Below are 137,860 nucleotides of genomic sequence, written 5' to 3' on the forward strand. Positions count from 1 at the left end.
GACGTCACTGCAGAGATGCGCAGTGCTACAGACTGACCCCACATCCAGATCTTACCTACCCTGCTGCTTAACCGAGGAGGAGCGCAGCTGCCGCACAACCCCAGGCAGAATGTGCCGCGAGCAAACAACTCCCGCTTTCATTGCGAAGCTCGATACTTTGAGACAAAAGAATCGGCAGTGGCCTGGGCTCTCACCCCAGGGACCTCAGCAGTCCTCTGTGTAGCTGGCTTATACCTTTGCCGTTCTGTTCCACAGGAAAATCAGCCCACTCCCAGTGGCTCTGGAGCTGTCATTACCCAGTGTTTTCCCAGAAAGAATTAAAAACCCTTGCGCTTGGATCGGCTGCCAAATGTCCAATATGAAGCTGGTTATTACTCATCTCTGCACCTCACCTCGCCTCTAATTTCTTTGTGCTGCTGAAACATTGCTTCTGCTAATGTCCTTAAGGGGTGTCCCCTACACAGCTGCTATAAATCTGCTTTTCTAGCCCCTTGGGCATTCCCCACAATGGCCCAGCACAGTTACCTGTTCCTGATTCGCTTGCACTGTACCAAAGGTCTTGCCAATATGCATCCTCATCTTCATCCGTGAAGTCAGATGGTGCACTTCCTTGGGTTTGTATCCCTTCTAGCCCACAGACCTGAGGATGTTCTTTCAGGTCTCTCACCAATATGTAGCGGTGGCAGTTCTCACACTTCTCTGTCCGTGTTCCACAGTAAAGCTCATGGTTAACCATGGCTTTCAAAGGTAGTTGTATTTCACAATAAGGGCATAGGACGAGTCGGAGAAGGCACACGAACGCCTGGAAAAAGAACAAGGGATTATTCTTCACATATGGAAGAGCGAGGCAAAGGTGGAGGGAGGTTCTCCATTTGCTGAAGAGCTGAGCGGTCCATTCTTTCTTTAGCCAGTTCCAAAGCTACGCTAAAGGATAGCCTGGAATAAGATAGTATGTGAGAAATGTGAAGACCAGCAGGCTGTGTAACCTGTGTAGTCATAAACACGCCAGCTGAAGCACTCCGAAGACTCAGGACATTACTTTAATATCTGTCATACTTGGACAGCAGATTCCTTCCCACTGCGCTTCTTGAAGATAGCTTTCAGGGACAGTCTCAAAACCCAGTCCTGATCCCATTGCACTGAGCACTGCTAAAAAACATCTCCGTGTGTGTTCTGCGAGGGAACAGATTTACAGCTCACTTACTACTCGGCAAGAATTGCTTGCCTATGTCCTTCACCCGCGACTGCGCGACTGAATGACGGTAAGTTGCCCTTCCAGAGGGGTTACAGAGAGATGAAAGCCCTGTTAGAATAGCAGATGCTGCAAGAATATGTCATCATTTGCTTTACAGGCAAAACTAGAACCACTACACACAAACGTGCAGGATGAAGTGCTTCCAGGGTTTTGAACTGGTCATTTCTTCACCGTTTGAAAATCCTTTGTTTGTCAGCAATAAGCAGGCTTAGGTGGCACTTGCAGAGCTGTCTGCAAGGGGGGGCCATAGGAAGGGAAGGGGCTGACATTGATTACAAGATTGCCTGTGACGGCAGCCAACTGGAGTCAGAAATTAAAAAAATCCCCGTTGATTTTACAAACTATTTTCAAAGTCTGTTGGACATTATGACTTATTAAAACTCACATAACGACTGCAGCAGTCAGAAATGCATCATGTGAAAGGAATTGAAGAAGTGGAGTTCATCATATTCTGTGTTTCTGAAACAGTGCACCATTTTTCATCTTAATCACTAACAAGGACAAAATCATCAATTACTGCAGATAACCCTTGGATATGAAGACTTGAGCAGGCTCCACTGCTTGAAGGCAGTTTCCAACCCCCTTCTCTCAGAGGGTATGAATTTAGAGAGCACGGTTCAATAAAAAAGGTGCATCAATCACAGTTTGGAGTCCAGCTCCTGGCTGACAGAAAGGCTCTGGAATCAGTGCTTAGAAGTACCATAGTGTAGCTTCAAAACATCTAACATCAATTGATGTTCACCAACCTTGTGGTCCTCCAAGTGTCGGTTTTCCATCTTCATCTGACACTTGCAGGTAACCTACAATAAACAGACCTCATTAGATTAATTGCCACAGAGGACAGCAGTTTTAGAGGAGAAGTGTGTTTCTCACCTCCTTGTGCTCAGATGCAAAATGGTTCTTCATTTCCGACTTCGGGATGTATTCCTTGCAGTACTGGCACGCTGCAAGAAACCTGCTGCAGTGGACTTCATGAATTGTGAAGTTAGAGGCAGGGATATCCTTGTTGCTATAAGAAACATCACAGAGGTTACTTTGCAGAAAATACACTGACCACAGTTGCAAGCAGTTTTTCACAACACAAAAATCCTAAGAAAGCTTTTGATGAATTCATGGTTTAGAGAACCGAGGAACTAAAGAGCAAGGCAAGCCCAGCCAGGCCTCCACATTCCTTCATAGGTGGGATATTAACGCCTATAGCATGCAAAGGTCACAATGTTCACACTACTTGGAGATAAAATCAAGGTGGATGGATTTCATTATGAGAAAAGCAAATTTTGCAGCATAAGTTATCACCAGGTTCAAGGTGATGAACTAATTAATAAACTCATCTGAGAAGATCACAGTTTCTTCCTGAAACTAACCGGGCTATGAGAGGTCGAACAGTGCTCTGCTCGGAAAAACTACAGAACAGACCCTCTTGGGCCAGATTTGCTCAGTGAATGATAGCAGTAGCCATCTTACTCTGGAGCCAAAACTTCTCCGCCCACCCCCTTCCCAAAAGACTCATTTTCCTATCTGGAGGACAAGGCAAGGCTTACAAACAGAGAAGATCCAAAAAGAACTGAGGCACTCTGAGCTTCGCCCTTGTTCCTGCCTCAGGCAGGTAGCATCCTTTCTAGACGATGCTCCCCAGACTAAAGCACAACTCAGAACACCAACATTAGTTCTATAACCTATTGTGCCTTCCCATGTCACCAAGGAGAAAATCAGCACAGCCATTTAGTTTTCTCCTTGGCCAGATCCCGAGCAGGCAACAGCCTGGCAAAGCAGCAAAGTCCAACAGCAGCATCTCAACTGCACGTACTCAGCTGCTTGCAAACCAGCCGGGCTGATGCTGCCAGAAACTGCTTGGAGTCCCACGTCCCTTTGGGGAAAAAAAGGGAATGTCTTTAGTTGCTTGTACTCAGGAGGTAACTTCTGAGCTGGCATCGCTGTCAGTGGATGTATTACCGACACCGGTGTGGCTGGGAAAAGGGAACTGTCATCAGAGAGAAACAGGAGGTGCCTCCTGGTTCTGTTTTCACATCCCGCCTTCTGCCACATGGCTGCTGAATGGGAACTTGGGACCACGGAGTTCACGTGTGCCTCGCTGAAAACCAAGTCTTTATTTCTACCAAATACTTTGGTTCCTGCCTACGTGCTCAAGTCAGAAACTTGAGTCAAGGCTGAGCAGGTTGTCAGGCCCTGACACTGCAGAACCACGTGCCAACCGTTTGTAATGAAGGGGGCATGTTCGTTAGTGAGCTGTCCCTCCCAGCCCGTGGCACATGTCAAGGGGATACGTATGGATGTGTGTGCAGTGGTGGCTCCCGGAGACCCCTGGCAGCCTCCGCTGCGTCTCTTACCAGTGGCCGCACCGCAGCGTTGCCGCCTGGCTACCGGCGGCCGAGGGCATGGCTGTGTCCGGGGTCGGAGAGCCGGGTTCCTCCTGCTGCCTCGGCCCCGGGCCTCCCTGGCCGAGGGAGGGGGGGATAGGGAGGAAGGTAGATGGGGAGGAAGGTAGATGGGGAGGGAGGGAGGGAGGGAGGTGGGGAGGGAGGAAGGAAGATGGGGAGGGAGGGAGGGAGGGAGGGAGGGAGGTGGGGAGGGAGGAAGGAAGATGGGGAGGGAGGGAGGTGGGGAAGGGTAAAGGAAGATGGGGAGAGAGGTGGGTGAGTGTGGGCAGGTGGCTAGGGACGTGGGTAGGTGAGCAGAGAGCTCAGGAGAGACGGCTCCGCTCTCAGCACTGCAGGGAAAGCGGCTGCGGCAGTGCGAGGGGCCCGGCGCGGCGCAGCGCGGGCAGAGCTGCTCCCCGCTCCCGGCTGCGGGCGCTCCCGGCTCTGCGGGGCTGGCGCCAGCCCAGCAACGCACCCGACAACGCACCCGCGCTCCCCGGCGCCGTGGCAACGGGACGCGGCGCGCGGCCAGGCCCCGCCCCTTTTCCCGACCGGGCTCCGCCCCCTTCCCTTCCCCGGCCAGGCCCCGCCCCGCCGCCGCGCTCGGCCCCGCCCCGCTGCTCCTGGCGGCCCTTCACCCCCGCCCCCGGGCCGGCCCGGCCGGCGGCTGCGCACTGCGGTTCTGCGCTCTCATCATGGCGGCGCGGGGCCATGTGCAGGACCCCAACGACCGCCGCCTGCGGCCCATTTACGGTACGGACCCCGCGGACCCCCGGCCGCGCTCCCCGGGCCCGGCGGGGTTGTTCCGGCCCGCCCGGCGGCGTCTGGGGCCGGCGCGGAGGGCCCCGCCGGGCGGCCCGGCCCGGCATAGCGCTGGGTAGCTCCTCCGGCGGGCCCCTCCGCCCGCCCGCCTCATCCCCGGCGGCGGGGGAGGCTCGGCTCGGCGGGCGGGCGCCGGGGTAGCCCGCGCTCTGCCGCCCCGGGACGGGCCCTCGGCCTCTCGCGATCCTGGCGGGCCCGTGGGGCACGCGTGCGTGTGTGCGCGGGGCTCTGCCGCGGGGGCTGGCGGAGCCCGGTCCCGGCTCCCGCCCGCGGCAGGAAGCGGGAGTGTTGCCGGGCCCGGGGGGGGCACCGCGCCCCAGCCCCCGCCGCGCGTCTCGCTGCCAGCAGCGCGGAGCCCCCCCCGTCCGGGCGCAGGCATGGGGCGGCGAGCGCAGCCGGCGGGGCTGCTGCGGCGGGGCCGGGAGCGAGGCCTGATCCGTGCCGGGGCGGGAGCGGTGGCGGGCACCGGGAAGGCGCTGTGCGGGAGCGGTGCGGCACGGGCTAAAGACGGCGTGAGGGAAATTAATTGGGAGGCGAGTGAAGTAGTGGGGGGCCGGACTTGTTAAGAAACTCCTTGGATTAGGGTGCCCCCAGGTATTTCCCGGGGTGTTCGGTGCAGCTGGGGTTGCCCGAGAGAGCGCAGGCTTGGCTCTGCTTATGCAAATGCAGAGAAGGAGAAAAGAAAAACGCTTCCCCAGGCTACGGTGTCGCAGCTTCTCAAAAATGGAAGATGGGCCAGAGACTCTCAACTTCCAATGCCAGGAGAAAAATCTCTCTCCCCACAGCCGTGGGGAGCTGCTCTGGTTTGGGGCTGAGCGCACTCCGGGAGCATCCTTTGCTGCCCAGGCAGTGAGGGCGGTGGGATGCAGGCCTGCATCTACGATGGGCTCCACTGACATGGAGGAAGAGAGTTTCACTTGATTAAAAGTGTAAAGACACAGCTGGCTTGAAGTTGGTTGCATCATTATGAGCACTGCTGTGCAATTTGTCTTTATCTCACAATTTTGTAAATTTCTTCCTTAGTTTTCTGTCTGTGCTGTGATTGCCACTTGTATTAATGTGCAGTTATTTGTGTTATCACCTGGGCAGCACCTTAAATGTTCTTGAAAGAAAAAGCTCAGTAAATCCAACTGGCACGAAAGCAGCTGATGTTGAGATGGATTCATTTTGGTGAATAGCTGTTGGGGAGGGAGTGAATAGCGATATATTGGCTCTCTGGCTATTAGGGAGAGAGCTTTAAAATAGCTTTCTGCTAGTTCTAGAAAGGATTATCTGCAGCGTGATATTTGAATTCTGGCTTTGGTGCTGCAGAACCAGAAATAAAGCGTACGTCCTGAAAGGGGTAAATACACGGCTTCACAAAAATCATAAACTGGAGACGTGCAGCATGAGGTCAAAGGGCTGATCTTGACTTAAACCAGTGCTTTCCACTTTGCACCACGTGCCTTGATTACTCAGGGTTCCTTGACAGCTATGTTTATCTTCCATCTGGGTTTGTTCTCCCTTCACCTGAAGGTTCATGTGTTGCATTTCCAGCCACTGAACATCTCCACCTACAGCCCTTGCAAGCAGTGTAGGCTTCAGTTTATTTTCCTTGAGCTTGAATTCCTTTGGAAGTTGCCAGCTACTTTGGCTTCCAACACACTTATTTGTTGTTAGCAAAATACAGTCTTTTTATTCTGCTGCAGTTTAGAGAGGTTTGTGGTTTATTTGATTTACTTTAGGAGACCTAAAGCAGAGATCTTGTCAGCACAGCTGTTAAGCAATCCAAGACAGTGCAGCATGGCAGATAATTTGTGTGTAAGCAAACTATGCAACACAGATCCTTAAATCAAGAAGTCTCTGCTGATATATGAAGAGGTCCCTGGGATGTGCTGTTCCACAGTTTTGAAACCTCTTCACTGAGAAATCCCTGCTGAAGCTTTAATGTTAAAGGTGATGCACAGGTTATCACAAGTTAAAGCAGCCGTCTACCCCAAGTAAAGGCAATGTGTTACAGTTTCAAACTCTATTTCATGCAGTAACGTTTTGTTTTGGTTAGTGTGGGCAGGCTGCTTCGGTTGAGGTTTTATCTGTACGGTCTCAGGAGCCCAATTAGCTCGACTTCAAATCTGCAGCACTTGGCCGTGGAAGCAAAAGTTAAAGCTGCCAAATAGAAATCTCATTAGTATAGGTGCATACTTCCTACCATATACCAAGGAATTACTAAAGGTCACCTCTCTACTGGGTAAAAGAGTTCTCTCTCGTAATGAGAATGACAGTCTTGACAAGAAAAAGATGTGTAATGTCCTGTCACTAACCTGGCATTAGTTCTGTTCACAGTTTGGTAGGGGAGAGGCCAGAACACAGTGAGCAGACTCTTCCCTCCTGGCACATCGGGTGCAGCTAAGTTTTTTTTCTGTTAGGTTTTGGTTCATATTAATTTTGGAGGGAGGGGAAGCATATAGGGGTCATGCTCTACAATTGGTTATATATAATTGTCTAGTAACATGGTGATGTGCTGTAAGTGAAGCTGCAAATCTTAATACTGAGCTGAAAAAAAAAAAATGGTCTGGAGACAGGGGTTTTCTACAGCTAAGTGTTACTAGATGGTGGGTTATCCCCCTAGGAGATAGTGAGGCGACCCCTGGGAGCTTCATTTTTTTTGTCTTTGAAACCCGTGTGGTGAAGGCATAGTGGTGCTCTATTATGGGACAGATTTGCTCTGTGTGAAGTATTGGTCATGCGGACAAGTAGGTCTTCTCGCTTAATGCTTTGGGAGAGTGTGGGTGCTTAGTTTCTACCCTGCTGCCTGTTCAAAGTCATTGAAAGTCTCCCAAAGGCACAGCAAATTAATTGCTCCTTTTACTGAAGCAAAGAGTCTTAAGCTCTGCTGCTAGCAGAGAGCTGTTGCTGCAGAACCCACTCTGTTCTGTGTCGCTTTTGTTGCTGTAATGATCTGTGTGGACTAATTACAAAAGCTTGTTTGTTTGAACGACTAAAACTAGTACAGTGAGGTGAATACTTTGTCTACGGAATGACTTGCTCCCTGAATGTTTGGGTTAATGTGAATTGTACAAGGAAAATGCTCTTTGCGCTACTGGCCTAACAGCTCATACTTGACAGAAAATGTAGAGGTGGCTTTCCAGAGTGGATCTTGTGTTCTGGTGTAATGCTGTCCTTGTTGTTCTTATGCAGATTATCTTGATAATGGCAATAATAAAATGGCAATCCAACAAGCGGATAAACTGCTCAAAAAACACAAGGATCTTCACTGTGCAAAGGTAAGTGTGCGGTGCACTGAGTGTGTTTGGTGAGCGTCGCTCTGAGCCTGGGAGTGTGCCACTGTGCCTTTTGAGCCGTGTGCGTGATCTTTCAGAGACCACAGTGTCGGCTGAACCCCCTGGAACATCTTGGGCTGTTCTGATTTGCACAGTGCCTCGTTTGCCTGAAAAACTTGTGCAGATCCTCTTGGTGAGGTGCCTCTAATGACTAAAGTGTAACTGGTTGCACCCCAGCTAATTGTCTAGCTCCTTGTCAGAACCACTGCCAGCAGCCTTGGCACATGGCCAGTGCCTTCAAAATGCTTCTTTTAGACCTTAGCTTGGGATACCTATGTGTAGTAGTTTGGACCAAGACATTTCCTTGGGAGGTGTAGTCCTTAGTAAAACACCACAAGGTGATTTTGGAGGCATTTGCTCTTCTGCCTCTTGCTCATTGCCCTCCCTGCTGAGCCTCTTGAAGGAAAGGGAGTTCCGTGCCTCAGTTTTCTGAACATGTTTCTGCTTTTCTCTTTTCCTTGTGGGTTTTCTTTTTTCACTTCCACGTTTTTGAAAGCTTCCTAAGCTGGAGCGAGTGTCAATGACCTGAATCACATTTCTGTCACTTCTCTCTGGCCAGTTATTGAAAGAAAAAACTGACAATTGGCAGGACTGGTAGGGGTTCAGCCTGCAGCAGGGAAACTGAGTGGCAGCTGATGCCTTGGAGTGGCCTACATCTTTGTTAAGAATTGCAAAGCCATGCTATTTGGTGCAGCTTGCCTTTGGAGTGTTTCCTCTACAGCCATATGGATTAGAAGCTTAATCAAACCTGAAGATCTGTAGAAGTAATGAGGTGGCTGGGCAAAGCCTTTCCTCACCAGCAATGAGAGAGTTTTCACTGCCAACTGTATTTCTAACAGCTGCCTCTGTTGTGTCAATAGGTTCTAAAGGCAATTGGCTTGCAGAGAACTGGCAAACAAGATGAAGCGTATGCTCTGGCACAAGAAGTAGCAGCACTTGAACCCACAGATGATAATTCCTTGCAAGCACTAACTATTCTTTACCGGGAAATGCATAGACGTAAGCTTTTTCCTTTGCCTCTCTTAAAAATCCTAATTATTTACGTTCTTCAGAAGTATGTGAGACCCACAGTTCCAGGGGGAATAGTGCAAAGTCCAGGGTTTGTGTATAGGCGTGTTAAGAGACTCAGAGAATTTAAATGATGCCTGCTAAGATTGCCTCCAAGGCTCTAGTGATGCCCGTAAAGCCAAGAGCCTTGTTTAGGCTTCCCTTGTGAACGTTATTGTGTACACAGTTCCTAAACGAATGGCATGCTAATGATCATCCATCACAATCAAGCTTTGACTTCACTTTTTTTAATGAAAGCTACTGGAATTTGTTGTCAGTATATGTTGTAGAGATGACAAATCACCCGGTCTGTGGTTTGGAGAGTGTTTTCATGCTGTGAGACCCTAGATGAGGGGTTCAGGCCTCGGGAAGCTGTGTGACAAGCAGGAGGGAAATACTCACTTCTCAGTTTGACCACAGTAGCTTTTTCAGTATGGTTCCTTGCAGTGATACGGCATTACAAAAATACTAAATTTTGCATGTTTGATGGCGTCAGATTGCACATGCTGTTCTGAAAAAAGCCAGACCTTATATACTGCTTTTGTACAGCTCTAAGCAGTTGTTTCTGGCAGCTTCTTGTGGTTCTTGGTGGTGGTAGCAGTGTTTATTGTTGAATTGCTGGAGCAACGACAATGTGGTGAAACAACTTGTGTAGAAATGGGGTTTTGGTATCAGTCTGCAATGCAGTGATTGCTTGTGCTCTCCTAGTTTATTTCTTTCTACGTGAGTGTGTATGTGGAGTTAAAGCATCATTTCTTGACTAACAAGCAATTTTTGTGTGTATGTGTGACTTCCGCATAAATGTCTGAAAATGTCAAAAGCCTTTCTGTGATTCCAAACAACTTGCATAAGCATTAAGCTCAGGATTCTAACTTTTAGGTCTCTTAAGTCAGAAACGAAATGGTGGGTGTTAGGCACTTCCACGTTTGGTCCTGCAAGAAAATGGTAATTGGTGGTTTTATGTATGTGTGTGTCGAGGATATGTAAACTATGTGAAAGGCAAATCAGTTTTCTAATACTACACTGAGGTATGATTTTATGTGTAAGGCAAAAAAATAATCTAGAAGGATGAAGATGTACAAAGTTCTGCGTATTGTAATATCCTAAGTATTTAGTCATAATAGGCCTATTAGTAAAAGGTATAGTGTGAAGGATTTTACTTGTTAAGAGTATTAAAATAGGTAATTGGGAAATAACAGGATATGACTAACCTAAGTAAACCTGTGATAAGAATAACTAATTTCACATGAGGCTCTAAAAATGTTCTGTGTTTTGATCTATAATTCACATGGAGCAACCATTCTGCCAGGAATAGAAACCTTCATTCAGCTTAATGCTCCAAAATAAATAAACTTTCTTCAGAAAAACTGCTTCTGAGCAGTTCAGTTGTTGCTGTTCACTCTTATTTGGAAGTTGGTTTGTGTTTTTTAAGCCCTTTTTTGTCTTTTGCCTAATGTTTGCAGTGCTTGGGGTCTTTGGGGAGCAAGTACCATTTTTGTGGTTGATGAGTGTAATTAGATTACTGTTCAGAGTATCACTGATGCTGGCTTTAGGTAGCTGTGCTTTCAAATGATTCCCCAATTTGTCTTAACTGAAGCATCTGGTTTTGGTTTAGCGGAACTGGTAACTAAACTGTATGAGGCAGCTGTAAAGAAGGTTCCCAACAGTGAAGAGTATCACTCTCATCTCTTCATGGCCTATGCCAGGGTTGGAGAATACAAGAAGATGCAGCAGGTACGATCAACAAGTTTGTGTTCTGATAGCTGTAAAGGCTTTTTTTTTCTGTCTATCTTGCTGTGAATGCCTTTTCATGTTATAAGTAATCTTCCAGAAAGCTAAGCCGGGTTAATGCAGAAGTTACGCTCTGTTAACAGAAAGGCTTGAAAGACCGTGATTTAGGGGGTGGGCTCTCTGAAGATAAATTCTTTTCCTTACATGGGATAGGACAACTGTGCCTTTTGTGTGCATATCTGGTCTGATAGAATATGTTGGTTATTTTGGGAGGGTTTTATCAATGTGTCTTGAACAGGATGGTGGTTACATGTGAGGCAGCGTATTATCGAAGAGTTCTGGAATAGACAGAAAAAGATGTAGCAAAATCTTGTGATCCATGTTTTCAGACTTAATTCGCTCCTTAGTTGGCTGCTATCTTTGGGAAGAGTAATCTTGCCCATGCTTTTACCTCTGGACTCTGACATATAGCTAGGCTTCTGTTGGTTGTAATTTGGTGAAGAAAAGCTAAAAAGCACTACCTTTAAGTACATCATCTCAGCTGGCAGAACAGTGTCATGCTGGTTAGTTTTGTTTTCATCCCTTCCAAATTAGGTGCCTGGAGAATGTCTATAAATGGAAGACTGTTTTCAAAGCATGCGTGCTCACTCTTCTGCGTAAAAAAGCACAGAGAGCCAAGTAAATAAGTCCTGAACTCCCTCTTGTTCCCACTGTCTTAAGGTGACTTGAATTTTTGTATAAGTTTAAATAACTAGAAGAATATATTGAGCAGAAGTGTTGTTCTCCATTGTAGCCCAAGTTGTATGCTGTTTGGGTTCAAGCTGTAGACAGGCTAAGTTATTAATGTACATGACATTACAATCTCATATGACATTCTGAACGTCAGAGATGTGGCTATGTGAATTGTACTCCTGTCTACAACTGTGAGTGGAAAAAATGAGATCTTAGATAATAATATTTAACATTTGTGTGACCTTTTATATGTTTAAAGTGTCATACGAGCGTGTATCTGGTTAAGTTATCCAAACATTGTCAGATTCTTATATCAAGCATTGGCCTATGCGTTTGACCTAAGGACTTAGAGATGCAAAGAGTGCATGGATGCTGACTGGAGAGTGAAAATAAACCGCAGTGTCCTGTGTTCTGGAGTATTTCAGCTGAAAGTACTGGAAAATGCAAGCTGAGACTGAAGTTGGGAAATTGGCACAGAAGTCCATCTGTGGTAGTAGACTGTATTATGTGTAGCTTCTTAAAATTACAGATTTTGTATGGGTAAAAAGTGTTGTCCTTCGTTATATACAGGCACTGAAAATCTGTGAGAGAAATGTGTGAATAACTGTTTATGTGTTAGGCTAGAAAATCTTGAATACTTCAGCTCTGCTTTGATACAGCCAAGCTTTCAGCTCGACCGTTGCTTAACCACTGCTTTGCACGTATAGGTGACCTCATGTTTTGGGTATCTGAGTGTGTGTCCGTATGAAATAAGTGTTGAAGGGCAAATGCTTACATGAGGGAGGCGTGTGGTTTGATGTGCCTTTTACCGCTGAAAATCAGCACTGGAAATATCCCCTTCACTCCTAAAGAATAAGTCTTCTTCCTCATGGAGTTACCACTTCTAATTAAAGCTGTCATCTGTTTAGGCAATCATACATCCACATGCTCGTTGCTGTTCCTTGTCAGGCCTACACAAAGTACTTTGAAACATTTTCACCCTCTATTTTCTTCTTCTTTAGCGGTGTGTGTTGGGGTGGAAGGGCTCACAGGTTGATGGAAGTCCCATCTAGTTGCTAATTCTCCGTTTGCTGCCATTGTTGCTGCTTAGCTTGTGCTGTTTGTCATGAGACCTTATAAACAGATATGTTTCAGGAATGATGCAACTTTGTCTTATTTTTTTCAGGCTGGAATGGCACTTTATAAGATTGTACCCAAAAATCCTTACTATTTTTGGTCTGTGATGAGCCTGATTATGCAGGTGTGTACAGTGTTGCAAATGAGTTTGACTTTTGCTGCAGGAATAGTGCAAATATAGAAATGTTCTGAGTGAAAATGTTAGAGATTATTTTAAGTAAAATGTTTGAGCTGTTTACGTATGATTCTGGGAGAAGGACTGAGCCTCCCCTTAAGAAGCTCTGTTGCTGTGCTTCAAAATGAATGCTGTAGTGTTTTTATAATGCAGTGTAACTGGTCTGCCCTACCATGTTTATACAACTGAAATTATTCTCTCATCTGAACTAGTACCCTACTGTCTTTTTAGTTAGAGAGCTAATTAATAAAGCCTTGGATATCTGCAGCTCCTTGGTCAGAACTGTTCCTTTCTGTAACTAGGTTATAAAGGCTCAAGGAGGAAATAAAGGAGAGCTGTGGACTTGGCATGTCTTTAAGACTGCAGAAAGTCTGCAGGACTGGACGGCAGGTCAGCTGTGCTGCTGTTAGTTGAGATGGTAGATTCAGACACTAATCAGACAACCTGACAGAGTGTTGGCCAGACAAAAACTAAGCACAGGGGCGTTAATCACGTTTTGTTAAATACTGTGCCATGGAAAACACAAATGTGTTCTTGCTATGTGTTATTTGCCATTGGGTATTGCGTGCGTAGATGTGTGAGTCTGAACAGCGTAATCAAGAGTGAGCTTTTCTGTATATCGCTGGGTTTATTGCTGCCTTTTAACAGAGAGGTTGCTTTCTGTGTGTGACAGATGGAAGCTCTGAATGTGTGGTCTGGGGGGAGGAACTGAAGCACCTGGGGTTCTTCCCCCCCCCCTTCTAATGTGAAAAACGCAGTGGGTGGGACGACGCAAAAAGTTGATGAGCTGTTACGATAATTCTTCTCTTCCTTAGTCTATTTCAGCACAGGATGAAAACCTGTCAAAGACGATGTTTTTGCCACTAGCTGAGAGAATGGTGGAAAAAATGGTGAAAGAGGATAAGATTGAAGCTGAGGCTGAAGTAAGGCTTGCAGATACGTTCAGCTTGATTCGAACATTATTGAAACAAGGAATGCACTGTTAAAGGAAGTTGATTATTTTAACAGTTTTCCAAGATAATAATCAGTAGTGTTCTGGAAGTAAATGTGGATGTAGCAAGATAGAAGGAAAACTCAAGAGCAGTGTTGAGACTGATTTGGAATCGTGTGGGCAAGGAAATTTTTTTGCATTTGATTTGACTGATGAAGTACTTGGTTTTGCTCCCTGGGAGGCCCCAAGAGAAACTTCAGGACTGAGAATGGAAAAAAAGACCTAAATTCCTGAATGCTCCACCCTCTGGGATGCTAAAGATAGCTTTGCAGGCCTGGCTAGCTCCTATTTCTAATGACAGTGAAACAAGCCGCTTTATTTCTTGGCACACCTGTGAATTGTTTTACTAGCAAATTTCATTGCAGTTTAATCTTTCTTTTAAGGTCGAACTGTACTACATGATTCTGGAACGTTTGGAGAAGTATAAGGAAGCCTTAGATGTTGTGAGAGGAAAACTAGGAGGTAACTTATTCAGTCAATTAATAATTACAGTTGTGTGGAGGACACAGCAGTTCTCCTTTGCTTCAGACTTGTCCACTAGTTAAAAAAAAAAGGCTGTAAGAAGCCTGACTTAGCACCAGTTTCAAACGTTGGTGCAAACTCTGGAGGTGCTCTCTTGTGCAGGCTGTTTTTACCCACCTGTTTATGGTATTTAAAAGTTACTCAATGATGAACTTCACAGCAGTATGCTTAGCAGTAGTAAATTGATAGCATGTTGGTTTGTTGTAGCTGCCATCTTAAAAGAAAAAAGCTCCTGATATCCTGCATTTTTGAGCAGTCTTTCTGGCGATTAAAATGCACTTGCAGTTTTAAGGCCTCCACAGGAAATCTGTCCCTTGAGGGCCACTCTTCTGTTCTCTTACATTTAGTGTTTTGCATCCTGGGATATAACAAGAAGCTTTATGCAGGAAGTAGAGAAGGAAATGCATTGATTAAATAAACTTGCCCTTCTGTTTTTTAATTTAGAGAAGCTGACAAGTGAGCTCCAAAGCCGCGAGAACAAGTGTATGGCAATGTACAAGAAGCTGTGTAGGTGGCCAGAGTGCAATGCGCTGTCGAGAAGGCTGCTGCTGAAAAAGTGAGATTATATTTGTACAGTCCTACTAAAAAACTGAAGAAAAATTCCTGGCTGTTTGTGAATTGCCTTGTTTAGAGGCTTTTGTAAATGGTGGTTAAAATAGAAGAACATCAGAGGATCTCAAAGCATTTCCAAATGTTTGCGCTCCAAAGCCTGAGGAAAAGGGCAGCAGAATGGAATGTTAAAGGGACATGGTGAAGGTCACAGGGAAAGTCAGTGTCAGGACTGTAGTCACAGCTTTTTTGAAGGCTGATTTTAGCAACATGTTAATGCATTAAAATTGTGTTTACCTCCTTGTTCCTAAAGGCTGTGCTGATTGTCCAGCTCTAACCTTCATGTGGGAGAGGAGAACTGCATTTGCATATACTTTTCTGGAACTTCATTTCTCTCACTTGGCCAGACTTCACACTGGGAAATGCATGTAATGCTTTGAACAGATGCATCAGGAAAGAGCATACTAGTATGATCAAATCTGTCTCTTGGAACTGTCAGGAGAGATTTGTTGTTTGCTTTTTGTATTTAGCTCTGTGCCCTTATCTTAAATATAGGTTAAATCAGAGGAGAAACTTCTGCCTTAGCATTTTCTGGGAATATTAATGAGCTCTGAGTGGAATGTAAATGTTAAGGGGAGAATCTGTAGCTTGCCTTGATTCTTTATTGAAATTGTTTCCTTTAACACGTTTCAAGAAATTCAGGATGATGGCATTCTTAAGATGTGAGACCTCAAGGAGAAATGATTCTTATTACAGTTGTTTTTTTTCTGTAATGTGCTATTCCTTAAATTCATCTTTTGCAAGGAATGCAGTTTTTGAAGTGAGTTACTGTTTTGGCAATTCCCTAAACTTTGTTCTGTGCCTGATTTTTGTTTCAGCTCAGATGATTGGCAGTTCTATATAACTTACTTTGATTCAGTCTTTAAACTCATTGATGAATCCTGGACACCTCCACCAGAAGAAGAGCAGTAAGTTAACAGTTTTGCTGTGGATTTATTTTTTCCTTTGTGCTGCAGTGAATTTTTTGTATTCAGTAGCTTAGCAGTAGTAAGCTCTTTGGGTGACCACTCTGTCTTTGGGTGACTTCTTGACATCAGACTGCAAATGATGTGTTCTCCCTGCTTTGTTTTGGAGGCTGACAATAGTTAATCGAAACAGCTGTTTAAATAGTGGTTTGTACACTATAGAACTCTTCCAGTTCATATTTTTCATGGTGACCGAGTTAAGAGAACCCATCATGCCAGATTCCTTTAAAAGTGTACTGGGAAGTAGGCTGAGCATGTGTTATCAGTGCCCTAGCAATGGGAAAAATCAAAGAACCTTTTGTCTCTTTAATTGCACAGCTCTTTGGAAGGAGAGGTACACTATTCTATAGAGCAAGCTGTGAAATTTATAGAAGAGAGGATAACAGAAGAATCTAAGAGCTCTCGGCCGCTTCGGGGACCATATTTAGCTAAACTGGAGCTGATTAGACGTTTGCGATACAGAGGTTGTAATGATGAATATAAACTGGGTAAGAGCCACTAACTGGATGATGAATTAATCTTTTGGAGAGAGAACACGAACTTGGAGCAAGCTCTTTGCTAAATCACTGTTTTGAAAATATACATGCTGTTATCTGTACATAAAGAATTTTGGAAGCATTAGAAGATGAGCCTTGAAGAAAGGCAGGTAGTTCCAGACTACTCCAGGGCTTGTAAAAGCAAGCAGAGAAACTTTCAAAAGCGCTTACAGGATCTAGGGGCATACAGTCGCTGACATAATGGAAAGTGCATTCCTGATGCACTGCTTTTGTAGAAAGTCCTGCTGTTATGCTGTAATCCCTGGGTGGTTTTTAATTTTAAGTTTTTTGGCAATAGTACCAGGTTTTGCCTTTTTAAAACTTGCATTTAAAAATCACATTTAGGGAATTGGTGAAGGAGAGAATGTGATTAGAGCAACATCTCTGCTACTTACTAGTTCCTTTTATGTTTCCATCCCAAAATAAGTTACTGTTAGATAAGCAGAGGTTGCATATGCATGCCTGTTATGCTGAGCTGTTATCTGCCAAAGTAGCTCAAATGAAGCTCTTGGGGTTTTTTTGTGTGTCCTTGGTTACCAAAGACATTGAGCCACTGCTAAAATCTGCAATAGTGCAGCTATCTGTTTTCTAAAACACTGTGTAATCTCGAAGGCAGCAGCAGTGGGGGGATGGAGGGGAGAGGAGCATCAACAAAGATTTCTCGTAGTGACTTTACAGGTTCAATTTTTAATGGAGCATATTAAAAAGATGAACTGGCCTTCTTCCTAGGTGATCCAGAAGAACTAATGTTCCAATACTTCAAAAAATTTGGGGACAAACCCTGCTGTTTTACTGATCTCAAAGTATTTGTAGATCTCCTCCCATCCAGCCAATACACAAAGGTAAGTAAGGGTAAAGAAACAGTGGCAGGAACTGCAGTGCTGGTTTGCACTCTGGTCCCTTTACCTGTAGATCATATTAAAAGACTGCAAATGTCATCAGAAAACCGTTTGCACTGTAGAAAATACAATGAACATCTGAATACACTGAGCAATTCCTTTCAGAGGATCTTTACAGGAGACTAAAAACTTGTTTGGTCCTGCAGAGTCTCGTACCCAGATGTAGTATTCATTTGACTTTCACTGCTTCAAGGTCCTGGTTGAGTCTTTTATCAAAAATCTCATAATGTTGATAAGTTACAAGATACAAGCTTATATCTTGTAATGAAAAGCTCCCTAGAAATTGTAGTTTGATAAGCTGCCTGATTTGCTCATTTTTAAATGAGTAATCTCTCATTGCTTTTGGTTATAGATCGCAGTTTACAAAATGGAGTAATGTAATATTACAGACAGACCATGCTGTTCGTTCATTTACAGTTCTTATTGCTCTGTACTGTAACTTTTGTTTTGCAAAGACATCCTTCTCTTTCCTTTCCCACCCATCACTTGGTTTTCCCATTAAAGATGTATGCTTAATGAGAAATACCTGGTCCCTCATCTGATGCAGGTAGGGTGTCACACAGGCGTTGTGCTTGGCTCTGCTGCGGTATTAAAGAATTGACACACTGATACTGATCAAGGGGTGACCAAGAGACCTGTGGCAGCTTTTCCAGAATCCCTTTCTGAACCGAGCTCTCTTTAACTGAAAAGACTATTTGTGCAGAGTCATGAGCAGCTCGTTTAGTGACTTCAGCAGCTGGGAATCCTGTCACTCACCCCATTGTTTTTCTAAGCCATTGTGTAAAATTACCAGAGCTGGGGAGGGCTAGACAGAGAATCCTGGATCAGCCAGGGGCTGTTGATAAAATGTTTATAAACAGAGCATAGATAGTGGTAGTGTTTTCTTTAGTTTATTAAAATATTTTTCGACTGCTAATGCAAGCTCTTCCCACAGCTTATCTACTAATGAGATTGATGGCCCTGGCACGTGTGGGTTGTTGCTGCTGTTGTTTTGTGTTAAAAGGTGTATTTTCACCCTGCTGGCAAGAGATGTGCTGAGAGTGGTATTTAATTTGTAGTTCTGGAAATGGCAATACCATTGCAAGGTAGCCCTGAAGTGCTGAACCGGTTTAATCCTAACTTTCCAGATTCTAAACCCAGAGTGGGAGGGAATGATCTTCAATAATAATCGTTCAGGCTGCATTTTTGTTGCAGTGCTTTTAAAACCGTGACTTGGAATAAATTCTCTAAAAAATTCTGATTTAGTTTCTTAAAACTGCTGCTGATTTAGTGAATGTATTGTATTGTGTCATACTGACAGACTAGGTTTTACCCAGTGTATGACTGTCTTCTGGCTGCTGTGTCTCTGAAGCACGCATCTGCAGCAGTTTTAACTCTGTCAAGGACATATGTAGCTGAGGACGTTTAGTGGTGCTGAAGTGCTGACGAGTTTTTGAAATCTGAAAATTTTAAGTTACTTGAGATTTGTAGATTGTCTTAGATTTCTTCTTGTTTCACAGCAAAAGATGCTGAAGGTTGTTGCATCCTAGGTAAAGTAGCAGGGTCACAGTGAGGTTGGGGCAGGGGGAGCATCTTTTTTTTTTTAAATGTACAGTTCGGTAGCTGAGAATGTGGCAATCTTGCTGGGCCACTAGACACATGAAATATTCCAGAAATAATTATGGTGACATCAACCTTGACTTCTAGAGGCATAAATTGGAATATGCAGCCTGGTGATTTGGTTGACCTTGCTAAGCTTGGCAGAATCTCAAACTGAGAAGATCTGTCAACACAGTCTTCATCAAAGTCTGTGGGAAAAGTGTAATTTGTGTGCATGGTGCTGTGGTCCTCCTATCTAGCTGTCATGCCTTTTTCCTCAGGCATGCGTTTGTTGCTGTCTGTGTTTCAAACCAAATGTAGTAAAGCTGAATTCATTGGCTTTAACTCAGTTTTAAGTTTGTAAATACTGTTGGATTTTAGGGCAACAAGAAACCACTGTTCAGGCCTGACTGTGTGTTGTGAGAAGTCTGCTGTCTCCCATTAAAACTGTAAACAATGAGAGGCTGCTTTTCTTACAACTTAATTCAAAAAATAAGTCATTAATCAAAGATGATGACCTTACTGAGTACAGCACATTACTTCAGAGTTGAGAGAAAATGTAATAGCTAGTACAAAACCACTATTTCCTGGAAGTGTGCTGTGAAGCCTTTCAGTAATTTTAATTGCATGTGTTATTACTGTGAGTGTTAACAGGTGCTTGAACTCCCTTGTGTGTCTGTGTATTGAACTTGCTTGTGATTTATTTTTTTTAATTTACTAAAAGCTATTGAGTGCAACCAGAATGGTGTGCTCGCCACCTTTTCAAAAAAAAATAATTTTAAAAATGTATTGAAGCCAGCTCTTTAACCACTGATTTCGGTGTAACATCATGTTGATACTGACTTTTCCACCTTGTGCTTTTTTCTTGATTTGAGGGAGGAAATGATGCTTTTCCATTTGTGCAGTCCCAGATGCCCTGCAGAATTTAACAGCAGTGTTTCTCTTTCAGTTCATCAGCCAATTGCTGGAAGTAATTCCTCTGTCAGCAACAGCAGAGAATGAAATTGCACTGCCAGCTGATATCAAAGCCCTGCAACAACACTTGTGTGTGGTGCAGCTCTCAAGATTGCTCGGTATCTATCACGCCATGGATAAGAAGCAAAAGCTGAGTGTGGTCAGGGAGTTGATGCTAAGATACCGCCATGGATTGGAGTTTGGTGAGAAAAATCTTGAAACTAACGTTGCGGTTCACTTGCATCTTTTTATGAGCAAAAGTTCAGAGCTTTTTCAGGGGATTGGAACAGCACAAATGCTGATGGCACCCATCACGCTGCTAGATAATACTTTGTTTTCTTCTTTATGATTATATCCTTGGGCACACTTGATTTACCAGTTTCCTTTTAATTTTTTTGCCTTTCAGTTGTGTGTCTTTAAAGATAAATGAGACATTTGTGGGTACTTCAGGTGGTATATTTGTACCTTTGTGAAATTGCCTACGCCTTTCAGCAAAGCCAGGCTTTCACTGGTGTGCATAGGACAAATCCATAGGCAAGAATATTAATTTGTAGAGCTTGCAGTTGTAGGAGAGTGTTTTGTTCTTCCAGCAGATGTCAACGTATGAAGCAGCCTGAAGTCCACTCATGATGAGCAAATGCAGCATGTACACAGTTGTTTCAGTTTTTAAGGCAACTCTGGATTTTATAAATTAAGCTGTGGTTATTGTCTGCTGGATAGCTGTGTGGTCTGACAATGCTGACAATGTCAGAAGCAGCTGACAGCACTGTTGGTACAAGAGTAACTTTTTTTTCTTTTTTAGGGAAATCTTGTTTGAAAACTGAATTGCAGTTTTCAGATTATTACTGTCTGCTTGCGGTTCACCTGCTGCTTGATCTGTGGCTGGAAGGTATGTTCCTAAAATTGTCTTGCTTAATACTGCCCTGGATAATTGCAACAGGGAGACTGTGTCCCTGTGGCCAGTGTGTACCTGGCATGGCTTGTTAGGCCTGTAGCTTTCTGGTTGGGTTTTTTTTCCTATATGAGGTGTTTCAGGAGTCCCTCTGTTCAGTTGGTGTTTGATCTGAATCTCACTGACCTCTAAAGAGGTGTAATTTTTCTGATTAATTCTTGTAAGTCCTGCCAGAACTTTGCTAATGACTCTTGCAGCTCAATGCTGGCTGTCTTTAGAAGCTTGTTCTGAGTTTCCCATGTAGGTAATGTTTTCTCTCCCATCGCCTGAGTTCTGCTGACAACTCCTTTCTGATATCAGAGGTGGTTTTAAGCATTTCTTTCAGTCCCCGGCATACTCTTTTGTCTTTTGGATCCCTTGCTTCTAGAACATTCTTCTGAGGCCTGTTGCTCTTCTCAAGTAATTCTGTACTCCCCATCTGCTCTGCCTGTTAGTCTCCTAATTCCAGAGAGTCAGTCCCCAGTGGTGGCTGTCTGTGGGCACTGTTTGTATTCCTGCCTTTCAGTGTAGTTAGTTATGCCTTTGTTTTTCCCGAGGAAGGTGTAGTTTTTAGCCTGAGTAAAATCAGTTGTCTGGTTCCTGGCAGGTCACTGGTGGAGCGTGGGCTCTTGAATTCCTGGCTCTGTGTTGCTGTCTTGCAGAATGCTTGGGAGTGCCTGTACGTATAAGCTAGAAACCCTGAACAGTCCAGGACTCAGCAGGGAAGGTTGCTTCTTCTGCAGTGGGTTAATGTGTGAGGGCTGTGCTCTGTACAGATGTGAGCTAGATATTCCCTGTGAAGAATTACTGCTTCACCTTGCACTCGGAGAGCAACTACAGTGCTGGCCTGGATGCTATAAGGGCAGCAGCATGGCTCACGATTGCCACCTGCGTGTTTAAATGCATGGAACCATTTTGAGAGGTGTGCAATGTGAGGAAGCTTAATGCCAAAGTAATTGTGCCTCTCTGTGATCACACCTGTCTGTCTTTTTGTCACCAGGTGAAGAGACAGCTGTGTGGCAGTGCCTAACTCTCTTAGAAGAAGGGTTATCTCATAGTCCTTCCAATGCTCAGTTTAAATTGCTGCTCATTCGAATCTACTGCAGGCTTGGTGCATTCGAACCTGTTGCAGAGCTCTATTCCAGCCTTGATGCGAAACACATACAGCACGACACCATCGGGTGGGTAGTATATACTGAGAATAATTGGTGATGGTGACCTTCCGGTAACCAGTCCTCAGATCTTCAGTTTCCTTTGCTAATGGAAGTTAGCAGATTGCCAGATTTTCGCATGGTGGTGTATTTCTCAAAATTCCAGATCACTTTTACACATCTACTGTAATATGCTCCCTTTGTGGAGTGTCTTTCCTGTGTGATTTTGATCTGGTTTGGGTTTTCAGAGTATTAACTAGGGGGAATCTGAAATAAATCTGTGAAACGTATCTTGATGCTAGTCATAGCTTGGTGTTCCAGCTCGGGTTATTGCTCAGTGAAGTTTGGGAGTACTAGTTGAAACAAACAACAAGTGGCCTTGCCTTGGTTAGTGTGTTTGTGGGTATCTAAGTAAAGCTTAACAAAGTGGATAGAGGAACTCCAAGCTGCCACATACTGTTTTAAAAAAATTAAGAATTCCTTCTACTACTCTTAAAGCTTAAACTTTAATATGAATGCCCCCTGTTAAATCTCTAGGCTTCTCATTAAAGCTGGACTGTGCTGCAGCTCTCTGTTCAGCAGCTGCATTTGAAATTCAGGTTTCCCCGGAGTTCTGTGTTGATATTTGACTTGTGCCTTGTTATGTTGCAGCTATCTTCTGACACGCTATGCAGAGTCACTGGGCCATTATGCTGCTGCATCCCAATCCTGCAATTTTGCACTCAGGTTTTTCCACTCCAACCAGAAAGATGTAAGTTGAAAGAAACCTCTGCGTCCTTGTAACAGAGCAGTATGTCAAGGTGCCTTACAGAAGTCTGTACCCTACGTAAGGGCTTACGGAAGTGTAGTGGTTGATAAGATGGTAACAAAGAGGAATAGTACGTGCAACTGTGTGTATGTGGTAAAGGTTGCCTCAACCTGTGTTTCTCATTACAAGAATTTGTAACTTAACTGTTACATGGGATTTTGCTTTAGCTTTCTCTTCATAAAAGTCAGTTTTAATGCTCCTCAAGAAACAGGTATGATTACTTTTAAATTAATGGATTGTGATTTTATGAATAATTTAAGTGAAATGTCACGTGGCAGCTAAGTCCTGGTGTCATATAACTTCTGGCATTTTGGAAAGTCATAGAGCAACCATGGATGGTGGGTCAAGGTGATGATGGCATACTTGGGAATCCTTTATATTAAAATCACTGAAGCAGCATGTTTTAGTGGTGGCAGTCCTGGGCATACAGGGCTGGTGGGGAATGCACATCATTTTAAAAGGTAGGGAAAGCAGAAGGAACAAGGTGGGAAGATTTCAGAGGGGAGAAACTGAGTCTTGAAGTCTCAGCTTCACCAAAGGCAGAGCAGAGCCTGTGACTAACTACATTGTTTTGAAACGATAGGATCAAATTGTAAAACCTGGTGTTGTGCTAATAGGAACTACCTGTTTTATTCAGTTCACCCCTAAAAGCATTGTGAATGAACAGAAAGTTGTCTTGAATGAGATTCTTGGGACTGGAATGGAGGAGAAAGTGAGTGGAGAGTAACTAAGTCCTCCAAAGAGATGAGATGCTTCCTAAAATGCACGCCGTGCCCTAAGCATCTAGCCTGCTTGTAGCTTGCTGATTAGTAACTATACTTGTTAGTAATCTTACTTGGAAAGTGCTCTCTGGTGTAAATTCTGATACATTCATAGGGAAAAATACCAGTTCTTGTTTCAGAATTCCTACAGAATCCGTGAAAAACGAGCTAGGTAGAACAGTGGAACAACACATTTTTGAAGTCTTGGTGGAAATATATTGTGTAAATAGGAACAGAAATAGTCCAGAATTGTGACAGGGAAGTATATGCATGTCAGTCTGTCTCCCTAAAACCTGCAAGGCAGTCCTGTTCTGAGAAGTGAGGATATATCCTGTATATTTATATTTCACAGTTTGATCACTGTTGAGAGGTAGGGGAAGAAAATTACTTTTACTTTGCAAGAAACAAAGGTGCCATCCAGTTGTAACTCTTCCAGTCAGCCACTGGTTGGCTCTGAAGGCTCCACGGTCATGCAGCTTGCTTTCCCACTATCCCAGCAATAGATAAAAACACAGGATTTGTCTGTACTGAATAGTGAAGATGCTCACACAGTAATCCCTTGGAAAAAAGTGTCCTTGCTCTGTTTGGCAGCCCAGGTTATTCCTATGTACAAGATACCAGTTACACTGCAACCTGTCTCTGACAGATTTTACAGTAGAGAGTGGGATGCACACAGGAGCACATGGATTGTATGATGGAAGCTTGTTCTGTCTGCTTCCCTCATTTGCTCATTGTTTGAGCACTGATTCTACTTGCTAAGAGTCTTTGGATTCTTGGGTGCAATGTTTTGTGCTTGAGTGAAGCCCTTGGTCCAGACAGCTTTCTCCTATGTGTCTATTGCTGGTAGTGACAGCTTGTTTTGTGTTTTTTTAAACAATGAATAACTTGTTCAGTCTTGTTTAAAAGTCATTTGGTGGATGTTAATGGAAACCGTATCTGGATCCAATTATCTGAATAAAATGCATGATGCTAGGTGCCAGGTGAAAAAAGTGAACCGAAAAAACCTACCAGATGTGATTTGTCTGCTTGGGGACACTGCATTGTAAAGCATCAAGAAATCTCTTTCCCTGGAAAACGATCTGAAGTAACTGCAGGTGTGGTTATCTTGGAAGAAGGTTATTCTCTTCAGCATGAATGATAAAGGTGCTTGCCGTAGACAAGAGCTGATTGTCTCCAGTAGCTCAACAACTAATATGTGGATGAAGACAGCCACATTCCAAGTGCTGTTGCCAGGAAAATGCTACTCAGTTTGTGTTCCAGAAATCCTGAAAAGGTGGTGCCTGAATGGTTTGACCTGCCTTGCTACTACTACGCCTTAGAAGGTTGAAACTGCAAGAGGGACAAAAGTGGTGCAATGGTGTTATATAATTCTTCATGCTACAAGATAAGGATGTGACTCTGGAACCCACTCACATCATGTCTTGTCTTGGAGACAGAGTATTGCAACCAAAGGGCCGTGAGCCCTTGTTGATCTTGGGTAGCCACATCTCCTGCATGTTCTGGATGCTTCCAGTGGTTATCGCTTTAAAATCCTTTTAACTGGGAAATGCATCAAAAGCTGTGCGAATTTGCAAATAGCAAGCGTACTTTAAACCAACCGTAAGGTGCAAATTGCAGGAGATGAAGGCTCAATTCAACGTACTTCAGCCTAGGATGATGGCATGACAGAAGTGAAGACAAAAAAGGGATTCCTTACCATAAGACATATTTCAAGTATCACAAGGTCAGAATCTGGTACCGGTTTCTGTGCTGCTGGGATTGCCCCTTCATACTCGGGGTCCTGATACCAGCTCCCCTTTGAGTCCCGTAACAGTATCTAACTGCAGTGTTAAAGGAGGACTATCCTTCAAAAGTTACCTTTTTACATGATTTCAGATACTGCCTGCTCCTCTCTAGGTTGATGTTTAAGATAGCTGGAAAGTCTGTTACAGCACAGAGAATGTGTCCTATGGCACGTTGTGCGTGGGACTCTGCCTAGAACAGGAAGTGTGGGATATAAACCAAGTGGTCTGGCGTAAAAATACAGCTACTGATGGTTGCTTTGGATAAATACATTTTTCCTTCTGACTTGCTGAACTTAACAGCCTGAAGTGAATCCTGTTTAAGAGTGGGTCCCATGAGTAACAGCCATCTAGGATGCTGTACAGTCCTGACATAATATTTTCTGCTCTGGGAGAAGATGCCAAGGACAGGGAGGAGAGAGAAGGCAGTATTGCTATATTTGGCCAAAACTAAAAAGGCAACTTTATCCTTCTTAAGATAGTCCTCCTTTAAATATGCAGAATCACGAGTAATCTCTCTAATTTTCTTGTGTCCGTCCGTCTTTAATTTCTCCAGATACTGCAGGCAAACAGAACACCGTGTCCTATGGGGATTTAAAAACCACGTCGATGCAGTTGAATTAGCACCCATAGCGCAATCCCGCAGCCTGACAATGAACTCTGCAAGGCTGTTTATCAGAGGGTATGTTGTTGAATATTTGGCATATTTTTTTCATACAGTACAAATAACCAAATTTCTTAGGAAAAAAAAAAAAGGCACATCTACCTTGTGGACATTTCTTGCTTCAGAGGGGGAAAAAAAAAAAAGAGAGACTGTCATCTGTGCGTGCTAGCTTCTAGTCTCTTAGAGCCTTCCAGACAGGTTGAGTCTGTTACTACCATATAATGTTCAGTTAACCAGAGGCCTTTTTTGGTGTGTCTCATCTTCAGTGCATTTCATAATCTTGTTCAGAAGAAAATATTTGATTTGCCAGAATTCTCAATTGTAGGGTAATTCTGATGTAAAAAAATACAGCCATCTGTCTTGACTGGGAGCATAAATAGTTCACTCTGTCTCTACAGTTCGATATTTTCATTAAAATGTAGTGCTTGTTTGGGGCTCGTTCATCATATAAATCTCTTTCTGGAGATTGCTCGGACTGATGTGAAATATTAGTTGTGTGCCTTGTATTGCTGCATTTCATCAGAGGGGAAGCAAACTATACCGTGGACCCTGACAGTTTCCGTTGGTGTTTAGGTTGTATTGTAACGTGTATACACTGCGTGGTGCTATTTTGTGATACTGTATTCAAAAAATCTAATAAAAGAGAGAAACAAAAAAAAATGTGTGAGTAATTTTTTTTTTTTTAATTTATGTTGTGGTAACATGTGATGCATGTCCAAGTTAGTTCCAGAAGATCGGGGATATATTTATTTTGCCAGAAAGTACTTTTCACAATGAAACAATGATTTAATGATTTGAACAATGCATCTCAAAAAAAATATTAAAAATAAGCTTTCAAAAATCATCTCTCCCCTCTAAGTATTTTTTGGTCTTAGTGGCAACAGCAATGTGATGTTTCTTAGTGTTAGTTTGGTTATTAGGTCATACTGCCCAGTGGAGCATCTGGGCATTTTCAAATTAAAGTAGCAAAATTGCTGGGGTGACTTGGACAAGCAAAAGTGCAGCTTTCTCCCAGGGATTATCTGCCAGATTCTGTACCTCTGGGTTAATGACAAGCACAGAAATGCAGTTTCTTGGCAGTGACCTTGTTAAACTGGTTATTCTGAATTTATGGAAGTAACTAATACAGAGAATGGTGTGTTTTCTTCCAGACCTCAGAATATATCATTCAAGCCTACAAGTATGGTGCATTTGAGAAGATCCCAGAATTCATTGCATTTAGAAACAGGCTGAACTCTTCCCTTCACTTTGCGCAAGTTCGGACAGAACGGATGTTGTTAGACCTCTTACTTGAAGCAAATATGTAAGTACAGCAGCAGTAATAAGTGCAGCACCTTGCACATGAAAAAAATGGAGATTTGTGCATAAGGCAGAACACTGGCCAAGTGAGACTGTGGTGAGTTGCACTTGGAGCTTTTCAGCAGAAACCTGTGAGCTGCGTGTCTCTGCTTCTGATTTGCTGTACCCTTCAACATCCTTGTCAGTACCTATGTGTAATGTTTCTGACATCAAAATAGTTGAATGGTGGAGAGAATGTGGTCTGCTAGTGAGCTGTGTTTTCAGTTTCCAGTTGATTTAATGTTGCTTGCTCTTACATACAGATCAACCAGTTTAGAAGAAAGTATAAAGTCCATGGGTCTGAGCCCAGAGGAGGATGACATTCCGTGGAAAGGTTTGCGTGACAACAGAGACCTGACAGTCTTATTTAACTGGGATCCAAAAGACAGGTGAGTAGAAATACTCTGAACTGTAGAGGCTCACCTTTTTCTTACAGCACACATGGCAAAGAAAATCCTTTCAGGGCAACTGCCAATTTTAAAGGTCCTCTAGGCTGGCTAACTGCAGGCTTAACAAGCATCATTCACCACTTCTAGCAGTGCTGTCTTTTTACATATTAATACAGTTTTCTGTATTTCTGAGCACTCCTCCTTCTTCATAGAGTATTCGGTAGCTTTGAGTAGGCTTTTGTACCCGAGTGAAGCTTGCTACTTTGCAAAATTGAAGCGTTTGCCTGAAAACATTTGGTGCCTTTCTCTAGGGACATTTCTGAAGAACACAGGAAACTCTCGCTGGAGGAAGAAACCATGTGGTTGCGAATCCGATCTTTAACTTTAAGGCTAGTAAGCGGACTCCCAACTCTTAGTCACACTATTCAACCAAAGAACTCTGAAAAGACTGCAGAGAACGGCGTCTCATCCAAGATTGATACAATTCGATCCCTGCTTCAGCATCTGGAAGCGGCAGTGGATTCAGGGAAGAAGTTTCTAGAACAAAAAATTCAGGTACCCGTTAAGGAAAAAGCTATCCCCAAATATTAAATGAACGTGAATGCAAGCAGAGAAACTGCATCTTGTAACGTCCAGCAGGCTGCAGAGTGCACTTAACTGACCCTGAGTTTGTAGTGTATGAATCTGACTGAGAGATGTGCCAGAGACAAACACTGTATTCTGGATAAGGAAAAGCTGCAACACCTTTTATCTTTTTCTTTGCTTCTTGCCTAGTATCCTGTCCTTGGCCCTCCTCCTACCCGAATGGCTGGCTTCTTCAGTAATGGCAGCTGTCAATGCCAGACTAGCTTGTTTTATCTTGTTAGTGATATTTATGAACTAGATACCAATGGCTTAGGTAAGTGTTCGAGGGGCAGGGGTTTAACCCGCTTGTCATGATGTGTGGTGGGAGGGAGTGAGATGTGCCTCCATATAGTTTGAAAACTGCTAGGCATTGGATGATGTTGACCCACACTGTTACTAGACTGTTAACTTTGTGAATGACACTACGTTATCTGGGAGACGATGCCTTAATTTAATGTTTTACATGAGTCTTCATCTTTGTACAGTGTATGTTGATGCAATACTGGATCCTCTTTGAAAGCAGTTGCATTCACTTTTGACTGCTAAGTCTAAATTTCATTTAAATGCCTCTTGGTTTTCTGGAAGCAGAAAATACAAAAACTTGTAGTTTATAACTTTTTTTCTTTTTATTTCCAGAAGATTCAGCAGAAATCCAGGAGAGGATAGGGAATAGTTTCAAGTCTTTAGTAGAACGACTGACAGGTAAATGGTAACTCCAGAATAAACACTGGTAGCTAGGGTAGTGCTTCATGGTGCTCTGAGGATGTGCTGCTGAGCATGCTGCCGTTATGGGGAATGTGTTAATGCATCTGCAGATTCCTTTGAAAGATACTTGAGAAAAAGGCTGAGATTCCCCTTGGCTTGTCTGATCATCAAGCTGTTGCATGCCACAGCATGTCTTTATGTCCTGTCCTTTTGCTACCTTGCACCTAGTTTTAGGAACTTGTCTCCCTGGTACTTGGTCCAGGTGTGCTAATAAATGGTGTGGAGATACTGTTCATAATGAAATACAATTCAGAGGAAAATTGAGAGCTGGACCTTCTCAAGAGGCTTTGGCCAGACTTACCATTAACTGTTTAGTGGTCAGTCCTCTGACAGCTTTGCACACTATGCTGAGATATATACTGTACAGAAAATATGCATTTAAGTTCATCTGTGTGTCTTGAATAAGGCTTTTATTTTTTCTTTTCAGAATTGTTCAGTAAATGTAAAGGTGATTTGATTGAAGTCAGAGATGGCACCTTGAAAACTCATCCAGACCTGTTAGAAAACCTAGTCTTCTTTGTTGAGGTATTTTTTTTTCTTTGGAAACTAGAATTTTTGGAGTACTTTAGGGTAGAAATGCTAGGACTAAAACACAATGAAAGTTCTTTGATCACAGTCGCTCGCAAAAGCAGAGATTTTTGTTGCATATTCTAACTAGTCTGAGTCTTATCAGTAGGAACACTGAAACAAGTTTAGAAGCCTCCTGTAAATGCAACTTGTAACGTACTTGTACCTTTTTTCCAGACGATCTCCATTGCCCTGTGGGTTTCAAGTTACTGTGACAGTGTCCTCCGACCTTTTAAATCCAACCTGCAAAAAAAGAAGAAGAAAAAAAAAGAAAGCAGTGTAGCTATGGTAGAGACAATATTCCTTTCTTTTCTCCCCCGCCCCCAATCCAATAGCATATTTATACTGAAAGAAAAATCAGAATAGGTAACATGTTTATAAACTGGTTTTGCATAAGCTTTGCCTTGTAGAGGCTGATACAGGGTAGAGATTACTCAGTGCTAATTTCTGAAACTCCTTTTCTGTTGAAAAATCAAATGATGTGCCACATTCTGATATCACATGACAGCTTTTTAATAGGAAACACAGTTTACAATATCACAGGCCTTCCTGCCTGGAACGCATTATGGTAAACTTGTTAACTGGTAGTGTTTATCTGGGTAGGTAGATTATAATAGTTTGAGGGGAAAGGACTAGAATGACAGTACAAAGTGAGTTGTCATATAGAATAGTCATCAATATGTGTTTATAAATTAAAGATATGTGTTTGTTTTTATAGCCGCCTGTATTTACACACTTTCTGGATTATGTTAATGAACTACAGACGTTAACTTCCAATGTAATAGATCACGTCAAAGGGCTTGAAATAATTCTGACTGCACTAAAACTTGAGGAGCTGTCCCTCAAGGACACTCTGCTTTTACAGGTAAGAGCTTGTGTTACTGCTTTTGTGCTCAGTACATTTCTGTGTGACCGATAACAACCTGTATGTACCTGCCCGTGGGATAATGTTGAAAGCTGCTTTTCACCAAAATGTTTTACTGGAAGCAAAAAAAAGACGAAAACAAACAAAAGCCATTGGTTATGATTGGCTTAATTGCTCTTAAGTAGAGGTTAGGGTCCAGACTGCTAGAAAGCTTGGTTTTGGAGTGGTGAGTTAGGTTGTGCTTTTTTTACGGTGACTTTGTCTCATCTGATCAGCTCCAGCTCACTATGCAAAATCTCAAAAAATGAGATCTAAACACGGGAATTTGAAAATATTTTCACTTTATGTAGTCTGTGATGTAACTTACTCTATTATCTGTTTTAGCATGATGGAGGCAAAATATGTATTTCAGAAAACATTTGAGATTCACCTACTGCTGCTTAGTCACTTCCCTGGAAACAGTTACTTGATCTTTATGGAAAAGCAAGTGGCAGCTCCCCCCTCCCCCCCAGCCCCTAACTATACAGGGAGAACTAAAGGGAGGAGTTATAGGTGCTATGCATGCCAAACCTCATGCCAGGTGTAGACATGTGAAGCATGGGTCTGCTGAGGAAAGTTAGCTTTCTAAGCCATGGCAATCAGTTAAGTTAAACTTTGAGATAGACAAGTTAACGATACTGTCCAAAGGGATCTTCTAACATTCAGTATGTATTCATTTAAAAACAGTGGTTGAGATCCTGAAAAATATCTTTAAAATAATGACAGTGTCTGGCTAAAAGCCTAGAAATGACTGAAAGCATAAAATTGGAACTTCCTTTATGGTGCTTCTGAAACACGGGGGGATAAAAGGTGCAAGGTACCAAAGGGCTGGAATAGGCATCATCTGATACACAGGGGAGAGGGTCTGGGGGAGTGGCGAGTCATTCTCCTTGTCAAAGGAAGACAGCAGATTCCAGGAGAAAGCTCTGAGAGGAGAGTTGTCTCCTCACCAGCATTAGGTTGCGGGGTGGGAGGAGGGAGTAGGAGAAAGGATGGGCAGATGTTCTGTCACCCAGGACCCACACAGATTCAACAAGGAATCAGCACTTAAGGCAAAAACAGGTCTCCAGGATATGTACCTAAAATGGGAAATTTGACCTACAGTGCATTTGCATTCAGAATTGTCAAGATGGGAGATCTGAAGGCTTTTGAATTGAGAAAGACTTAAAAGGTGCACCAGTCTTTCAGAGCTGCACTCCTGTCCACCTAAGCTGCTGTTAGCCAGCTTGTGTTGTTTTCAGTTACTGTCCTGTTTATTTCATAGCACATTATTTAAAATTACCCTTCTCTTGTTGCTGTATGAGGCAGATGTAGAAGTATCTCATATATACATATATATATATATAAAAAGAGAACTGCAAAAACTGATAGAAGGCAAGGAATTTCCTTAGACTGTTTTCAATTCAAATTTGAATAAAAACTAAAAAGTGTGTTTTCTTAATATCATCAAAGAATCTTCACTTTAAAGGGATAAGACACTTTCAGGTAATCATTGATCTCAATTTTTCTGGTTCCTCGCTGAGTCAGCAAATTCCTCTATGTTCCATTTGAAACAAGGCATCAAAATTACCACTGCACAAGGCAGATCTGGAAAAAATTACCATTAGCACACAGATTTGAGCAGAAGAGTCTATGGCAGTCAGCAGCTTTTCCTGTGTTCGCAATGTTTGCTATTCTGTTTGTTGTCTGCATTGTTGCAGTAAATCCAAATAAACGCAGACCATACAGCTTTACTCAGGGCTGTGTTTGCAGCTCTGTCTGTTTAGAGCTAAAAGGTGCTTTTGAAAAAGTCCTGGCGTTCGGGCATTAGTAAAAATTCCGGCGTGATTCAGGAATGGAGTGATACTGGCAATATATCGGCTGCACCTTGTCACTGATGTGAGATTTACCCACATCAGATTGGTTTACTCGGGCTGTGCCTCAGCCTTTTCTGCTCATTATCTGTGTTACATGTTCATAAGCAAAAAGCATCCCAATAGCAAGTCACCTCTTGACAGAACAGTGGTTGTGGCTGCTGCTTTGGGTATCAGGATTTGCTCTTTCTGCGTACAGAAATACAGCATCAGTCAATGATTGGTCGGTGCTGATCTTGCTCTACCTGCAGGAGCAATGCCAACAATTCTGCATGATGCTGGTCCTCCTGAAAGCCTTTTAGCATGGGCATTTCTAAAAACTGTGCCTTAAAGGGCGTCTAATCCCTTTGGGAAAGCTAGCTACCAGTGTTGCTGAATTAGTGACATCGGAACCTGTCCCCAGCACTGCGGCTCCCTGTGCTTTGGAATTTGCTCTAAGAGTCTCTTAGCTGGTCAGCATTCATTTGCTGTTTGACTTCACTTCTCTGTGTAAGAAATTGCCTACTTTAATAAATACTGACTAAAATAAAATGCTACATACCCTTGTGCAAAGTATTTGTGGCTGAGAGTACATTTCCAGAAGTTTTGAAGAAATGCTAACATGTTACCAGCCCTGTGTGGGCAGTACTGATATCTGCAGGTATTACTGCTGCTGAGCAGGTGCTGCTTGTTCTGTGCTGATGACATTTTCTTTGTAAACTTACACTGTGGTCCTCATGAGTTTATCAGTGTTTGAGATGGTGGGGGAAGTTTAAGGGGAGGATTTCAACCGTTGCTGTGGAGTGAATGATTTCTCTTTTGCATTTTGCAGGAAGAAACAAAGTTTACAAAGACTGTGCAAGGGAAGGTCCGGAGCAGTTACCATCACTCAATTCAGGAAATTGGAGAGCTGCTGAAAAAGAGACTTGATACCATTAAAAAACTAAAGATTTGAGGAATGCATCCTTGACAGACTCCACAAGGGAGTGACACCAGGGTCCCAGACAGAAGCAACATCCAATATACCATCACTTTAATCCAGAACTTCCTCATAATGCATGAAGGACTTAAATTCATAAAACGATTTTTTTAGGTATTACAGATGTATTGAGCGGATTTAAATTATTGTACATAAATGAGAAGCAGGGACCCTTATCGGGGTTTGACCACTTTTTATACATGTTCATAAGCATATTGCAACAGGAAAAAATAACTTTCTTCCCTTTTGATCTCTAGAAACAACTGGAGATGGTCTTTAGAAGCAGCAATAGAAATCCAGTGTAAAGCATATATCTCAAAGGAGTTGTATTTTCATCGCCATACAGTGTTTATAATTTTTGTATGGTCCTTGCCTTAGAAATGCAGAAGTTGTAGATGCCCACATTCAGCCACTTCCAATGAAGTGAGCCCATTTTGGAGCTGCCTATTTTGTCCACAAGCCACCGGATCCTGTCTAATCCAGTGTGTTGGTCCTTCAGGGAGAGGCGAGGCTGTGCTGGAGGAGCACCCTCTGCATACAGCCTTCCAGCAGAGCCCAGCCCTCCATCGAAGGGTGGGAGCAAGCCGTGCCTCGGGGTGAGGCAGGTTCCTCTGAGGACAGAACTGCTGGAGGGAGGAGGTGGTGTCACTATATACACAGGTTGGTTTACATTCAGGAAAAATTGCAGACCTGCTGAGGAGCAGACTTGGACAAAGTTTTAGAGAGACGGGAATCGGTGTTTCAGCAAAAAAGACAAAACCAGAAACCTTGTATATAATAGCTGCAGTGAAGTCTGACTCTGCGGGCTGATTTCATGTCAGTTTAACGTAAAGCAGCAATCATGACTTTTAAAAACTGTATTTAGATTACTGAAACTTGAAAGACTTAAATATTTTAATAGAAATTAAATCCTATTGGCTTTGGTTTTAAGTTGGCAGAGGTAACTTTTGCTTCCGCTGTGGTATGAGGCTGAGAATACTTTTTGTAACTGTATGCTTGCTTTTTGCAGTTGATCTTTGATTATTCGAGCACTAGCTCATTAGGCGTTCTGTTAGAAAGTGCAGTTGCATCATCTGTTCCCACTGAATCTGCATTTCTGCTCAGTTTTTTTGTTTGTTGTTGTTGGGTTTTTTTAAAGGAGTAATGCTACCTAAAGTTGGTAGGCAGAAAAGTTACGTGTACCTGCAATACAAGGGACAGGTCAGACTTTACAGATTCCTCATCTTCGGATTTAAAGCAGCTAGTATCTGAAGTCTATATTTAAAGTTTTAAGAGAGTTGACAATCCTACCTCTGTCATCTCTTCTGAATATGTTTTGTTAGTAATGCTAGAATGTTGATGAGAGTATTTTTTTAAAATAAATCCCCTGTATATAAAAAAAAATATTACATAGCTGCTCTTGCTGGATTTAGTTTTGCTTTGCCCCATCCTGAAAGGGAAAGAATGTCTGCAGGTTGTCTAAATTATGGATGTCCTGATGGTTTAATTGCAATGTCTGGTAAGTGCTCTGGGCTGGAGGAATACCAAAATGTGTTAATTCTGTTTTATAGTAACAGTTTTCCTTGGGGGGAAGGGAAAAAAAAAAAAACAAAAAAACCAACTCTTTATGTTGTATACAAATACCTTTTTTGGAAAGAAGGATGTGCTTCTTAAATTAAAGCAAGACTGATGACTCAAGTTGATGCTTTCAAATGTGTAGGGTAAGTGAACAGTCCCATTGCTGAGATAATGCGATTTGTAGATAAGTACTGAGCCAGAAACCTACGCTGCCCCTTTTCATTCAAGGAGGCAGGTGGCTGTTGCTGATGTCCCTGTCCCCTCCCTCCCCGGTGGCAATGTGAACTGGAGAGGGCTTTGCACAAACACCAGCACTGAATGCAAAGTTGACACAGCACCCTCATCCAGAGGGGGACAGTCCAGGGGTGATTTATGCTGAAGTTTCTTTCCACTGCTGCTACAACAGGTTGAACTCAACCAGTCATATCAATAAGCAATGGTGAAAACTTAAGTGATGTGTAAGGTTTATATAACGAAGCTTTTAAAATCCACGTGCCTGAAAGCAGAACTTCCTTTATAAAAAGGTTTTCTACATCAGCTCCCTTAAAAGCAGAATTGAAACTGCTGGGGAGGGACGTGTGTCATCTGAAGCAAAGTCTGAGAAGAGATGGAACCATGGCTTGCTGTCGCTTCCAGTCACAGCATTTGGCATGTCACAGGTCCAGTGTCAGCTGGACACTCAAACCATCCCTGTGCCAGTACAGGGGGAATACTGACTGTTTCTCAGTGTTAGCTGCTGTCCTGTTTCCAGTCTCGGCCACTGGCAAACAATAAGCTTGGCAAACAAATACAATTTTTTGATTACTTGGTGTTTTGTCAAACCAGACACCATCTCTTCACAAGCTGTAGTTTCTTTATGGGAGGAAAATGTGTACAAGAATGACTGTGTACTGACTGGGGGCTTGGTTGAGGGAGAGTGCAAACTTCTCTCCCCCTATAAATTGTGTACAGTTAAATATATTATATATTTCTTACAAAAGAGCATTTCTCCCTCCAGAATATGTCCCACAAGGACCTGATAAGAAATTCAAGCTACAACTCATTGCTGCTGTTCCCCCTTTTCCACTCTTGGGATTTGGTTTTTTTTGTTTCAGATTTTTTTTTTTTTTTTGGTGATTAATTGAAAAACACGGAGAGGGAGCTACCAAGACTACTGTTTACAGACTGAAAAAATACTGTTTTTGTACTACTGGGATCATGAGCCACGATCCTTTTACAGATTTCCTCGACTCTTCTCCTTGCTTAAAATTGGTGTCTGATGTAGATAAAGGTCAGAACTCTCCTACCCTGCTTTGTCTACATAAAGGACAAAATGTACAATGCCTGTTTTTGTTGCCCATCATTTTTGTACTCTTTAACTGTTCAAAAATTGCATTTATATTTTGCAATCATTGATAATCATGACTTTATTTTAACTGCTAGTAATCGTAGAAGGGATTTTGTTTTATCTGCAGCCTTATCTGAACTTTCTCTTGGTTATTCGTTGTTAACTTATGACTGTAGAAGATATGTATGCCTCAACCTTCTACGGGCTCAAGCAACACAACTGCAACTGATCTGCTTTAAACTGGATGGGTTTATAATTTATATAAAAGTCAGTTTCGTTACAAATTAGTATTGCTGCCTCTTTCATTCTGTCTAGATGTGACTGGAGTCCTTGCTTACACAGTCTGGCTTTGTCGGCCCGTTGGTGAAGCCAGGCTGTCCTGGTGCAGAGCAAGCAGAATATCCAGTTACCTGCAAAGAGAAAGGGTGGAAAGGGGGGGAGGGGGGAGGAATGTTCATTGCTGTCCACCTCCTGCAAGGGTTCAGAATGATGGCTGCTGGGGCTGGGGGGCCGGAGCTTGGGTTATGTGTTGTTCTCTGACATGCTCATCTGTCAGTCTGCTGTTCAGGCTTTCTGCGTTGCTTGCTTGCACTTCATCCTGCTTTGAGTGATAAGTGAGGGCTGGCAGCGCGCGAGGTGTCTCCCCTAGTAGCACGAAAAAAATGTGCTTGAGAGGGCTGTGGCAACGCTAGGCAGCGCCTGGCCTGCTGCTGTATATAAATAGACACACCAACAGCTGGTCTCGCCTGTCCCCGCTGCTCTCGGCGTGGCCGTGGCGCGGCAGGCTGTCCCGCACGGCCCGGTCCTGCCGTCACCTGCTCTGCATCTGCTGCCGGCAGCTGCCCGCTCGGGGTTTAACCTGCCGGCAAGAGCAGCCCGCGTGCTGCCGGCCCAGGGGAGCGGCCGCCCGTGCGACCCGCCGGTACCCCGCGCGGCGCAGCAGCGGGCCCGCCTCCCGCCCCGAGGCTCGCTGCCCCGGTGCCCCGGTTGGCCGGCGGGGCCGGCGGGGCGGGGCGAGCCCCCGGCGGCGGCCGGCGCTCCGCGCGGTCACGTGGCCCCAGCAGCCCCGCTCCCTCCGCGCTCCGACATGGCTGCGGCGGCCGCCGCCGGCTCCCTGCTCCTTTGCCTGCTCGGCCTGGCGCTGCCCGGCGGCAGCGCGCTGCACACCAAGGGCTCCGTGCCCCTCGACGCCATCACCTTCTACAAGGTACGGCTCCCTACGGCGGTAGCTGGCCGAGCGCTCGGGGCGGGGAGGCGGGCGGCCGCTTCGGCGGCCATGTGCACCGCCGCGAATGCCGTAGCAACAGGCGGAGAGGCGCGGGGGGACGGTGTGGGGTGCAGGGGGAGCGGAGCAGGCCGCGGGCGCGGGGCCGCCCCCCCCCCACACGGTGCCGCCGCCGGTGCGGAGGGGCGCGGGGGCTCGCGGAATGGCCGAGGCGGCGGGCTGGCCGCGCCGCAGCCAATAGGAGAGCGGCAGCCGCGGCGGACAGCCAATCGGCGCGGTCCAAGTGGAGCCGTGCCGCCGGGGCCGCCAGGGCAGCGCTGCGGCCGGGGGCGCGGGGCCGCGGGGCCGGCCCGGCGAGGCGAGGCCCGGCTGCCGCACGGCTCCCCGCCGCTCCGGGAGTGGGAGAGCCGCTGGTGGCTGGCTGGTGCGCTGCCCACGCCGGTGACCAGGGGCAGCACCGTGGAGGGGAGCGAGTGGCAGCCGCCAGCGCTCTCGGTTTGGGCCGGTGGCGCTTTTTTGTTCATAAAACAGACGGCAACAGGCTGCTGCCAGACTGAGGTTTGCACAGGTGGTTTTTTTCTCGGCTCAATCGCTTTCTTCCCAGAGGGTGGCAGGGCTTTGATAAGGCATCGATCCATCCTACGGTGGGATTAAAGCCAGTGCTGTAGCAGTACGAGCTGAAGAGACAACTGTCAGCAGAGCTGGTGGGAAAGCATCTGCCCTAAACAAACTGCTCGGGCCTGAGCAAATATTTCTTGCCACATGCCAGCCCCCCGCTTGATTTTTTTCTGCTGTGACGAACCATTTTTGGTATTGTAACGCTATGGCACTCCACAACCCTTAGGAGCTTCCAGCTCTTCTTCAACAAGAACAATTTGAAGTAATTGGCAGAGTGCTGCAAGGGGGACTTTAAAAGACCAGCAGAAACAGCACAGCTGTAACACCTGCCATGTCCGCTTCTTACCAGGACAGTCAATAAAGTCATCAGCGGGCCCAGGACTGAAGATTTTCGTTAACTGTTGCAACCAGCTGTTATGTCAGCTCCTGAACAGTGCTTGCCGTGTGCTTTGTAGGTGGGGACCCATGTTGCAACCTGGCCCTGTTTGCTAGAAAAACAATTTTGCAAGGTCTTCTCCTGGAGGGAGAAAAAAAATCCCAAACTGGGTGACAGCTCCCCTTTCCAAGCTCATTTGAAAGGGATCTGATGCAGAGCAGAATTCAAAAGCAATGGCACAGGTGAAGAGGAATCAATTAAAACACGAATTCTCCACACCTCCTGCATCTTTGCTTCCTCCTGTGCCACCCCTCTTTCTCGTGCTGGGACACCAGAATGATGTTAGATTTGGCCTCTCTCCTCCTGATGTCCCACTGAAAGTCATTTAGCTGACTTCCCTCCAAGATGCTAATCAAATTTTCAAGAAGCAAATCATGTATAATTAAAGTCATCATCAGATCCCCCAAACCTACCACATACCATCTTTATCATTTGGTGTAGGAATACATACACCCAAAGCTCAGTCTTTCCTCCATGCTGCAGTGAGTCATTTTTGAAAGGCCATAATTATAAAATTTCCATTTTCCCTCTGCATCTCCTCACTGCATAGGAAAAGAAGGACAAGCTAAAGGCACCTTAGGTGACTTGTAGGTTGCTCAAACCTGAAATGCTGAAGTTTTGTCTTTCTTTCTTTCTTTCTTGTTTTAGGTAATTCCAAAGCATAAATTTGTCCTTGTGAAATTCGATACGCAATATCCTTATGGTGAGAAACAAGATGAGTTTAAAAAGCTGGCAGAGAGCTCAGGTTCCAGCGAGGATCTTCTGGTGGCTGAAGTGGGAATATCAGGTGAGGAACTCTGGGCAGATTAGTGCAGTATGGGTTGGTGTGGAAGTAAAAATCACTGCGATTTCTGAGAAAAAAACAGGCTCTCAGGTAATTCTGATGGTGAGAAGTGAGGTGGGCCCAGCCCTGTCAGAGCGAAACACCTGCTCAGGCTGGCCGCTGAGCTCTGCGGCTGTGCCTCCTGCCAGGAGCGTAGGAGTGCTGCTTATCTCCTTTCAGCCAGTTAATGAAGCAAGTCAGCCTACGCTGCTAAACTGGATGCCACGCTCTGCAATTGTAGCACTTTTTGCCCCCCTTTTTTTTCTTGTTGTCCTTTTCTAGGGAAGAGACCTTACAAGAATCATGCTTTAGCCACAAGCCTGGTCAAACAAAACACATGTAATATGATTAATTCATGTAGCAAATGCTCAGTTTATTGCTGGTGAAGCACAGAAAGCGGTTGTTGCGCGATGGCTGGTGTTACTTGATATTCTTGTAATGGGCTTTAGGAGAAGAGCAGTGAAGAATGGATCACTGTCACCTGAATTCACTCTCGCTTTGTAATTAGAATTAAGAATTTAAGCTTACAGGAATTGAATTGACAAATTGGGAAGTTTCACCCACACTGACATTTCTAAACACACATGGATTTAGCTAAGTAGCATAGTTGAAATCTCTAAGTTATATTTTCTGTCCTCAAGAATGAATGCGGTTTATGTAAGATGAGGAAACATCTTGTACCTTGGCACTCTGTCAGAACTAAAACATATAAGTGTACACTTTCTGCACATAGACCAGGAAAAAAAATCCGCTTCACTGTAAAATCAAACAAAATCAATAGATGGAGCAAAACATGGAAAAAAATGTCTATTAACTTCCCATAAGAATGGAGTTTGTACATAGAGGTTCTGTCAGTGTCTTAGGCTGCTGTGACAGTCACAGCAAGGCACCATTAGAATCTTGTATTTTTCTTTGGAAAACCTAACAACAGTTTGCCTTGCACAAATGATTTTCTGGAGTGTTTTTGTTTTAGTGCATGGCATTTCCTGGCAAAGAGGTTCCTGGGATGTGTTGAAACTCTGGAAACAAGTATTTATCAGTTTGTGTAGGAAAGAGTCCTAAATCACCTTTTCCTTTTAATTAACATACTGTGCTTTTCCATGTTTTTTTTTTTCTTTTGACAGATTATGGTGATAAACTGAACACCGAGCTGGGAGAAAAGTACAAGCTGGATAAGGAAAAGTTCCCGATTTTTTACTTGTTCCAGGATGGTGACTTTGACAACCCCTTACCTTACAGTGGCCAAATCAAGGCCGGGGCTATTCAGCGCTGGCTGAAGAGTAATGGCATCTATCTGGGGATGCCAGGCTGCCTGAAAGAGTATGACGTGCTAGCCAGCAAGTTTATGAGCACCACTGAGAAATCGGAACGCCAGTCCCTTCTGAAAAAGGGGCAGGAACGTTTAGAAAAAACAAAAGAAACCGAGAAGAAGTCAGCTGAGCAATACTTGAAAATTATGACCAAGATACTGGAGCAGGGAGAAGAGTTTGCTGCTAATGAAGTGGTCCGAATCACAAAACTGATTGAGAAGAACAAAATGAGTGATGGAAAAAAGGAGGAGCTCCAGAAAAGCCTCAATATCCTTGCTTCTTTCCTGAAGAAGAATAGTGAAAAAGATGAGCTCTAATATGTTGGAGAACTTTGTACAAGCTGTGAAACACTGTCAAGAGTCCTAACCAGTTCTCCTTATGCAAGCAAACTTCCCGCTGACTTCAAGAGATCAGCAGATTTCCTTCTGGTATTCTCAGTTTAGAAGATCAAGAGGAAGACATTCCTTAAGAACACAGTATTCTAAATGTTGGGAAAATTACCTTAAAGCAAGACACCAGTATTGTGTAATACTATTCAATAACAGTGTTAAAGCAGACAAAAAAAAAAAAAAAAGCACTAGATTGGTCTGAAGCACATTCCTGGTGGTTTTTACAGCTGTTCCCTGGCAACCAAATAACAAAATTCAGTCTCCATTCCATCTTACATGTTGTAAAAGGTACAGATTGGGTGCCCTGTGCATCCCTACCTTTTCCTGTTCTTAGCGTCCTGGGATTTTATGCTCATTAATCTACCCCTCCTACCTTTTGTTTTCCCAGTAGAGCTCCCTCTCTGAGTCTTGTTCTCCTTACCTGTTGTTGACCAAGACACCCAGAATTTCCTTTTTCTGCCTTCTCCTTCAGTGGCTCCTGTCTCTGTTTGGCTTGGGTATTGGCCAAATGCTGGCAGGCATAGCGAAGAGAGGTCGTCCATGTATCAGAACTTGCCCCTCATCTTCTGGCCAGAGCAGCCATTTCAGCAGAAGTTCTCCTGAAATCCTTTGTGGTACCCTGACAGAGGGAGTGACTTGAGCTCTGAGCAAGGGCAGAGTCTCCTTGAGGTGCTATTACACTTAGTCTCACCAGTTTGTGCAAACCCATGTTTTTTCAGAGGTAAATTTGGTTGAGTTTTCTCACGGCTGAGGAGCACATGCAATGCCTGCACGTTTTGCTTGTCCTTCTCATCCAAGCTTCATTTCCCAGGTTCAAAATAAGAGGGGCAAGACCACCAAGGACAACTGAAAGTCTCAAGCGATAGTTGAGATGAACAAAATATTTTCTGCAGCCTCATCTTCAGAATGATTAACACTGTCAAAGCTACAGCCTCATCAGCATTTGGTAGTTTTAAGTATTTGAAAATGAGGTCTTGTAACAGGAAGCAGAAGTATTTGTGCCCTTAGAAGCCCCATCTATGTAATTTTAATGGAGATACCTTGCCCAGGGATCCTGGTCAGTCCTCAAAACTTGATGCTGCATGTGCTGTTCGCACTTGTGGAATTCAGATGGCCACTGGAAGATGCTGTACTCCTGAGGAGGGTTACAGAGTTGAAAAGAGAAACACCTGTGCATTTTACCTTAAGACTAAGCTGAGCAAAACTGATTTCTGTGGGAGCTTTGCTGCCTTTCGAATCCTGGGTGGGTACAAGGAGCAGATATTGCTGCAAGATAAAGTGTATTAATAATGCTATAATAAAAAGTTCCAATTAACAGCTGTTGCTTAAACTGCTTTCTGGAGAAACTGCTGCTGCTTTTGTGGTTAGAGGGGAAGGCAAAGGCTGATGAGGCAGCTGATGCCACCTGGAAGCAAAAGGAAAGCCCCGGAGATGGGGAGGTTCACACGAAGCGGTGGGAGGGCATCCCTCGGGTCCGGCGCCTTCTTCCCCCTTGGGAGGGAAGGAGAAAGGACCCCAGGGAGGGCGGGTTTCGGGGGGACAATCGTTCCCAGGCCTGTGCGAAGCCGTCTCCCGCCTGGCTCCTGAGGAGAGGCGCTGCCCGGCCCAGCCCCGGCAGTCTCCTCAGAGACGCCGCCGACGCCTGCCGCCCGTGACGTCTCCAAGAGGAGGCGCCAAAAACTGGTGGCGTGCGGTGCCAAGTTACTGTCGTGCGGAAGCTAAGCAGGGTTGCTTCGGGTCGGCCCCTGGAGGCGTGCCCGGGGACGCAGCACCTCGGGGGCGGTTGGCCCGGGGGTCCCCGCTGGGCCTTTCTGGCCGGGTTCTGCGCCCCGGTGGGGGTGCACGGCGGCGGAGACGCGGGACGCCGTTGCCCGGGACGCCAGCCCCTCTCCTCGACCGGGCGCGCTGCCCGCAGCCGGCCCCGACGGCGGAGGGCGGGCGGGGCGCGGGGTGGCCCCGGGGCGGAGCGCGGGCGGTGCCCGCAGCCCCAGGAGCGGTGCTGCGGCGGCGGCGGGTACCCATGGCCCTGCCGGCGGAGGCGGCCCGGCTGGATGGGGTCTGGCAGGAGGTGAGCGAGCCCCGAGGGCAGCGCTGGCCCCTCTCCCGGGAGCATGCCCGTTCCTGCCGGGAGCGCCCCTTCTCCCTCAGTCCTTCCCCAGCCCTACCCGCTGCTCCGGGGGCTGCGGCATGGACCTGCCCCTGGGCTGCGGCTGCCCGCTCGGTCCCGTCCCTCCCGTCCCCGCTCGGTGCGTGGGGCCGGTCCCGTCCCTCCCGTCCCCGCTCGGTGCCGGTCCCGTCCCCTGCTGAGCTCGCCCCCCCTCCTTCTCCCCAGGTCTACTCGTCTCTGCAGTGGATCCAGTTCACCATGGCCATACTCAGGTACAGCGCTGCAACACCCGCGTCCCGGTGGTACCGGGATGAGTTACTACCGCAATGACGATTTTCTCCGGAAAAAGAGAAATCGCTTACCCCAGCGGGGCAGATGTGCTCCTGTTCCAACCTGTGCTTTGTTCTCTCAGCGTTACAGGTTCCAGCTCGATCATTGCCTATGCTGTCTTTCAAAATGTGGTGCGGTCCCCCGAGGTAAGGTCTGCACCTCCTTTTCCCTCCCTGCACCGAGGTGTAGATGGGTCATGTGCATAGCAAAGACCCGTGTGGGTCAGGTGCTCGTCTAGGAGCAACTGCAGGTGTTGGGCTTATGTGGTTAAACCTTGTTTATCCTTGTAAACAAGGTTAAACCTTGTTTAGCTGGAAGGCAAAGGGCTGGCCAAGAATTTGGCCCTTTGCGAGCGAAGGAACTAACCTTGAGCTGGACCCACGCAGGGACAAGTGTGTTCCTTAGCCCCACGCTTTCTGGGAACAGGGATTTGTGTGGAAAATGCCAGGAGGGCGCCGCATACGAAGCTGCTGAAGTACAAATTAGAGATGGTGCTGTAGGAAATGCTTTTACAGGTGTTGGGGTTTTGCTATTTCTGAGTAGTTTTTCCAGGCAGGTGCGCTCCTAAAAACTGATACAACTCAAAGATGCTGCAAAGTTCAGACAAACGAGGCCAGGCTGAGAAGCAGTTTGTTGTGCTGGACTCTGCGGTGGGGCTTTGGAAGATGCACCCTGGCTGCAAACAGGAGCCACAAACATTTCTAATGCTAAGCAGTGGGACTCGGGTGCAAACTTCCCTCAGGGTGGGACTGCCCACGTGGGCGCTGCAGGTCTGATATGAATGCAGTGCCTGGCATGTCCCCAGTGCAGGGATGTGTGCAGGGAACCCAGTGTGCCTGCGATCCATTGGAGGCGCTGAGCAGCGGGCTGGCACATGCCTGGTAACCGTAGCCCTCCATCCCAAGCCTGCCAGGCTTTTGCTGCCCACACGCAATCCCTCTGTCCAGGACTTACCAGAGGCAATGCGCCGAGCTCGTCTGTGTGAAGCTGGGGAAATGAACCCAGGATTTGCAGGATTGACCACGCAGATAAACTGGTTGCTGCTAAGAGCAGCAGGAGAGTAGAGCTGGCAGCTATGTTGTAACAAAGCTGTATTTATACTTCCCTTGTCTTCAATGCCCTTGGTACATTGTGGGTTTGAGCTGCAGCCCAGAGAACAGGACTTCAAGGGAATGCAGCAAGTTATCCCCAGAGAAGGAAGGCAAGCAGTCAAGCTAACAACTGACAGGTCGTTGGATGAAGAAGGATGGGGAGGAGAGCATATGTCTGCGTGTGCAGGGCAGTCTTGCTCCCAGGCAGCCAGCCTCGTGGAAATGCTCTGCCCAGCACATGGAGAAGCGATAATCGCCGTGCGTTGCTGGGGAGGAATGAAGGCTGGGATCTCACCTTAGTGCTGCAATGGAAAACCTGCCTGAGCCTGTGCTGCACAAGTGCATGTCATAGGCTCCCTGTTCCTGCACCTGGAGAGCTCCAAACATGGGTCTCACCTGGGGTCCTCTGCTCTGGGATGATACGGAGCTGGGTTTGGCCAGTGTCCCAGTGTGACTCAGCAGCCTTGGCCCGTTTACTTCCATGGCTGGAAGTCCATGTTACTCAAGAGCCCTTGTGCTATTATAGTCATATGATGTGGCTGTGGCTTGGGAGCTGCACTCTAACTGCTTGTGAGCCACCCACGGCTCCAGGTCACAGATGGACCATTCCTGCTTGTGGGAGGCCAGATGTTCCTGCTCAGATTATTTCTGCAAAATCCAGCTACAAGCATGGATGCCAGCTGGAGTGACTTGTCTGCATCAGACGTCCAGGCTCTTGTTCTGCTGGCAAGGGAGATCCCTTGCTGGTGTTTCAAAAGTGGCAAAATCTGTAGCTCCCCCATCATCTTGTCCCCATGTTTCTCATCTTAAGTGGATATTTGTAAACAAAGGGGCTGGAACAGAACCATATCAAAGCTTGCCCCAAACAGCTTATTTCCTGAGTCATGAGGCTCCAGAGCAAAATGTTTAAACATAAACAGCTCTGGAGGCTGGGAGAAGAACAATGTTATAAACACTTCCCCTCCTGCCCCCAGCCTAGGAAATCAAATATTGCATTCTTGAAGCTTGTTTTCTGTCTCTATGGGGTCAATAAAACTCTTCAGCTTTAGCTAAATCATTCAGAAGAGATGATGGCAAGCGATGCACAGAGAATTTCCTCTGTCATGTCAACAGGTTCTGTGCAGGCAGATGTCCCTGGGCAACGGCCAGACAGAGCTAAATCGACATGTGTGCTCCAGCCTGGCAGCTCATCTGAATCATTACGTCTTTACATTCCGTTCCTCTATTTTATAAATACCATTTGGTTTTGGTTGGGTTTTTTTTTCTTTTCCCTTCTGTAAGCAAGAACCATGCTGGCTTTCACTTAGCGCTATGTCACCTATTTCTTTGTTTTGGTCTGTGCCAAAATAGCTCCTCAATCAAACAGTGGTGCCTCATTCCAAGGACACTTTTTGCTAGAGGAAAGGGGTCAGTTTGGTTGCAAAAGTTGCATTTTTTGAGAGCTGCTTGATTTTAACCTGCAATGCTCACAAACTGGATGGTGTCCCCAGCCTGTTATGCCTATGACTGCCTGCCAAGGCTTCAATTCTGCACCAGCAACGGAAAGCCTGGTTAAAAAAAAAAATAATTCGTAAATGCAAAAAAACCCATTCGTAAATGCAATGGCATACAAACTAGCTCCAGATATTTAGTTAGCAACAGCAGTTTGATTTTTACCATGTTGCTGATACAAATACAGAACTGGAAGTACAAGAACGTTTGAGGAGACAAAGCCTGGTGAAGGCAGAGGACCTGCTGCTGCATGGCAGTGTGAGGACCGGGAAGGCACAAGGCGCATCTCCCTCCAACTATGCCATAAGGACAGATGTGGTTCAATCAAAGCTACCTTACAGCTTATCAGTCTCACTAAGCTCATTTTTTTGGCTCATGGGAACAAGGCAAGTATAACACAACGTGATGGGTGGCAAATATTTACTTAAAGGACAATATTGAAGCAAATCTTGCCAAAAACTCAGTTCTGCAAAAAAAAATCTTAAAGTCCAAGCCTCCTGAAATGTTTCCATGCTGTGTTTATCTTCATAATTTCCTGTAGGGGAAAACAAAAAATGCCATCATTTTCTCTCCAAGATTAGGTACTAAAGACTACAATTAAGAATTTAGATAATTAGGCTGCTTTTCCAGAGTGTCTGCTCAAACAACAAAAATGTTGGCCAGAATTGTGCACAAATGTTTTCCTACAGTGTTTACAGTCCTTTTGGCCAGTGCATGCAAAGTGGAAATGGGCTGGAAACTGCCATTAGAGGAGACGCGACTGTTCCAGCAAGATGCGGTGTGCAGCAGAGAGACTAGCGGCTCTCATAGGGAAAATTAATCTGGCATGTAAAATAGATTCAGCCTTAGTCACCAACAGAAATTACGTGAAACACATTGGAAAAAAATCTGGTTTAAGTTATTTCAGACCTGAAGAAGGGTATGTGTTTACCAAAACTTTGATTTCTTCATCAGTTGATGTAACAATATCACTTCTCCCTGCCAGTTCTGCAAAACTGTAACATTCTGGGCCTTTGAGATATTTTCTGTAAGAGTTGATGCTGCTTTTGGATGCTGGGGCATTGCCAGTGACAGAAAGGGTGATTAGAGGAGGGTACCTGCATCGAGACAGCTCCTGAGAGCAAGGATCAGCATGGGTTTTGTGTGCAAGGAGAGCTGCCCTATCAGAAGAGCTGGGGGATGAACACGTGTTTAGATAACGGGGTGAAACTGCTGCTGTAGGTGGCCATGGGAGCGTTGTGACCATCACTCAGACATGCTAACCAATTTCACTTTTCCCAGGTTCGTCCACTTTTCTACCTGAGCCTCTCTGACCTCTTCCTGGGTATGTGCTGGCTCACCGGGGCTGTCCTCTACAGCACACCAACCTCCAAGCAGGATCTCATCTGCTATAACCTGCAAGTGACAGGACAGGTGAGTAGCATCACCGTTCACGCGGTGACTGTGCACCCTTTGCCATAATCCGCCTCGCCGGTGATCACAGCGTGGCCGGGGGGGACTGTTTCTAGACAGGCTTTGGCAGAGACTCCCCGTGTGAACTTGACTTATCAGATCTTTTTGCCTCGTGTGTAAAATGGAGATAAGGATGCTTGGGTTTGGGTACCTCTGGTGGGCGAGAGGCAATGAGGAAGGCAGAGAGAGCATGGGATTTTGTGGTTGCCGTGTTTGGGTTGCTTGTGTAAAGCGAGTAGATGGGTCTTAATTTGTTTCCTCTTGGACCCGTGCCAGCGATGATCTTTGTGCCTCTCCTGCAGCAGCTTTTTTTATTCCTCTTCATGTTTCCTCCATCCTGGACAGGAACAGACACATTCTACGACTCGCTTGAGCTCAAACTCACAACATGACTCATACAAACAGCCCCGCGGTGGCTGACCTGGCCCGATCCTCTCTCAAGCGATCCTAAGGGTGCTCAGGGGCTGCTCCATTGGTGTAAGCTCAGCCCTATGCCCCAGCGATTCAGCTGCTTTCCAGCTGCTTTCGTGTGCTGGAGACTAATTGGAGTGGAGGGAGTGAAATACTGTTTTCCTGACCATTTGCTTTTGTCTCACTGAGTTCCCGTTTCAGCACTAGGAAACTAGTTGCAAAGCACTGCTTCCAGAAACCTCCGCAGGATATGGCCAAGCTTGGGACAGAGTGGGGGTTCACAAGCGGTGATCTCTGGGCTTAACAGTTTCCTTTGAAAGGACCCACAAAAATGTGGCTGAGAGGAGCAAGCGACTGTTGGGAGCTTTGATATGTGTTGGGTGGGCTTGGGCAGCTCTCTGGGAGCGTGGTGGTACCCACAAACAGGAACGGAAATGTCCCTGCAGAGCACCTGGAGCTGGAGCGGCTCCCTGTGCCTCGGGGAGGGCAGGGAAGGAGCTGGGGGTGTGTGGAAGTGCTCACACTGGTGGTGAGTGTTTGTGTGCATGTGGATGTGCTCACACTGGTGAGTGTGTGTGCGCGTGGACGTGCTCACCCTGGGGAGTGTGTGTGCGCGTGGAAGTGCTCACACTGGTGCGTGCAGGGGTAGGTGCCTGCAGCCCAGGGTCATTTCCACAGCCGCTCTCGCAGGTAGAACCGTTGCACTGATGGTGAGAGCAGCTGTTCCACTCCTGGCTTCTTTCTTGTTTCTGTGCTGCGGCAGCGCTGCAATATGTTCAGGTTGAGAAAGAAAACAGTGGCCTGTGGGCAACTTGGCCACTTGGGAATGATGCAGGGCAATACCAGAGGTGGGGTTTAGATGATGGTACAGGGAAAAGTGAGAAGAGCTTGGGAGAGGCTTTTCTGAGCTGGAAGGTGGAAGGAACATGTGGAACTGAGACTCTTTCTGAGCTGTTTCCCTTGCAGCTTTCCCTGGGGGACAGTTCTTAATGCTGGTGTGATCTTTCTATGGCCTGGAGAAGACAGGTTGCATTGCTAGAGGAGAGGTAGGTTGGATATGAAACATAGGACACTATGCCAACATTTCTCAGTGGAGACCCTGAGAGCATGCTATGCTCCCGTGCATTTCTGGCTCTTTTCTGCCCTTGCTTTTCCAGCCCCTGGCCATGCTGGTTAGGGGTCCCACCAGCAAGGGATGGGGGCAAGGTGGGAGCTTTACTTTCACGCTGGGAAAGGCAGCGTGGGCCGGCAGAGCTGGCCTTGGGCACATCTTTACAGGACTTGCCTCTGCCTCAGCCTCACGTGGGACAGCCAGGGTGCTGTGATGGGGTGTGCGGGGGGTCTGCCCCGTACCGACCAGGGCACAGGATTCCTGCAGGCCACCAGCAGACCACCCTCAGCAGGAGGACTGTCAGGGTGGCAGAGCTGGCTTGCATCTGGCAAGAGCTGTCGCTGCTGTTTGCTCTGGAAGAAATTAAAACAAGCAGAGCACTTGCCATAGCAACCGTGCCCGCCTGGTACACGTGACGAGGTGCAGGACACCTCCTTACCAAACACCCCAGCAATGCCCTTGTGTGGTGGGAACACCTTGTGCGTAAGTAGGAGCCAGTAACAGGTTTAACCAGCAGCTTCTGCAGAGCATTGAGTGATCTGTAACTGAATGAAATGAGTAAAATGTCTCCTGGCCCCATTCTGCTTGTGCCGAGCAGGAAAGTCTCACAAGGGTTACGTTCCTGGGTGTTTCATAAACGCCTGTGGCTTCTTTGCAAAGAAACACCTAGAAAATGGGAAATGCACTGAAGGACAAGGGTGAGGACAGGCTCAGGGCTGCTCCGCAGTGGTGGTTGCAGATAGCAGCCCTTGGAGAGGCTCACACCACACTCCATGTGATGTGGTTGTCTGAAGGGATTCTGCCTCAGGAGTGGGACAATATTTTGCCTTATTCAGCCCGTTTACCATCATTTTATCACCCAGGGCTGATGTTGCAGTGGCGGGAACTCCCCTAACATCCATACTGTGCCGTAAAGGAGGAGATTGCTTTGTTTCTTGGACTTTCTCTGTTTCAGCCCCAAGCTGTTGGTTGATATTAAATGCAAATACCGCTCCCTTCTGCTGTCCCTTGACTTTGTTCTCTCCTCCTCCCTGCCTTGCCTTTGCGTTACAATAATAAAGTCCAGAATAGAGATTGTGGTTATAATTACACAATTCCCCCACATTCTTCCAGTTCAGTTCCAGTGGCCTAATAATGTCCTGGCAGGCTCTGCTCACGCTGGTGAGCACAATGGGGAGCCACAGAAGTGTTATAATGAGGGACTCTCGCGTCTCCCAGCCCCTGCTTTATCTCCTCGTGGTGAGCCCTGCAGGACTGTCCACAGCCCTAAGGCTGGGGCTCAGGAGGGCAGAACTCCCTTTGCTTTCTGCTGGCAACGTCGTAAGTGGCTTTTGGTTCCCTCTTCCAAAAAAGAAGGCAGTGCTGACATTTTGTGAGCCTCTAAGGCGTTCTGGAGTGCAAGGGAAGGATCTTTGTGGGCTGTTTTCATGACCTTCCCTGGAAGTAATTGAGGAAGGGCAACAAACCCTCATTAAACCTTGTCTAATGAGCTGGAAAGTCACTGTAATGTTCCTGCTGCAATGTAGCAGGCCCTTGGACTCAGCCTTTGGAGTAAGCCAAGAGCATTTGCAACCTCAGTGAAGGAGACCCAAGTTTATTTAGTCACTACTCTCCTGGACTGAGATGATATCAGGGTAGCAAACCTGTGCTCCGTGCCTCTTTGGCAAAGGATAGCAAATCCACAGAAAAATTCACTTGTCCAGCCCTTCCTCTTTGCCTCTGCCACTGAAGCATGTGTTTCCTGTAAACAAACACAGCACACACATATACAGAGTATGATTAGGCAGCACAGTTCATACTCGACTGCCTGGAGAAACCATGGATTCAGAAACAAATGCAGGAAAGATTTGCAAGTTTTTACAGCAGATTTTAGATATTTGGTCTCATCTCAAGCTGGAATCAAGGGCTGTGAAACTCTCTGTGGGAAACAGTGTTCTGTATATTTTCTTTCCTTCTTTTTCCCATGGAGAGAAAAGGGCTCTTGGGATGCTAACTCAGACTTAGTGCAGATATTCTCTGACCTCACTTTCCTCTTTAAATATACTATTGTTTTCTGTTTCCGTGAATTCACTCTGTAGTGAGTTCATTGTGCGAGAAGCAAATCTAAGTGTCGCATCTGTTTTGTGTTTCCTAATGGATGTAGCATAGAGAGGGTCCAAGTGCCTTTGAACCATTTGTTGTTAGGATTTGGGCCAAAAAAATGAGCCAAGTCAGAAAGATTTGTATTTTCAAGGCAGTGTGGTTGTCATTAGTTCTCCTGTCCCTCGTTTAAAGCCAAAGCAAAGCTGCCATTTTGCAGTCTAAGGCAGGAACCCCTCCTCTACCTGGCTCTTCCCAGTTGGTGTCCCACTGTGACCTAGTAGAGGTGAGCACGGGGGCTGCACGGGGACCCTCACCTTTGGTGGCCCACTATGCTGTTTAGCATCCTGCCTCTGTCCCATGGGCTTTGGGTTAATCAGTGATGAACTGAAAGTGCGACAGGAACTATTATGACAGGACTGAAATGCTGTCTGTATTTGTCAGATATTCTACGTGGCCTCTTTTCTATACACTGTCAACTACACCTGGCATCTGTACATGGACCTAAAGATGAAATACAATCAGAACCTTTTGAGGATGCCCCCCCAGGTGAGTAGGACTGATGTGCAACAGCTGTTGGGTACCAAGGTTGTAGTTGGGTACTGTGGGGTTATAGTGGAGTTTAGGATGTGCGTATGTAAAGTATATCTCACTGCAAGGACTCTGAAGGCCCTTCTGCCCCACAGCTGTGTGAATTGATGTATCTTGCCCATTGAGGTCAGCAGAATTACTGCTGGGTCTGCTGTAGCATCTCAGTGAAAGATTAGGCTTGCAAGACTAAAGCAGATAAAAGCCAGTGGCAGTGTAGATCTCAGAGCAGAGAAAGCTCAGGACCGCATATCGGTGAAGTTCTTCTGCAGTTAGAACAGCAGTTTGCACCAGCTGAGTAACTGGTTTGTTGCTGTCACTGCCTTCTGCCAGTGCACAGCCAGGGGCACAGGAAAGCAGGGGGTGCCTGGACAGCCCAGAACTGAGAATTGACAATTTCTGTCCTCCCCAGGGGTCATATGGCATTTGAGAGTGTCAGAATTGTATTGTATGTATAATACAGAAATATTGTAAATTGTAAAAATACAGAAAACATTGTAAATACAGAAAGATATTGTAAGAGTTTGAGATAGGAGATGTGACAGAAGTGAGCTAGTGATAAAAGGACCAGGTGGCTCTGGGAACAGTGGCCGGTCCTCACTTCATCATTACTGGCCTTTACAAAAGCCCTTTGGGAAACAGTGTAATCGCTGGGAACCGAGGAACAAGGACATAGTACTCAGAAAAATACTCTCTGCGTTGCAGGCTAAACAAACACTCCACCTACTGCATGACCAAAATCTCTCCTTGCAGTTGTTCCATTCCCCACACCTGGCTAAACAGTGAGGCACCACCATCGCTGTAACGGGTGGGTTGCTCCTGATGTATTGCCGCAAGGTGACACATTCCTTAGGCAGCTCTTCCCGTTAAATCCATCAGCCCCACTGACGTATATAACCTTTTTCTTCCCCAGACGTTGCTGTGCACAGCAGACTTTGTATCCCAGGTATTCCATCTGTCGGTTCGGAGCAGCAGGCTGGGCAGAGATTTCAAGGGCTCTTGTCTGTAGGGTTGGGATCTGCTTGTAGGACTGGTTTCCTTCTTGCTGGACTCCCGTTCAAAAGACAACACATACCATAATTCCCCACCACTACAGCTGTGCCCACATAGTATTTTCATAGCTGGTGTGTGTGTGCCAGGTGGCAAAGTACATCTCTTGGTGAGCAGTTACCAGGACACTCCAAAGTGCCTGCAATTCTACACCAGAACATGAAGTTTCTGAGGAACAGGGCCAGGTTAAGTGAGTAAGCAGTACAACAAATGAGCAAGTTACACCAGAGAGCTCATCAAGTGTCTACTCCTTGTCCTGTTTCAAGTTCCCTTCTCAAATCCTCTAGCCTTGAAGGAGAACAAGGCAGTAAGCGGGTGGAAGCACTGGCTGTTTCTGTGCACGGGCTGAACTCAGCGGTGTTGATTCTGTGCAAAGTGGAAACAAGCCTCGATCTGAGGATTAATCAGCATTTGAAGAACCCTCAGCTGCTGAAGTGCTCCTGGGAGTGGGTTCCTGTGAACCAGTGGCTGTACAGAAACAATCATTTAATTAAGCTCATTGGATTTTGCAGGTTGTAGATTATGCGGGTTGCATTGGCCGAATAGCAACGATCTCGTCTAGGTAAGGTTTAATTCCCTCTGGCTGAATTATGTGGTTTTGGTAAACTGTAATGTGCTGATTTCTGCTTCCCACTTATTTGGAAGCAAATTTTGCTAAAACCTGTAAAGCTCATCACTAATAGCAGAGTGACCTAACAGAGTAAAAGGTTTTGGAGGTAAGGACCTTTCTCCAAGTTAGTTATGACTATATTAACTAAAGTAGTTTTTTAGAAAGTGCTCCCTTTACCAGGGTATTGCCTGCGTGAATGAAAGCACAGAAGTTAGTAAAGCTGGTAAAATACTCTTCCAGAGAGCAGTGTCAATAAAACCAATGTTTAAGTCCTCTGTAGTGACAGGAGAAAAACCAAGTGGTGTTTGGCTGGGATGGGAGCAGTGCAGTGCAGTAACTAATACCCGTGCCGTCATCCTTTCTCCTCTTAGCCTCATCCCTTTCCTTCTCATGGTGCCTGTGTTTTGCCTGGGTAACAGCAGTAATTGCTACCAGAACTTCAGTCAGAAGCATGGGTAAGCTTCACGCGCTGCTGAAACAGCCTCAGCGCTTCTGAGTCGGCAGAGGAGCTCAGGCTGTTCCCTTTCTCCCCACAGATGTCTCTTGATGCACACGGAGGTAGCTGTGCCCACCAACGAGCCGCAAACCTTGAGCAGCTCTGTTTGCCATGTGATGCATTTCTATGGCATTGGGCTCTTCCTCGTTTCCTTTCTGATCAGCTTTGTAGCCATTCTGGTAAGAAGCAGTCCTTGCACGCTAGCCGTTGCACCCAGATGATCAGTGTGAGAAGATTTTCCCCTTTTCATCTTGACATCTTTGCTTGGATGGTACCAGAGGCCAGGCAATGTCAGGGGAAGAACTGCGTGGTGCTGCTTCCCTTTCGGAAGGGGTCGTAGGGAAGAGAAAATATCATTGTGCCACCATATAAATCCACCTGGGGTCCTGCGTTCTGTCAACCCATCCCAAAATAGGATTTAGCTGGGAGAGAAGGCTCAGAGCGTGGCAGCAGGGATCACCTACTGCATGGGTCAACAAGACCCCGGATCAATTCGGAGTGTTCAGTTCAGAAAAAGTCATGTACAGAGCGAGGGCTGTCCCCCCGGGAGCACGCTGTTGCCTGACAAGGTTTGATAGATCAGAAGGGGATATTCTGTCGGCTACAGGGCGGATTGGAGCATGTGCACAAAGTGCAAACAACGATGTACGCTTTTTTCTTTTTTAGGTTATACTCGGTAAAGCCCGAGGTCTGTACAAAAGGTTTGTAAACTCCACAGGATTCCTGGGGGATCAGCAGTGGGCCATGATTAAGATGGTAGAACAACGAGTGGTTTTTTACCCCGTCGCATTCTTCTGCTGCTGGGCCCCAGGTTAGCAGAGAGCTGAGCTGCTCTCACAGTATTCTCCTGGGATATGTGTGATATATAGGCTATATGGGATATAGTGCCTGACAATGAAACTCAGAAGAAGTGGGCTTAAAGCAATCCATCCCTTTTCACAGCTGTCCTCCTTGGAATACTGAAGCTGACTGTTTCAACAAACAGCAAAATCTACATGGCTTTTCTAATTCTACAGGTAATTTTTTTTTTTTTTTTTTTTTTTTTTTTCTGGCTCCTATCTTTTGCCTTCTCTGCTTGAACAGGCATGTTAGTGTTTGCCGGCTCCTAGTCCATGCTGGACAAAGCATGCTTCCAGCCACGAAGATCACTGCTGTATGAGCCTAAGTCTGATTTAGGCTTTTGGTTGGCAAAGATCTTTGCTTGTTTTATGTTCTTCACAGGCCTGAAAAGGTCTCAGTAACCAAAATCTCAGCATCGTGGACATTGTAGAAAATAGGACTAGAAAGGATCCCCAGAAATCAGGGGTTTTTTCCCCTTTCTGTGAAAGTCTCCAAATGTAATTCCTCCACAACACTTGTCCATCTCCTTGCTGTGCCTGAGGCAGCATTTAGCAAAAAATAAAATAACCGCGAGATTCCTGTATCATGTGGGATGCAGCTAGATAAAATCACCCTGGAAGCAGGAGGCTTGGCATACTGTACCAGCCTGGTAGGGAGCCTCGGAGTGCTGTGTGGTGCTGGCTGGCAGGAGAGCCTTGATCTCTCCTGTGATCTCTCCCAGGCTCTGACAGCAGCTTCCCAGGGGCTTCTGAACTGCATCGTGTACGGCTGGACGCAGCACGCCTTCCTCTCCCTCAAACGCAACGCCTGCCGGGACGTTGACACTCAGACTCCTCTCTTGCGCTCCCAGAAGAAGTTCTACACCAGCATGCTCCCCACCAGCCCACCGGACGCCGAGGGGTCCACGTCCACCCTGCTCTGATGAATCCTCGCCTCAAAGGAGAACAGGCAGCATCCTAACGAGGCCTCGTCAGGGTTTTAGCAACGTCAGCCAGACCCAGGCACGGGCTGTCGGCTGCGAACTGTCTTGCCAGCAGCAAAGTTAGCTGTAGTGCTGGAGGAGCCTGAGCAGGTCTGTCGGAGACAGGCGCTTCAGTAAAAATAGTTATTTATTTTACAGGTTTGTATGGACTGCCAATGGATTCTTTAAACATGTAAACCTTTAGTACAGACTTTCTCCTTATGGAAATATCTGTAGAAATGCAGCAAATCATATGTAACGGCTCAGAGATTCGGTACAGTTCCTTTAAGGTTAGATGGTCAAAGGATGTTTTACTGAAGTATTTACCATTACAAATTAACAGTAAAGCGAAGGTGAATATTTTTCAATCTCTGACTTTTAATTCACTGTAAAAAACCCGAACATGTACCATACTAACAGCCAACTGCAAGGAATGAAAAATTGCAAAGTAACATAAAAAAATCAGCGCTTACGTCCGTGCCTCGACTTTTTGCACATTTCCCTTCTTCATGCCAACTCCTGCTCAGCTACAACTCCCAGGAAAATAAGCTTCTTTGACCCAGTGGAGTATTTCTCATGAACCAGGTGAGCAGGACTTCGCATAAATCTGTCTATACTCTTCTAGATGCTCAAGTGAATTATTTACTAAGGTCCCACCCTTCTATAGAAAATAAAACAGATCTTTAGCTGCATTGATAACAACTCTTTAGCTTTTAGTCTTTATTTTCCAACAGCTTCACTTTTTGGGGCCCAACCCATATTTATTTACATAGTAGGCAATACAAGAAGAGGAAATACTCAAGTTTTGTGTAATCAACTTTTCTACAGTTTACAGAGTTACACTGTGTAAATCAATTTGTGGAAAATCTGCTGGGACTAGCAGTCCAGCTTCAGGGGCGTACCCACGGGGACCGTAGTCCTAGTGGCTTTCCCACTGCTTTCGTGTTTCTTTAAACATACTCTTCCATATTCTGCTCCTCATCTGCAGGAGTCTCACTTCTCTCTGTGGCTAAACCTGTACTGAAAAACACAGCTATTGCCTTTCTATATTTGGTTACAGCTGGAGCAAGCAGAATGAGGGCAATGGGAACTGTGATCCCAATTACTGTCCCAAACGCTTTACTTTGAACAACCTCCCCCATGGACATCATGAGAGGTGGTGGAACTGGCAGTCTGGAGGCGCCCAGGCAGCTTCACAGTGGCAGTGGTGGAGGTTGCTGCAAACCACTTTCCCTCCACATGAAACCTTCCCATCACACTTCATCCTGGCTGTGGCATCTGTGCATGTCTTGTTAATATAGATCTTTTTTTGGCCCACATCTGGTGCCATCAAGCCCTCCTCTGATACCAGGTCTATTGATGCTGGCATGGTAGGCTGTGCCCCAGCACCAGTCCTCAGGCCCTGGCACCTGAATGGTGGTTTCAGACCCCTCCAGAACAGGTATCCTCTTCACATTGACACACTGCAACCTTCCACACAGAGCGTTTTGGGGTTTTCATGCCACAAAAGCAACTTTGGTCCCATCACCAAAACCGCACAAACTACACAGCTACAAAACTGATCCCCTTTCATGTTCTGCTTTTTGGAAGCATCTCTCTGGAGCATCCCAGGCTTCCTTCCCAAACACTTTTCTGCACAGATTGTCATAGGCTGCACATTTCCCATGGTAGCAGTAGCCATTGTCGCTACATGATGTCCTGTCACGCACGTGCAAATCCTGTGGGCACCACTCAGAGGTCCCGTTAGAACGTTCAGGCAAGTCCCACTCATCTGCCCCTGACCTGCACTTGTGTCCTGCAGCACAAGAGTGGCACCTCTGACAGCTCTGCCCGGTGAGGCAGACGGCCCCTGCAGGTTTGGGGACAGCAGGGATTGCCTCGGCAGTCCTGCAGCCCCCCCAGTCACATTGCTCTCCCTCATCACCCCCCTGGCTGCCGCAGTGTTTGAAATGGAGGTGTCTGTGGGGCGCTGGGATGTTGCACAAGCAGTCGCCATCCCCTCTGCTGATCAGGTCTAAGTAGCTCTGCTTGCTGCACTTGCTGAAAGCCTTGGCACCGGCAGGAGAGTTGCCCATCCTCCACACACACAGACACACACACTCCTTTTTATTATCATGCTCCATCCCCAGGTTACGACCCAGCTCATGAGTAAAAATAATTGAAAAAGTTATGAAATTTCACCATATATATGAGACAACACCCGATTGACAGCTAGGGTGGCAGGTGCTATGTACATAGGCAAACCCAAAAATTAGTCCAGAGTTCATGTAAGTAAATAAATGTGCAATGCTATATTCCATCCTCTGAGAAAGATCCCTATTTCCCCAGCCGTTAAAATTTTTAAGAATTTCTTCTGTATCCTGGCTGTACCTGATGAAGCTGCTGCATGTCCAGATCTCCAGCCCAATCAGGCAGATGCGAATCTTCAGAGGATAGCAGTATTTTTCGGATAAATTGATCATATCTGTAACCAGAAGCATCACCAAGGTCTCATTGCTCCCCTGGAAAGAAAACAGATGGCGGTCCACCACGACAAATACCTCACTGTACTTGGTGTACTTCAGTTTCTGAGACAAGTCTTGCTTTCCTAAGGCTGTTTTAGCTCCCATCCCACCAAGTTGGTTTTAGATCACCTCATCCATCAATCCGCACATCAAGGGCTTGTTCTGGGTCTTCTCTCGGTGATAGAGGAGTGCCGGGAGGTGAGGGACCCCGGCACAGGTCGGATGCCGTAGCTCAGGTTCCTGGTTTCCAGTTGCTCCCTCCAACCCCAGCAGGTGCTCAGCATGACGAGGCAGCCAGGGCTCCCCTCCACATAGCCACAGTTGCTCCACCACCTACAGCCCCGGGGAGACAAGGGTGATGACCAGCAGGTTTTTTTACCAGAAGTCCTGTCTTCTGCATGAGGTGGACAGCATGGTTCTCCCACTCCACCCTGAGGGTGTAGGACACTTCTCCCGCTGTGGCTTTTCCCACCCTTGGGACCAGTTTCCTCGGCCAGGCTATCTCATGGACAGTGTAGCTCGGGGGTGGACAATGGCTGCCTGTCCCAGGGAAAAAAAGATGCCACCAACACAGCCCAGACCTCCAGGCTGAGGAGCAGGGTGTTCCCCTGGGCACCATGATGTGCCTGGAGCCATCTCATCGCTGGCACCTTCAAAATGGCGGTAGGGCACCTCAGGGAGGTCCTGCCCACCCTCACACCGACACCTTGACCCTCTTCCCCTTGAGGCACTCAGGGATGGCCGTGCTGGAGCTGTCCCCTCAGGGCTGGCACAGGACAAGGTGAAGGCACGTGGCACCACCACCCTGAGGGGCAGCCGGTCCCCTCAGAGCCCCTTGAGAAGGTTCTGGAAGCTCTGCTGCCTCTCCCAGCTGCCATGCTGCCAGGCACAGGTGCCGTGGGTGCTCCTGTGGGGTGACAGGGATGAAGGGCTTCCCTCACCAGGGAACCGAGGGGTGGCCTTGGTGGCCAGGGAGCTGCGGGTGATCTCCATAGCTCCCTGCTGCTCAGCGAGGTTTGGGGAGCCATGCGTCCTCAGCACCACCTCCTCCTCCTCCTCCCCGAGGGGGGGCCCAGCCAAAGGCTGCCTGTGGAGCGCAAAGTTGAGAATTAACCACAACAACACTCCTCACAGCAAATCAACATTACAAATGTTGATGCCCCTTGGCCACGGCCCCACCTCCTTTGCCAGTCTGTAAGCCCGGGGGCACCGGGCTTTTCCTTCATCACACCCCCCTAAGAGCAAAAATATTCTAAGCATGTACCCCCAGTATACACATATTTAATTATTTATAAATCATATGCCTGTACTCCTGATGTTCTAACATTTCCTTTGGAGACCCCCTGCTGTAAACGCCACCCACAGGGCATCAGTCAGCGGGTACCCCACATGCCTGGCCTGTGCCTGTCAGGTGCAACATTTTATACACAGAAAACCGCATTTCATACAAACACACGCCAGTCACCAGCAGCACGCGAGCACGGGCAGGCAGCAGCGTCTGCAGCTCCGAATTTATCATTAACCAGGTCCTACCTGGAGGTGAGTGACAGCCCATTCCTGTGGGGTAAGTTCCCTCTTCTAGCACAAAATGCTCCTGCTCCCCAGCATTCATCTGCTTCTTTGGGAAGCGCTGAAATTTTTTTTTTTTTTTTTTTTAGTTTTATTTTTGCACCATCCCCGTTCTGATTCAGTGCTGCTCCTGCACCCACTGCTCCCAGCTCGTGTGGCCACCTCCGCAGCAGCCTGGCTTTCATCAGCTCAGCCTGGCAGGGATCGAATGCTGCTGACAGGTTTTTTTTCATCTGCTCAAAGCCTGCCTTCCTGCAAGCTCCTGTCCAAATGATCCTGCCAGCTTTGTACTTTTCACAGAAGCCACTGATGTGAGCAGTAATGAATTTTGTTCCCCCCTCTTCTTTCCTTAGAGACACATTCCACATCTTTTTCTCCTGTAATCAAGCCTCAGATTCCTTTCTTCCCTTCTCCTGTCTCCCACTTAACATTGCCTGATGTTTTCAGCAGCTCACGTTTGTCCCCGAGCTGTGGTACCACAGAGTTGGTGCTCAGGTATACCAGGGATGGGCGCTCCGCTGGGACCCTGGCTCCGGAGGAGGTAGCTATAGGGTGTGGAGCCAGAGTCCTATACAGTGGTGTGGACAGTTTGAACCCCTTCCTCTGAGCTGTAGTGGAGGGTTTGTGCCCCAGAAGTTTTTTGGCTCAGAGGGAAGAGCAGGTGTCCTTTGGGGGCTGCATGGTTAGGGGGGAGGAAGGCTCGCTGCTGCAGAACCCCATGCTCTGGGCTAAGGTAACTGCTGATGCTCCTGCCTTGCACAAGGCTCTGCCTCAGCCACCCCGGGATCCTCCTTGCTCAGCAGGTGGATTTTAAATTAACCTGAGTACCTCTGTCGGTTTTTATCAACAACTTCTTTTCTCCTACAGAGTGAGATCAAGTGAAAGAATTTCATTTTGCTATTCTACAGAATAAAAACTAGGTCCCCTAACTCTACACTTGCATCTAGATCAGTTTTAAATGACTCCACCACAGCTGGAGTCTGAGTCTAGTGACTGACTGAGTCCAGCTCTCCACTGCGGCCCCGTGAAGTCCTACACCTGGGAGCTTTGACTTTCAGCTGGCTTTGAGCCACCTTCTTCCACCTGGTCCTTCACATCCTCCTCAGGAGCCTGTTCTCCAGCCCAAAAGCATCCAATGAATCTGTTTAATGCTTGGGTTACTCTGAGCTTTCTCCCATGCACAATGACAAATGCTGCAAGCATCAGAACAGCAACGGTTATTGCAGTAAACTTGATGAGGAACCTAAAAAGCCCCTTTTTAGTGACCGGTGGCAGGCCCACCATCAATGCTTCCTCCAAAGCCACTAAACTGGCAGCAGGGAGGTGCCCAGCCGTTGTCCCAGCAGCAGTTTCCTTCAGCATTGCAGACGCCCTTTCCTCTGCACACGATCTTGGCAGAACAGCGGGATGTCAAGTACTTCTCCTCAGGGACACACATCTGATTAATGCAGATCATCTTCTCAGCGCACTGCATGCCATCCTTAATGACTCCAGCAGCCAGAACACCCGCTCCCAAGTGGTACTCTGTGCCCCACCACCAGGTATCACCCACCAGGATCTGAACGATGGTTGTGTGATCTTCCAGCTGAGGTAGACGCCTAACGTTCGTACACTGCACCCTCCCACACACGACATTTTCTAGCTTACATTTCTGAAAGTTGACATCTGCCCCATCTCCCCAGCACCTGCAAAACCGATCCCCTTCCACATTCACCTCCTGGAAACACAGTAGCGGAGCAGGCTTTGCTTCCTTGCCAAAGATACTCATACGCTGCAACGTGCAAGACTGGCATTTGCCTGAATAACAGCACCCAGCCTCAGTGCACACAGTCCCGTCTTGCTTGGCCACCTCTGCTGGGCAATGCTCAGATGTCCCATTGCAATACTCTGGCAAGTGACACAGACCAGCACTCTCCCTACACACCTCTCCTTTTGGAAGAAGTTGGCAACTCTTACAGCAGCCTCCAAGAAGTGCAAATGGCTCCTTCCAGTTTTTTGACAGGTATTGTCACAACAACAGTCCAATTTACACTGTGTTTCCGAGCCACAGTTGCACCTCTCCCTAACCTCCAGGACACCATTCCCACAGCGCTGCAGTGCAAATGTCGTCACCAATTCTGGGACATTATTAAGGCAGAATCCTTGCCCTGATGCTAAAAAATCAGAATAGTGCTTTTTGCTACAGTTGCTGAACCGATAGTTCACTGCGCTGTGTGCGCTCGTGATGCATTTAGAGGTGTTTCCACAACTGCAGCATCTGTCATCAAGCTCCATGCCAAGGACATACCCTAACGCACGAGTGACATGGACAAGAGTGTCCATGTAATGCTGTTTTACAAATAAGAGGACAGCAGAGGCATATTTTCTATCACATGCAGTGGCAAAGTTGGATTTGCCACCCATGTGCAATGCTTTCATACCATGATTAAAGTCCAACGAGGTATGAAAGACACCTCACATCATGCACAGTACGTAAGGCTTTGCTGCTTCCACCAAAGATTAAAATTATGAAGGACCTCGGTTGTGTTTTTGGTAACACTGATCGGGTTCTTCTTCACCCAAACCTCTAGTGCAGTTATCAAAACACGAAGGTGGAAAGAATAAAATAGCCCATCCACCAGACTATTTCAAGAACTTGCAGCGTTACATTAGTTATACTTCTGCCAAAAGCATCAAAACCTTCCTTGTCCACCACGACAAGGAGCTCCAAATGCCACGTGTGTCCCCAGGGCTGGAACTGCCCTGTGTCTGTACCAGGACCTGGGAATTATCCACCTTCATTAGGCATTTTGTACATCACCATTCCAGGAACCGCCTCCTCCCTCTGCAGCAGAAGATGCTCAGCCATGGTGGAAGCTGCCAGGAGCTTGATGCTGTAGCTTGAGCTTCCAACCTGCAGCAGTAGTCAGAGTCACCACGGAGTCCAGGATGCCTTCCACATAGCCACAGTAATGGCAACCTGCTGGCATGTGGGGCTGTTCAGCCACGATTTCCCCCCAGGACCCACAAGTGAACATGGGGAGGCTTTTTCTTACAAAGTCTTTCTGCCTGTGGTGAATTCGTGTGATTTACCCCCTGAATGCCAATGATATGGGACACTTCATCCTGGCTGGCTTTCCCTGCCCTTGGGCCAAGTTTCCTTGGAATGACTACCTCATAGGCTGCGTAGCCCCAGGAGGGCTGGGGTCCGCAGCCGGCACAGGGCAGCAGGAGCAGGAGGGACAGGCTCAGCCCAAGGAAGAAAATCCCTCTGCCCGTTGGGGCACCCCTGGGCTGTGTCCGGCACGGAGCCACGGTCACTGCCTCCTGGGCTGGAGGAAAGAGAGGAAAGTGTGGATGATAAGACATCAGAAAAAAATTCAGGAGCAAAGATCCCTGCTCACCGCTCAGACACCTTCCCTTAGGGTCTGTTGTCTTCTCCCTGTTCAGCCCACAACCGGGTTCAAGCCGCCTGCTCCCGCCATCCAGTGTGCCTTTTTGGAGCTCTTCCTCAGCCGCCTGCCCACCATGGAGGTAGGACACGCCGGGAACCATCCATGTATCCATTCATCCAACTGCAACAGAGTAAAGCAGCGCAGGGAAAGACCTGCCATGGGGTGGGAAGCCGGGGGAGAGCTCCTTTTGGCACCCGAGGGGTGACCGTTTCTCCAGCCCCACTTCAAACACAAACATTCCGTGGGGAGGATGGGACCCACGCCCCAGGCACATTAAACATGCCCCATCTCATCGCTCAGAGCCTGCTGCACCCTGCTTGGGCTGACCCGGTTTGCCGAGAGCATGACAAGCCAGCGCTGCTGCAGCAATTTGTTTAAAAGGGGATTAAGCACTCCTAAGTGGAAGGCAACAGAAGATTACCAGGGAAACAATCATTGGGTTGGACCTTCAGCTGCAGCAGCAAGAGCCTTCGGTGTCTGCTCACAGATAACCTCGCTCAGCTTCAGCACATCACTGAATCTTTTAAAGATCTGAGGGGAGTTTTCTTGCTGGAAAGGGAGAGACGTTCTTTGGGCACACATCCTTCCGTGAGTAGGGGAGAGTCTTTTCCTTGTGCCACTTCTACAGAGCAGCTGCAGCTGGTTTGGCTGCTTTAAATACTCCCAGGATGCTTGGAAACTGTCCTCTCACTGCCCTTCCCAAAGCTATGGATGCTCTGATGACCACTCACTACCCAACACACCCCTAACCCCTCAAAGGTACCAAGCAGATGGATGTCAACTCTTCCAAAGAAGGTGCCCAGAGGCACACAGGCACTCACAGCAGTCCCACTGCTTCTTTTCAGTGCCACTTTTGCTCTGAAATGCTCATGTGACACGGGTCTATCTGGCTGCAGGCAACAAGCCAGACAAACCATGCTGGAGGGTAAGAAAAATATTTCCAGACCCAGGAAGCGTACAAGTGCCATGGGCTGGCTGGCTGAGAGGGGAGGAGAACACTCCAGTGCTCCTGGGCAAAGGGCACGGCCAGCCTGAGCAAAGACCGACCCATTGCTCGTCTAGCTGTGTCTCCCAAGTTGCCAGTCCTGCCACGTGTCCCCGCAGGGCTCCCGTTCCAGCCACCTTCAGAGAAGCACAGCACCCTGCGAGGACTGTCATCCTAAAGAAAGCGGTTCCTAGCTCCTGCCCCAAAGAACGTGCCCGGTGGAACGGAGGAGCTGTTAGAGCTGACAGAAGAAATGTCACAACACAGAACAACTCCCCCCTCCCTTCCCTGACCACCCAAAGTCATGGTTACAAGAAAAATCCTCTAGACCTTGGAGGATTAACTGGTAGCACTGGGCAGGTACTGCTGCCATCTAATGGAAAGCAGCATTTCAAAAGAAGCAATTTCAGGTAATGTTGCCAGGCAGAACATGCGATTTTCTAGGGCTTTAAGCAGCCTACCCTGTCGTTCGTTCTTTCAACTGAAAGTCTCAGGGCACTCCTAAGAAAATATAAAGCAGAAGTTCCCATTTGTAAGGCAAATGGGACAGAGGACCAAGCATGGCAGGACGGGTCTGGGGGTGGCAGAAGCGGGGTGCTGTTCCCTCTGGAACGCAGCCATCCTTCCTCCCTTCTGTACTGCCGGGATTGGGGAGCCAAACAAAAGCAGCCAGTAACTTTTTAAGTTTAGTAAAATCATTTATATACACCAATGCGTAATATTTACAAGATAATACTGATCCAAAATAAACTAATGTATTACAGATAACACTGTAAAGGAGAAATGAAAACATTTTAATACACAGAAGTTAAACATGGCATATGAGGACAGACTCGGATTTCCAAAAGAAAAACCTGAAGTAATGACAGCAAAACTTTGACATGTTGCTATTTCCAATCAAAAACTCTTTCACCTAGTCAAGTTCTTCTAACCTTTATATATATATATAAAATATATTATATATATATATTAAAATAATCAAGTCACAGGAGAAGTCAGATATACATAAAATTTTGCAAAGGTCAAATGATTTCAGAGATTTTTCAATTAAATAAAATTCTAAACCCTATAGAGCTTTCCCATATCCTTTTAGTGTTTGCACAAAGAACGTCTTCTTTGATCCCACACAACCCTTCCATCTCAAGATATTTACAATATTCACAGTCTGCTATAAACAAATCAGTAGATTTATTACCAAGTAAAACCTTACGTAATCAAGACAAGTATCTTGCATTTATGTCAACTGAACAAGAAAAAAAACACAGGAAGGAGAAAGTAAAATACTACATTAAAATACATAAATGAAGCTGTTAAAGTGTATTTAATTTTGAAACCTAGAATGTAACTTTTTAAAGAGTAAAAAAAATATCAACTTTCTCATAGAAATAAAACCATTTGACCTTGAATCTTCAAATTGTGTTTTCTTAATCTGTCCCTCCCTCTGTTTTAGATGAGGCCATTCGTATTTATCACTGACAATAACATCTACGGTAAATCCATAAAAAGCAGTTCCTTATCACAAAAGCCCTTTGAAATGTAACTTCCCTCCAGACACCAAAACACTTTATGGTCAGTCGGAAAAGTACCCACCTCACCACCAGCAGCAGCTTGAAATTACTGTTGTGTAAATTAAGGAGGAAAGGATGGACCCTCCAAGGCACGGTCAGATCCCATCCTCTCAGCTCATTTCTGAGCTGCCTCGGATGTCAGCAAGCAGTAGTTGCTCTCCCATCCCCAGTGCTCCCCACTATACCAAACACACACGGGCACTGCAGAAACAGGCTGAAGCAGTTTCCTCCGGAGCCTTACAAAACGGCACACAAGGCTTGCTGCCGTCGTCTTTAATGCGACAGAACCCGACAGAAAAACCAGGTCCCCGTGTGTTAGAGCCCACGGGGCTCACATGGTGCTCGGATCGTACCAAGCTGTGGCACGGCAGCAGTCTTTGCTGACTGAGAGCCACTACAATCTGATTCGGTTTTCTGCTCAAAAGCTCTGGCTTCCAAGAAACTGTCCGAGTATTTTCCTCTTTGGAGGGCAAAGGGATTTTTTTTACACTCCCATTCAAACAAATGTGATTTCTTTGTTTCTTTCTCTATTTGCCACGCTTAAAAGTTCCGATACAGTAAGATTTCCCAGAAAAAAGCCCATGGATTTCACGTTACAAAGGAAATGATCTACTACCTTTAAAGATCATGCGGATGTTGACAAGACCTAAAACTTAGGGCAAGGACAGAAATGAATATAATAGGGCCTGCAAACTTGCTGGTACTTCCAAGAAATTACAAATACTCTGGCCTCTTGCCAACTCTCTACAGTTGTCATTGATACATGTCAGTGCACAAACATTCCATGTAGTGTCAGAGGTACAATTCTGGCTTACACAAAAATTCCCTATTTCCATCAGAGAACATGATGGTCAAGTAGGGACTGTGGTTCTTACTCTGTGATAAATCAGGCATTGGAAAACTGTCAACAGGATTAAAAGAAAGCTGACAAGTTGCTGACAAAGAATGGGAAATGAAGTATCTCCTTCATGTAGAAAAACTAAGTCACTGTTTACAAAATTGTATAGAAAGAGTCAGACACTGGTTTGCCATCCAAGCTAAAGGTTGCCAGGAAGTCCGGTATAGAAAAAAGACAAAAAAGAACAAGGCTGGACTGCCGTAAGAGTAAATTGGGAGATTCATGGCTCAGGTTTGTAAATGTAAACCCAAAATTAATGAGCTATGAAATATAACAATAATGTTCAAGAGTCATTACTAATAGTCCTGAATTGGCACTTCAGTCTGCAGACCAAACTCATTCAACGTCTGCACAGGTATAGTACCAAAATATCTCTATAAAAAGCCTTCAACCGGTCTCAAAAGAAAGAAAAGCATCAGAAGGTAGAAAACTAGAAATATGTACAGATTCTTTTCATTTGTTTGTTTAATTAAGATTAAAAAAGCAGCTTTTGGAGCCAATGTTCCAGACTAGTGTAAGAATCTGCCCTGGGCAGCCTCATGGTCCAGGCAGCGAAAGGACATGTGTCAAGGAGCAGCCCTGGATCTGTTGCTCCCCCAGGAAGAGCTCAAAGGCATCAAAGGGATGGGGAGCCTGGACTCCAGAAGGTGACACAAGAGAAGGATCACCGGTGGATCCACACAGCAGCACTACGACCCTTGCCAGGATGATCTCTTTCAAACAAGAGGACAAGTTTGAAACCAAGTGTTGGATCTTCTAAAAAGGAAAGAATGGAGGACACGGGTAAAACACGCACAACTTCTGGTCTGGGGGTGAAGCAAATTAACCCCATGCTTATTTTTGTCCATAGAAGATCCCATCATGAAAATAAAAACAACTTGTACGTAAGTAAGTAGAACATTCTTCTATCCTGCTGCTGAACAACATGATAAAAAGAGGAATCTTATGCTGAATGGCCAATTCAGCCTTAGAAAAGGTCTGAGGAAGATGGGGAAGAAAGAAAGAAAGAGGGCTACTGATCAGAACTGAAAAATACAGCAAGCGTGTGGCCTCAGGTGCCCTTGGTGAGGCCCAGTGTGGCTCTCGGGTCGTCTAGCAAAACCAGAAGGCTATTTAGTTGCCTCTACATAAAGACGCAGAATTTAGGCGCAAAGGGTAGCTATGAAGTTTTCACAGCACTTGCTTCAAGTACTTACTCAGCAGGGTGTTGAAAAACTGTGGCTGTCTTGTTCACATAAATAGTCATTGCAGCTGGCTGTATGTATAGCAGATGGAAGGCAGCTTCTGCAACTGGTTATTAAGAAAAAGAATGGTCTTTAACAATATAATTTGCCCCGTCTGGGGGACTCATGATTAACAGTACATAAGTGATCATATATACCTCAAGGAACTGAGTTTTAAAAAAATATTACAGTACCAATGATTTTTTTGTATCTACAACTGTACAGCATTTTCAAGCAGTATGGAAATTTAATGAAATAATTATGATTTATTAATTTACATAAAAATACTTTTTACAGTTAAAGAATAAATCTTAAATGGTAAAAAAAATAAGATTAAGAAGCTCCAGCTATTGAGAGTCATGGGAGTTTGTCTGCTCTTCGATAACTTGTTTTACTATTTCTGCCAGTTTTAGTCGATCCACTTTATCTGTGAATCCTCTGCCTGCAAGGAAAAGAACAGGTAGTCATCTGGTGCTGGGCACAAGGAGGAAAGCAACTGTGGCTGGAGTTACACACTGAACACCAAACAATGATTCACACTGAAACTTAGGACAACATGTGCAAGGGAATCAAAACGAGCTACAACTTCTAGTTCCACTGAAAAAAATGAGGACTCAAAAACCTAAATTAAAACCAATCAAACCAAACAAAGAGAGAAGAGGCATGACCAAGCCCTGTGAACCTGGCCAATGCCCCTGGTCCCCTTATATTTATCAGCATCGGCTCCTGGGGGCTGACACCTCTGCCACCCTGTTTTGTCAAGGAGCCATCTGAACGCTCCCCAGGCAGCTGGCCTCGTTCAATTCTGTTATCCAAAGCAAGTGGAAGAGATTCTGTGATTGCATAGATGAGGGCAGCAGCCTTCAGCAGAGGGAGGGTAATGAAGAGCTGGAAGGAAACCAGACCAAAACAGCTGAAGTGATTTCTAAAGCGATGATCCACTTGTGCCATTATGTTCCTACCTGACTCAGCGCCTTTGAAAACTCTAACCTGAACCTCAGAGAGAAATTTTAAGGCAGAACTGTCAACCTAATTTCTAGTACACTCATGCTGGCAGAAGGGTTGAAACAGTAGCAAAACCTAAATCAGTTTGGTACAAATTCAAGAATTTTTTTTTTTTTTACTTCCATACAAGAAGAAGGTCACTGCTTCCCCTCTTTCACCCGGCATTAGCGCTTCTCTGTGGAAGAGAAGGAGTTCCTCACCATTCCAGCTGAAGCTCTGAAGGGTGTCTCGCAGCAACTTACACTCTCGATTATACTTCCATGCCTCCTGCATCACTTCATTCAGCTTCTCATCTTCATTCTCTCCTATTTAGGAGAACAAAGATAAACAGGAGGTTTGTCATTCTGCCTCGCAGCAACATTCAGAGCTTCAGTAAACAGTATGTGCTGCAGTCATTCCTCCTCGCCTCGCACAAACTAGGGAATCTGTTTGAAAGCGCACTCCTGTTTGAAAGTTATTTTAATAGCTCTGCATGTCACTGTTGACTCTAATATTATGCATGCACCAAAATTACAGTCCACAGACACTTTCCTCTTGAGACTGGCTAGGACAACAGGAGTTTCATTTATCCTTCCTCACCACTGACACAGACTGATCTTGAGGCACAGTAAAAAGTCAGTGTCTTGCATGTTTAGGAATGTAACTTTCTTAAAAGTGGCAACCTTTACCAGCCTGTGGTAGAATGCACTGAGCAATCACATCTCTGAGCTTTTCCAGAGCCACGTTGGAATCATTGCTTCCATTCTCAGGGTCGTGGATATAAACACCATCCTTTGGCTTAGTGCTGCAAAAGAACAAGGAGGAAACAATTAGAATTTGAATGCAACTCAAGTTCGTTACTTGTTGCATAACTGCACCAGTATAACACACTCTTTCACTCTCTGGAAGGCTGGGACTGGGAGGTGGATTAGCATTAATTATAACAACGTCCTATATTATGAGACCACTTTAAATATGAAGAAAAATAAATATTCCTTTAAATTAATTCAAATAAGGATAATCCTAAAATGCATTATCCTATTGTTCAGACAGGTAACTCAAACAAAGAGAGATTACCTGACTCTTTCAGTAAAGAAATGTCAGGATCAGAAAAAGAGTATCTTGGAATTGTTTCTCCCAGTCTGCCTTACCTTCCTCAACATGTGACCCATCTTCTCAGAAGGGGTCTGTTCCAGTACCTGTACAATACAATAACACTGTCCCACCTCCTTCCTGCCCTCACTGGCGTATCTTGGAAGAACCATATTGTGCATAACGACCCCCAACAACACACTTCAGCACGAAGAGCATGTCAAGCAAATCAGAAATTCAGGAGCACGGTTATACTTGAAGGAACCTGTAACATGCTTGAAGTCATTCTCCAGGCATCACAGCTGCCTGTACATTGATCTTTCAAAAGGAGCTTTAGAGAATTACCCCAGTAATTTCCTTTTGCGCAGGATTGGGTTGTTGACGGAGTGCAGGGGTTTGAGACTGACTTTGAGGTCTTGGATTCTCATGTTTGCAAGCTGTTCTGCATGAGCCTGTTGTATGCCTGCAACCATTGCCTGGAATGAAAAAACAAGAGTTGCACTTGATTTAATTAGCTTCTTTGTGAATTGAAGAACAACATATGGACAATGTTAGCCATGGACAAAAAAAAAAAAAAAAAAAAAAAAGAAAAAAGATAAAAAGATATGCGCCAAAATCCTATTTACTTTAGAAATGCATAACAAAAATCAGGTTTGAATTATGCATGACGTGATTGGAACTATAGTAATTGACTGTGGGACAATATATCCTGACCTCACAGGGGCTAAACAGGACAAAGCATCATCTCTACTTCTCATGTTCACAAGCTTAAGAGTGCTGACTGAACTCCTCTTTGAGCAGAGTTTAAAGCAAGCAAGAAGGGCTATTCATTTACTGCAAATAATGAGGTCAGAGCTGTGGTCAGATATAAAACATGGGAAAAAAAGAGAAAAGACCTACAGGGGAGAGTCCTCAGGCATGTTTACCACCACACTCTGTTTTCTACTTGTTAGCACACGGCTGCTCTTTACCACCAATCTTGGAGCACCTCCTCCTAACCCAAATTTCAAATGGAACCGTCTCCATTTTCTTACAAAGATCTCAGGCTCTCATTAAGGCAGAAGGGGAGCTCTTTATCTGCATAACACCACGTGAAGGAAAACACTCAAACCATCCAAGAGCTATCCAGCTCTCCTATGCAACATTCTTGATAAAATAAGGTGTTGTTTAGACCTTGTCCATCATCAGCTGGGCAGAGGGTAGGATGTTATCAAGTGCCTCGGTGGAGTTGAGCCAGGGATGGTCCAGCACACCTTCAATGGTCAGCCGTTCCTCAGGTTTGACCTTCAGCAGCCTGGGAGAGGAATCAATCAGTCTGTAAAGAGGTCTTTGTTGATTTACAATGTCCTGCTCTGTCTGGGATCAGAGCACTTAGCAATCTCTAAGCATTAGAGGGGCCAAAAAAGAAACTCCTCCTAACAACTCAAAATTAAGCTGATCCAAAAGCGCTTTCTGCCAGCTTCACTGCCTCTCGCTGTGGTGATTTTAACGTTATCACAGTTCATCCAGTTATACTCAGCAACTTGGTGTAAGAGAAAGGCACTGAGTAATACCTGTGTACTGCTGAACTCTGTATTCACATCCTCCCAGATGGGAAATGATCTTCCAGATTAACTGGAAAAGATCCAGACCGACACTCTCTGGAAATGCATGTCTAGAGCTCGTCCACGTGACAGGCTATACTCAAACCAAGGACTCTGGGCACAGTGAAGAAAGGCAGTTTCAAACCTGGAAACCTGTTTGCTGAATTAAGTGCTTTCACCATGCAACTCCTTAGCTTTTCTCCCCCTGCAAAAGCCTCAAGTAACGGACACTTCAGCATGCTATCCCACCACAAAATAAGAAGGAACTTTATTCTGAGATCTCTGAAAACCCCATGGCATTACATTTCACTAGAATGAAAACCTAGAAAGAGATAAACTCATGTTCTCAGGATAATCACAACTGTTTAATAAGAAAGTAAAATTTCACGCAGAGTGCTGACAAGTTATCCCAAGAGTCTGAATTAGAAACAGAATGACTTGATGAGTTTGTCATACTTTCTTAGACAATACTCTAAATCAGCTTCCCGGCTGCAAAGCAGAATTGCTTAATGTACCAAGAAAGTGGAAATAACTTTTACAAAATGTCAGCAGGACCACAGGCTAGCTCCTAAGTTTCACTTGCAAGGCCATGCTGCCAAACAGTTTTGATACAACAGTTCAGTTTTGATACAAGACCCAAGACACATGCATTCCTTTTCTGTAGCTTTCCAAAGTCCTAACCTATTATCAAGCACTCCAGCTCATAAAGCTTGAGGTCAGAAATCAGCTCGACATGCTTGAAAGGAAGCAGCTGCTTGAATGCAAAATATGACCTCCAGAAGCAAGACTCCTTACAAATAGCAGTTTACATAAATAAAATGTAAACTTATCCAGAATTATATAGTGTCTAAATGTATTCCTGCACCATAAACACAGATCCAGACTCACTGGCTGGAAAAGACAAGCAGGAAAGGGAGTCCTGATAACGTTAGTAAGAGAATTAAGTGAACTGAATCCAAGTAACGTTCTGTGAGCTGAGTTTCATGGTCATTTTAAAAGACAATGAAATCTATCGACTGTGGAGCTTCTGAGTGACAATAAAGAGTTGACCTTGGTATAAACAGAAGTTTCATTGCAACATCATCTACAAGTTGTGTGGTGAAAGGTTGTGGGCTCTCCTGCGCTGCTATGAACAGGTCCCGGCACCCTTTCCAAACAATGTTAAAGTCCTTGGAGATTTTACAGTAAATTAGTGGAGACAGTTTAAAATTATTAAAGGGATCTATTTTTTCTATTTTATGTTGCTTTTATCCTTCCAGTCCCTCTGGCGATACAAGCAAAGGCAGCAAGTCCCTCTCACATTTTAAAAAACAAGTGAGGTCAAGACCTAATCAGTGCCACATTGTGCTTCCAAACAGGTCCATGGGATCACTGTCTTTGAAACATTTGCAACTGAGAGATGTGCACTGCATGAAAAACAGCTTCCATTAGCATTTAGAATAAAACATCAGTGCAAAACCCCATAGACCTTGTGACGGATCTTCACCTCCCTTTCCCTGCCTCTCTCTTGACTCCTTTTACACTGCGTATTATGTGCACAAAGGGTTTAAGGGACAGATCTACAAGACCGTATTACGCCACCTAAATGCCCTCCAATTATAACAGGGGTTTAAACAAAATCATAGGAGATACGTCCCTGGAGAGCACTTGCAGATGTGACAGCCACTGGTCTATACTGTTCTGAAGCAAGGTAACGCACCCATTCCCCTTAAAGACTAAATGCACAATGCTCTCTAGCAACTTCAGAGAGGTATCAAGATTAGAACACAACAGTTGGGGAGGAAAAAGAGAGGGAAAGAGAAATATTTACCAGACTTCATTTGTGCTGAATATGGTAGAAAATTTTTCAGCTGTACGTGCTGCAGACAATTCCCCCCATCTTTGGAAAAATAAGCCCTTTGTGATAACGCACTTTCAAGTGATTTTCCAATTTCTTAATATAAGCAAAGAGCAATACAACATTTTCCTCAACTGACTCACTTTCGCACAATGTCTTTCGCCATTTCTGAGATCTGGCTCCACTCTTCCTCTGGAAATTCAAAACTTCCTGTCATGATCTTTTTCCGCATGTCCTTTGGAATTGTCCGACTGTGGTGTTTGGAGTAAAACGGAGGGTATCCACACAGCATCACGTAAATAATGACACCCAGGGACCACAAGTCACAGCTCTGAAAGCAAGGAAATGATCACTTTGGGGCGCAATTTGCAGCAAGCAGTGGTGTAGCTATGTTAAAAGCTCTATGTGAGTCCCTAAAACAGAAACACAGCTCAGCCTCCTCCTGAAGGTCCATCTGAAGACCTTCACGGATAAACACGGCAAATACATAAGCACAAGGTAACTCCATGTTGCCAAGCTAAACTACTTTCAGTACCCAAAAGTAACTTGTTTACAGAAAGCGCTCCTGGAACTCTGTGCTATGCAATGGTACGTTGTATGGAAGCAGCTGGCGCATCAGAGGTGTGAGCAAGCTGTGCATTTATTACATCTCTCAGGATACTTGAATCCTATCTCTCAGTATCAGAACATAAAACAATACAGTCATTGTTTAGAAGGGGGGGGGGGGGAGGAGAGAAACACCATCAAATAAATGAGCTAGCAGAGATACTTAATCAGAGATGTCTGTAATGGAAAAAAAAACAACAACCAAACAAAAAACCCAAAAATAAACCCACACTTCCTGAAAGCCATGGAGATGAAGAAGCTTCAGCAAGCCAGGAGCAGTATTTCACGGCTGCTTAGGCTGTGCTCCCTCCTGCCCTCCCATCCCAGCCTGGAGCTCCCTCCCCTGCCCTTGCACTACTGTTACTGCTGATATGATACAGAACAAGTTCATCCAGGAGGTAGATCAGCCAAAATCCAGCTCAGTTAAGAAGCCAAAAGACAGATCTATTCCCCATCTGCCTCACTGCGTGTTCACGCAACACAGACACTACTCGAGAAGAAGGAATAGGACCATAAAAGCCCAGACTTCAATTCAAGCTTCTGTTGGACCGAATCCTTAATATTGCAGCTCTGTCGTTACTTGGTTATGGCATGGTGCAGGCTAGGGCTGGTAGGACCTGCTCAGACCCTGGCCACCCATTCCCAGTATTTCTTTTGTGCCAACGCTAGCATTTGTACAGCTAATTATTTATTTTTACTAGCTCAGCTTCCAGCCCTATCAGTCTTCCGGGGGACTCCCAAGGGTTTATGCCAGCCCAAGGATGGACAGGACCACAAAGCCAAGTGTAAGCAGAAGCCTGAACTCCAGTCAGGTTCAGGTGACTCTGGAAAGACAAGGGCAGGTTTGGGAAACTGGAGAGGTTCTGCAATTGTTTTACACAGGCAGAAGCCTGCACAGCTGCCACCTGAAGCAACGCCAGCACCACCACCCCCTGCCCCAGACTGTATGTTCCACCATCTACTAGGCCAGCACCGGCGTTGGTGAAGCTGCACAGATGAACTCAGCAAACACAAAATCCCTGACTCCAATAACTGGGTTTTTGACTGGATCCACACCAACCCAGGAAGGGGCCCTCAAAGGTGAGACTGTTTCCTTCTGGAGGGCATACACTCAGACCAGCTCATACTGATCATTATATCAAAAAGCTTTTGGCTTTTACAAAAAACATGGATGCTGATAACAGAAGAAACATCAATGAGTTGCCCCACATACGTATGCTTTGGAGCAAGCTGTTCAAGCCAAACTCAGATAGCTCTAGAAGTCTGAATTTCTATTTAGGTACCAAAATTCTCAACATTTTTTAATTGACCGGAGACAATTTCTAATGAAATCAACGGGACTTTAGGCACGTAAGTGGGAAAAAGGTGTCTAAATTCCTTGTGGGTATGGTTCTCAGATTCCATTTCTCAAGAGGCAACCTTCTCCAGCTATGACATACACAGTCATACTTGATCCAATACACACACATTTTAATAAGAATACTCAGGAATCAAAGATGTGGTTTTTTCCTCCAGTTTACATCTGTGGGAGAGCACTGCTGATCGTGAAGGTGGATCACAGGCATTTCCCCTCAGGTTCTGAATCGCTGTGGAAGGACAGTGTACCTGGGAGTACATCACAGTCTATTTCAGGGAACTAGGCATATGCCAGATGCTGCTTTTGCAGTGAGTCACACTTGGCAAGGTAAGGATGAGGCCACTTCTTTCAGTGGCCTTTCCAGGGAGTGCCACCGTGGCTGAAAGCAGTTCAGAGTGACCGATCAAGTCTTTAACATGAAAAGAAAACCACTGTATCATATTATAAACCCCAGAAGATCAAGGCAGCTGAACGTTCTCAGGTCCATTTGGTATCTGTTTTCAAGGTTCATCTGTTCTGTACAAGAATATGACCCATATTTTGCTTCAGGTGCAATGGCCAGGGCTCTCTGGTTCATTAAAAGAACAAAACAGCTTTCAAACTGTTACAAACATGAACAGTGAGCAACCACTTCTAGGTGTCTCTGGACCTGCATCTCCTCCCTTGGAGAGGGCTATTATTGGAGAGCAAATATGCTTCAATCCACAGAAGTGGAATTCTTGACCCTGCCTTGTGAGCCTTTCAAAACGTATAATAAACAACTTTCCCTGTGACTGGTGTTCACATGAGAGGGCAGAAGAAACTCTGTATTGAAAAGACTATTGGCACCTGTCTGAAAACTCTTTATATAAGAAGTGTCTGGCTTCAGTCATCCATCTGTTTCTCCAGGATGGGGAAGAGATAACCATAACCCTGAAGAAGGCAGGTTCATGATTAGGAAACCCGTGTGGACTAATTGAGTGAAAGTTATCTCTGCCCATCTTTGCTTTAGCTCTCTATAGGTTACTAACATAGCATTATGTATCAAACCACCTCTCCTGCATGTGGTGGGTTAAACAACCATCCTTGAAGCTGGAATCAGTGAGATATTTAGCATTGCAATCAGAAACCAGCTGACTTTAATCAACATTGACATTGTGAAAGAACACTCGGTGGTTCAAACACTGCTAAGATGGCAGGAGACAGTGACGGTAACATGGAGAAAAATATCTTGGAATGACCAAAAAGGAGTACAACCTTTCCGGACACTTTCTGTCATAACTTTGCCAAGACTCTAGCAGTAGTTGCTATTGCCCACGGCTGCTGCTACATACAACACAATACACTGTTGGCCATTTTGCAGAAGATCCCCGATACAGACAAGGTACCACCACAGCTGCCTGAAGAAGACAGCCTAAATAGTGCTTTGCTCATCCAGGAACTCTGGCTGACAGCAGGAAAGAGGTTCCCTTTGAACCAGCCTCTTGTGGAGGTGAAAGAACTTCCCACGTGGTCACACTCCAGCACAATCATCCCACTCTCTCCACAATCTTGTTAATATTTAGTGCTCCTATGATAGTGTTTGTATACTTTTCCTTTAATCAGAGGATCATCAATTAGGCTTGGACCAAGTGTGCATTTCATTATCCACTCTATCAGCGAGAATGCAGAGCCAGCACCGCCATTCAGCGCGTCACGCCCAAACTGAGAAAGACAGCTACCTGCACAGATCATTATCTTCTAGTTTGCCAGTTCAACCGAATAAAACCTGGTCTGAAACTAATACATATAAGGGGAGAAATACCACGATATACCTGGCCACTCCCTTTAGAAAAGCCAAAGGAACCACACTTTCAAGAAATAAAGCCCTAAAGATACCACTGCCTTCGAGCTGAGCATACATGTGTACACAAAATAGCAAGCAACATGACTCTTCCCTGCTGTTTCCTACAGATCCTGCTTTTTACTCGTGTGAGATATTTGGCTAGTTAAAAGTATTCCTGTCACAGAGATCAGAACACCTTTACTGCTCCTGGGCATAAGTGTATAATTTCAGGGCAATAAAATTTATTGCCTTAAGTGATAAACCATGTCTATAGACTACTTCTGCGGTACACCGACGGGGTGGGGAAGACACCGTGCTTTAAAGATACTGACTTGTGGACTGTTTCATAGCTTACCTTGTTATAAGTGTAAGGTGTTGGAGAGGTGGGGATAATACCAGATTTTTCTTTCTGATGCCGTCTTTGTGCCTCCAATACCTGTTGCCATGAGAGGAAAAAAATAAAAATAAAAACACAAAATACATCTCATCTACAAAGGCACCACAAACAGCAATGCCTATGCCAAAGATGTCTGACGTTTTTCTATTCAGTGGACTTTTTCCAGCTACTGAAGACTGCCACATTCAAACTGTTCTTCCTAAGAAAGACTGGAAGCTTTCTACAAGGGGAAAATTTCAGCTAAAATATTTTGCTGCTTTGGATGAAAATTCCGGTTTTGCCTGAATTAAAGCAATTGCTCACACCTCTTCAAAACCTCTAAGACTTCCATGCTTTGGAACTAGAACCTTAAGTGTGCTTGGGGGGTAACCCTTGCCCCAGAGATGTCCCTTTTTGCCTCTCCCATGAACAAATCACATCAAATTTGTCCTTTGCTGATCAAACCTGTGTTTCTGGGTTTCTACAAAAATCTCATTTTAAATATGCTCAGGAAAAGCCTCCTATGGGTTTGGTAGTTCACTTGGTTTATAAACTTTTTGTAATGTACAAGGGTCTTCAAAAGCAGGCTCCAGTTGAGGAGGCATTTTCAGGGCACTCGGCTGTAGCCTCATGGTCTGCTCTCTGCAATTGCTCTTCCTAGTCATTAAAGGCTGCCGACCCCCGTACTGCAATTAACTATCTGCAATTCTCTTGCAATTTTCTTCAGGACTCCAACACAACACACAAAAGACAGCGGGGAAAGCAGCACTTCAAAAACCAGCCTGTCTAATTATAGATTCTGCCTTCATGCATACCGACAAGGGGGCCAAGCAAGGTGAACAGGTAACCCTGTGCCACTGCCCTCTTTCTGAGCAACTGCCTTTACAGAAGCTTTTTGTTTCAGCGTAGTCCTTGAATAGTAACCTTGAATGAGCCTGAGCTGGAAGAAGGATTGCGAAGCATGGGGTTTTTCCAAACCAACTGCTTTAATGCTGTTAAAGGCCAAATGTCAAAATCCTGGAGTAGTCTCTCTGGTGGGAGCTGGGCCTGGGAGAGTCAGGAGGCATCAGCAATCAGTGAGGGCTAAGAACACAGTCGGGGAAATTTGCCTCATGATCTCCTGCTGTGATCAATAGATCACTATGACATTCCACCTTGAAAGGCAGCTACTATACTATCCTGCACCCAGAAGCCCTTAATAGGACAGCAAAGGCTTGTAAAAATGATGTGGTTATGGAGGCACAGGCAATTAAGATCATGATTCCCCCCTAACCTAGAACTGTAATCATTTGTTACCTGAGGTGCTACGTAATACGGAGTGAACTGTGGTGTCATCAAGTCACCTTGGTCTACTTTGGCAAATCCAAAGTCACACAATTTAACAGGTGCATCCTAAAACAAGGAAAAGAGGTTTCATTACAAAATCTGATTGTATCAGCTTTTCTAATACACATTTCTCACCTTATACTCACCTTTGCCACATGCACTCTTTTGTTTTTATACCGTTACCATTCCACAAAGAAGCTAAAAGGTCATAAACTGATCTTTGATACAATCATTTTTGTACTCCTGGGTGCTCTGGATTAAAGGCAGCCCCCCCTCTGAGGTTTGGGAAGCATAAAGCACATTGTAGGGGGCCCACTGCATATGCAGGGTGGTTATGAGTAAGAGAAGAAATATGCAGGTGCTTGGACACGTTAAAGAACCTATAATGCATGTTAGAACATCCTGATGACACCTAGGGAGGAAATGCGGCAGAGCGATCATCCCCTCAGCAAAGCAGGATTGTATGTTGAGGTGGAGAACCTGACCCGTATTTAACAACAGCAGTACAGACAGCCTGTACTCCAAGCAGATCAGAGTATGGAAAAGCATGAAGCCAAGAAAAGTCATTTATTTGTCACCAAAACATCGCATCCATGTCATTTTACAACTATCCTGAACACAACTATTGAGCCATTTCACAGAATTCAGCAGTAAACAAATACCAAGTCTTCACCTTACCAGAGAGTTATCCTTGAAGAGGAGGTTCTCAGGCTTGAGGTCTCTATGTGCAATGTTTAGTGAGTGGCAATGCTGCAAAGCCAAAGCTATCTGAAAAAGGGCACAATAAATCAACTACAATTACAGAACTCCTCCTTTAGCCTGGATGGTTACTTTAGCTTTAAAAAGGACATTGCAAACGTAGCTTAGACCCCAAACATTTTCACTTCACTTGGGTACAATTCCAAGTTAAGACAAGCCTGGCCATAATGCACAATACTGCAGTCAAGCAACGACTGGGAAACGAAATCCACCAAGCTATTCAGTTTGCATTTCACTTAAAGTAAACAGAAAATAAAAGCTAAGTTGTACTGGGCTTCCCAACCATCTTAGTTTGATTAACACGGGGCATTATTAGCCCCCCAGAAGCGGAACAGATCACAACAGCGTCCTTTGATATGCTGGGCTAGGTCTACAAGGTCACTACACTTGCTTGCATACTCTCTGGCAATTACATTCTGTTTAACAGTCAACAGCAAGTTCTTGCTTCAACATTTCAGTGCATATTTTATTGCATTTGTTACTGACTTCAGAGTCAACATTCAGGCAGTTTTATTCTTCGACTCTTGATGGTACTGCCTGCAATTTATTCATTTAACGGGATTTAACACAAAAATGCATGACTTAACTCTTTCAGAGGCAGCTTCTTATGCTGCCGTGGATTAGAAACCTGTAACCCAGTCATGAAAGCTCTACAGACCATACATTTGAAAGTGCAATTCACTTAAAGGAAACCAGAGCATAAATACTTAAACAGCATCACTGAAACAAAAGTAAGGCAAAGCCACATGACCCTTTATTGGAAAGTATTCCTACGGGCTGCTGTAGGATCCTACCCAAACACAGTACCCCGGGTAAAGCACTGAGATGAGTCTTAGAAGACTGCAACTTACTGTGACAAGAGAACTTTAGGGTTAACTGAGCTCAGAAAAAAATACAAACACGTTCCCAGAGAAAATAAGGCAGCTTTGTGACAAGTTTTTAACTACTACTGAGTATAAGGAACTAAGACCCGTCGTTCAAGACAACAATGAAGAACCACTAGATGAAAGAAAAAGATTTCAACATTGCTTTCAAACTCCATTTGTATAAACATTAAAGAGAAGAGTTACTTGGGACATGGATAACCCAAGCATACACACAGCTGGAATTCAAGTCAAAGTCTTGTCTTTTGGTACAGTTGTAAAAGATTTCCCCAACATGTTAATCCTGAAGACCGCCTTGCATTGTCAAAATCGAACAGCCCAAAGGACATGAAAATGAACTGTCAAGAATAATTCTGTACGTCTACCTAATTTCTTTTGTCAGATGAAACCAAAAAGATAACAGCACAATTAGCATTTTATTAGAAACAAGTCAAAGCACGAGACAGAAAAGTAAGATGAAATGATGTGGCCCTCTTTTTGGCCTCAGTACCAAATATTATTTCCCCAGCTTAAGGGGAAGCAAGTGACTGGGATACAGATATATTCATAAACAGCCATGCCAATTTACAACAAATGCTGTAATATCGTGTCTCATGTTTTCTTTCCTTTGTTCACTGCAGTTATCACTGGTGTGGGAGCAGGACATTTACTGATTAGTATCTCCAGTATAGCCTCTCACCTACAGTTTGTATCTCTCTTGTTTCAAAGCCAATATAACCTCTGCAAGAAGCAAACGATGGCAACCTCAGCGCTCAGCTTCATGCTGTGGTGCCAATTCCCATGCAGAAGAGCTCAGCCATTTTGCCAGCAAGGTCCTTCTGCCTTGTGGTTCCTCACAGCAACCTGCTGGTTCTCTGCTGTGGCTCCCTGGAAAGGCTATCACAACATACAGCCATACCATCTCTCCTGCAATGCTCCCGTTAATCCAAGCTTTCTGACTGGGCATCACAAGTCATCAAACAGCTTGGAAGTGAAAGGGAACAAGTTCACCCCAGAACTGAGAGGAACTGATGCTGGGAATCCCTGCACTGAATCTCATGGAGCTCCTTCTGCTTCATCACCCTGCCTAATCTAGCAGGATATAAGCTAATCACACCAGATGCACTGCTAAGCAACAAAGAGCCTGATGGACACCAAAACCTCTAGTAATAAATACCGTGGAGGCTATAAACCACAACATTCAAGAGTGAGTTGCGTAGAGAAATGGAGAGGGAAAAATAACATCAGAACAAAGAGCACAGAAAACATGCACTATAGTGCCACATTCCTCCTGTTATCTTCCACGATAGACAGGACTTCCATAAAACCAAATACAAAACCCAGCTTGAAAACCACTGGCCCAGGATACTCGTACGTTATCGTCTGCCACCCCATCCAAGAGGTGAGAGAAACACCAAGTCTGTGTCACGGCCAAGAGCGATTCTCAAACTGGAGCTCAGGAGCCACTCGGGGTCTGGTGAAAGCCTGTGGACTGTTGGAGGTAACACTTTCAGAACAACAGCGAGCGATACAGCAGGAAGATTGTGCAAGAAAAGAGCTCTCTTTGATGAAGTGTCGTGTAGACCAGGTTAGGAAAACCACTGCTAAGGACAGCAGAGACAGCAAGGTCCCAACCCAGAAGAACTAACCCACACCTTCAAATTCTTTGCTTCTATTAAAACTTTGGCATTGTCAGGTTATAACAAAGCAGGCAATGATCATTGGATCAGAACTGAGGATTATTTTAGCTTCCTTTTTTCCCACCCCCCCCACCCCAAGAAATTGTTAAATACTTTAGCCATTATCATTCACGGATTTGCTTATACATGGGTGTTAACTTGCCTGCTTTGTTACTTGGCTTGCTTGCTTCTCAGTAAAGTGCCGGTGCTGGCTGATTCTGTGAAATAGCTCTCCCCCTTCCATCATCTCCATTACAATTAGGAGCCGAGCCCTGTTCAAAAGCATTTCATTTTGTTATATTAAAAATAATCAGAAAATAACAGAATTGCTAAGCTAATAATGCATACTTCACATCTACTGACGCAGGCCAAAAGAGAGACATATGGGACATGCTTCTCCTACAGTTGTTAAAGAGTTATTTTGGTTCCATAATTTTGCCTTTAAGCATATAAGCTGCTGGATTTTCTGGCTCCCAGCACAATCTGACTCGCTGATTGCCAGCCAGGAATTCACAGTTCGCTCTTCATGTTGGGCTCCCACATCCAGCTGGAACAAACGCCGTGGAGATGCCTACATGGATGTATTCAGACAAGATACATGCCAGTTCCACCCATGCTTTCCACCAGCGAGCCAGTTCAGACCTGGAAGCCATTTAGACACATCAGTGCCTAACTCTGCCCTCAAGGAATAATACAGCAGGCAGAGTCTTGCATTAAACAGGCTAAACAGCTTCCAGGCTGGAGGTGGCTTAGAGCGCTGCGTAAACCCGTCTGCACCCATCCTTGCAAATGTGCCGATCTGCCTAGGGGCTAAAGATGTTAACGGCAACTTGGAAGCAGAAGGCTGAGTAACTATCTCGAATGCTTTTGAGTCGGGATACTCTACTGTACCTCATTATTTTAATTTACAGTTTTATTGCCATAATTCTGAAGGACAACAAATAGGAAGTGTGGAGATCAGGACTGCTAGATACTCCAGAAACTAACTTCTAGTTGTTCTCACCACACAGCAAAGTCAGATACAACAGACTAAGACAGGAGGTCTCAGGTCTTTAATTCTCCCAGCTCTGATTTTTTTTTTCCTCAACTAATATCCAACTAGAAGACATTTTTATCCCAAACAACAGTAATATATGAAAAAAGAGCCTGCTTCATTTTTTGCTGTGTTCATTGGAAGCAGGACAACGTATCAACAGTTTACAGGGCAGAACCTAATATTTTTAGAAACAATTCTTTCTTCTTCTTTTTTTTTTAAATGAAGACTGGCACTCTGAGTTTCCCAGTGGCTCACAGGCATCACCATCATGGAAAAGAATCTCTTTAGGATTCTAGGTAGCAACAAAAGTCGCAGCTCCAATCCTGCTTTAACAGTGCGTTGAAAGCAGAAGGAGGCTCAAAGGTTACAATTCAATTCCAGCTACTACAGCAGTATCAAAGCAGGACAGGAACTAGAAGCTAATATACGCTCTCAGACAATGCAGGTATCACAGACTGAATCAATGAAAAACCTAAGAAACGAAGATGTATTCAAAACCAGCAGTGAAGGATACAAATTCATTTAAATATGCAAAGGTCTGGGCATTGACAGGGCATTGACACTGAAAAAGCAACCATTGCTTAGCCTGAAGTATAAATAACATACCTGGAACACTCTATAAATATTCATTTTGGTCACATTGTGATTTTTTTTTAAAAAAAAAAAAAACAACCAAACTTCACTATACCTTGGCCTAAACATGGAAAGCAAGCTGTGGGAATGAATCACCCTATGTAATCTTACCTTGGGCTGGATTCATGTGGGAACTGCACACTGTTAGCATAAACTTCAATAATTTGAACAATATTTGGATGTGTTGCACACATCATGTGCAGACGTACCTTGAAGAGAAGGGAAGAAACGTTACTGTACACAGTGACACGCACTTGACCAGTTCTGCTCCTCCCTCTGCCCCCAAGACCACGGCACATGCGAGCCCATGTGCTGCCAGCTGTGCTCAGCACCAGTCACACCCAATTTCTAATTATTCAAAAAATAAGAAATGCCTACAAGTGTTTATATGAGTGACCAACCACTACACTGCTTAGACCAAGTGAGACAAAAAGATCATATGTTGCCAACCTATTTGTTAGTCTATGGAATTAACCCAGCAGAGTTCCAGAAAAAGCCCAACCTTAGCTTTCTTGGGGGTTTTAAAATAAATTTAAACCTAGAACTACCTTTAAAGTAGCAAGAGAGATGTGATTGAAACTGAAAATCCATTAATAAAACCTGAAATTCCATAATCCAGTTTCTTTTATGGCCCAGTGGTCTAACACTCACAACACATGGAACATCATCTCCTGTTCTGACTTTCTGTAACAGGCACCTAAGGTATTTTCCCCATACCTGGACTTCTAAATCAAGCTGAGGCTTGATGCTCTTTGTAAACAGCTTATTTTCCCCTGAGAATTTTAAATGAGAATTTGCTCAGTAACAACAAATGGAAGTTGCCTAAACCTTGAGGACAATTAACACTTCTTTCACGACAGCTTGAATGACTGCCCATCATTTTCAAAGGACTGGCAGTCTGGTACCTTGGCATGCTCTTGCCAGCCACAGTAAGTCACAAACAGTACGAATGAGCTTATTTAGTTACACGGATAAACCCATACCATTTAGAGTGCGACTTGAAGCATTCTTGCCAATTCTTAGGGTAGTGACATCCAAGAGCAAGATGTATGGAAACAAAATTCATTCTAAACTAGTCATGTTACCTGACACGGGATGTAGGGAGAACACCAGCTTTAAAATGCAGTTTTATACATTGCACTTGTACATATAACATAATACTAACACCTAAAGCAAACTCAAGAGTTAGAAAGCCCCTGTTTCACCCACCACCTCACCCTATAGGAACTGAGCACAGCAAGGCCAGAGGATCAAACACAAGGAATCTTGCACAGCAAGATCTGCAGAACACACAGGGTTGGGTTGGGTTGTTTTGTTTTGTTTTTTAAAACCATTGCAACAATTCACCAAAAGGGCAAACTTTGCAGCGTGTCAGAAGGCAGACAGTATAAACAGAAACTATACCTCATTTCTAGCTTTTGGACGATCAAGAAGAATTTTCAGTGCAAAGCGTTCTTGAGAGGACTTTTTCATGCAGACTCTGGTATTACAGCAATAAAATTATTCAGTCAGCAAGAATGTTAAAGAGACACTTCAAGCAATTGATCTGTAGTTATGAGTTTGCTCTCCGCATGGGAAATAACAGGAATGCCCGCAATCTGGAATATACAGGGCACCTGTCACCACGTCCCAGCTTGAAAGCCTCAGTGTTCAGCCTTCCACAACAAACACGTTATGCAGAAACACCTCACACAAAGTTATGTATTCAACAATGCAGAAAAAGTACATCAGAGCAATGGGTAACTGCAGACAAGCAGAATGCACTCTATACGTTCAGCCTGAAGAGACACATTTGATGAAAAAAACCAAACCACACAGCAGCAGCCTGAACATCTCCAATGAAGGGTGTAGTCTGCAACAAATAAAGTGTTTCTGAATGGAAATCCTTGTTTTGGCAAGGCCACCAACTGTGCCACAAACGTTTTTCTCTCTCTTTCCCCCATTTAACATAAACAATTGAACTTCGTCAGAGGGAAGGACCCACATATTAACAGGCAGCTAAAAGAATAAAGCACAAAGGGATATTTTAACAAAGATCAGAGGCAACACAGCAACACAAAATGGATGAGGAGAAACCAGCTGCCTGGACAGGAAGATAAATGGTGGCAGAAGACAATCACCCTGTCAAGCGCCCAGAAACAGAAAGGCGCAGACATTTGTTTTCCAGCGCTTGTGCACAAATCCCTGCTCCCGAAAGGGAGAGTGCTTGTTGAAAAGGGAACATATGTTTTGCTTTACAGAAAGCATCCAGTTCTTTGCAAGGGTTAGAAATTCATGACAGGCAAGTCTGGTTTGAGATGCAGAGCTCACGGCACTATCTGCTTTGGCCTCACATGATGATCTGAAAAAAATAGCTGGTAAAAATAGCTAACGGGCACGCAGTGCTGATGCCCCAAGTGATGATACCATAGACGGGAGCAGCGACCTTTGCACTGCGCTGACACTTGTATCAAAAGGACAAAGGTGTCTGAGCAGAATTTTCTGCTGCCACCGTTTCAAAACCAACTCCTGTTCTCACTTTACTTCAGGAATACAGCAGCGAGACAGGGGAAGGCAGAGGGGCGAGGAGAGTTTGTACTTCAAACACACCCTGTATAAGACAACAGCTCGTTTGCATATCAGCTACGACCCACATAGAGGCCTATGTTTGTTTATAAAGAGAGTATATATCACACGGCTTTGCTGTTAGCACACTTAAAATACATACTCACTTCTCCACAGCTAACGAAAGGGGCTGAGATTACACACAAATCCGCAGGTGTATTGTCTTACCTAACAGGACCACTGATCCCAGCTCCCAGCTTCTGAGTCCAGTTAATGTTGTACTCCTCTAAAATGGAGGTTTCCTATTCAAGAAAGCAGGGGGAGGGGAAAGAGTTAAAAAAAAAAAAAAGTATTACTACATCCATTCCAAAAAACAACAGCTCAGCAGTCCTGATTTGCAAGATATGTGAGCAGAGAAAGAGCCTGCTTTGGAGTTTTGCTTCACCTAGGAAAATAAACATAAACACAAATGCTCACATAATGATATATCTCCATTTAAAATTCATTTGTGCTGCTGAGACTGCTCACCCTGGCATTTGGAAACATGGTTATTGAGAACAGTAAATGGGATCTTGTGCCTTTAATACAGAAAGCGTATCAGGGGCACTCTCCCCCCGCCCTGACTCCTCAATCCAGCTTCCTACCTATAAATGATCAATCACAACCAAACACAAAGGCCCAATTTCAGCATTGTTATGTGGGTTTTGGCCACACAGTACAGTGGAAAATTATTTCGCTGCTTTCTCAGGGTTTTCAAACCTTTAGAATCATTATACTGTAAATTAAACCCTGCATGACTAGTTTTAGCTTGCCTGGTAATGAACCAGGCGCATGTTTATAATTCTTTTGTCCAAATCCATATAAACAGGGTTTGGGTTTGTTATGACACAGCTCGGGTGCTATCATGCTTAAACATGTCACAAGGCGGGATGCAAATGCAGCTTCGGCGCGCAGCGTTTTGATTAACGCCGCTGCCATGTGCTGTGACACAGATGGTGATCTAACAACAGAGACGGCTGAACGGTGGGAATGTCTGCAAACTCAAGTCGCCAAGTCATACACACCATCAGACCCTGCCTTTGTTCTTTTATGAACATTGCTGCCTATGTTCAGGATCATTTTTCCAAAAGCCAGGCTTTCTGATAAATTGCAAGAAAAGGAGCTGGTAACAAAAGCCAGCATAAGCAAGCAGGTAAAAATACTTCCCAAATACAAGAAAAACGAATGGAAGAGTCCACTGCTTGCAAAGCAACTTTATTCTGATCAGATTTTCCCCTTCTGTTAACTTCGGTTCAAAGCATGCAGCATTTCAGGAATCGCTCATGCTGCAAACTACAAGAAAAGAGAGAACACTTGTGCCTGATTTCAGCTAAGGTGTGGAAAATGGCAGTTCGTAACCTGGGATCGCTGGTCTCCGCTAACAGTCGTGGATTAATACTATTGCCAGTAATACTGGATACTCCAGTATTAATACTGGAGCCAGACCTCAAGCCACACAAACTGAAAACAAAGCAAAAGAGGAAAGGTGGTATCTGAGGCAAGATTTGAAGGGATTAGAAAGTGCAAAAGGCAGCTATGAAAGGAAAAATTGCCTTTTAACACAGCCTGGAACGGGTATTACATAAATCATAAATGACTAGAATGAACGGTGTAAAGGAAAAAGTTAAAGTTTACTGGAGACTTTATGAAGGGGTCTAAAAGCAAGGGGAAGAAAAGCATAGTGGATTGCACATGGTTTGTTTTCAAGTAGAAGCACAAATAAACTTTCTTAGCAATTCAACTAAAAAATTTCACTCGTGAGATGCATATTAGGGAAAAGCTGATTTCATTTTCCTGATATTCAGATACAGAGAATTGAAGGCATCACAGGCGCAGCGAAAACACAATTTCAGAAGAGCATTAATGAGCAGGGAAAGGGTTTCTCTGGACTGGGGAGTATCTCCTCGGTATATGCTTTCAAGACCCTACCTAGCATTTCAGTTTTGAAGAAAGTCAAGCCACTGAACTGGAGAAGCAAATGCCCAACTACGCTGCAGCAACATCACAATGAAGTGGTAAAATTTCTTCATTCTTTTTTTATAGGGCTTTAAAGCCTGCTGCTCCTGTTCCAAAACCAAAGGGCCTGCCTGCCCCAAAACTTACCCAACCCTTTCAAACTGCACAGGTTGGTCTAAAAAGAGATCCTGTCTCCACATACAAGCCCAGTCTTGACTGAACAGTTTCTGCTGCCTCACGCCACTTCAGAGATGGCACAGAGACGACTCGCTTCATTCCAGCTGAATATGTGGAACAGAAAAGCCGACTGGGAATTGGAAAGTCTGTGGTCTACGAAACAAATGGAGCGAGAGTAAGATCTGATAGTTCCCAACTCCTGAAGTGCAGCAACTCACAGATAAGTCCATTTTTAATAAAATTAATTTCCTCTTTCCTATTCTGCACATATGCCATTATTGTAAATAAAAAAACTCAACATTTTTCGCTTCTGCCTTTTTATTTGGATTCTAATCTTCATGCCAAAGCAGCTTTACAACTTAGAAGTCAAAATGAACCACATAGTGACCAAGAAACACTATTCACCTTTTCCTAACGATATGAAATAAAGTATTTGAGAACTTTGACATCCACTGATGTACAGAATTGCTTAAATCTCCTGGTTCAGAAACAGGAGCTCCAAACCTAGCACCAAGACTATATAGCTGCAAATCGGCATGAGTTTGTAACACTCAAACACCATGAAAAATGTACAAATATAAAAAAAGCCTTTTACAAAGATCGAAAGCTGTTTCAACTGGTAAGCTTAAATGCCCTGCCTCCTTATTTAGATTAATGTACAGTGGATGCAGACAGCCAAGGGTACAGTATCCCATACTTAGCTCCACATCTGGAGAATAAATCCCCTTCCAGTAGCACTGCTGCACAGCACTGAACTTGTAGACTGGCTGACGGGTCAGCTGGAACTAATCTGCTGCGGCTGGGAACAGAAGGCAGAAGAGTGCTGGAGAGAGCGCTTTCAAAAAAAATCTGCAGTGGTGCAATTTCTTACAGTAATCCTTTTTGTTCCGACTGTTAAAGGAACTTTAAACTTCTGATCACTCCTTACATTAATTTCCAGTGAGCAAAAGGAATAAACTAATTTGAAATGTATTCAATTACAAAAAAAGTTTCACACCAACTTTGAGAGTTGAGTTCTCTTCAATGGCACAATACCCTTTCAGCAAGCTCAGGGTACCTAAAACAACGGTTTGAGCATCCTCCCATGCAGAGTCAGCAGTCTGGGATGCTAACAGCCTGGAAAAGCAGGACTCTCTGATTTCTCTTAGCCTGATCTCCAGCAAGCTGCTTTCAGACAGGGTTAGGCATGCAACAGGACTGCTGGGAGGAAAGCTCAGGTCCTTCTCAGTTTCCACTCAATACCAATGGGAAAAGGTTTGAAATAAGGTACTTTAAGAATAATGCGTACTCACTATAGTCAATTAAAAGCATACAGACTGCTGCTTGCACAAACTCCACAAATTCAACAAGTGAAATGCCAACACCTCCACCTCCACCACGCAGCCTTTTGGCTAGTTTACCTTGAACAGCAATCGCTATCTTGAATCACAGATCTTAAACTTGCAGACGCAGGTGAAAACCAATCAAACTTGGAACAATAACCAAGTACATGAGAAGCAGAGAAAGCAGCATAATATATAAAAGCACTACATGATGTTTTAGATTCAGACAATACCTACAACCCAGAAGATTTGCCCCGAGTCTGTTCTCAGTCAGAACTCCTCCAAACTAAGAGGAACAGGAGGCAGATACAGGACTGTCCCTACACAACTGCTCTGGCTTTTTTGTTTTGTTTTTAACTGCCGAGAGCTCCGATGCAGATCTTCAGCCTTCACATGAAATATCACAGAAATAATTGAAAAACCTTCTAGACAGCCACTTCACCTGCACTATGCCAAGACTGATAATGAAGCAGGAACAGACAGTATACAATTTCGATACTCGATCTTATAGTTTAATTACAACCTGGGTTGTTTGAACACAGTGCTTCAGCTTTCTTCTACTTTGGGCTTTTTTAGTTCAAAAGGTAAGAGGCATATATTTTAAATCAATCCAGTTTTCAACAACACAAGACTGCGCTGCTACTTCTCTTGTGTTGATTTTTGCCCCCAATGAGCTTTGTAAAGACAAATCCCACCATGGTAGAACACAGGGCTAACGAAAGTGGCAAATGTCAAGATACAGGGTCTTTTTACCTAGATCCCTAAGGAAGTCATTCATCTTATTTTAGTAAGTTTTATGAAGGGATCCAGAATCCGTGACAGTGAATGCTTTGTGCTGGGTAAAGAACCTACAGTACGTCTTTAAAACACTGTTTTATTGTCACTTTATCTCCAAAGGGTTTTCGCAGCTTCTTCAGGAAATCCGCTCAGCTGGGTCACCAGGGGACTCATGGGGAAGCACTAAGCTCACACACTGATTCCCGCTGTAAAAAAAGAAATCCTGAATCTGTTCAGCTGCTCTACCGCCACTCAAAACACAAACATCCCACACGCCAGATTTGTTTTCATCACAGCATCCCAAAGGGAACTTGGAGATGGTTCAGCTGCCGGGGACTACTGTGAGGCAGAGACCCCAGCTCCCTGCCGCCCCGCTTCTGCTCCCCACATCCCAGCATCGACCCCCGCCAAGGCCAGATCCCCTGGGAGCCGTTTGCCGGCAGTTCTGGCTCCCGTGTCCGGTGCCTGGCACTCCACACCGGAGCGCTGCAGGTGGCGACCCCCAGGGCAGCCGGGCCCGGTGGTGGGGCAGCGAGGGGCAACGCCGCAGCCCTAAGAGAAGGGGGCACCGGGACCCGCCAGGCCCTGCCCGGGCTGCCCACACACTCCTCGCAGGGCAGGGGACGAGCAGGGCCGGTGGCGGGGAGCCCCCCAAGGCCGCTGCCCCCTGCCTACCTTGATCATCTTGTCCATCTCGTGATTCTCCGACATCCTCCCGGGGGGCTACGGGCGGCCGGGGAGGGTGGGGGTCGGCAGCCACCGGCCCGGCCCCAGCGAGGGACAGCGGGGGCCGAGGCAGGAGGGAGGGAAGAAGGGAGGCGGCGAGCGGGGGCCGGCGGCGACAGCGGGGCCGGCCCGGGGGCGCTGGGCCGCGCTAGGGAACGGGCAGCCCCGGCGGAGCCTTTGTGCCGCCGCCACACCGCCTCATCCCCGGCCGGGCGGGCCAGGGGGGTACGGGGGGGGGGGGGCCGGGACCCCGCGCGGAGGCGGGCGAGCGCGGCGGGGAGGGCGCGGGCGGGCCCAGAGCCGCCGCTCAGCCCGGGAGACGCCGCCGCCGAGGCGCCGCCGCCGCCCGCGCCGCCCGGGAGCCAGGCATTGCCGGCACCCTGAGCCGGGCACACCCGCCGGGCGGCGCGCCCCGCCGCGGCGCTCCCGCCCCCGCCACGCCCCCCGCGGGAGGTCGGTCCGCGCCCCCCGCCTGCCCCCCGCTCCCACCGGGGAATTCTAGGAGGCTCTGCCACCGCGCTGGCGCGGTTTACAGGCGGCCGCCGCCACCCCTAAAAGCGCGACGTCATCTTCAAGGCCCCCCAGGGGCCTTCGAGCCGCCGGGCACCTTTTAGTGACGTAGACGACGGGGGGCAGTCACTCCCCGAGGGGTGGGGCGAAGCGGGGCTCTCCAGCCACGCCCCCAGCGGGACGGCGGGCGAAGCCTCGCGAGATTTGGGGGTGAGGAGACGTGGGGCGCTGGTGTCTGTGGCCGCCGGAGGGCAGAGCAGGCGGAGGGGGTCGAGCATGGAGAGGCCTCCTTCAGCCTCGTACCCTCCACTCGCGAAGGGGAGCGTCTCCCCCGCACTGCACGAGCGACCGTAGTGACTACAGGCTTGGGGCGCCCCCCGCCGCAGCCCCACAGGCCCCTGAGGCGCAGGTCACCCTCATCCCCAGCCCCGAGGCCTTGTTGCTGTGGTACGGTACAGCTTTTCTGCCACCTAAGCTCCTGAGTGACTGAACTCTGGGTTTATGCGAGAATATGGGCGAAGTTTAGGTCAGGCTGACCCACCCTCTCAAGTTGTTCAGTGACTCACTGACCCTCCTCAGTACCCACCATCTCAAGTCCTCAAAACTGATGAAAGGACTCCTAATCAAGGGAATCAGCCTTGGGGAAACACAGAGTAAGAACACAATTATGTAAACAGTGCAGAGAGAAGCCTCGAAGTGAGAAAAGTTCTGGCTGCAAGAGACAAGCCGCTAAGGAGTTACAACCCACAGAAAATTCGTTGAAGGCAGGCCAAAGATAATTGTGGTAATGGCAAATCGTGACACACACACACACACACACAGAGGTTTGCCCAAAGAGGGCAAACCCCTGCAGGGGAGCAGGTAGGGTTGGTAAAAACCTTCAGTAGTGCTGTCTGAGAGTGCACACTAAAAGCAAAAAACTTGTAACCCGTCCTATACATGAACAAAAACGAGAATGTAATGTACCATGAATGTGCAAGTACCCTATATATTATGTACCCTCAAGTAGCTTGGGGTGTGTGTGTGATGAGGGAAGATCCCCCACGCACCCAGCACTGCAATAAAGCTTGGCTGGCTTTCTAAACCACCATTTGGTTTGGAGTCTTCCTGGTTACAATTTTCAGTAACGCTTCTGCCTGCTTTGCTGGGGACAGTTATCAGATGTTCTTTTAATGTTAAGGCAATACACAGAAAGCAGGCAGCAGAGAAACTCGGCGAACAACTTAAAAATTGCTTGAGGCAGGGGGTAACAGATGTGTGGGAGAAAATACAAACTATACATGCACTTGAGCTCCTGCATAGCTCACTGACACAAACTGCTCCAACAAAGACAGGGTTAACTTCACTAAAAGAGAATGTTTATTGTGAGTAGATACAGTGAGAGCATATGGGAGCAGCTGAGAGCAAACTTTTACCTCACAGATTCACGCTGAGAGGTGGCTTCTGCTCTGCTACACAGCTGAGTCTGCTTATGGAACAGGAATGTATATGTTAGGTGTATAGGACAAGGAGTATAGAGCTAGCTGTGTAAGCCAAGAAAGAATTATAAAACCTACTTCAGACAGGCATTTAAATGATTTCCTGAAAAAAAAGCACATCTGTCAAATACAGATACGACAAGAGTACACCTGTGTACTCATGGCATTAGTATTCAACTGACAGTATTTGCTATTTCGAAAAGATAAATCCAAGTTGCATTTTTTAACAAAAGCTCCTTCAAGTACCTTCTATAGAAACATTTTTTAATGCAAAGCTACACATTTTCCACCTAAGTCTCACAGGTGTTAAGAACAGGATTCCTTGCTTTGTATCTCATGAAGCTGCATAGGTGTCTCCAAACACATGGAGAGGCTGCTGTCCATTAAGAGTTTTTCTGTGGAACTTTGATTGTCACCTAGCAGGGGAAAAAAAAAAAAATGTTACAAGTTATTATTTTCCTGGAGACAGCGTTCAGTTATATTCACTTGAAGGCTGGGAGGTAGCAGCATCCTGCAGAAGAGACCAGAACTAGATGACAGTATATCCCGGTCAGTGACTGGGATCACCTTGGCCATCTGGAAGGCTCGAAGAGAGTGGGAAGCTAAAAGGTTGGGTGACAGCATCTCCCCAGAGATGCTACTGCTCTTTGAGAGGTGGGAGCAGGCACACTTGTTTGTCTCATCTGGAGCTCATGTACCATATCAGCCCCTGCTAGTCAAAAGCCGGGGGCCTTCAGCCATTACACACTTCACTGCATTGTAACCCTGAGGCCGTGGGCTAACCTCTGTCCAACAGCTCCATCACGCTTTAGACACTGCAGCTGCAAGCAGACAGCGTGACAGCCTTTCTGCCTTCTCTTCCAGGAAATTAGTCAGCCTGCTGGGATGGGATTGCCTAACACCAGGAACCTTGGTCTCACACCTGGACTCAAGGGCGTATGACTCAAGAGAGCGGCATTAATTACTGGCGACCCCTGCCCACATTCCCCCTTTTAAGTGATGAGTGCCCAGTGTTCATCTGCCAGTGCCTGCAGCACCTTCCACCCATCAGGCATGCACCCCCAGCACATGCTCTTCCTTTCCTCCCCAGAATAAACTCACGGAGAAGTCCAGACACTTGCGTTCTTTACAGTGAGAAAGGGCTAAGCAGTGCCAAGTGGTGCAGGTAATCTATCAAGTCACATATCCTTGTTTTCCTCGGCAGTATAAAGTGAAGCTAGCTTTCTGTTTTAAATACAGCTACATGGAGCTGTGTTTGCAGATACTTCAGAAGTGCAGCTTCCTTCAAGCGTTAGAAGGAAGAACTACAACTCTTAGGCCAGGCTATACCAACAAGCACAAATACAATTTGGAGCTACAGCAGAGGGTTGGGAAGGCCTTGGATACAGAGATACTCACGTTTTTCACCTCTACATATGCCTCCAGACCATATTCTCCCAGCTCTCGCCCATTCCCAGAAGCTTTGTAGCCACCAAATGGGGCTTGGGCACCAAACACATCATAGCAGTTTATCCTGAAATGGAACCAAAAAATTAAGCACCTGTGGTTTCAGAATTGCTTAGTGCAAGAGCCTTTTTGCAACAAAGGGCCATCTCGGCTCTCTACAGCAGAGGGACAACTGAGTTTCTAGGCAGGATTTCCGTATTTGACAGTTCTCTCAGCCAACAGAACTAATGAATAGTGAAACCTCATCTTCAGCAACCAGGAAACAGAACATCAGGAAATCAATTTATGTCTCTCATTATCACCGGACCAAGTGTCCAGGCTGCCACCCCACACTTCCTTCAGAGGACAAGTATCAAAAGCACCTACTTGTTTACTCAGTACCATTAAAAAAAAAAAAAAAAAAAAAAAGTAGTGAGATACTGGCTCTCCAAAACCTCATGCTAGAACAGTAAACTGGTGCTGAAGGACTGACCTTGGTATAGTCTTCAGCACGGCCACAGAACACGGAGGAACCTCACGGCAGCAACCAGGACTGCACAGACGTGCCCAGTGATCTACTCACTGCTGGCACTCAGAGCCCTGCAGCAGCTGCTGTCATTGCTGACTGCAGTACTGGATTTCTCTTCCCTCATTCCATTCACTAATTCACAGGGGGAGCACGGAAGCTTAAAATACCCGAATTTTACAGTTAGCATTACAACCAAAGGTCTGATGTTACATTCAGCGAGGGACACATAAAACTGGATCCAAAGTAGAGACAGGCTATCAAAGAGCAAGCATAGTGACTAACGGTGGCACACAAGGAAGCTTCCAGCAATTTAGGAAGTGTCAAGGCTTACCAAACTGTTCCAGCTCGCAGGCCCTGTGACACATAGTTTGCTTTGTCAAGATCCTTTGTAAAGACTGCTGCTGCTAGGCCATACTTGGAGTCATTTGCTCTCTCAATGACTTCCTCAATTGTTTTGAATTTCAGAATCTGCATGACCGGCCCAAATATCTGCAAAATCCAAAACAGAGCATGTGAAAATCTGTGTAGATTGATCACAAGGGAGGCTGTGTTGATGCTGTTCTGTACATAAACTAGAAGTCACACGGGACATCACATTCACAGTACCGCTTCCCATATTATGAAGAGCCCAGAATGTGATCTGAAGGGAAGTTTAATGTGGTAACTTTCTAAGAAGTGTCAAGTTCTGCAGTTCATGAATACCCAGTGCTCGCAGACCCGTGGGTATTTTGCATCAAAAGGGACAAAACAATGAAGTGAGAAGCTGACAGACAGAAAGGTGCTGCAGATCTCACCTCCTCTCTGGCAATCGTCATGTTGTCCTGCACATCACCAAAGACAGTTGGCTGGATGAAATAGCCTCTGTCTGCAGCGGGGTTGCCGCCACACAGCAGTTTGGCTCCTTCACGCTTCCCAGCACTAATGTAACCGAGGATCTTCTTAAACTGCTCCTCATCTACCTAAAAGCCATGAGGACAGACAGATCAGCTTTGCCTTTACTGGGGGTAAAAAAAGATTCAACTACAACTTGCTGTGCACGTGACTGTCCTTTAGCAATTCCTCATTTAAACAGACTGCCAAGCCAGCTTCAAAGGGAGATGATAATTTTTAAATGCCAGTGTCAAGCTGAGGTTTTGGAACCATCAGAACGGTTAATTAACTTCTCCCTCCATGCACAAGCAAGGAGATAATGGGCACAGTTCAAAGGAGGTGAATCACGAGACAGAAGGATACCTTTCGTTCTAATCTACTCAATATCTGGACTATTTAATGAGATAAAAGCTCAGGATATTTCCTGGTCTTACCTGAGGCCCCTGTTCAGTTTTAAAGTCAAATGGGTTTCCAACCACCCTGGCCTTGGCCTTCTCAACACTCCTCTCCACAAACTCATGATATATATCTTCCTGGACATATGTTCGGGAGCCAGCACAGCAGCATTGCCCTTGGTTGAAGAAGAGGGCAAAATGGGCTTGATCCACAGCCCAGTCCACTAAGGTTGGGGAGAGGAGGGAAAACAAATAAGCAAACAAAAGCAACCAGAGTCAGTAAGTGACTTCTTTTGAACAACTGTCACGCAGACTGCTGGAGTATCAGCGATACAAAGTCTTTTCAGCTGACAAGCATTTTCTGTGCTTTGGTAGGGTGGAAGTTACATACAGACTTAATTAGTAGCAGGGTCTATTAAAGCACCCCATACTAGAGAAAAAAAATCTGATCTGAGGCAGATTATAGTTCTCATTTGAAATTATCAGGTATTAAGGACAAGTTATTTTAGACCTAGAAGAACTTCCTTCCTGCCTGCCATATAAAAGTACGTGTGTTGGCTCATCAAGACCAAAAATCTAGACCATATGCAAGAGATGAGGGAACAAGAACTTCCTAAGAATAGAATAATGGTACACACAAAGAGAAAGGGAAAGAAATGAAAACAAAAATGAAACTAAAAACTGGAGGGAAGATACTGAAATGATTCTCATTTGTTGAGAACTGAAGTTCACAGCACTGGGAAAGAAGTGGGAGCGATGACGTGCTGATACACAAACACGGCAGCTACAGCAGGAGGCATGGAGCCTTCACTGGGTGAGAACAGCTGGGTGGTGTCAGAGCTGGAGACTCACACAGTGCAGGAGAAGTTTCCTTTCCCCTGCAGCTCTGCTTGCAGAAAGGCAACATAAAAGGTCAGATCAAATATTACACTAGCAGGTGCTTACTGTCTGCATCAGACATGATTATATTTGGACTCTTTCCTCCAAGCTCCAGTGTCACCCTCTTTAAGTTACTCTCTGCTGCAGCCTTCTGGATCAAATGCCCAACCTGCATCATGAGAAGAACAGGTTATTAGGAATTAACTCCTACATACAGCAACACCTGGCAGGGTGGCTGGGTTTAGATTGCAGTCAGCAGTTTAATAATAATCCCTTCACTGTCAGGGCTTTAAGGGAACAACTGAAGCCTGCCCAGAGTTTCACCTCTAGCAAGAAGCAGCACAAGGGCAACAATGGGAAGCATTCAAAAGAAGGCACCTGTCCTGGTTTCAGCTGGGATAGAGTTAATTTTCTTCTTAGTACCTGCTGCAGTAACGTGTTTTGGTGTGAGAACAGTGCTGACAGAACACTGATGGGTTTGGTTGCGTTTATATTATAAAGTCAAGGACTTTTCAATTTTTCAGGCCCTGCCAGCGAGAGGGATGGAGGGGCACGGTAAACTGGGAGGGGACACATCCAGGACAGCTGACCCCAACTAGCCAAAGGGATATTCCACACCATATGACATCATGCTGACTACATAAGCTGGGGGAAGAAGGAGGAAGGGGGGACGTTCAGGAGTGATGGTGTTTGTCTTCCCAAGTAACTGTTACAGGCCCTGCTTTCCTGGAGATGGCTGAACATCTGCCTGCCCGCCCATGGCAAGTAGTGAATGAATTCTTTGTTTTGCTTTGCTTGCATGCATGGCTTTTGCTTTATCTGTTACTGTCTTTATCTCAACCCATGAGTTTTCTAACTTCCACTCTCCTCCATTCCACTATGAGGGGAGTGAGTGAGCAGCTGTGTGTTTAGTCGCCAGCTGAAGTTCAACCATGACAGTCCCTTTTGGCACCCAACGTGGGGCACGAAGGGTTTGAGAAAACGACAGATTTGATTGGAATGTGCTACTTCGAATTTATACCTGTATTGCTGATTAGCTATTAACTGGCAGGTTTCTGTGCTTGCCATGGGGCTTGCTTGCCTTACTGTATATTAGAGTCTAGTGCTCGTTAGTGGCTGCTTTTTGCTTTCACTGCTTGCTGTACTGCTTATCATCTCACTGTGCTGTGCCTGGGAACATTTTGATAACAGCAATGGTGATGTGCCAGGGCTGGCAGGTTGCCAGGGCATAGCTGCTGTTCCTGTGCTGCTGTACTGGACAGACTGGAACTCCAGTATGAACTCAGGTCAAAGGGGCTGTGACCTGTGGATGAGTCCATGTGGGAGCTGGACACCCCAAAGTGCCTGTGGCCATAAATAAGTCCATGCCAGAGCAGGCACATCTCAAACTGTCTGTGGCCATGGTTATGTCTGTGCCGCAGCAGGTCTATCCCTGAAGGAACTGTGGCCCAAGGACAAGTCCACACTGGAGAAGGTACACCTCGAAGCATCTGTGGCTGTGGGTAAGCCCATGCTGCAGCAGGTACAGCCTGAACCATCAGTGGCTGCGCATGAAGCCATGCTGGAGCAGGTTTAATTCTGAAGGGACTGTGGCTGTGGGTAAGGCCACGCTGGAGCAGGTCAGTGTCACAGCCCGTGGATAAGGCCATGTTGGAACAGATGCACCTTGAAGCGACTGTGGCTGTGGGTAAGGCTAAGCCGCAGCAGGTGCACCCCTCGAGGGACTGTGGCTCGTAGCTGAGGCTCCACTTGGAGCAGGTATCACTCTAAAGGGCTGCAGCCTGTGGATAAGTCCAAGCTGGAGCAGAAGCAAAGGGAGGAGTTCACTGCAATGTTAAACCCTACAGGCTGGTCCAAAGGGACCAGGAGAGGAAACTGTAATGGATATACCTTTAAATTGTCGTAACCCATGATTTGAGTTGCATGTTATAAGAGTTACTATAACAGGAACCATCTGAACTAGTGGAGGACAAGCCTTACAAGAAGCAGTACAAGTGCAGCAGCAACCTGACCTGAGCTGGCTTTGGTGCCCTGTAACCTCAAACACCACACAACCTCTCCTCTCAAGTGATCGCCTGTCCTGGTTTCGGCTGGGATAGGGTTAATTTTCTTCTGGGTAGCTAGTGCAGTGCTGTGTTTTGGATTTGGTGTGGGAACACAGAGGGTCAGGGACTTTTTGCCAGGCTCGCCAGCGAGAGGGCTGGAGTGGCCCACTGCTGTTTGTTGCTCAGGGACTGGCTGGGCACGGGTCAGCAGGTGGTGAGCAGCTGTCTTGTGCATCACCCTCCCTTCCCTTTGGATTTCATTCCTCTTGCCTTCTCCCTCTTTCTCATTATAACTGTTATTGTTATTATTGTTCTTTTGTTTTTATTTTATCTCAATTGTGAAACTGTTACATTCTTTTCCAATTCTCCTCCCCCTCCCCCTGGGTGAGGAGGGAGTGAGCAAGCGGCTGCGTGGCAGTTAATTGCTGGCTGGGGTTAAACCACGACACCACAATAACAGACGGAGCCCAAAGTCACAGACTAAATTAACTGAATGTACATTTTGTGGACATTTGGTAGATATTTTTACAGGGGCGGCCCACAGACAAGGGGAATGATATCTGTGTATTACACCAAAGGATGAGAAGAGTGGTGGTGGTTAATGAGGTTGTATTGGAAAGTGTGGCACGACGTAAATGGTATGGAGTAAGGGGTGGATGCTGTCCTGGTTTCAGCTGAGACAGAGTTAATTTTCTTCTTAGTAGCTAGTACAGTGACATGTTTTGGATTTGGCATGAGAACAGTGTTGACAGAACACTGATATTTTTGGTTGTTGCTCGGTAGTGTTTATATTAAATCAATGCCTTTTCAGCTTCTCAGGCCCTGCCTGTGAGAGGGCTGGAGAGGCATGGGCAACTGGGAGGGGACACAGCCAGGACAGGTGACCCCAGCTAGCCAAAGGGATATTCCATACCATAAGACATCGTGCTGAGTATATAAGCTGGGGGAAGAAGAACGAAGGGGGGAAGGTTCAGAGTGATGGCGTTTGTCTTCCTGAGTAACCATTATGCATGATGGAGCCCTGCCTGCCCATGGAAAGCAGTGACTGAATTCCTTGGTTTGCTTTACCTATACCTCAACTCAGGAGTTTTCTAACTTTTACTCATCCAGTCCTCTCCCCCACCCCACTGTGGGGAGAGTGAGTGAGCAGCTGTATGATGCTTAGTCACTGGCCAGGGTTAAACCATGACAGCACCTAAAGAGTCTTACATAAAGTAAAAATAAATGTCACACCCTGAAGTCAGCTGTATTTTTTTAAGTGTAGAAGGCAAGGCACCTCCAGTATTTTACACAGAAAAGGTACTAGAGCAATGCGATATTCTCTATATCCCCAAGGGCTTAGAGGTTAAGGTAGTCCCTTACCTCCGTGGAGCCGGTGAATGCCACTTTATCTACATCCATGTGGGAAGAGATGGCAGCCCCTGCAGTGGGCCCGTAGCCAGGGATGATGTTTACCACACCTGGTGGGAATCCAGCCTGCCGGTTCACAGGAGGAGAGAGCAACATCACTCCTTTTGCAAATCAAGGGTTTCACCTACCCTCATCTGTTAGTAACGCTTCAGTAGGCCTCTTCACGTTAGTTTTAACGTTCAGTTTGCAGTAACTGGGACAACTCCTTTCCCCACCCCACATCCTAAGCACAGTTTGGAGCTCTCTCTGTCAGCTTTCTGAAGTTTGTTACTTAACTGAACCTCAAAGCATCCTCTAATCAATGTTTATGTCCTCTGCATATGCCCTTCTAAGGACAACGGGGGTTTTTTTGCTAAATCAAACGCTAAGATACCCAAGACAATCCAGCCTTTCTTCAGATCAGCCAGCCCTTTTCTGTTCCCATCATGTGCCCTCCACAGCTCACCAGTTTGGCACTCCAGCAGCGACAGCAAGGCAGCAGATGGAAACCCAGCCTTCTTGCTCACCTCTTTGATCAAACTAGCTACGTAGAGAGCACTCAGCGGGGTTTGCTCTGCCACTTTCATCACAATCACATTCCCAGTAGCCAGGGCAGGCCCAAGTTTCCATGCTTGCATCAACAGCGGGAAGTTCCACTGAAAAACAAGGAATTACTTGCTTGTCTGAACTTGAAAGTTTCTCATTAATCAGCACGTAACCAGTGAGCTTTATTCTAATCAGCTGCAGCACCTCTGAAAGCAGACTTTGATCTTTCCCTAGCTGCTCTTCAGTGTTTGGCTCCTCACGCACTGCATTCTGCTCGTCCAGGAAAACTGTACTCTGAAGTCTGAGGTCTCTCAGTACCACTGCAAAAATCCAGCTGTTTTTGGAATTAATCTTTACTGTAAGTTTAGCCATTAAATGCTCTTTTGAAGCATTTTGAAAGAAAGCCCGTTTGTAATGAATGACAGGGCACTGCACACAAGACTGTTGAGGCGTTTACGTTCAGTTCTTGCTCAATGCAAATACAAAAAACATGCAAATAGAGTATGCAACAACCAGAACCTGGCTACTCCTATAAAGAGGAGCTTTGCTGTAGACAAACCACCTCGCTACGCTTGCTACCAGTTACCAAAACAAGAACACTTACATAAATCTGAATTTTGCATGCTGGCTATTTCTTCATCACACAGAATTTGATTGTAATGCAAGGCTGTAGTTTAAACCTAACTGTGGTTCTGAGCCAGATAAAAAAATTAACCCCCTTAGTAGGACTTTTTTTTTTTTTTAATCAGCAGATACAAAGCAAATCTTACTCAGAGCCCATGAACTCAATAGGTTGTTCTATGCCGCCAGAGCACACTAACAGCCCTCCCAGCGGATGAAAGCATAACTTTCTTTACCACTGGAAGGAAACAGCGGTTAGCAACAGACAGTAACTCTCATTTTAAGACAACTGTTCATTGTAACACTTAATTCTTAAAATGCTGCAGAACTACTGGTAAGTTTTACTCACCGGAATTATCTGACCACAGACTCCCACTGGCTCATGTCTTGTATAACAGAAGAAGTCTCCATCTATCGGGATGGTTTTGCCATGGAATTTATCTGACCAGCCTGCATAGTATCTAGCAACAGTAAGATTTTGGTTACTGAATTTAAAATAACAACTCTCCTGCTGACAGAAAATAAAAGAGACTTCCTCCAGCTATTTGCTTTCCTCCCTTCTTCACTCACTTCATAAAACACATACCAACACAAGTATTTCCCAAACAGGTCATTTTAAGAATGGACAGAAAATATAAACATCTCTCTCTCTCACCTTTGCCAGCACTTTGCATAACATAAATTCTGTCGTGCTTGTGCTGTAACACAAGATTACCTCCACCAGTGCAAGTCCCATATATAGCAACAGAGAAACATCTATGTAACAAAAATCCTTTGGAAAGTCACAGGAATTACAGCCTTATTCCTAGCAAAAATTAAAATAGAGGAAAACAGGGTGTCTGATACCCTGCTTATGGGCCAAATTAAACCAGTAAGTCAGATCCAGCCCTGTCACCCACTGCATCTGAAGCGGGAGGCATCTGGTCTCTGCATGTGCAGAGGTTCAGCTACCACGGGCCAGCTGAGCACAAGCATGGAGCATGAACGATCACTGCACTGTCGCTATAGCCTCCACACCTACCTCAGACATTTGATGACCATGTCCAAATCCACCAGGTAGGCGACTGAGTAGGGTTTGCCATTATCCAGAGTTTCCAGTGCCTACAAAAGACAATGAGACTGCCTGAAGAGCCAGGTGGGGAACGTCCCCTGTATAAATTTAGATTAGATTCTTGGTTTGCAGGTTGGATCTATTCTGCCTGGTGGCCTTTTTGCTTTCAGCTGCCCAGAACTGTTTTTCCATCCTTGTGGCTCTCTCACAGTTTTAGCTGTGGCTAAAGCCCCCATCGCACCCGATGGGCACAAACCACCCGTCTCTGCCTCTCTCCCCATGCTTAGGGATCGCAGCAGAGAGCTCAGCCACCAAGCATGATACGCACCGCCAGGTAAGCCCGGTCCCTCTCGATCAGGTCAGCAAGACGATTCAGCAGCTTTCCCCGATGAGAAGCATCCATCCTCCTCCAAGGCGAGCCCAGCTGGAAAGCTGCTTTGGCTGCCTTAATGGCCTTGTCCACATCTGCCTGCGGAGGAGCACAGGCAAGAAGGTGAGAAAGGAGTAACCAGCCCTGACTCGCTTGCTCAAAATACACCTGAAGCCCTGCTTCATCTCCAGGAGAAAACAGCCTCCAGCCAGATGACAAGCACCAGCTTTTTTGGAGGCAAGAAGGTGCAACCTTGACAGCTGCCTCACTGCGAGACACTCATCGGTCCTGGAGCAGGGGAGCGCATGGGCTGCAGCCCCTGAGCCACTTGCCCCATGAGCAGCAACCGGAGCAGCACTGCACAGCAGAAGCAGCAGTGAAACAGCCGGGCACAACAGCTGTGCCGTCCCCACCTCTGCCTGCACTTACATTCTTCTGTTATGTTAGCTACGCGCAGCGCAAGTGTTGCCAACTCATTTCCAGAAAGTCACATGCTGCTTTAATATTTTCATCCTAAAACAAGGCACGGAAAAAGCTCTAGAAGTGTGCTTTTGACACTCATTCAGGGTTTTATTTCACCAGCATAGTCTAAAGGAGTTTTTACCTTGATAAGAGATCTCTAATCCATCATTTTCCCTGTCAGGGCATTAAGTGGTTTCTAGTTGTTCTGTGTCCTGGCTTGCTGGGAAGGGCCTTACCAGAACAAGCCAGTCTCCCGTGAACAAGCAAACACTCATCCCTCCTTTGGGGAACAGAAACAAGTTTCCAGATTGTAGAAAGAGCTCAAAATTGCTCTGCCACAGACTCCTAGCAGGGCCTTGCAGAAAGCACGAGATGATTGCGTGACACTGCTCCCCACCATCACCTTTCCTCTCCTCTGCTACCATGACTGGGTCACACTGCCAGCACAGCAGCCACGAGACCACAAAGCCGTCCGCCTTCATCGCTGCCTGCCCCAGCAAACTGCACCCCAGCTGCTCCCCAGCCTCCCAGTTTGGGCTCCCTTGCACACCACAACTATTCCTCTCTGCCCTTCCCAGTGCCAGCCTGCACCACTAAGAGGTAAAGCCAGAGGTTTTTGTTAAATGCAGTAGCCAAGTAAGAACACAAGCAGCACTCGACATGGTGTTTGCATATGTCAGGCACTTACTACTGCCAACACGGCGCTCGGCTGAGCAGCCTAGGTGAGAGATGACTATGCCTTCCTCTTGCAACCCCTACGTACCCGGTCACCAAGAGAACTTTTACCTTATCACCCTCAGCAACCTGGCAGATAACTTCTCCCGTTGCTGGATTGATGGAAGGGAAGGTTTTCTTACTGACTGCATCGTGCCATTCGTTATTTATGAAAATCTGCAATGAAAGGAGCAGAGCAGGGTTCAGCCTTAGAGCCTCATCAAGGTGACAACGGTAAGAGCATTAGTAGTTTTCACGGCGCCTTAGCAGGCTGGGATTACCAGGGACTCAGCTTGGGCAGGCTCCAAAACTACACCCATACAAAAGGGCGTATTTTAGCCTAAATGCAACAAAGCAAACACAACCAAAATCACAGCCTTCAGGTAATAAAAAAAAAAACAACCCACAGCTCAGCAAACCGCACGAGGGCTCCCACTTCGGTGGGTCCCTGGAAGCCTGGCTGGAGCGGGTCAGGGAACCCAACAGTGGGGAAACACTGCGGGAACAGCCCACCCAGCCCACCCCGGCCAGGGCTGCGCCAGCACTTCCCGGCTTGACCCGTTTCAGGCTCCCCACGGCCCCTCCCGGCACGGCACGGCACGGCGGCAGCGGCGTCCCACCGGCTCCTTTCGGTGCCAGCGAGGGAGCGTTTGTCTTTCCAGCGCGGCGGTGCCGCCGCAGTGACATGGCCGCGGGGGGGAGGGGGAGCCGCCACCGGGGCCTCGCAACCTGCCCCGGGGCTTCCCAGCGCGCCAGCCCCAGCGCGGCGTGTCACCCGCCAGGGCCCCTGCCCCCCCCTCCCCCCTCGCCTGGTCCCCCCCGCTCCGCTGCAACAACGGCGGGACGAAGCCCGACCGCCAGCTGCGGCGCCCGCGGGGACCGTTTCCCGCAAGGATCCCTCCACGCAAGGCCCGCGGCCCCAGCGCCCCCCGGCCCGGCCCGGCCCGGCCCCACCTTGTTGCAGGCGATGTCGGGCGCCGTGTTGGGCGCCGGGATGGGGGAGGCGGCGGCCGAGAACGGCGCACCGAGCCGAACCGGGCCGCGCCAGAGCCGGGAGCAGCGAACGGCCGTCCGCAACATGGTGCGCTGCTGCGGGGCGGCGGGGCAGGGGGGCGGCCCTACCCGGCTAGGCACCGCCCCGCTCCGCACCGCCCCGCCTGGCCTCGGTCCGGCTCGGCCGGGCTCGGCTCGGTCTGGCACGGCACGACTCGGCTCACCTCAGCTCGGTCCGGCACAGCTAGGCTCGTCTTGGCTCGATCTGGCACAGCTGGGCTCAGCTTGGTCCAGCACAGCTAGGCTCAGCTGGGCTTGGTCCTGCACAGCTCAGCTCAGCTTGGTCTGGCACAGCTGGGCTCAGCTTGGTCCGGCACAGCTCAGCTGGGCTTGGTCCAACACAGCTGGGCTCAGCTCAGTCCAGCACAGTTGTGCTTGGCTTGGTCCGGCACAGCTAGGCTCAACTGGGCTTGGTCCAGCACGGCTAGGCTTGGCTCGGTCCAGCACAGCTGGGCTTGGCTCGGCCCAGCAAAGCTAGGCACGGTTTGGCTCAGTCTAGCACAGCTGGGCTCGGCTCAGGCTGGCATGGCTAGGCTCGGTTTGGTCTGGCACAGCTAGGCTCGGTTTGGTCCAGCATGGCTAGGGTCAGCTCAGCTTGGTCTGGTACGGCTGGGGTCGGCTTGGTCTGGCACAGCTAGGCTCAGCTCAGTTCAGTCTGGCACAGCTGGGCTCAGCTTGGTCCAGCACGGCTCGGCTCAATCCAGCGTGGCTAGGCTCAGCTCTGCTCGGTCTGGCACAGCTTGGCTCAGTCTGGCACGGCTTGGCTCAGCTCAGCTCAGTCGGCATGGCTAGTATCAGCTCGGCTCAGTCTGGCACAGCTAGGCTCACTTCTGTCTGCATCAGCACAGCCCAAGCCCAACAGGCTTGGCGTGCCTGGGTTCAAGCAGCACGGTTTGGCTCAGCTCGGTTCAGCCAGGGTCCCGTTCACGTCAGTGTGGCACAGCTCAGCTGGGCACAGCTCAGCTTAGCCCCATTCGGGTTGGTTCAGTCCAGCTCAGTTCCAACCACATTGGCACGGCTTGGTCTGGTGCACCGGGGATGTCTCACCAGTGTCCAGTGCCGGCAGTGACTGCCCCTGTCCTTGTCCCTGTCCCTGTCCCTGTCCGGGCCCAGGGAACTTGGTGCAGGCAACAAGGAGAAAGGCCAGGGGGAACCAGAAACATCTCTGTGGCGCTGGTTAGTTTTGCGGGGGCGGTCGGGGACCCCGTTACCTGGACATGCTGCTGTTAGCACACCCATGGGGATCTGAAAAGGAAACTGCAGGTGTGGAGGGGAAGCGGAACAAAGCCAGCAAAGCGCTCTCACAGCAGGAATACTCAGCGCTTGCAAACAAGAGGCTTTGTAAAATTGCTCCCAACAACAAAAGGCTTTTCTGCTTCTTCGCTTAAGGTGCCTTCATCATCTTCACACACAACTTCAGTGTGCCTAAGTGCCAATTCGCACACAGGGCACACAGAGATGCTCTCTGGTTATCCTCGTCATCACTAAGGAAGCCACAGCCTAAAAAAAAAATAGAGTTTTTAACATAAATCTGTGGTAATTACCTTGTATCTGACAGTGCCTCTTTGGCTCCTTTAAGTGAGGAGTCTGTGAAGGGTAACCGTGGGTGGATGGCTCTTGTTTATTAAAGGGGCTAGAAAAATTGGAATATGTTAAATCAAAAATAGTTTAACCCGCTGTCCTGGAAACCCCAGGTGGCTGAAGGTCTCGGTGGCAGCACGGCAGTAGCTCTGCAGCCATTTCACTCAGGGAGGGGGATATCAGCCCTGTTCGGCCAGGAGGAGCCACCAAGCCCAGAGAGGCAAAACGACTGCCCAAGGTTACCCAGCAGGACTCAGATTAGGCTGCGTGTTTCCTAGATCAGCTGAGAAATCCTCTTGTGCTGCATCCCAGCCTCTCATCCTGGGCCACCCATAGCCCCTGAAGGGTGACTGACTCCCCTTTGTCACCAGTGGCTCCTGGGCTGCCCTTTAGGAGGTAACACTTGTTCCAACACGTTCTCCTTCCTATTACAGACCTGCGTGCTTTCAAGCACTTTTGGGAGATGCCAGAAAGACCTGTTCTCCCTGTAGAGCTGTGCCTGTGCACAGTCTCCCCCAGAGGGAGAGTCAGACCGTGTCTCCCCAGGGCACATCTCGGAGCCAAGCTCCAGCCAAGCCCTGCAACCCATGCACTGTCCTCTGTGTGTCTTCTGCTGGTACCTGGATGGACAACCCATGACAATGAGCATCAATTAGCCTTGTGCTAACGCTCTTGCTCCTCTTGAGCAGGACCATTCCCTTCCCTGGGGCTTAGCAGACAAACCCAGCAGCACTAAATCCAGGTGCAATGGGGAAAATACCTTCATGGCAGAACCAGAGCCAACTCTGGCCCGCCTGCAATAGACGCTGATGGGAGGCGCAAGGGTCAGATGACTGCCGAGAAATCACTCCAACTCTGAGCAAAGACAGGCTCAGAGCCAGGCTCCCGCTCCCCTCCCTCCTCCGCAGCAGAGTTTCACCCTGGAGCCTGTGGAAAACACAAGCTCCAGTTACCAGGCTTCCTTACAGCCAGCATGGCCGCCCTGGGCTCCTCCGCAGCCCCCACAGTGCCCTTGAGAGCAGGGAAGTGGTGGTGACCCTGGGCAGATGGATGTGACCTTGTGAAAGTGGGCTGTGTGCCCATCACTTTAATATTGAATTAATACTAGACTATACATAAAAAGCCCAGGAATTACCACGATTGTTCCCACAGTTCTCCCCTTGCTCCTGCCCTCTGTGAAGCACTGAAAGCCCCCACTGATCCAGTCTGCCTCTGCTGTGGTCCCCAAAGAAACCCAGAGAGATCCACTCCAGTCACAGGACCACGGAGTCCTCCCAGCTCCAGGGGCCAGGCACTGCCTCAGCTCCAGTCTGCCCCAGATCCAGAGCCCCTGAGGACCTGATTCAGTTCCCCCTACCACCAAGGTCTCTTCTAGTGTCTGCAGGTTGCTGGAGGAGGTGTGCTGAAGGAGGAGAGACACCCCACTCCATTCTCCTTATTCCCAAACCCAAGTCTTGCACCCCCAGCCTGGTCATCCCCAACCAACCCTCCCCCGCTGCCTGCAGCCTCATGATCCAAGGATGGATTTTGCTCCATACCTACTGAGCCTGGCAATAAAGGCACCGAGCCCAGATAACAGCAGACACCACTGAAATTCAGTGGCTCCCATGCTGCCATTAGCACGACCTCTCCCGTGCCTCATGTCCGAGGCTCCCCAGTGCTGCAGCTAGCAGCTCAGCTCTGGTTTGGAGAGCACCCGTCCTGGGAACCACGCGGGACCTTCAGACAGACACGGAGCTCAGGTCCGAGCGAAGCCCCAGGCTGGGGTCTGCACTGCTGGGATGCTCTGCTGCAGAGACCTGTGCCAGACCGAGGTCAGAGCCCACGCAGGGCAAGCAGGGAGCTGCAGGACCAGGGAAGGGTGGCAGCAAATGGCCTAGCCCATTCCAAATGCCCTGGGGAATGCAGTGCTGGGGAAGTGGCCTCACCTGGGATCCCACAACAGGCAGGATAAATCACCCCTTGTGCTCACGGGCCCCAGACTGCAGCGCCTTGTTCCTGGTGTGGAAGACACCCCAGAAGGGGGGTGTTGCTCTGTTTGGGCCAGAGAAGGGTCAAGTGTTAGGTACGTGTGTACCTGGCTATCCTGATCCATGGCCTGCACATTGTCAGAGCCACTGCTTTGGTCCTGGCACTCTGCCTGATGGAAGAGGATGAGACACGTTCATCTTCCTACACCAGTGCCGGTGCTGGCCTGTCCAACAGCCAGTCCTGGCTTCTCCCTGGATGCTGGGGTGCAGCTGTGTGCCCAGCGCTTTGACAGACACGCTTATGCTCACACTGAAAGAGAAACTGAGCCTGTTCCTCTGCTTTTCTGGAGAGGATGTCTCCAGAGAACTGCGGGGACTGGCAACCTTCAGGACCAGTGTGCTGGCTCCCTGCACGGAATGTGGCAGGATCAGCTCAGATGCTGCCCTGTTTAGCCAAGAGTGCCTCAGCCAAGGGCATCTCGCTCCCAGGCCCACTGGGAGGAACCTCTACCGTGCTGGGCCAGCTGGCACAAGGCAGGCTTGCCCTTCCCCTTCGCCCAGCTTACGAGTGCTGTGATGGTTCCAGGCCAGGATCACTCGGCTGTTTATCGCTCCAATGCATTAGACTGCAGAAAGACTGCTGCATGCAGCAAGACTTCTCCCCCAGCTTTCACAACATGCTTCCACAGCAAAGGCTGACAGTTTAAGGACAATGCCAAAGCAAAAAGCAGTGGGATGGACAGGGAGATGGCAGGGATGAGGGGGCTCTCTGGTCCCCCAGACAAGGAGCAGTGTCCCCAACACAACCCCAAGGCATGGAGTAGAGAGTGCGTGGCAGTTCTGATGTGTGGAGACTTGACAGCTCTCTCCCAGCTCTGAAGATGAGTGTTTTGAACAAGTGCAAGAAGATCTGAACATCTCAACATTTCCAAATGCCCCAGAGCTGCTGCTTCCCCTCCCTTTCCACCCCTCAGCAGGTCAGCTGCTAAGCACCCTGAAATACTGGGGTTTCCTGGTTTCTGCTGAAGCACAAGGAAATGCTTCTGAAGGGCTGAACAACAGGTGGGATAGTCTTTTTTGGGTTTTTTTGGCAGCTAAAAGGCAGCTAAATAACCAGCTAGAATTAGATAATGTCACTAGAATACATTAAGAATATAATCTCATTAGCAACCCAAGGACAGTGATGTTTGCTTTCATGATACAGCCTTCTGAATGATTACTTATGACACCACTCCCAGCAAACCTGTTGCAACACCAGCCAGCCCAGAGCCAGGAGCTCACTGAGCCACACTGGCCACCAGCAGCACTGGGAAGTAGGAAGCACAGAGAAACCAGACAGTTTGCAGAGCCTGGGCAGGGGACTCGCATGTCCTGATACCTGCGTATTGACATGACTTGCACTGGCAGAAGGAGATGTGGAATTAAAACTCTACAGTTTGAGAGCTGCTGCTACTCCCACCTCTGCCACTGATCCACCACATGACCATGGGCAAGTCACTTTGGTAGCTGGTTTCTGCTTCCTCACCACCATACTGGGAATGACCAGTGTCCCTTCATTTTGAGAGTTCAGGCCTGCAGCAGCATCTGCTCTGCACAGGAGAGCCCAGGACAGTGGCAAGGCCAAAGTCCAAGTGGCATGCCAGAGCCTGCACTGCCGATCGCTGCTGGCTTATTACTGGGCAGGCAGCTGCTGGCAGGGACAGCCCTTGCCAGGGAGAGGAGGATAAGAGACCACAAGGAGGAAATGAAGCTGTGGAGATGTGAGCAGCTCCCTGCCCTGCATGAGCGACCTCCCAAGGAAGCACTGGTAGGGACTCTTACAAAGAGATTTAACTTAGCCTTTCCCAGGTAGCAGCAGCAACGCTTCCCCCTGACAGGGGAAGGGAACGAGCAAGCGCTGGACTGGCAGGTGTGGAAAAGCCCAAGCCCAGCCAAGCTCTGGGGACCTTATTAACATTGATGGCAGGACCTTGGTGGAGTGGCACCAGTGATTACAGCTGGGCTGGCATTAATGTGCTCATCTTGGGTGTGCCAGCTTCTGAAACTGCTGTAGCCCAGAATATAAACTCTGCTACTCTCATGTAGCGGGTAATGGGAACCCAGCCCTCTTTCTCCAAGCCACCAGACTCTATGAATGCCAAATATCTGATGTGATCAGGAAAGCAAGGGCACTCAGAGGCATGCCACGACCCCCCGCCCTGATGCAGATGCAGCAAAACAACCTTCAGTTCTACCAGAGGATGTAGAGTCCATTCAGACTGGGAAATCAGAGAACCCCACTGGATGCCCATGATGTTTTCCAGCTTGCAGTAAAGACCCTAGGCCATCCCCAGCTGGTTGCTGGGGGGAGTGACTGGGGGGACTTTGGGCACAGCCAGAGCCCCAGGACACAGGCAGGTTCCATAGCTCCTGCTGAGGAACGGCCCTTGCCTGGCCCAGGTACTGTAACGTCGTGCGAGAAGCTTTGTGGTGGGGAGGCTGTCAAACACACGGAATCCTTCCTTTATGGCGAACTCCCAAGCCAGGTCAGCCACGAACTCTGCATCCTCTGGGCTGCTTTCACCTGGGGCTAGTCTCCCTGGGGACAAGGGAAGAACAGGACACACTTGTTTGAGAGAGCCCACGTTACATAGTCACATCCCAAACAGCGCTGTGTGCCCTTGTCTGGGCCAGCCCAGCAGGACTCAGGGAGCCACAAGGAATATGAAAACAACATCTCAGTTTTATCTGATAAAGACTCTCAAGACAGACTTGATGTATGCAGATAAACACCACTGAGAGTTCACACCACCTCTCTGCTTCTGAGTCTCCCAGCAAAGGCCGGTGCTTAGTTCGAAGGTCTGAGAGCTCAACCTGTAGGATATGGCTCCAACCTTTGAACTCTGGCCTCTGCTCAGTTCTCCCATGAAAGAAATAAGATCACACAGCAACCTGTGATCAGCACAAACAGCAAACAGGAACAGACCAGACCTCACATCCAGCAAAAAGCAGCTGCTGGAGAAAAGCCTTTGGCCCTTTTTTCTGTTTGCAGGACACAACCTGACACAATACAGCCTGTCTGAGAGGCTATAGCAGCCTCACACCCTCCAGAGCCTCTGCTGGAGCAGGGGGGGAGCTCTGTGCCTTACAGGACACTGTTCCCATCCCTCTTGACCACATGCAGCAATAACTCGCTTGGATGACTGCTTCCAGGTCACTCATCTCCAAACACAGAGGTGAAACAAGATCTCTCATTTTGAGCCCTTATTTCCCATTAGAACTCTATGCTGAAAGCCCAGGACTTCCAGATGTGCCACACTGCTGTAGCACCTGGAATTTCAGAGCTCTCAGGATTCACAGCCAGGAGCACCCAAACCCTGCAGCACGTGCTGCCGGTGCGACCTCTCCCGGTTCAGTGTGAGGGCTGTTCCCACAGCGGTGCTCGTGTGTCTGTGCTCTGTGACCTGTGCAGCACAGAGCTGGCGTGGCTGTGTTCCTCACCTGCCAGAGAGTGTTTGTAGAGTCCCTGCAGCGTTGCAGCCAGTCGGAAAAAGGCAAAGGCCATGTAGAAATTCCAGTTCTCAGGGTGTTCCACTCCCATGTGGCCACAGTACATCTGGGAATACTCCTCTGCCGTGGGGACTCCCAGGTGCCCCAAATCACGCTTCCTCAAGCCTGGAAGATGTGAAGAGGCAACAGTGAGTCAGCAGCTAGTGAGGAGCTCAGAGCTTTCTAGGGCTGTAGTGAGGCTTGTGGCAGAGCCACGTAGCTGTGGAGCAGCAGAGACACCTGCACCCATCCAACACCTGCACTGCTGCCATACTGTTTCCATACTGGTTTGGCACCAGCCCACGTAGGTGAAATGCATACAGGGCAGTTTCTTCAGTAGGGTTAGACTGCGAAAGCAGTGACTGACTGATCTCCCTCCTAGTGATGGAACCATTTTCCTCTTGGTTTAACTATATTTTTCTTTATAACAAGTGTATAACTTTGTGGACATCCCCTTCTGGGCTGGCCTGGTTCACAGCTTTCGCACCCAAAAGAGTTCCCCAGCTTCACAGCTATAATGAGAGGGAAAATAATCAAAACTAACTTTTAAAGGCAGTTTTGCAAGCTGTGAAGCAGGGCACTCCCCTCTGGGGCCATCCCTGACATGGCTGCTAACAGAGCTCCACGTGCACCAGCGAGGACAGGGAGTGTGTGGCAGAGTATCTGCCAAACAGGTGGCAGATATGAGGCAAACTGGGGGTGGGGTGACCATGGCACAGAGCTTACGCACGTGCAGAAAGATGTTTCCCAGGATGGAGGGTTCTTCGTGGAGGGGAGAAAGGGCAGAGCAGGGAATACGGTACAAAGCCCACAGCTCTTTCCAGCTGCAATGAGCCCAACTGTCAGCTGAGCTCTCTAGGCAGAAGCCAATCTGTTTCTGAACTCTGGTTCCTCTCTCTCTGTGTCAAATGTGACCTTGCCCTTCTCTGTACCTCTCAGTGCATTAAAGTGAGGTGGCAGGAAGTAGGCCATACAGCTATTCGCCAAATCAGAGATGGGATCTCCTAGAGTTGAAAGCTTCCAGCCAAGGACAGCAAGGACTTCTGGCCTGTCTGGATGAAAGACCAGGTTGTCCATCCTGTATCAGAGGGAAAAAGAGATCAGAAAAGTCTTAAGAGGGGGGAAAAAAAAATCCCAACGCTCAGCAGCAGTAGGTGCTTTCCAGTGCTCTTCACTCTCTTCAAAAACTGCTGAGTCCTTTGGGAGGCTGCACAAGTGAAACACTAATTTCTGCAAGCATAGGTCAGGGTGGATGAAGGTGACTCAGTAGTGAACTCCCTCATTACTGATGAACTGAACTGTACTTTCAAGAATGAAACCAAGTTATTCAGAGCCTCAGCTCATTAACAGATGTTACAGGACAGGCTAACTAAAAAGTGAAGCAGGCAAGTCACCATCCAGAGAGATCTTCTGGTCATTTCAAAGGCACACAGTAACGCCAGGCCCTGGACTGTTACTTTCTGTAGATTATGCATAGTACAGCCTTCATCAGTTTGAGCCCCAGGAGAGGGCAGCAGCCTACTGAGGAGGAAACAGAGGGCAGCCATCCTGCCAGGTTGCAGAGAGCTCACCAGCCTCCATTCACACTGGAACTGTGTGCACTCAACCTTGCCGGAAGGAGCCTTGGCCCAGAACTGGCACACGCCTGCAAGGAGCCTCGCAGCCCTGGCAGCCAGGGTCTGACAGCACAGAAGTAGCTCTCAGCATCCCTCACCTCTGTCCCCAGCCACCACGCTCCTGCCTGACTTCTCCTGTAACACTGGCAGGTTTTCCCATATGTCCTGCAGCATCTCACCAGCCACCCAAACTCTTTCAGCACCAAATTATCATTAGTAAGATGCACCAGGACCGAGTTCTAGGATTCCAGAAACAGTTGATGACCCCCCAGTGTTAGAACAGTGCTTGCAGCTGCTGGGCAAAGAAACTCTGAACCACCAATGAGGCAGCAAGATTAGAACTAGACATCAGGAGGCCAGGCTTCCAGTTCCTGCCCCTAGTTTCTCCACTCTCCTATGGACACTGCTTTAAACGGCCACAGATCAGTAAGCAGACAAACACTGGGGAAAACACTAGAGCTCTGGGTGCAAGACAGCACCAGCCAGAGCTCTTGGGATATGTTTCTCATGATAGATGTGAAGGGCTTGTGGCTCTCTAGATCTTGTTACCTGAGCAATGCTGAACTTGACCCAGAGCCCAGCTTTCAGAGTGCTCTGGAGCTGCTGTGCCAGCTCAACTCAGCACCTCTTTGGAGTCTGCATATTGCTTTACACTCTCTCTCCCTCTCTGCTGCCTGGGATGTGCTCCAGGGCAGTGCTGTCAGCCAAGCAGTACCTGAAATCACCATGCACAACTGTTGTCTTCTGAGATTCAGGAAAATGCAGAGGCAGCCACTCAATCAGTCTCTCCATTGCTGGGATAACGTGAGTTTCCACAGCTCGATACTGCTTTGTCCAGGTCTCAACTTGCCACTGAATGTAATTACCTGTAACAGAGAAACAAAGGCTCTCAGGGAAAGGGACTGACTGGCACAAAGAGGCTTCAAAAGGGATGCATAAAAGATGCATGCAGAAAAAGTCAAACAGCCAGGCAGATCTCAGTCCAGCACTCTGAAATAAGCTCCAAGAGTTTCATTGTGATTTCCAGGGGTCTCATATATTCCTAACTGGGCACTGGATTTGATATTCTGGTGGAAATAATCAGACCTTGGACAAAAATGTAAGTTCACCAACTCCAAGAAGCTGAGATAGCTCTGCAGAGAGACTGGAGGAAGTTTGGTCAGAGATGGCAGCAAACAAGTAACTCCTGCACCCAGAGTACAACTCTTCCTCACGGCAGGAAGCTCTGGGGACTACTAAGAGGAAACACAGACCTGGAGGATCTAAACCAGCTCTCCACACCTTCCCACCACACCTGTGGATTCGGACACTTTGCTGCGCATCTTTACTTTCCCAACTGCCCCCCAGCTTTGGCCCAAGTCCCATATCTGAGCCTATCCCTTGAAATGCTGACACACAGGAGAAGAAAACAGTGATAGAGGATACATAGCCTTCTCTTACTGTGCTCCCCAAGGTCCTCCAGCTCAGCTGCTCTGAGGTCTGCGCTGTGGATCTTGGAGAGGACTTGACTCATGGCAGCATAAATAGCTCTCCTCTGGCTCGGCTGCAACTCAGGGAGGGAGACATCGCTGTAGACGCGGCCAGCACAGTGCTCCATCAGGTAGAAAGGTGTGCCCAGGGTGCTGGGGAAGCAAGGTGAAACCAGTGAGCCTGAAGTTAATCCTGCTACCTACCACTCCTCAAGTCTCACCTGCATTTTGAACATGCCCTCCAGGCCTCACAGCATGGCAAGGTGAAGAGCAGCCTCAACAGCACCTGAGCACTCACACTGCAGCCTGGGCTCAAGCCCAGCACAGGATGCCAGGTGGTGGCACACAGCTGTAGCATGGTTAGTCCTGGTCCCTCCAGCCCCAGGAAGCTGAGATTGGGGCCAGGGTACAGCACCAACTGTCTCCCTGCCTCCCCTGCAGTGGGCTCTGGAGCCAGGCTGTCAGACTGCAATTGAACACCACGAGCAGTGGACACAGATTTAACTGCAGTGCAGAGACTTCATTACCACAGCCAGCAGAGATCTGAGTGGAGCTGTGCCAACTGCAGGCTACACAGGGTGTCGTGGCTGCAGATTTGCTGCTATCATGGCTGTAGCTCTCGTGGCGAGCGTGAGGTCTGGCAGTGAGAAAAATCAAGTCCTTATTGGAAACCTGAGCATCCTAAATCAGCCGGAAGCCCTACAACATTGTTTTATAGCTGCTTTTCAAAGGAAGACAGCATTGTGATTAATTGCTAAAATAGGACACATCTAAACCAAGCCAAATAACAGTGTTACTGTCCTTTGAACTTCTAGAGGCTCCTCTAGCGTGAGACTGGGCAAACACTAATTAGATCAGTGCACTTTGTGAGGTCTGGCTCCTTTTCTCTCCTCTCCTCATCTTTGCAGGAATCTGGCTGAAGTCGTCAAGCACAGAGCAAAAGCTGAGGGACAAGATTACCTTCTGTCCTCGCAGAGGGCAAGTACAGTGGGAACAGGAACACCAGCCTCAGAGAGTGCCTTCAGTACCCTGCCAGGGTGAGTCAGAGAGCCATGTCAGCACAGAAAGGTATTAGGGAATCAACACTAGAACTGCATTGCTGCTAGGCACACACACAACATTGGAGCCCTGTGCTCAGTTTTAAAAACACTAAGATAATATTGTTGGGGGTAGGTGAAAGAAGCACAGCAAAATCTTCATATGGCCCAGAGTCCCAAGACCTATCCAATACACCCTGGAAAACCAAAGGGAGATCACAACTGCAAGTGCCCTGCTGTTTCACTGCTAAGGCAGCGATCTCCAGCACCACAAACTGGTTTGCAGCACGAGCCCTTCAGCACGGGGCTCCTCATTGCACAGCTGCAGTGTTGTGCTGCAACCTCTCTCCCACCTAAGGTGCCAGACGTGACAGTATGATCCTGCGTCTCCCAGCGTGTGCTGGGAGAGCTGTGGTGTACTTCCATGGATTGGAAGGATCATAGTGCAGGAGTGGGGAGGTTGCTTTTCACAGGCATGGTCCTAACTGCACGCTCACCGCCAGCTGCAGGGCGGTAGCACAGCCTTGTCTCTTAATCCAGGACTGCTCATGCTAGCTGTAGCAAACGGACAAACCACAGATCAGGATATCGAGCTGTGCAAAACGCAGGGAAGGACAACGTGGGAGGCAGATGTGTGATGTGGAACAGAAAAGCCAGGGTTGAAATAGAGCACTCTCCCTAGGATGGGGTTGTTTGGGATCTCCTACATGTCTTCCCCGCTGAGCTGGCATGAGGAGCACAGCTGCCTTCTCACCTGTACTCCCTTCTGACAGCAGGGCCTGAGGGATGCAGGCTGTCAGAGGGCTCCTTCTTCAGCACCAGCAAGCAACCTCCAAACTTGACAGAATAGGTCCGGGTGGACTGTCTGTGGCCAAACTGCCGTAACACTAGTGGGCCTGAAGAGTTGAGAGCAGAAGGTCAGCAGACAGAAGCACGAGCTGGGATTATTTCTCACCACTTCTTGAGGTTTTACTTCCCCTTCCTGTGCCTGGGTCTGAAACGCCACTTGCAGCAATCAGGGACCTACACCTTGCTCTAGTGTCCCAAATCCCTGGGGAGCATGGCAGTAGCTCACAGATGCCTCACAGGCCACGAATATTCCTGGTATTTCTTTGGCAACTTGTGCTCAACCCCTCCCAAATGAGGAAGTCCTAAAATGTTGTTTCCCATTTCTGGAAACAGCATCAGATCACTGAAATGTGAATGGCTGTCCCATTCGCTTGGAAATTAGGAGCCTTTCATTAATATTATTCTTCAATGCACCTGTTGTATGATGGAAAGAGCCAATGGCTCCAGAATATGTAAGCTTGCCTACTGAAGAGCAAAAAGCACTGCAATACCTGTTGCATGGTCACCAAGAACATTTTCAAGGTACTTTTGCAGATGGTCTTTTGGAATTTCTGCACCCAGTCTCACTGAACGAGTATATGGAACAAACCCTTTCAAAGGAAAACCCAGATAAGTTTCTAGCTCTTTGAGTGCTCCTGCTGGATCATCAACCTGAAAGCAGAGGGATAGAATAACACTGGGTGATAGTTAAAAATAAAACTGCCTGGACAAGAAAGAGCTCTGCACACTTGTGATGCATTTATCTGTGAGTCCAAGAGCACTGATCCACTACGCCACAGGGGTCATTCCCAGCCAACACAGAGCACTCTTACCAATACTCACTGAGCCTCCCGCCTTGGTCTCTGTCCCAGAGACACACCTGTTACAGTAGGCACTTGGACAGCTGGACTAAGAGCTGGAATTCCCTGTGTGCAGTCCAGGGAAGCAGAGATCACTCTTCCCACCAGTCCCATGCTTGCCCTTCCCCCAGAAGTCCCCTCAGCAAAGTAAAACCCCTGTGCTCACTATCTCCAAAGCCTGGGATTTAACTAGTCAGTCCCCAGCTGAGAGACCCATGAAGCCTCAGAGCTTCTAGAAATCTATTAAATGTGTCTTATTTTCTCCATCAGGTGGATGTGGTTGTCTCAACCATGCAGTTAAGGCTGTTTCTCTAATAGGGAACCGAGGTCCATAAAGGAGAAGCGATTTCTCCAAGGTTACGCTGGCTGTAGGGTTTAGAGCCATGAATGAAACAGACCAGTGCAGACTTTGGCAGCAATCCTCCCCTTTCACCCTGCCACATCCTGTAGGAATAAGGACAGGCCGGAACAAAAGGCTTGGCAACACAAGTCTGCCACTACCATTTGAAAATTCTGAGCCGTTCAAGTCAAACACAGCTCTGGACTTAAAAACCATACCCCAAACCATGCCCTGGTTGCACTTTGTACCTTCACCGTTTTAATGCCAAGCTGGGCTGCTGCTTTTAGGTTCTGGCTGCTGTTGTCGAGGAAGATAGATTCCTGGGGCTGAACGCCCAAGCGCTCCAAGCACAGCTTGTAGATACGAGGATCTGGCTTGCACATTCCTTCCCGATAAGATTCAACCATCTACAGCAACAACAAATGGATTATGCATGAGCCCACTGTGACCACAAACAGCTGTGCAGAGCTGGAAATGGAGGGTGGGAAAGGGACTAACAATCTAATTAACATGTGAAATAAAGGACACGGGTAATGGAGGGCTGACAGAGCTGGATAGGATGTGATTCAAGTGACTGTGTGGGTGCAAACTGCCTTGGCTGTGGCTCTGTCAGCTCAAATGAGCTGAACAGGATCAGCCAGTCCTCGGATGGAAGATATCCAATGAGATCTTATGATATGGGAGGCTCACTGGACATCCCAGACTGTGCTGAACCAATTGCTCAATGCTGTCCAAGAAAGCCTGGGATTGTACCACCTTCCAAACGATCTGAAAAGCGGTGCCCTGACCATCACACCTATCAACCATGGCAAAGAGATCTTCACAGCAGCAGAGATGTTGACCATAATCATCTGCCCAAATCGGGATCAAGAAATTATTGAGTCAGTCTCTGAATACTCACATTGCCCTCACAACCATAAAAAATTCAAGAAAGATTTCACCCCTGCACTGACGGACACTCTAGGAATAAAAATTAATCTATTAGATAGATATCAAAGCCCATGCTAATGGAAATCCACATTCAAGTAATTTTTTTCCCCACTAATTACTGTGCAGAGCTGCTGCCTGCTGTTACAGAAGAGCCACACCGCATGAGTGATGACACTGGATAGGCCATGGTTATTGAAGTGCTTTGAAACAGTCTGGGATGAAAAGTACCACAGAGCATCACAACAGAGCATCCCTCCACTAAGAGAACTTCATAGGCACCAGTGTCACTAGTGTAACGCACAGAAAGCTGAGTTGATAATGACTTAATGTTGACAAGATGACTTTAAATAGTCCCAGGTTTTAAATGTGTTGATATGACGACTCTTTGCATATCTCATCGTCTTAATCAAAGCTACAAAACAAACTCACATCACGAATAAACTCCTGAAATTCAAACATGTGAGTCGGGGCACACAAAAAAGCAAATTTTCTATCATGCTGAGTTGAGCCCTTGGAGCTGCCTGTTAAAGTGAAGCCACTTGAACCAGCCTCGTGGTTCATGGCTAATCTTCTGCTTCATCTTTGCACCTGCAGCTCAGACAGATCAGCATGTTGGAGTAGTGGAATTGTTTGTAGCACAGGGGATGCTTTGCAACTCTTTTGGGATGCAACAAGCTTTAAAAGGACTAAATATAACGTAGGCAGGGGCACTGGGTAATAACATTATTTCTTGCATAGCGCTCCAGCTTCCAAGTCCTTTATCAACATTGCTGCCTATGCCTGTTACATGTTCACTTGTGGTTGCATGGGCATTTTATAATGAATTTTCAAATGCACAAGTACCCGCCACTCACTCAGACCCTCTTCACGGCCCAGTTGCTACAATGAATTACACCAGGAAACATTTTCACAGACTGCTACATCTAGGTCTACTAACAGGTGCTGCTGGTTGCCATTCATTTGGTACCTGCATGTAAAGAATTTCAGTTGCAGCTTTCCATAGACATAGGTACAGAAATGCATTTTAGAATCCGTCCAGGCTTACCACATCAAAATGCTTTTCATCTAGGGGCAGAAAGCTCTCCCCATTCAGCAGACAGAAGTTGTTGCTTAGAAGAGCTGTTTTAAGACCTTCTGCACGGATACACTGTACTGCTTCTGCCATTATGGGGAGCTGTGTCATCATCTCATTTCTGATTAAGTGCGAGAGAAAAGAGTCCACTGGAACACGGACATTTGCCTAAGAAACCAGAGAAACCCCAAGAACGATAATTAGCCATTAATGTTTTTTAAGCAGGAGGAAAATAAGAGTGGTTGGGTAGGTACGTTCCCTGATCATCTTATCTTGCTGTCCTACTTCCTTTGGCAGCAGAAGCCGTCAGTGAATCTCCCAGCTAAACCAAGTGGACCAAATAAACAAGCGTTTATACTACAGAATAAACTAATTCTATAGAATTAGTAATTCACTAATTCTACAGAAGCAGCTGCAGAGATAAAGGGCTGATTTTGGGAAAAAGAAATGCACTAGGACTGTGCCTGCCACAGACTCAGGGCAGGTTAGAGGTAAATAAACTGCTTTACCATTCAGCAGGCAGGAAAGGAATCTGCATTTTAGACTGAGCTGTTTCAAAAATACTTTACTCAGAGGAGGATTCTTGCACTGTGTTCCTGGAGCTGTGGTGGAGGGGCCTCTACTGATCTTAAGAACGCTCCCTGGAGACCATGCTCTCCATCCATCAAGCACCTCCATGTATGAACTAACAGCAAAAGCCTTTCAGCTGTTTTCTGACTCTCTGACTTCTCACCTTGGCTGACCTTAGAGGTGTTTTGAAATAAAAAAGTTATTAAATGTGCAGGAAGAAGCTGGTGGAAGTGAAGGCGAATTCAGCTGACCATCCTGTCTGGGTACTAGAATGATGATGTCAGTGAAAAGTCTGCCCTGATCAGACAGCAATGCTTCCTAGATGGTAAATCCAGAACCTTCCATCAAAAGATTTCTTTTAAAAGCTCCTCTCTCCTCACTGAACCACTACATTGCAGGATTCCATTTTCCTGCAGTCAGGAAGCACAAAGAGAGGAGGGGGGAGTTGGCTTACAATCTCAAAGCACTGCTGTCCCAATTCCTGCAAAAACTCCACAGTCGTCAGCTCTCCTCTTGTGTACTTCAGAGAGGGACTACTTTCCCCTCCAGAGCGTATAGCTTGCTGGATGGTGCCGGCTGGAATACAATTGTGGGCCTCCCAGTCTACATAAAGAAAAGTAAGAAAGCTAGGAAAGAGCACGTATGGCGTCATCAGAACTGGGAAACTAGCCTGAAATCCTCCAAGGTCTGATCGACCAGCACTCGTGAGAGCTGACATGCTGGACTGGGGTCATTTACCCACTCGCAGAGAGAAGTTCGGGCATTCCCCCAGCTGAAGCACCTCACCTCTGTTTTTTGGTGTGGTGCCCTTGGGATGGAAACACAGTGTGCTTAAAGTGGGCTGAAGGGCTGTACCAGCGTTGTGTGGCATCAGCCAGTGTCACTACGGGAGTTTCATTACCAGGTGGGTTCAGGCTCTGACCTGGAGCTGTCAGCACGGTTGCTGGTCACTGCCAGTTCTAGCACTTCTGATGGTCACAACAGGGGACCATCGCCATCACCTCAAGTTCTTGGCTGTCTTACCAGAACCAGAGGTGGCTGACAGGGACGCCTGAAATTTATTTTTCCCTCCTTGCATAGAAACAACAGGAGCAAATAAGAAATGAGAATACACACCTGTGGCTGTCTTGCAAGGGGACGGGAGGAGCACTCCGCTGGCATCAAAGATCACAGCTTTATAGCGGCACCATGCAGATTGCCTCCGCCGGATTAACCCCTGCAGGTGCTGCCAGATCCCAGCACAGAGCAGGTAAGGGGTGCGGGCAACGCTCCTCAGGTACATGCTGCAAACTGCTCGGAGGACGTTGGGAAAATTCACAACTGGCCCGTGCCCACTGAGGAGAGAGGGTAGGATGCAAAGTACAGAATTAAAAGGGTAAATATTTATTCGTGCTCATGAAGTGTCCCAGCCAGACTGGGCCACCCCAGATGAGCTTTTACACAGGGTTCTTAGACCCTTCAAACATTGGGGTACAACATGATTTTACCCATTGCTAAAGCACACACTACCAATTCCTAATCATAGCAAAACTTTGCAAAGCAACTGTATTTTTTGCAATATTTTTGTTGCTATTGTCTATTGATTCAGATGTCCATGAAGCCAGACTTGCTAGTTACTTATGATGCCAGACGATGCTGGGAGGGGTTCACAGACATATTGTACTGGCTGCAAGACACTGGTGTTACTTTGATTATCCAGGGATATCCTTTACCCTTCACGGAAAGCTCTGCGCCATGAAGCAAAGTCCTTATTTCCAGGGCTGAGCTGTCTTTTAGGTTTTTTTACTTCAGCATGAGCCATACCAAAGCCTGGCACAGCCCTGAGCTGCAAGATATCAGCGTGTCAGGTGTGAGGGGAAAGGAATAAAGAGTTTATTTATTTTTTTTATTTATTTTTCGGGAGGGGGGGGCTGTGCTTCAGTCTGAGGGGACAGGGCCTGGACCCTGCAGCTTAGCTATGCTGCCACGGTACTGGGGCCTGTGGCCCCCCACATGCACACCCAGCACCCCAGCCCTGCTCCCAGCCCTGCAATCACCCCCGGGGGCTCCGGCCCCCCCGAACCCCCTCTCCGCGCCCGGGCCCGGCGCAGCCTTGCCAGGCAGAGGCCACGCTTCACGGCGCCGGCCCACCACAGCCCCCAAGACTCGCGAGAACACACCTGGAAGTCTCGCGAGGAGCAGCTAGGCGCAACTCACAACCCCCCACACCGTCCGCTGCCGCGTCGCCGCCTTTACGTCATCGCGTCGCCGGCGTGACCCCGGCGGGGTCAGAGGGGAAAGGTGCGGGAGGCGGAAGCGGTGCTTCATCTCCTTGGCCTCCTCGGAGCGCGGCGGCGGTTTGTGGTGCCCGGGCCCATGAGCGTGTCCTTGGTGGTGATCCGGCTGGAGCTGGCCGAGCACTCGCCGCTGCCCGCGGGCTTCGCTTACAGCGCGGCCGGTGAGTCTCCGCGGCGCCGCGCGGGGCCCCCCCGCGGGGGCCTGGGCCCGGGTGCGGGATAGCCCTGGCCGCCGGGGCGGGGCAGGGGGCTGCGCCTTGTCCGCGGTCCCAGGGGGTGGGGGTCTCCGTGCCGGTGTTGCCGGTGACTCCCGGTGGCTCCCGGTACCGGAGCTCCGCTGCCACCGCCCTGTCCCAACGCCTCCTTTTTCTTGCCTAGCTCCGGAGATGGCCGCGGAGGGCACAGGGGCGGCCCCGGCTGTGCCGTCCTGCCTGGAGGGGAAGGGCCCGGGGGAGCGGGCGGCCATCCTCCACCAGCACCTGGGCCGCAGGGAGATGACCGATGTGATCATTGAGACTATCCAGCCGCGGCCAGGTACCAGCCTCGGGTGTGGGTGATGAGCTTTTTGGGGTCCCTGTTTGTCACCTGCCCTGCTGGTGTGGTGGCCCTTTGTTGTGGAAGGGGAGCAGGTGTTACCCGGGTGGGTGACAGCTCTGCCAGTGTGGGGACAGTGGAGGTGTGGCTGGGGCTTGGGTCGGTTGTGGGGCTTGGGTCGGTTGTGGTGCTTGGGGAAGTAACTAGAAAATTAAGGAATGTGTGCTAGGGTCCGTATGGGAGAGCTGGTCATTCCTGGCAAACATTTCCCACTCCATAAGGGTTTAATTGAATTTATTTTAGGCTGTGCTGTGGGCTGGTTAGTGTTTTGCTTGCCAGCATTGCTGATCTGTAGCCATGAGACTAGTCCACTCTGCAGGTGCTTAAATTCCCTGGTAGGGAGGAAGTTTAAAGATGGAAGCACCAAGTCTTGCCAAACATCCAAGCTGCCATTGAGCAGCACAGGATGAGCAGCCGGCTCCTTGCCCCTGCTTAGCAAACCGTTCCTGGTGTTAGTACTGGTGCCTGTTGGGATTTCACTGGTACAAAGCTCGCCTAGCTGGATCTGCAGCGTCCTGCCAGGGGCTCGCCCTGGATGCCTGGCGGCTCTGGAATTTCCCCTGGGACAGTAAAGAGGAGAACTGTCTCATTCTGCTGCTTTCCAGAGTTGTGATTTGACTTCTCAGTGTGCTGTTGTGTACACACAGGCTGTGCTTAGGGAACAGCAGGTATTTCTGATGCGCCATTAGTAATGTGGAAAATTCTGATTTGTAAAAGATGAAACAAAATCTGCTGTGGAAGGAAGAAAATCTTCAGAGGCTGCATCTGCCGAGGACAAAAATAAACATGACGATCAAAGTAAAGAGCGTGAAGCTGCTCCAGACTCACCTTCAAAACAGCTCCCTGACCAGATTTCCTTCTTCAGTGGGAATCCTTCAGTTGAAATAGTTCACGGCATTATGCATCTGTACAAAACAAAGTAAGGATGCTTGACTAATTGTAGCTCTAGTGGGAACAGTGCTACTGAATGATGCCTCCACCCAGAAGGGTGAGTCGGTAGCCCCAGGGCTGTGGCTCTTGAGCTGGGACAAACAGGAAGGGTGACTCGCACCCAGGAGAGCAGAGGGTGCCTTGCATTAATGGTGGAGCTTGAGGAGCTTGGATCCCCCGAGCTCCAGGTGGAGAGGACTTGTACCAGGGGCTGTAAGAGCATAAGATGAGTGCAGGTTCCTAAAAAAATGACATTTGAAGGCAGCATCTCAAGGGATCCCACAGTTAAACTGTGATCTGTGGGGTCCTGGCAGCTGTCTGAGGCAGGAGGTTTCATCCAATATATAAGGGGTTACAATTCCACACTCTTCCTCTATAATTTCGTGAGCACTTCCATTTCAGGTCTTCCTGAAAGCTATCAGGAGACACAAAATGGCCATTTGAAATAGTTACAAACATTGCTCGCTTGTTCCAGGAATAGTCCTGAGCATCTGTGGCTTGCCAGCTTCAACTGTTTTTGTAGAAGAACATATGTCAAATGATCCCTGACAAAACCATTGTTTATTGGAGCTGCCCAGTTTTACTCTTTAGCAAAGGATTATAGTTTCACGTGGGTACGCTGGACACTACCACAGCCCCTCGCTTCCCTTTCTTAATATTTACAAATGTGCGAAAGAGAGTTAAGATTGGTAGTAACGTTGTTGTTTTAACTGCAACTGTTGGAAATGTGATGTGTCCAGCCATATGCCTCTGTCCTCTCTGAATGAGATGAACTGGTGTCACTGTTGTCTTATTAGCAAGATGACCTCTTTAAAGGAAGACGTAAGGCGCAGCGCCATGCTGTGCATCCTCACGGTCCCTGCTACAATGACCAGCCATGACCTGATGAAGTTTGTGGCCTCCTTCTATGAAGTAATTGAGCACATGAAAATCATCCGAGATTCCACTCCAAACCAGTACATGGTGCTGATAAAGTTTAGCTCGCAGGTAAGAGCTGGGAGTCCCTTTGCCGTAGAAGTGACCGCACTGTCTTATGCAGTTGCTGTCAGGAGTGCTGCCCTGCTTCACTGGCCAGCTGTTAGCCAAGATTGTACTTTACCCTCAGAGAAACAGTACTGTCCTGTTGCCCAGAGAATTCATGGGGCTGCTGTCTGAGGTCAGTCCCATGCCTTGACCTAGAGGCCAGTGACTGCTGTGTTCTACCAATCCTATTTCTTGTTGGCAGGACATTTGAAAAAAAAAAATAGTGAGGATACACAGTTCTCTGCTATCTCAGAACATATTCAAAAAGAGAGTGGGCATTTTACTGAGCTGAATGGAAAGGACCCAGCCAGTGGGGCTTTGTTTTTAGGAAGGACTTGTTCTTTGCTTTGGAGCTTTGGAAGAGAACTTGTGCTTTGCTGAGGAGCTGGGTGGTCTCACAGCCACTGCCAGTACAGTGGTGGTGTGGTTTAACCCCAGCTGGCAGCTAAACGTGCAGCTGGCTCGCTCGCTCCCCGTTTGACCCCTGCAGAGGGATGGGGAAGAGGTTCAGGAAAAAGGTAAAATTGTGGGTTTGAATAAGAACAACTTAATAATTAAAATACAATAACAATTGTAGTGAGAAGGAGAGGGAGGAATAAAATCCAAAAGGGAAAAAAACCCCAGTGATGGACAATATAGTTGCTCACCACCCGCTGACTGATGCACAGCCAGTCCCCAAGCAGCGATCAGCAGGCCCTGACCAACTCCCCTGAGTTTATATGCTGAGTATGACATCCCATGGTATGGAATATCCCTTTGGCTAGTTTGGGTCAGCTATCCTGGCTGTTCCCCTTCCCAATTTCTTATGCCCCTCCAGCCCTCTCGCTGGCAGGGCCTGAGAAAGTGAAAAGTCCTTGACTTAGTATAAACATTACTTAGCAATAACAAAAACCATCACTGTGTTATCAACGTTATTCTCATACTAAATCCAAAACACAGCACTGCCCCAGCTACTGAGCAGAAAATTTATTCTATTTGAGCTGAAACCAGGACAAGTGTGAAAAGGACAGTTGCCCCCAAAACTGAGAGCCCAGGGGCTGAATTTGTGACCAGAAAACAGTTTGCTGCTTACAGGTCGTCTTCAGCTCTGTAGCTTTAAGCATTTGCCCCTGTTAGTTCCTGTGTGGACCCTCTCACTTGTACCTTCTCTCCCCCCCCACTGTAAATGACTCATTTTGGGGTTCAGGGAGAGGTTTCCCCCAGCCATGAATGCTGTGCGAGATATTTCCCCTGTCTGTTGTGCAGAGGCAGCATTTGTGTGCGTTTGGGGCTATTTGTAGTAGCTGCAAAGATGCATTTTGTGTATCGCCATATGAAATTACATGGGCAAATAATCTAGTCCTAAACAGCCTTGCAGCAAATTCATAAACTTTTACCCAAATTCACCCTAAAATTCCTGTTTCTTAGGAAGTGCCCTGAAGCCCTGTTCCCCAGTGACCTCTAATGGCTGTGTCTGCAGGTAGCAAAAGCAAATCTCGAGGGCCTTTATGTTTCAGGCTGGAGTGACCAGGAATGTGGCTTTCAGCTAACTTGCCTCAATCTGGTGCAGTCATTTGCGAAAGAAAGGGTTTGGGGAGGTTACTGGGTGAAAAGGGATGATGTATTTGACAGGTATTGTTTTGGTTCTGCCTTTTTGCAAGGCACAGTTCAGAGCATGCCTGAATTGTGACCAGTGAAATGGATTCTTTCCCACAGTTAAATTGTTGTTCCTTTCCCTGATACATGTGTCCTGCAACGTGGCCCTCTTAAATTTTTGCAGAGACCAAATTTGCTTTGCAAATGCACTGAAATTGCTGACAAAGGGCAAATCAGATACTGAAGGGAAATCCGTTGTTCCTGCTGAATGCTCAAATATCAGAGTAGCTGTCACTGCTGTGAACTTCACTTCTTGTCTTCAAGTGGTAAAACTAAGCCTGGTGCCAAAATGCAATGCCTGCTGGCACGAGCTGACAGCCTGAAATGGCTCCTCTGGTATTACAGGGCTGGGTGGAGGGGAGAAGACAGGATTACGGCAGATTTCTCCTCCTCTTCCTCAGTTGTATCAGCTGCGAATTTTCTCTTTTTAACCGGCTTCCTTTGTTTTGTGCACAGGCTGATGCAGATAGCTTTTATATGGCATGCAACGGCCGGCAGTTCAACTCTATAGAGGAGGATGTTTGCCAGCTGGTGTATGTAGAAAGGGCTGAAGTCTTCAAATCAGAAGATGTAAGCTTGATTTGTTTTGTTTTCCCTGTATTTCAGAGAATTCTAACAGGATTATTTGGACTGGGCAGAACACCACAAGAACTGCTTAACTGCATCGATCCAAACCCCATTTCCCATTTCAGTGCTACTTGGAACAATTTGGTGACTTAAGGGGCTTCGTGCCTCGCCACTGTGCATCTCTGGCCTCGCCACTGTGCATCTCAGACCTAAGCCTGCCATGGGTCATATGTCTAGCAAATCTAGAAAACAGAATGGGGATGGTTGCAGATGCAGCAGCTGGAGGGAGCCGGTGCTCTGAAGAGGATCCTGGCTGTGATCTGTTGAATGTCGTGGATCCTTGTTTTTCAATAAATTTGTAACCACTGTGTAGACTCACATGGTTACTTTGTAGTTTTTGTACCCTAGTGCCAGGGGTAATGGGAGAGAACTTTGACTTTTTGTGATGTGGGTACTTAATTTATGGTGATTGGAAGGTGCTGAGCACTTTGTCTCTGCTTGTTCTTTTGAAGGGGGCCAGCCTGCCTGTGATGGATCTGACAGAGCTCCCAAAGTGCACGGTGTGCCTGGAGAGGATGGATGAGTCTGTGAACGGGATCCTTACCACGCTCTGTAACCACAGCTTTCATAGCCAGTGTCTGCAGCGGTGGGAGGACACCACGTAAGAGGCTTTTCTTTATTTCCACATCTAAAAATCTGTTTTGAGTGTGGTGGTTATGTGCTGACAAGACTGGTTCTGCTCATTGGAGGGTAGGGGAAGGAATTACTGCAAGTTCTAATGCTCTTTTTCTTTTTCTTATTAAGGGACTCCCAGAGAGAAATCTCCCCACCAAAAGTAATTGAACAGTGTTTCCCATGGGCCTCACTGCCAAGGCAGGCAGGGAGTTGTAGAGTAATGCTGGTTATTTTAAAATATTGTAGGATAAAAATACTGGGGTAAACAGCATTGGGTGCACACAGAGCCCTGTTTCGTTCGGTCTTTCGTGTCTGTCTGGTCATTTGTTTCCTCAGCATAGCTGAGGCTGCACTGTAGGCAGATCTGCACATCTGGCTGCTGGAGCTTAGGAGTCCTTTTGGGAGCTCTGCAGTCTTGCTGCCTTATTTAGGTGCTGGGAGAGGATGAAGAAGAGCTGGGCAAGAGCAGCTGTGCAGGGGGACACGACTGGAAAGGGAGACAGAAGGGAGATGGGATGGAACGATGACAAGATCACTCAGTAAATTGGGAAGGGGAGGCAGCTGCCCTAGACAGGCTATATTATTCAAGGTGGGTATGGGCTGAGTGATGGGAGGCCGTGTCACTGGCTCTGGGAGACCCTCTGTGGCACTGGGCAGGGCTGGGGATGGGACCTGGGTCTGTCCTTAAAGCAGCTGAACTTTTTGCTACTGCTAACTCTTTCCTGTTCTTGCTATTACAATTCTCCACATCCCTGTAGATGAGGATTTTGATGTGTCCAAGCTACCTGACTGTGGGGGTGCAGCTGGCACCCAGGTGCTGCTGTCACTTGTGCATATTTGCATTCCTCTGGACACTATTTGCTGTTTCACTGCACGTCAGGCAGCCGTAGATACTGCAGCTGCCGATCCTCACTGTGTTTTCTTCTCTGTCACTAGTACCCCTGATTGCCTGATTCTCTGATGGAGTGTGAGGAAGCTTTTAGTCCTCTGTATATCATTTGTAAGCCAAAGTAACAGAACCTCAGTAAGATTAATCAGATTTGTACCTATTCAAGTTTATGGGCTGCTTTGCTCCATAAATCAAAACCAGTTTAAATTTGAAGCAGTGGAGCTTAGCCAGTGTAGGAGCAAGATCCAAAATAGCACTTAAATCTCTAATATACAATTTAAGCAGAACTTAGCTCCCAGTCTAGAAGAACGAAGAAAGAAAATCTGTGCCCACTTTGCTTAGGTGCCACGGAGGCTGTAAGTACCTGAATTTGTATAGAAAGCTGACTGCAGTCCAATTGTCTCCTCCCTTGAGTGTTTCTGTAGCTTATCCAGCAGGTAATAAAAAATACATCAACAGTTCTGGCAACAGCAGTTACCCTGCTCCCTCGCCGAGCTTCTAGCGCTTGGGGTCTGGACAAAGGTTCCATCTGATCTTGGGTCTTCTGTCTTTCTGGCAGTGGTATAGTTTCAAAAGAAATGATAGCGGGGTGCCTGCTACTGAATCTTTTAGGGTACGGTTATGGGATGTTCCTCCTGGAAGGGCTGAAACCGAATCCGTTGGGTTGGGGTGAAATTGAAGCATCTCCTTAGGGTATTAAGGTATGTTTGCCGAGTGTGAGTACCTGCCTCTGTGACTTGGCTGGCCTCAGCAGTGTGTAGTTACCGCATCCTTCCACAACAGTGTGTAGCTGCTGCATAAACCCTGCATGTAATGGAGAACTGAAGATATCAGCTGGCAGCAGTCCGGAGGAGCAATATTTCGAGATGTGTAACACATCTATACAAGCGCTTCTTGCGATGTTTATGACTGAGGCAGGGAAGTGTTTCTTGAGCTTGGTCATGGCTTTTTTGCTTACCAGCAGAGGCTGACGTCGCTGGCAGCCCCGCTGATGCTCTTGGTTGCAGATGTTCTCTACACTCAAACTGCAGCAAAACCAGATCAAGCTGAGGCTGTGAAATGGCTTCGGAAGAACGGTTCTTTGTCCTTCTGTCATTTACTGGCTTAAAAACAGTAGCCTTGTGTGGAATGGAGGCAAATTTGTGTGGGGTAAATGTGAACTGAGAGAAGCGTGCATATAGGGAGCGTCCCACTGCATAAAGCGTTTACTTTGAGCTCTCTGGCTCTCTTTAATTACTGTAATATTAAGATGGAGCTGCTTGTGTCTCATCATGATGCTTATTGCCCTCTAGGTGTCCTGTCTGCAGATACTGCCAAACACCTGAGCCGGTGGAAGAGAACAAGTGTTTTGAGTGTGGAGTTCAAGAAGTAAGTAGGTGGGTGGATGGTGAGTGAGATCTAGACTAGATCTGACTGCACAGCTGCTCTAGTTGCTTTTGGGGTTAATTCTGTGGCTGCTTTTGGGCTGATTTTGCCAGTCAGTGGTGTATCTGCTTTCCTTATGAGTTGGAATCAGTACTGGGAAGGGATCTTAACTCCCAGATTTCCTGTTCTGACAGATCTTTCTGATTCTTAAAAAAAAAAATATTAGCATACAAGAGGAGGCTCTGGGGAGACTTTAAAGCAGCCTTTCAATACTTAAAGGGTGCTTATAAGGCAGGTGGGACTTTTTAGTAGAGCCTGTAGTGATAGGGTAAAGGGTAGTGGTTTTAAACTAAAAGAGTGTGGATTTAGATTAGATATAAGGAAGAAATTCTTTACTGTGAGGTTGGTGGGACACTGGCACAGGTTGTCCAGCACAGCTGTGGGTGCCCCATCCCTGGCAGTGCCCAAGGCCAGGCTGGATGGGGCTGGGAGCAACCTGAGCTGGTGGAAGGTGTCCCTGCCCGTGGCAGGGGACTGGTACTGGATGGTCTTTAAGGTCCCTTCCAACCCAAACCATTGTAGGATTCTATATAACCTGATCAGAGTGTGTGTGATAACATGAATATGATAGCAGGCAGCTAAACTAACACTGAATTTCGTGGTCCCTTCTAGTCTCTGCCCTTCAGAGCTTGCTTTTGTGTGGTCCTGCTGAGGTGCTTCATTCATTAGTCAAGACCATTCTTCCATCCATGCTTGTGGTAATCTGTCAACATGCCCAGCACCTGCAGGCTTGTAATTGGCTCAAATGAGCAGGTACCTCCTTCTCTTTCGCCTTCCAGCTGAGAAAGGATTCAAAGCAGGAGGGGGCAAAGTAAACACTGTTTGCTTTTTAAGGAAGTGACTGGATGTACACAGCATCAGCAGGCCATCAGGGTCAGACCACACTTTCTCAGAGCACCAACACCACCACTTGACAGCGTTGTATACACAGAGCTTTCTTATTCTGTTGACAGAACCTTTGGATCTGTTTAATATGTGGACATATAGGCTGTGGCCGGTACGTGAGTCGACACGCTTACAAACACTTTGAGGAGACCCAGCACACCTACGCAATGCAGTTGACCAACCACAGAGTCTGGGATTATGCTGGAGGTAAGCGCTCTGTCTTCCCTTGTAGGATGACCTTGTTTGTAAAACGGCTTTTGGGACCCTTTGGTAAGAGTACTTGTGGTAGAGTTTGCTTGGAGATTAAAGGTTTGCATCTGTACTAATACCTGGTCTTTTGGGAACATCCATCTCCTCTCTAATAGCAGTTTTTGTGGGTCTGTAGCAGATGGAGAAGGGAAAACATGATTCTGTAATGAACCAGGGCGGTCCTGTAGTCTCTGCAGAATTTGTTTGTTACTCCCATTCCATCAGTTTGCCCTGAGGTATGGGAATGGGCTGTTGTAATAAATATCCTGCAAGGTGTCTGTGCGACGTCTGCTAAATAACAAATACATCTGATGTTGGCTTTCTGCCTTGCTAATATGCTGTTGCAGCAGTCTGCATGGTTAATTGTGCTGCATAACTGGTGTCAACCTGGGTGTTCTTAAGCTAAAACTCCCTGTGGTTGAATTTTCTTCCTTCAGATAACTACGTCCATCGACTGGTTGCAAGTAAAACTGATGGGAAGATAGTTCAGTATGAGTGCGAGGGAGATATGTGTCAGGAAGAGAAAATTGACGCCTTACAATTAGAGGTAAATATTTTGGCTTGTTGGACTCTGCATTGTGCTGCTGTGTGGAAGTGTTTCAAATCCAGATATGACAACAGGACAATTACATCAGCTTATGCAGCAGACCAGCTCCCTGCATGTAGGCAGTCATCTTCAGGCAGAAGCAGGATGTTTTTACTGCTCTTTCTTTTCTTTTTTTTTTTTTTTTCTTCCATAATAACTCTTCTTGGCTCTGCAGAGCCAATGCAGCTAAGTGTAAGCTGGCTGCAGTTTTGTCCTGTGTTTGCTGGTAGGTTGAAGATGAGCTGGTTACACTGTGATGAACACTCAGGTCACTGGAGAATGAAATGGGTCTGAATGCCCAGACTCGCTCACTAAACCCTTCCTGGTAGATCCGTGACTTGGCTTAAGAGCCAGGATGTGTATGGAACTGTCAATTTGAGTAGCTTGGCTTGTAAATTGAACAAGTATGTAGGAATCTGTAGCTGTGTGCTTACCTTGGCTGTCAAAGAAAGCAGACAGGCTCGTCTGATACCAGCCCTGTTCTGCGTCCTTCTCTTGATCTGTTTTTTGTGAGGTTTTTGTTGTTTCGTTTTTGTTTTTACTGGTTGGGCAGCTTCTCCTATCCTAACTAGAAGGGTAAAGCAGAGAAACTCAAAATTACTGCTCCACTGAGCAGATATACTGCAGCATGATTTCAGCCGCAATAGGCACAAGGGTATCTGAGGAGGAACAGCCCACAGAGACCAAACTTTGTAAGCTTGTTGCTCAAATAAATATTTGTTTTCTTTTCCATGAATTTTCTGAGCAATGCTTAGATGCTAAACCAGCTATTTTAAACCCTTTTTTCTGGCAGGTTGGTGCTTAAAGTATGCAAGACCTCTCTATCTAGCTTACAAGATCTGAGTATTTGTAGCAAGAATGGATTTGGCAGTGTGTTCAAGGCTTTTTGCACATGTTTATTTCTGTATCAAATGCCTAATTTGGTGCTTATTAGCCTGATGATAAGAAATGATGGTGTTTTCCCATCTTCTTTGCACACGACTCATGTGCAAAACCAGAAGGGAAAAGATGGGATGTAAGGCATATATCCTTGTTCAGGTGCCAAAATAACATTGGAATGGGCTATGCTTGTAGGAGAACAATAGTTGTGAGTGGTTATATGCAGCTGAGGGTGTTTTCCCAGAGATGTTCTGACAGCAAAGCTAGATGTGTGCATTTACCCTGGGTTTGGGCTCTGAATGGGGAACTCTGCAACGCAGCCTTTGGGACCTCAGACATTTGTGACTGAGACGGCTGATGCTTCATTTCCTGTGGAGTGTAAAAGTTGTAGAGGCTTTTTGCTACTACAATTAAAAATGTCTCCTCTTGAAAAAGTTCTTGACGTGACACTGGGTATGGCTTGGCAGAACTCATGCTTGATCCTTGCTGTTGTGCTCTGAAGGCTTTCCTTGATTTCAAAGAATCAAGTGATTTGATTTTGAAATCAAATTGGTGAAACACACCTGCTGGATCTGCAGTTTGCATGTATGTTCAGAATGTCCTGTATGATCAATTTCATCTGATTAAATTGATTTGTATATCGAAGCCCTTTGGGCTTCTTAATCAGCATAGCCACCCTTATGCAAAAGCTGACTGTTCTGTGTGTATCTTCTGTGTTTGTAGTACTCATATTTGCTAACGAGCCAGCTGGAATCGCAGCGAATCTATTGGGAAAACAAGATTGTCCGAATAGAAAAGGATACAGCTGAAGAGGTGAGCTCTGCTCTGGGAATGTGCGAAACGGCTGAAACCAGCCCCTGGACACTGCTCAGTTTGATGGGAGATGCCACTGTTGGGTCTCTTGGGCAGCCTGAGCGTTGCATGACGTGGCCTCGCATAGCCTGTTCCACTACCAGCTGAGAAAATTGGCTTCAAGACGTATCCCTTATCTCGATGCTCAGATCTAGCAATTTGCCGCTCAGCGGTGCGGAAGTAGGTAGATTGCCACCTAGATTGAGGGTTGATTTAAATGTGCTGCTCAGGAAACTGCAGCAGTGGGGAAAACAAGTCTGCGCTGCTGCAGGATCCCTGCTTGCCCATGTCATCCGTCTCACGCTGACGTGTATCTCTAGGGAAGGTTAGTGTAGCATAGACAATATGACTTTAATGTGCTTGGCTGCAGAAAGTGGAAGCTGTCTTTCTGCTCCAAATGCATATTGATTTGCCCTTTCTTTTTGATCCCCTATTTCTCCTCATCACCCTTTGGGAAAAGTTCAGAGTCTCCTCCTATAAAGCATCCTGTAGGCAGGACTGCTTCAAAATGTCATGAGCAGAAATCCAGTGAGAATATTTGAATGCTTTTCACTCCACGTAGATCCTTTCAACTAGGTTTAAAGTGAGTCAGGATTTAGGGTTGAGTCCTTAACTGAACTGCCTACATGACTTCTAATTAACCATTTAGTATCTGCAGTTAAGTAGTATTGTAAACGTAGAAATTAGAACTATTGAAATAGTGGTTGACCTTGCTCTAAAGAACAGTCCCAGAAATCTTATGGAGGACCCTATAAAAGGAAAAGGTATAGCAAAACTCATCTTGTATGTGACCAGGAAACATGATCCACAAAGCAACCTCAAAGTGAAATGGCTACGATATATGCCCCAAATGTGGTTTCATGTTTAAAGATCCTTACAGTCTTATTCATGTCACTTGCTCCATGTAAGTCTTGTCTGGATCAGTGCCACTATGCAGTGTATTCCACTATCGGTGCTCAGGCTGTTTCCCCAAATTAACCATCAGCTGCATAAACATTCAGTGATTAAGGCCGGAAGGCTTAAAACCGGCTCTGCATTGACTCTGGCATCAGCAAAGGCACCATGTGTGCTGACACTGATATTTATCCAAATTTCTCCTCCAGGAAAGCATTTTTCCTTTAAATTCCTGCCTTCACTACATGCAAGCACGCTTTTGATACTAATATAGGGGAAACAAGTTATTTCTGTCCATAAATTTCCTGTAAGTCTTACATTAGAGGTTTCAACATGTTCTGTGCAGTGCCTAGAGAATGAAAGCTCAGTTTTCTTCAGCAGTAGCTGTCTTGAGTTGTGAAGTAGAGAGGAAGAGGAAGCCAATGTATGTGTGTTTCTGTTTGTGTTTTGCATGAGTAAGATATTTGTGTCAGTAGGTCACTGCCTTATGACAGCAAGCTGCTGAGTCAGTGCTGAGCAAAGTAGCATGTTAATTTTCAGACTTTTACCATACTTATTTGAGGTTTAGTTTAAAATAAGCAAAAGCCTGGCATTGTAAAACCTGAAGATGGAAATTTAAGTCTGCTGACAGATACAAAAACATCTGAGAGAATGGCTAAATGAATGCTTAACTGCAGTCAATAAGAAGTTAAGGATCCGATGCGGCTTTTGTTTGAATGGGGTGCCTGGCACAGATTTGCAGCCTGAGTTGCTGTTCTGTGTGAGCAGCTTCCATGGCAACATGGTTCCTTGTAGGGGTACCGCAAAGTGTAATGCAGAGGGTCTTCATCACAATTAAGCCTTTTCTTGACTCAAAATTGTTGCTTGCCTTGATATAGCAATTGGTCGAAGTCTGGAAAACACTCCAGAAAATTGAATGTCATAATGAAAGTGCAGAGGACTTTGATCTGCTTGAAATGCCCGTGTGTTTGTTTTTACAGATTAACAACATGAAGACCAAATTTAAAGAAACCATTGAGAAGTGTGACAGTCTGGAACAGAGGCTGAATGACTTGCTCAAAGAAAAGCAGTTTGTCGAAAGGAAGTGGGTACCGCTGCCAGGTTTAGTTCCATGCAGCCATTAAAACTCTGTACACTGACATCCAAAACAACAACAACAACAAAAAAATGTCTTGCTATTCCTGGGCAATTCCGAGCTATTTAAACTGGTATACTGAGAACACAGCTTATTTTAAAAAAGCTCTCGTTTCTGTAGGTGTTCACAAATTGAAATTGCCTGTTAGATGGAACACAGCTTTTGGGCTCTTGGCTCTTTTTACATGGCCTGCACGTTTAGCATTCAGTAATCCTTCCTCTGCCTGCTCAGAAGTAGACGCCGGTCTGTTTTGCAATCGGCGGATACATCCAAAGAGAAGAAAGGCAGCTCAGTAGAGGCATCTCACCCAGCACAGAGAAAAATGTAGATCTGAGGAAGTGTTTAGAGGAAAGATGTGAAGCACAGGGACCATGTGGATCAGCGTGGTCCAGCTCCTGAGGTGGGACTGCGTGCTCTGCTCCTCCTGTGCTCTATTCCTCCTAGCCCACTGGGCCCCTGTCGCTGCTGCCTCTGCAGCAGCTGGAGCAGGGAACCCAAGCTAGTGAGCAGTGATTCACGCAGCTCACCTTGCTGAGTGGAAAGGAGTCTGTGCATGATGCCAGCAAACTTTCAGGGCAAAAGCACCGAGCTGTTAGGAGCAGGGAAGGTAAATGATATTCTTGTGGGAGTATCTTGCTCCTGAGCGAAGTGGTATTTTCAGGGTCTTGTACTCAGAGTGTGGTGGGAGCCAGCATCTGGGAGTCCCTGACTGCCTTTAGTGCTCTCAGGACCCCATGTAATGTCTGTGCCCTTTCTGGCACCTATTATGTAAGTCGCAGATGTGTGTTCAAGGTGACGGTCGCGTGCTCCCAAACACACCCTGTCTGTTGCCTGCGCTGTTGGCATTTGGTACAAGATGGGATTGCCTAACTTGCAAGAGAAGGGATTCTCCTGGGTTATGCGGGCAGAGGGACAAAGGAAGGGATTCTGCTTCACGAGATCCTATTCCATATGCAGGCAAACAGGTGCTAGCAAGCCTTAAGCTGAGTAGAAAATCCTGAGAGGATTTCAAGAGTCCTTTTGTGTTGCCTCCCCATGCCCATCTTTTGCCAGAAAACCAAATTCCGGGTGGTCTTGGTGGGGCTGGGGGTCAGTTGCCTGAAGGGATTGGAAATAAAAAGGGTGTGGTGGGGTTTGATCTTGGT

The 137,860-nt window shown here is 46.8% G+C and overlaps 8 protein-coding genes and 2 pseudogenes across 14 annotated transcripts in view; 4 read left to right on the forward strand and 6 right to left on the reverse strand.

The window, feature by feature from the left end:
• Nucleotides 1–383: 383 nt before the first annotated feature.
• TRAFD1 (TRAF-type zinc finger domain containing 1) lies at nt 384–2,104 on the reverse strand. The gene is made up of 2 exons (XM_055796598.1): nt 2,002–2,104; nt 384–802 (listed from the first exon to the last, which is right to left on the reverse strand). The coding sequence occupies exons 1-2, from the start codon at nt 2,035–2,037 to the stop codon at nt 443–445; spliced, it is 396 nt and encodes a 131-aa protein (XP_055652573.1). The 5' UTR covers nt 2,038–2,104; the 3' UTR covers nt 384–442.
• Nucleotides 2,105–4,255: 2,151 nt separating this feature from the next.
• NAA25 (N-alpha-acetyltransferase 25, NatB auxiliary subunit) lies at nt 4,256–36,295 on the forward strand. 2 transcript variants are annotated; one of them, XM_055795277.1, is made up of 24 exons: nt 4,256–4,386; nt 7,633–7,718; nt 8,636–8,774; nt 10,438–10,556; nt 12,451–12,525; nt 13,392–13,499; nt 13,951–14,029; nt 14,534–14,645; nt 15,517–15,606; nt 15,982–16,151; nt 16,929–17,041; nt 19,626–19,833; nt 20,433–20,519; nt 21,562–21,742; nt 22,364–22,463; nt 26,878–27,029; nt 27,328–27,453; nt 27,765–28,008; nt 28,228–28,351; nt 28,714–28,779; nt 29,270–29,367; nt 29,587–29,697; nt 30,128–30,274; nt 32,978–36,295. In XM_055795277.1, exons 1-24 carry the CDS (start codon nt 4,329–4,331, stop codon nt 33,098–33,100), a joined length of 2,916 nt encoding a protein of 971 aa, XP_055651252.1. In that variant the 5' UTR covers nt 4,256–4,328; the 3' UTR covers nt 33,101–36,295. The 2 variants fall into 2 exon arrangements, with proteins under 2 accessions (XP_055651252.1, XP_055651253.1); XM_055795278.1 differs by lacking the exons at nt 4,256–4,386; nt 7,633–7,718; nt 8,636–8,774; nt 10,438–10,556 and adding an exon at nt 10,619–11,273.
• Nucleotides 36,296–37,057: 762 nt separating this feature from the next.
• ERP29 (endoplasmic reticulum protein 29) lies at nt 37,058–42,126 on the forward strand. The gene is made up of 3 exons (XM_055797215.1): nt 37,058–37,215; nt 38,936–39,074; nt 40,235–42,126. Exons 1-3 carry the CDS (start codon nt 37,096–37,098, stop codon nt 40,735–40,737), a joined length of 762 nt encoding a protein of 253 aa, XP_055653190.1. The 5' UTR covers nt 37,058–37,095; the 3' UTR covers nt 40,738–42,126.
• Nucleotides 42,127–42,529: 403 nt separating this feature from the next.
• On the forward strand, nt 42,530–55,794 carry TMEM116 (transmembrane protein 116). Of its 2 annotated transcripts, XM_055796918.1 has the most exons (11): nt 42,530–42,877; nt 43,142–43,188; nt 43,329–43,392; nt 47,110–47,241; nt 51,326–51,430; nt 53,032–53,081; nt 53,501–53,584; nt 53,666–53,804; nt 54,292–54,436; nt 54,568–54,641; nt 55,187–55,794. In XM_055796918.1, the coding sequence occupies exons 1-11, from the start codon at nt 42,830–42,832 to the stop codon at nt 55,385–55,387; spliced, it is 1,089 nt and encodes a 362-aa protein (XP_055652893.1). In that variant the 5' UTR covers nt 42,530–42,829; the 3' UTR covers nt 55,388–55,794. The 2 variants fall into 2 exon arrangements, with proteins under 2 accessions (XP_055652893.1, XP_055652892.1); XM_055796917.1 differs by lacking the exon at nt 51,326–51,430 and having other exon boundaries at nt 42,721–42,877.
• A 241-nt stretch (nt 55,795–56,035) lies between these two features.
• Nucleotides 56,036–59,867, reverse strand: LOC101915511 (disintegrin and metalloproteinase domain-containing protein 20-like; annotated as a pseudogene).
• On the reverse strand, nt 58,430–63,968 carry LOC114012225 (disintegrin and metalloproteinase domain-containing protein 20-like; annotated as a pseudogene).
• A 3,710-nt stretch (nt 63,969–67,678) lies between these two features.
• Nucleotides 67,679–91,558, reverse strand: MAPKAPK5 (MAPK activated protein kinase 5). Of its 4 annotated transcripts, XM_027787035.2 has the most exons (15): nt 91,033–91,556; nt 88,229–88,411; nt 86,315–86,388; nt 84,947–85,022; nt 83,654–83,751; nt 82,037–82,145; nt 79,251–79,340; nt 78,543–78,638; nt 77,226–77,306; nt 73,247–73,434; nt 70,857–70,977; nt 70,029–70,159; nt 69,275–69,396; nt 68,813–68,917; nt 67,679–68,049 (listed from the first exon to the last, which is right to left on the reverse strand). In XM_027787035.2, the coding sequence occupies exons 4-15, from the start codon at nt 85,013–85,015 to the stop codon at nt 67,955–67,957; spliced, it is 1,305 nt and encodes a 434-aa protein (XP_027642836.1). In that variant the 5' UTR covers nt 85,016–85,022; nt 86,315–86,388; nt 88,229–88,411; nt 91,033–91,556; the 3' UTR covers nt 67,679–67,954. The 4 variants fall into 4 exon arrangements, with proteins under 4 accessions (XP_027642836.1, XP_005237660.1, XP_055652891.1 ...); XM_005237603.4 differs by lacking the exon at nt 88,229–88,411 and having other exon boundaries at nt 91,033–91,558; XM_055796916.1 differs by lacking the exon at nt 84,947–85,022.
• Nucleotides 91,559–92,929: 1,371 nt separating this feature from the next.
• On the reverse strand, nt 92,930–105,485 carry ALDH2 (aldehyde dehydrogenase 2 family member). Its single transcript, XM_055796920.1, has 13 exons — nt 105,322–105,485; nt 104,440–104,544; nt 103,150–103,290; nt 102,792–102,871; nt 102,120–102,231; nt 101,131–101,259; nt 100,577–100,690; nt 97,236–97,338; nt 96,330–96,514; nt 95,820–95,984; nt 95,357–95,514; nt 94,470–94,584; nt 92,930–93,487 (listed from the first exon to the last, which is right to left on the reverse strand). The coding sequence occupies exons 1-13, from the start codon at nt 105,445–105,447 to the stop codon at nt 93,455–93,457; spliced, it is 1,566 nt and encodes a 521-aa protein (XP_055652895.1). The 5' UTR covers nt 105,448–105,485; the 3' UTR covers nt 92,930–93,454.
• Nucleotides 105,486–110,099: 4,614 nt separating this feature from the next.
• On the reverse strand, nt 110,100–123,474 carry ACAD10 (acyl-CoA dehydrogenase family member 10). Of its 2 annotated transcripts, XM_027787036.2 has the most exons (14): nt 123,381–123,474; nt 122,908–123,046; nt 122,338–122,555; nt 121,676–121,824; nt 120,625–120,819; nt 118,898–119,056; nt 117,962–118,121; nt 117,376–117,517; nt 116,545–116,613; nt 115,556–115,737; nt 114,831–114,981; nt 113,432–113,577; nt 112,452–112,625; nt 110,100–111,549 (listed from the first exon to the last, which is right to left on the reverse strand). In XM_027787036.2, exons 3-14 carry the CDS (start codon nt 122,501–122,503, stop codon nt 111,290–111,292), a joined length of 1,953 nt encoding a protein of 650 aa, XP_027642837.1. In that variant the 5' UTR covers nt 122,504–122,555; nt 122,908–123,046; nt 123,381–123,474; the 3' UTR covers nt 110,100–111,289. The 2 variants fall into 2 exon arrangements, with proteins under 2 accessions (XP_027642837.1, XP_027642838.1); XM_027787037.2 differs by lacking the exon at nt 116,545–116,613.
• Nucleotides 123,472–137,860, forward strand: part of BRAP (BRCA1 associated protein) — a 16,809-nt gene continuing 2,420 nt past the window's right edge. Inside the window, exons 1-11 of the mRNA XM_055796919.1 lie at nt 123,472–123,658; nt 123,876–124,031; nt 124,809–125,010; nt 125,819–126,008; nt 128,136–128,249; nt 128,759–128,907; nt 131,103–131,178; nt 132,189–132,327; nt 132,807–132,916; nt 134,558–134,647; nt 136,561–136,664. Coding sequence (XP_055652894.1) covers nt 123,577–123,658; nt 123,876–124,031; nt 124,809–125,010; nt 125,819–126,008; nt 128,136–128,249; nt 128,759–128,907; nt 131,103–131,178; nt 132,189–132,327; nt 132,807–132,916; nt 134,558–134,647; nt 136,561–136,664 — 1,412 coding nt within the window. The 5' untranslated portion in view covers nt 123,472–123,576. The remainder of the gene's footprint in view (nt 123,659–123,875; nt 124,032–124,808; nt 125,011–125,818; nt 126,009–128,135; nt 128,250–128,758; nt 128,908–131,102; nt 131,179–132,188; nt 132,328–132,806; nt 132,917–134,557; nt 134,648–136,560; nt 136,665–137,860) is intronic.

Source organism: Falco peregrinus, chromosome 2 (genome assembly GCF_023634155.1).
Source record: "Falco peregrinus isolate bFalPer1 chromosome 2, bFalPer1.pri, whole genome shotgun sequence".
Classification (NCBI taxonomy): domain Eukaryota; kingdom Metazoa; phylum Chordata; class Aves; order Falconiformes; family Falconidae; genus Falco; species Falco peregrinus.

Excerpts from the sequence above, each read along its gene's own strand:
- TRAFD1 (XM_055796598.1), bottom strand. The coding sequence starts at position 2,037 with ATGAAGATGGAAAACCGACACTTGGAGGACCACAAG. Across the intron at positions 803-2,001 it reads GACACTTGGAGGACCACAAG|GCGTTCGTGTGCCTTCTCCG; the intron begins GTTGGTGAACAT and ends TTCTTTTTCCAG.
- NAA25 (XM_055795277.1), top strand. The coding sequence starts at position 4,329 with ATGGCGGCGCGGGGCCATGTGCAGGACCCCAACGACCGCCGCCTGCGG. Across the intron at positions 28,780-29,269 it reads TTTAGTAGAACGACTGACAG|AATTGTTCAGTAAATGTAAA; the intron begins GTAAATGGTAAC and ends TTTTCTTTTCAG. Across the intron at positions 29,368-29,586 it reads ACCTAGTCTTCTTTGTTGAG|ACGATCTCCATTGCCCTGTG; the intron begins GTATTTTTTTTT and ends CCTTTTTTCCAG.
- ERP29 (XM_055797215.1), top strand. The coding sequence starts at position 37,096 with ATGGCTGCGGCGGCCGCCGCCGGCTCCCTGCTCCTTTGCCTGCTCGGC. Across the intron at positions 37,216-38,935 it reads ACGCCATCACCTTCTACAAG|GTAATTCCAAAGCATAAATT; the intron begins GTACGGCTCCCT and ends TTCTTGTTTTAG. Across the intron at positions 39,075-40,234 it reads GGCTGAAGTGGGAATATCAG|ATTATGGTGATAAACTGAAC; the intron begins GTGAGGAACTCT and ends TTCTTTTGACAG.
- TMEM116 (XM_055796918.1), top strand. The coding sequence starts at position 42,830 with ATGGCCCTGCCGGCGGAGGCGGCCCGGCTGGATGGGGTCTGGCAGGAG. Across the intron at positions 42,878-43,141 it reads TGGATGGGGTCTGGCAGGAG|GTCTACTCGTCTCTGCAGTG; the intron begins GTGAGCGAGCCC and ends CCTTCTCCCCAG. Across the intron at positions 51,431-53,031 it reads TTTTGAGGATGCCCCCCCAG|GTTGTAGATTATGCGGGTTG; the intron begins GTGAGTAGGACT and ends TGGATTTTGCAG.
- MAPKAPK5 (XM_005237603.4), bottom strand. The coding sequence starts at position 91,068 with ATGTCGGAGAATCACGAGATGGACAAGATGATCAAG. Across the intron at positions 78,639-79,250 it reads TCTTCAAGGATAACTCTCTG|GATGCACCTGTTAAATTGTG; the intron begins GTAAGGTGAAGA and ends TCCTTGTTTTAG. Across the intron at positions 73,435-77,225 it reads CACCTTACACTTATAACAAG|AGCTGTGACTTGTGGTCCCT; the intron begins GTAAGCTATGAA and ends CCTTGCTTTCAG.
- ALDH2 (XM_055796920.1), bottom strand. The coding sequence starts at position 105,447 with ATGTTGCGGACGGCCGTTCGCTGCTCCCGGCTCTGGCGCGGCCCGGTT. Across the intron at positions 100,691-101,130 it reads TAGCTAGTTTGATCAAAGAG|GCTGGATTCCCACCAGGTGT; the intron begins GTGAGCAAGAAG and ends GTGAACCGGCAG. Across the intron at positions 95,515-95,819 it reads TGACGATTGCCAGAGAGGAG|ATATTTGGGCCGGTCATGCA; the intron begins GTGAGATCTGCA and ends TGGATTTTGCAG.
- ACAD10 (XM_027787036.2), bottom strand. The coding sequence starts at position 122,503 with ATGTACCTGAGGAGCGTTGCCCGCACCCCTTACCTGCTCTGTGCTGGG. Across the intron at positions 119,057-120,624 it reads ATGAAAAGCATTTTGATGTG|ATGGTTGAATCTTATCGGGA; the intron begins GTAAGCCTGGAC and ends TTGTTGCTGTAG. Across the intron at positions 117,518-117,961 it reads TCTTGGTGACCATGCAACAG|GCCCACTAGTGTTACGGCAG; the intron begins GTATTGCAGTGC and ends TCAACTCTTCAG.